This window comes from Dendrobates tinctorius, unplaced genomic scaffold (assembly GCF_039654945.1).
Source record: "Dendrobates tinctorius isolate UK_male_01 unplaced genomic scaffold, ASM3965494v1 ptg000008l, whole genome shotgun sequence".
Lineage (NCBI taxonomy): Eukaryota > Metazoa > Chordata > Amphibia > Anura > Dendrobatidae > Dendrobates > Dendrobates tinctorius.
This window is the reverse complement of record NW_027361676.1, coordinates 3929412-4073590: the sequence shown is the minus strand read 5'-3', so window position 1 is coordinate 4073590 and position 144179 is coordinate 3929412. Positions and strand designations below refer to the sequence as shown.

Below are 144179 nucleotides of genomic sequence, written 5' to 3'. Positions count from 1 at the left end.
AGCCAGGACTTGTCGCTGCAGGAAATAACACAGTTATCTAGAGCTCCGCTTGCAGAACGCATTACTTACTTTTTTCCCAACTTCTACATTACATCACATGAAGAAAAAAAGGCGACATAGTGTCACTCTACACAGTAACAGGACCATCCCCCCATTTAAAACAGTATACTCAAAAAATAAAATAAAGACATCACTGCAGTAACAATATCCCTTAATTAGCCCCTATGGTAATAATATTCCCCATCCTGACTCCCGTGTGTCTCATTCCTGGCTTCAGCCATATGTTCTCCCATCCTGCCCTCATGAGTATCCATTGTGCCCCATCTGATCTCCCCATCTGTCTCCATTGTATCCATCCTGCCCCATGATCCTGCACCCTTCCTGTGTCTTACTGCCACATTCTGCCCCCTCCTGTGTCTTACTGCCACATTCTGCCCCAGTGCCTCACATTCTGCCACCTCCTGTGTCTCACTTTCACATTCTGCCCCATGTCCATTCTGCCCCCTCCTGTGTCTCACTGTCACATTCTGCCCCCATCATGTCTTGCATTCTGCCCCATGTCTGCATTCTGCCCCATCATGTCCAGCAATCTGCCCCATCATGTCCAGCAATCTGCCCCCATCATGTCCAGCATTCTGCCATCATGTCCAGCAATCTGCCCCATCATGTCCAGCAATCTGCCCCATCATGTCCAGCAATCTGCCCCATCATGTCCAGCAATCTGCCCCCATCATGTCCAGCATTCTGCCATCATGTCCAGCAATCTGCCCCATCATGTCCAGCAATCTGCCCCATCATGTCCAGCAATCTGCCCCATCATGTCCAGCAATCTGCCCCCATCATGTCCAGCAATCTGCCCCCATCATGTCCAGCATTCTGCCCCCACTATGTCCAGCAATCTGCCCCCATCATGTCCAGCAATCTGCCCCATCATGTCCAGCAATCAGCCCCATCATGTCCAGCAATCTGCCCCATCATGTCCAGCAATCTGCCCCATCATGTCCAGCAATCTGCCCCATCCTGCCCAGCATTCTGCCCCCATTATGTCTGCAATCTGCCCCTGCCCTCATTATGTCCAGCAATCTGCCCCATCATGTCCAGTAATCTGCCCCATCATGTCCAGCAATCTGCCCCATCATGTCCAGCATTCTGCACCCATTATGTCTGCAATCTGTCCCATCATGTCCAGCAATCTGCCCCATCATGTCCAGCATTCTGCCATCATGTCCAGCAATCTGCCCCATCATGTCCAGCATTCTGCCCCCATCATGTCCAGCAATCTGCCCCATCATGTCCAGCAATCTGCCCCCATCATGTCCAGCAATCTGCCCCCATCATGTCCAGCATTCTGCCCCATCATGTCCAGCAATCTACCCCATCATGTCCAGCATTCTGCCCCCATCATGTCCAGCATTCTGCCCCATCATGTCCAGCAATCTGCCCCATCATGTCCAGCATTCTGCCGCCATTATGTCCAGCAATCAGCCCCATCATGTCCAGCAATCTGCCCCATCATGTCCAGCAATCTGCCCCATCATGTCCAGCAATCTGCCCCATCATGTCCAGCAATCTGCCCCATCATGTCCAGCATTCTGCCCCCATCATGTCCAGCATTCTGCCCCCATCATGTCCAGCATTCTGATACCCAAAAAACTTGATAATTAGTGCTTATAGGGATAACAAAGTAAAAACACAGGAGGAATGTTTAAAAGGAAAAAATAGGAAGGGGGATAATTTGACCATTGGTAAAGAAAAAAGTGATGATCGCTGGAAATTGAATTTTGTGACCACATTCAATAGGGGAAATAAAGTAATAAGAACTGTGCTTTCAAAATATTGGTATATCTTGAAGCGTGACCCTGTTTTGGGAAAACATCTCCCTGATAAACCAGGGATTACATATAGAAGGGGGAAAACTTTGAAAAATTTGGTGGCCCCCAGTAAATTAAAAAAACAGTTGGATTCAAAAGGAAAAAACTATAAAAAAAAGTATGGATCAAATTTTATGTGGTGTTTCTCAAGGAACCGGAGTTTTTAAATGTACCTCTAAAAAATGTTGTACCTGTGGGATCCTAGATCACGGGGCTAAAACCATCAAATGTAATAGTACTGGTGAGGTCTTTGAGATTTCACAAAGACTCAGCTGTAACAGTGATTTTGTTGTATATGTAATCACATGCAGTTGCGGTTTGCAATATGTGGGGCGCACTGTGCAGACACTGCGGTCCCGCATTAATGGTCACAGAAATAGAGCCAAAAACGGCTTTTTAAAACATAGGCTCTCAAGGCATCTACTAATTAAACATAACAAAATTTTTAACATAAAAGTAACTCCGGTGGAGCAGATACCCTCTGGTGTTGCAAATAGGAATGCTCTTTTGAACCGGAAAGAAACGTTTTGGATATATCGTCTGGGAACATTATATCCAAATGGATTGAATGATATCATAGAGAGAGTTTGAACGTTGCTTTTTTTTTTTTTTTTTTTCTCTCGGTTTTTTTTACTTTTGGTTTTTTTTTATTCTTTTCTGTCTTGCATCCATGTTGTCAAGGTTGGATCAATCAGTGGGTGTGTTTCTGAACTGTGTTCCTGAACTTGGTCCACACCCTAAATCAAGTTTCTGAGACTGGGATAAAAGGTTGCTACTATATATAAGTGTAACTGAATTTTATACTATTAGGATTTGTACTGTGTTTTTATGATACCTGATGAAGGATATACACTGTATCCGAAACGCGTTGTATCTCTTTTTTAACCTATGAAATAAAAAAATGGAATATCATCTTTGGATATGAGTCCTGGGAAGCGCTGCCATTTATGGGCTGGATGTCTTCATCTTGATTTACTCATCCTGTGTGAGCCTGAACCTGGCTCTTTCACTTGGATCCACCCGAGGCAAGCTGCAAGCCCTGTCTTCTGAGAAGTATCCCAAAAGGAAGGATTTTTGAGGATACATAATCCAAATCTATATTAGTCTTCTATCAGGTGAGTGCATAAAATTGTGCACCCTTTAAAGACTACAATATTGTGTTTACGCACTTAGGGCGCCGCGAATTGTCTGTTCTTCTCTCCCAAACAGGGTTTTTTTTGCATAACACGTTTTAAGGAAGTCATAACAGCCAAAGTGCTCTACTAAGTATTAAAGACATTTGTCATGAAGGGGTTGATTAATTCTGAGACTGCAGCAGTCAATAAATATAATTTTGTGTTGCATTTGGATAAAATAGTTGTTATATTACTGTAGTTGAGTCGAGCTATCTAAATTGTACTTGTTTTATTGATTAATTGCGAACAGCAGAGAGTTTGGAAATGTTGCTAATAAACCTTGTTTACAATGGGGGATGAACTGCTACTTGCTGTATGTGGTTGATCAAAAGGAGAGAAATGTTGTGTTATTCCAAAAGGTATGTTTTGTGCAGAGCCAATACTGCGCATCATCAGAAGACTGGTCTGGTCAAAAGAATGGTCTAGCTGTGAGATAGGCCCTGTCTGATCTTCTAGAAGGAAACTGCCTCTGTCCCTAGACCTTAGCACCTTCTACTATGGGCTAGTCCCAACATTTAACTCTGTTTTAGCCTACTCACTGTCTTTGCTGGGCAGAACTCAGATTCCTCACAGTACAGTGCAAAGCATTAAAATACACCGCATCCCAAGTCTCACTACACATCACCATCACAATAACGTATGACATTATACATATTACACTTTACATTATACACAGCACTGGTGTCTTCAGGGTGAACATGGCACTATGACCATCTCCTTATACTAATAAACCAATATGGGTAAAAACAATGCACAGAGGTATGCCCTCACCGAAGCTGGTTTTGCTTAGTATAGACAATTCCAATGAAAGGGTATCTGTCTACAATAACAAACTCCCAGGGAACTATAACTTCAAGCATGGTAAGATGCAGGGAGAGGTACGAAGGAGCTTACTACGCTGAGAATGTGTGACTGGAAGATTTGGCCTGGAGTTCCTCCTGAGGGTGCCGTTTCCACTGGTGATCACAGGAAGGTAGATGAAAAATGGAAAATATAGCCTATGACTAAGGGTGTGTTTACACCTGAAACGTGTCAGGTACGAGGCCTCGCCTTTTAATGTTTTAAGTACGTTTGAATAAAGAATTTAGTTTATCCCTGGATGGTTGTGTCGGAATATTTCCCCATTTTTCGTATAACTTCAAGCCTTGATGCCATCCAAGGAACTTCTTTAAATATATCACTTTTCTTATTGATAAAATTGTGTGTGAGTATATATTTATTATATCCCATAGCTAGATTGCCCTGATTATATTACTTTGTGTCCCACCATCGGCGGTGCTCTTCTCTGTGCAGGTAGCCTTCTTGAAGCTCCGTTGTCAACAATAGAGAATGGCAGCGAAACTACAGGGGAGCTCCCATCATCTTCTCCGTGAAGAAAATCAGCCGGCCACCAGAGAAAATGAAGCCAAAGGAGATCGTATAGAGAGGTAAGTATTAAGAACTTTTTTTTTTAATGAAGTGAATGAAATTGGGGATGGGAGAGAGAAAATTAAATTAGGTTATAATGAATTGAATGTGCAGGGTGGCAGTGAGGCTATGACATAATAAATGGGGGGAGAGGGGCATGTAAATATAATGAATTGCAGGGGCATGTAATTAATGAATTAGGGGTGGGAGGAGGACACTGATGGGGTGCTAAGGATGCAGGAGAGTGACTGGTAATGAATTAGAGGAAAGTACAGTGGCTAATTTATATATTTATTGGGAGTGAAAAGTGGCTAATTAATTATAGTTAACAGTGGGTACAGCGGTGAATTATCAAAGTACATTTGAAATGGTGGCGTCACAACTCTGTTGCTGGGTATCCCGGGACCAAGGGCTTCTTCCATGTCCTTAAAGCTAGCCCTTAGCTTGCCCTGTTCCCTGGATTATTTCAGCCCTCAGTCTGTACCCCTCCCCCACCCAGGGAAGAGGGGAGTAGTAGTGTACCGTAATACACCAACCAGACTAACCAGGTAATACAAACAGGGATAAAGGAAAATTCCAATCATACACATATACTCACTCAAACAGAGGTATACAATGCGGACTGGAGGATGGAGTAAAACCAAAGTAGGAGAAGGAGGGGAATTAACACACACCCAAAACCTAGCAACAGTCTCGGATAATCCACCAAACGCCTTCTCAAACAACAACCTCCAACCACCATCTATTAACCATGCAGGATGAGCTAGCTCTGGCAAAGAGAGCTTGCCAGTGCCAAGATTATATAGGAAATGGGAATGGCTAATGGTGAACAGCTGAGAGTCTTAATGCAGGAAAACTTCCAAGAGCAGATTAACCCCTTCTCTGCTAAAAGAAAACTACACAGTTTAATATGAATTTGAAATGCTTCTAATGAGTGCAGGAGTAGGAGAAATCAAACACTGCGCTCTTCTACTTCCTCTCTGTCGCGGTAATCCTGTGACCGGTGGATTGCATAATAGATAATTATATATTAATGGTGAGTACCTGTCTGTATTCAGTGGTGTAGGGTCAGGGATTTACTATTCAGGAAACAAATGTGTACATATATGTGACCTTTTTTATTTTCAGGGGAGCGATCTTTTCAGTGATAGAGTCATGGTGTTAGGATATCAACAAGAAGGTTTGACAAGATGAAGAAGAAAAAGGATGTAATTAGATGAGACTTGAGCGGTAAATGAATGGATGTAAATATTTATCCTGTATAGAGGTACTGTATAGGGTTTTGTTTACACAAACCGACGGGCGGCACTAAAGGACCACCAATCTGTAAACTGTTAAATCGCCCGGAGTCCTAGCTACTCTTAATCAGCCACTGCCATGGTGCAGTTACTTTGAGCAGGACATATGTGGCTGGGACTGACTGTAGGAAGGAAGATCTGTGGCTGGCGCATCTGCATTGCTGTTTTTATTTATAATGGACATTATGCCTGGTCCATAGTACAATTAATACCAATGACACTTAACCATACCCATTGACTTACATTGCAGTTTTGTGGGTTCCTTCATGGTGTTTGTTATTTTGAGCATTTAACGGCTGTCATGCCAATATGTACAGAGCATTATTGTGAATGTGTGGGGGCACTTGTTATAATGAAGCATGTGACCGCCTTTTGGCACTTTGTACATGGGGACATGTGACTGGCACCTTATTTGAAAGCCTTATTGCTACCAGTCATGTAATTATCATTATATAAAGAGCTGTAGTTGTCAAATTATTTCCATCCCATAGCTAGTTTTGCGAAACTAGAATTAACTACTGCGGGTTGGTGCAGTGCGACAGATAGGCAGGGACCTCAGAAAAGTTCAAAGCAAATAGCACCTCCATGTCTTTTGGGTGCAACAGCCACCTGGAAGTCCCTGGCTCTGTGCTAGCTTCACACAGTCCTGGGTTGCACAGAGCCACCTGCTCTGCAGCTTGCAAACTCCAAACTGACACAGCCAACCCTTTGCTGCAGGGATTTAAATGGTATCTGAGGCCATGGGTCACTTGTAAGACACGGCTGGAGAAAGTGAACTGCCCCACTACCATCCTGTAGTTCACTCCAAAAATAAAAGCCCTTAACGGGTTTTCCTTAGACTCTGACTGGGTCAACTACTCGGACCCAATCCACACTTTCTTTTATTTTGCCTTTTTATTCACAGGCTTCCTGCTGTGACCACAAGGCACTCCAGCGGGTTTAATAAGACTCCGTTTGCATCCTGGGGGACACATATCTACTCATGCATATGATCCCCCTCACTGTCTCTCAATCAATACATTGCATATTAGGTGTTACTAATTAAGGGTGTATGTTTCTACACAGTCTGCTTCTGTCCAATCAGGAAACACAATATTGACAATGAGAATGGTAACACCCAGTTGTCAATTTATTCACAAATTTCTAGCAGAAATAACAGGATCAAGCATAACAAAGTTCTTTTATATTTCAGAATATGTTATGTTATTGGAGTACAAGCATTTGCTAAAACAGACAAATAAAGAAAGCTGACAGGTCGTCTTAAACCCCTTTCTGACATCTGAAGTACTATACCGTCCATGTCACCTGACACAATTTGACCATGGATGGTATAGTACGTCATAGCGATCGGCTGAGCACACGGCTGAATCGGACAGTTGACACTCGACACTAAGTGCTCCCAAAATGCTGCGATCTAACACAATCACAGCATTACGGGAGCAGGCAGAGGGCTAACAGCCCCTCTGCCTTTGGATCGGAGACCCCACAGCGTGACGCAGTGCATGATCAGGAAGTCTCTCAGGTCAGTGTGCAGTAAGTGCAGCGCTGACAGCTTCTATAGCATGCAGATTCTGCTTCATCTGCATGCTATAGAAGCGATCAGCCTGCAAAAAATGGTTGTCCCATAGTGGAGCAAAAACGCTTAAAAAACGCATACATTAAGCATCCCATTCTTATAATGCATTCTGCAATTTTTGTGCACATGATGCATTTTTTTCCACAAAAAAAAGCATCGTGGAAAAAAAAACACAGCATGTTCATTAATTTTGCAGAAAAAAACTAATTTCCAACTATATTCTATGAGAATGTGGATGCTCCGGGTAAAAAGCAGCATAAAAACCGCGAAAAAAACGTGAAAAAATGTGTTTTTCCTTGGAAGGAGTTCGAGTTTTAGTCAGGAATTTTCTGCATACGTGGGCACATAGCCTAAAAGTTAGAATAAAGTTAAGAAAATGTAAATAATTGTAAAAATACTTTTTTAAAAATAATAATAAAAAAATCAATATTTATTCTATCACTAAATAAATATTTGAATGAAAATTTTTTTTTTTAACAATATAAGTACATATATTTGGTATCCCCATGTCTGTAATGACCCGACCTATAAAACTGTCCTACTAGTTAACCCCATTGGTGAACACCATAAAAAAACCAAGGCAAAAAACAATGCTTTTTCATCATACTGCCAAACAAAAAGATGAATAACACGCAATCAAAAACACGGATATAAATAAACATGGTACCACTGAAAACGTCATCTTGTCCCGCAAAAAACAAGCCTCTATACAGCTCCATCACTGGAAAAATAAAAAAGTTATAGCTCTCAGAATAAAGCGATGCAAAAATAATTATTTTTTATATAAAATAGTTTTTATTGTATAAAAGCGCCAAAACATAAAAAAAATGATGTATTGCTGTAATCGTATTAACCCAAAGAATAAAACTGCTTTATCAATTTTACCACACGCGGAACGGTATAAGCGCCCCCCCAAAGAAATTCATGAATTGCTGGTTTTGTTCATTCTGCCTCCCAAAAATCGGAATAAAAAGTGATCAAAAAAGTCATATGCCTGAAAATGGGACCAATAAAAACGTCAACTCGTCCCGCAAAAAACAAGACCTCACATGCTCTGTGGGCCAAAATATGGAAAAATTATACCTCTCAAAATATTGTGATGCAAAAAGTATTTTTTGCCATAAAAAGCGTCTTAGTGTGTGACAGCAGCCAAACAGAAAAACCCGGTATAACGCCTCTTTCATATGTCCTGATATTTCTGGTACCGGAGATGTCACTGTCTGTGTGTGTAATACCTGTAAAACGAAAAAAGTGGTTTGGTACCGTGTTAGCCAGTAGAAAAAAATATATAAAGTGCTCTCAGTGAGAGAAACAAAAGAGGAATCTTATGGGTATGATACCTTTTAATGGCTAACAAATAATAGTGAAAGTTGTTACAAAGCAAGCTTTCGGGACTGCTTACGTCCCTTCATGAGGCTGATATATGCTAAGTAGCACTGTACAGCCACATATGGAGCATTGCCACGTTCATTAGAAATTGTGGGACAAATTTTGTTGCCATTTTTACCCACTTCTTGTGTGAAAATGTAAAATCTTTGACTAAAACAAAATTTTGATGGTAAAAATGTAGTTATTTTGTCCTCACTGCCCAATCGTATAAAATTCTGTGACACTCCCATAGTGTCAATATGATCACTGCACCCCTAGATGAATTCACTGAGAGGAGTAGTATGTAAAATGGGGTCACTTATGGGGGGTTCTGCTGTTTTGGCACCTCATGGGCTCTCCCAGTGGGTCATAGCTGCTGCAAAATAGTAAAATTTGGCTCTCCTTCCTTTCTGAGCTCTGCCATGTGCCCAAATTAGGGATAGGGGTGTGTTGGGGTTAGTATTGGAGTTAGAATTGGGGGGTTTCCACTGTTTGGGCACATCAGGGGCTCTCCAAACACAACATGGCGTCCGATCTTAATTCCAGCCAATTTTGCGTTGAAAAAGTAAAATGGCGCTCCTTCCCTTCTGAGCTCTGCCATGCACCAAAACAGTGGTTTACCCCCACATATGTGGTATCAGCATACTCAGGACAAATTGCACAAGAACGTTTGTGGTCCAATTTCTCTTGTTACCCTTGGGAAAATAAAAAATTGGGGGAGAAAAGATCATTTTTGTGGAAAAAATATGATTTTTTATTTTTACGGCTCTACGTTATAAACTTCTGTGAAGCACTTGAGGGTTAAAAATGCTCACCACACATCTAGATAAGTTCCTTAGGGGGTCTACTTTCCAAAATGGTGTCACTTGTGAGGGTTTTCCACTGTTTAGGCACATTGGGGGCTCTCCAAACGCGACCTGGTGTCTGATCTCAATTACAGTCAATTTTGCATTGAAAAGTCAAACGGTTCTCCTTACTTTCCGAGCTCTGCCATGTGCCCAAACAGTGGTTTACCTGCATATATGGGGTCTCAGCATACTCAGGAGAAATTGCACAACAACTTTTGGGGTCCAATTTCTCTGGTTACCCTTGGTAAAATAAAAAAATGGATCTGAAGTAAATTTTTTGTGAAAAAAAGTTAAATGTTCATTTTTTTTAAACATTCCAAAAATTCCTGTGAAGCACCTGAAGAGTTAATAAACTTCTTGAATGTGGTTTTTAGTACATTCAGGGGTGCAGTTTTTAGAATGGTGTCACTTTTGGGTACTTTCCCTAAAAAGAAAATGGTGTTGTAAAAATGAGAAATCGCTGTTTAACTTTTAACCTTTATAGCTTCCTAACAAGAAAAAATTTTGTTCAAAAATTGTGCTGATGTAAAGTAATAATGTGGGAAATGTTACTTCTTAAGTATTTTATGTTACATATCTCTGTGATTTAAGGGCATGAAAATTCAAAGTTGAAAATTGTGAAAATTTCAAAATGTTTGCCAAATATCCATTTTTTTCACAAATAAATGCAAGTAATATCAAAGAAATTTTACCACTATCATGAAGTACAATATGTCCCAAGAAAACTTGGTCAGAATCACCGGGATCAATGGAAGCATTGCAGAGTTATTACCTCATAAAGAGACAGTGGTCAGAATTGTAAAAATTGGCCTGGTCATTAACATGCAAACCGTCCTTAGGGGTAAAGGGGTTAAGGAGGCTCGAAAGGCATGTATAAAAGAAGTATGCATGCTGTATGTCACTTTTCTTAATGAATTAATGCAGTAAAATTTACCTTAAATTCTTCTCTAAACCTTATCTGACCTCTAGTGGTAAAGCTATGATTTTACATAAATACTGGGTCATCTCTGACCTGGAGAGCTACAATATTTCTGCACAAAACATCTGGAGCCGACATGGCAGACATTAAAATGTGCAGGGTGAGACAGTGTAGTATACAGTGAATCTAAGTTCCCTATGGATTAATACAGTGCCTTGAAACAGTATTCATACCCCATTAACTTTTCTACATTTGTTCATGTTACACACACGCCAGGGAATGGACCGGCAAGCAGCATGGAAGCCTCAGGTGGCAGGGCTTCCTCGGTCGGTGAGAGCATGGGCAGGCCAGGGCAGCAGAGTCCCATGTGAGTATGAAAAGGGACTGCCAGCAGGCAGAGGGTGGCATCAGGAAGGTTCTTGGGCAAAGAAACTTTGCCAGTACTGTATTGAAAAGGGACAAGGGTTGGCCTCCCTTAAAAGGAAGTACCCCTTTGAGGAGGAAGCTTCTTCCTCTTGGGATGAAGCCCCAAATCTAGATGTAGCAATATCCAAGATTTCAAGAAAATCTTCCTTACCTTTTGAAAACTTTGGGTCGCTAAAGGAGCTGCTGGACAGAAGGACTGATGGCTTTCTCAAAGCAGCTTGGGAGTCCTTGGCAGGGGCCTTAAGGCCAGTCATCGCTGCCACATGAGTGGCCGGATCGCTAAAAGTCTGACTGGATAACCTGGAAGACCAGCTGGAGCAGCAGGTACCATGAGAGACGATTCTGGCATTAATACCGACCCTCAAAGGGGCAGCGACGTTTCTAGCCTCTGCGGATTCAGCAACATTAGTGTCTAGGTCAGCTGCGTTATACAATGCAGGTCGTAGAGCGGTCTGGCTGAAAGGTTGGCAGGGGGACATACAAGCAAAGACCTTTGTATCCTCCCCTGTGAGGGAAAATTTTTGTTCGGTTCGGCTCTAGACGAGATCCTGGAAAAAGTGGGGGATAAAAAGAAAGGGTTTCCCGATGCACCCTTTTCATCCTTTCGGCGCTCCTTTCCCAATGGTCGCTATGCACGCTAGAGACCATTCAGATACCAGGACAAGCCAGAGGAGCGACAAAAGAAGAAAGAAGGTTTCTTCTTCGGAAAAGCCTCCCGGAAATACAAGAAGCCATCTCAGTGACTCGTCCTCCCAGATGGGGAGAAGGCTTTCACTCTTCATCCCGGCCTGGGAGAGGATTTCTTCAAGTGTCTCAATCCTTCAGATAGGATTAGGCCTGAAGTTGAAGTTTCAGACACTACCTCGGGACAGATATGTGGAAACCATTGTACAGCCATCCTCACACAAACAGCAGGTACTGGAAGTAGAGATCCTAGGTCTCATGGGAAAACGAGTTTTGGAAGAGTCCCTCGGTAGATGTAGGAAAGGGGTTTGACACCCCCGTATTTCTGATTAAAAAAAAGGACGCATCCTTGAGGACAATTATCATCCCAAGAGCGTTGAACAAATATTTAGTCATCCCCACATTCAAGATGGAGTCAGTGAGGTCAGCTGTGAGAGCTCTATTTCCAGGTTGTTAAATGGCAGTCCTGGACCTCAAGGATGCCTATTCTCATCTACCAATTCACGAACGATATCGGCGGTTTCTCAGAGTGGCAGTAAAGATCTTGTCACAGATCAGACATTTTCAATACAGGGCTCTTCTTTTTGGCCTAGCAATAGTCCTCCGGGTATTCATGTGGTACTAGCAGGTACGCAGGATGCAGTGACGAGTCGCGAGATGGTTTGGTGTTTTTATAATAACGTTTATAGGCCTAAAGGGGACTTTCCTCAGTCTCAGCCTGTTCAACCAAAGGGGGTAACAAGGGTTGCCCTCGCAGGGGCTCAATACAGTTCACACAAACAGAGGAGAACACGACTACGTCCGGCGAGAGCCGGTCACTATAGGGCCACAGTATGGCCGACTACGGGTCCTTAACTATATAGTCAACTTAGCCGTCCTGACGTCCCTCGTTCTGGACGGTGGTCCTTCGGCGGCGGAGCAGCCGCTGGGCCCAGCTGCTGAAGAGTTGGCATAGTCTTCGAGCGTTCCGCCGCTACTGTGGCACTGGGGTAGCTCCGGCCCCGGAGGAGTCCTTGGACGTGTAGGCCGCAGCCTCTGGAGGGGGGCAAGCGGCAGCGATGAGGGGTAGCGGGTGACAGGCTACCTGTGCAGCTAGCCGCTGCGACGTGGACTCCGCGGTGAGCAGAGGCTCGGCCCTTGCCGCGGACTGGAGCGAGACAGTGGTGGCCGCCGACGGCACTGGACTTGCTGCGGCCACTGGTGAGAGCAGGGTGGCTGCAGGTGGCGGGGAACAGGCCGCAGCCACGGGCCGGAGCGGGATGGCAACGGCCGCTGGCGACCGCGGGTAGGCCGCAGCCGCGGGCTGTGGTGAGGCGGCAGCGGCCGTGGGCTGAGCTGGGGCAGCAGTGGCCGCGAGCTGGAGCGGGGCAGCAAGTCTTGGACGGTCGTCTCGGCGCCGTCCCTCTGAAGTCCTTAGTGAGTGCCTTCCCTGGCACTGGTAAGTCGCTCTAGCTCTCAGTCGCTTCCACGGTCTCCTGCGGCCTCTGTCTCGGTCAGCTGACTCATCGTGACTGGCGCTCCCCGCCCCTTTTATACTGGCCCCTCCCCTAGCCCATCTGTCCATCTCAACGGTCCGTCCCCGAACTCTGTCTCCCGGGAATAGTTTCCCCCGGAACCGAGGTGACGACTCCCTTGGTTCCGGCCCAGACACTCGACGGCGGCCGTTCCTCCCACATTCACAAAATTAATTTTGGAAGTAACAGCTCATCTTTGGAACAAAGATATTCTGGTCATACCGTACCTGGATGACTTCCTGATCATAGGGGATTCATTACTCCAGTGCCAATAACGGGTCAGGATGCAGACAGCGAGCCCTTTTGAGCCGTTGCATTCGGTCTCAGAAAAGCTAGTATCTCTAAAAACATCCCTACTGCTGGTGCCTACTTCAGCCCGCAGGATTAGTGGTATGTCCGCTGGCTGCAGTACCATCACCCATCTTTCCTGACCCCACTCACCCTGTATCTGTCTGCCATTACTGTTTTTTTTTTTCTCCCCTGCATGTTTTCTCACATTAATTCCTTGATGCTAACACACAGTTGACTTTATCTGTCCATTTGGATCTGAATATTTCCTTTTGCATTTTCCCTTCTGACTTTTCATTAATCCCCTCTTGTGTCTGTGATCAGTCTCCCTACTGCCCCTCCCTCCTGATCACACCTGGCCTATTTCATGTGCACTTAGCTTGTTATAAATGTGGAGTCGCAGGTCTGTCTGACCGTGGTCTGTCTCCATAAGGATAGTTCTGTAAGGATACGGCAGAAATATGGCAGAAATGAGCCAGAAGTGAACAGAAGGTACGCCTAACCACTGTTCTCAAATGTACTAAATTTCTTTCTTTTTCCTCCACACTTACTCTCATCATGCTGATATACGCTCTAACAGTTTTGACTCCATTTCTCCTCACTATCCTTTGCTATCCGCAAACCCCAGCACCCTCTAACCAAGTAATAATCTCTCCCTCCCTCTTGCCCCCCCTGACCTCCTCCGCTGACCTGCTTCTCAACCTCAGATCTCTCCTAATAAAACACAAAACAAGCCGCCCACTCTCCTCCCACCTGCTATATCTCTCTCTGCTTCTCCTTACTGCTGGTGACATATCTCCCAATCCTGGACCCCCACATCTGATACCTCCCATTATTACCCCCTTCTATCGCTCCCAACCCAATATAAACACCCAAAATCTTGCCCACCTCAAATCCCTGCTCTCTCTCTCTCTGTGGATCACTCTGGAATGCCCTCTGCGTCTGCAATAAATGTCACGTGAATCACGACCTCTTTGCCTCTCATAGTCTTTCCTTCCTGGGCCTCACCGAAACCTGGTTGACACTCTCCAACACAGCCTCCCCTGCTGCGCTATGTTATGGTGGCCTACACTTCACCTACACTTCTTGCCCTGGCAACAGACATGGTGGAGGAGTGGGCCTTCTCCTTTCTTCTAACTGTACCTTTAACCCAATTCCACCTCTACCCTCCCGTATCTTCCCCTCTTCTAAAGTCCATTCTGTCCGCATCTACTCCCCCTCCAACCTCCAAATGGCCGTCACATACCGACCTCTGGGCCCGACAATTGCCTTTATTGACCAATTCTCCATTTGGCTTCTTCACTTTCTCTCTGCTGACATTCCCACCATCATCGTGGGTGACTTCAACATCCCCACTGACATCCACCAGTCGGCAGCCTACAAACTCCTGTCCATTACTTCATCTTTTGGACTTGCTCAGTAGTCCTCCTCAGCCACCCACCCAGACAGACACACATTAGACCAGGTTTTCACCCGTCTCCGCTCCCTATCTAACTTCACAACCTCCCCTCTCCCTCAATCTGACCACCATCTACTCACTTTCTCATCCCTGTCCTCCTCACCTGTCTCCCATGTCCAGCAACATGCGCACCCCCGCAGAAACCTCGCACAACTAGACACTCTCTGACTTTGCCACTGTCCTCCATATCTTCACCACACAGACACTGTCGCTAGTTTCTACAATGCCACTCTTGCATCAGCCATCGACTCGGTCGCCCCAGTCATGCATAGCAGAGTGCGACGAATCAATAGACAACCCTGGCACAATAACATCGCTAAAAAGCTTTGGCAAGTATCCAGAATTGCAGAACAGCATTGGAAGTAAACGCATTCGCAAGCTGATTTCACTACACTCAAACAAGCAACACTAGCATTCAAATCAGATCTCACCACTGCTAAACAGGCCTATTATACATCCCTTGTATCTTCCTTATCTCACAACCACAAACAGTTGTTCAACACTTTTAACTCCCTCCTCCGCCTACCACTGCCCCCTCCGACTTCCCACATCTCTGCCGAGGACTTTGCCACGCACTTCAAAAATAAGACAGACCAATCAAGGCAAGTATTTTTTGTCTGACAACCACAATCTCTTTGTATGCCAGACCAATGCCCTAACCACATAACTTCCCTCTCCAAAATCACTGAAGGAGAGCTTGCTCATCTTCTCTCCAAATCACACCTTTCCACTTGTGCACTTGACCCCATTCCATCCCACCTCCTCCCCAACCTCACCACTACACTAATCCCATCCCTAACCCATCTCTTCAACCTATCACTAACTTCTGGTACCTTCCCCTCTGCTTTCAAACATGCCACAGTCACACCTTTCCTCAAAAAGCCATCCCTTGACCCGAGCGCTATGTCCAGCTATCACCCCATATCTTTGCTCCCATTTGCTTTCAAACTCCTTGAGCAGCACGTCCACACTGAACTTTCCTATCACTTTGCATCTAACTCGCTCTTCGACAACCTACAATCTGGCTTCCATCCCCACCATTCCACTGAGGTTTCCCTGACCAAACTTGCTAATGACTTACTTACAGCCAGAGCTAACAGACAATTCTCTATACTCCTCTTTCTAGACCTGTCCTCTGCCTTCGACACAGTTTACCACTGTCTCCTACTACAGATCCTCTCTTCCTTTGGTGTCAAATACCTTGCCCTATCCTGGAACTCCTCATACCTTACCAACCACACATTTAGCATTTCCTACTCTCATACTACCTCTTCATCTTGGCCCCTCTCTGTTGGTGTCCCTCAATGCTCTGTCCTAGGACCCCTTCTCTTCTCAATCTAAACCCTTGGCCCGGGACAACTTATAAAGTCCTATAGCTTCCAGTACCATCTATATGCTAATGACACTCAGATCTACCTCTCTGGCCCAGATGTCACCTCTCTGCTCTCCAGAATCGCAGAGTGTCTAGCAGCCATATATTCCTTCTTCTCCTCTCGCTTCCTCAATCTCAATGTGGACAAATCTGAACTATCTATCTTTCCCCCATCTCGCATACCTTCTCTACCTGATCTATCTATCACAATAAATTAATCCACACTTTCCGCAGTCCCGGTAGTCTGCTGCCTCGGAGTAACCCTTGACTCTGTCATGTCCTTCAAACCGCACATCCAAGCTCTCGCCACCTCCTGTTGCCTCCAGCTCAAAAATATTTCCAGAATCTGTCCTTTCCTCAACCCTCACTCTACTAAAATGCTTGTGCATGCCCTAATCATCTCCCGCCTCGACTACTGCAACATTCTAATACTCTTGCACCCCTCCAGTCCATCCTTAACTCTGCTGCCCGACTAATTAATCTCTCTCCTTACTACACTCCTGCTTCCCCTCTTTGCAAATCCTTTCACTGGCTCCCAAATTCCCAGCCTATCCAGTTTAAACTACTAACACTGACCTACAAAGCCATACATAACCTTTCTCCTTCGTATATCTCTGAACTAATCTCTCAGTATCTTCCCTCACGTAATATCCGATCCTCCCAAGACCTCCTTCTCTCCTCCACACTTATTCGCTCCTCACCCAATCGCCTCCAAGATTTCTCCCGAATATCCCCCATCCTCTGGAATTCTGTGCCCCAACACGTCCAGTTATCCACCACATTTGAATCCTTCAAACGGAACCTGAAAACCCATCTCTTCAAAAAAGCTTACAACCTGTAATGACCACACAGCCACCTCAACACCATTGGAGCTACTGCAATCCTCGACCTACTGTCTCCTTCCACATAATCCTGTAGAATGTAAACCCGAAAGGGCAGGGTCCTCTTCCCTCTGTACCAGTCTGTCATTATTAGTTTGTTAACTGTAAGTGATATTTGTATTTTGATGTAACTCGGTCTCATATACAGCACCATGGAATTAATGGTGCTATATAAATAATAATAATAATAATACACGCCTTATCAGCAAACCCTCCTTACACTCAATTATGGAAGGAAGACGGGGTGATATTGAGATTAGATCCAGCATATCTCCCTACAGTGGTTACAAGATTTCATGGGTCACAAGAGATAGTGTTGCCATCCTTTTGTTCCAATCTCAGCAGTCAGAAGGAGGTGCTTACTGCGGTATCTGGAAGTATCAGAACCCTGGAACAAGCAGAGGACCCTATTCTGCCTCTTCCTGATGACTGCAAATCCCAAGGATTCTAATTATCAGCTTCTTAGATAATTGTATAACTCGTACTCACACCACCAGGCATCCACAGATAATTTAACTCCACCGGCAATGAAACTGAAGAAAGACCAGGAGAAGCAATGCTATTTTCTTCCAAAATCTTGTATTAGTGTACAATGAACAGTAGGTAAAAATAAATACACATGCATCTTGAGTTATGGCTGCAGTAGGCTAAACTCAAGAAGAAGGGAGGAGCAACCTAATACAGAGCTCAACTACGGGAGGGACATAGGGACAATCTTCACACAGTCTAATTCTGCCTAGCAAAAACAGGGAATTTTTCTGATTGGAGGAAAAAAATCAACACAGAGAATATACATTATAGGTTGTTCCCATTCGTGGGACACAACACTTCCCGTCTGAAATTGTCAGATTTCATTAGTCATTATGCGACGTAAGGAGTCGACTCTGTCCCTCGACATCATGAAACCTACAATGAGAGGAAACAAGAAAACAATGCAACATAATGCAGAAATCAAGTCCATACTTGCAGTAAACGTAGTCCTTGAATAAAAAAATGAAAAAATAGAAAAATAAGTCCAGTAGAAAAACCCATCTTCGGATTGGGGAAGCCGCAACATGCAACTCTTCCACCAACCCAACAGTGGAAGTTCTAATTCTTAAGGGGAAGTTTAAAGTTCAGTTGGACACTGATAGTCCTGTGTACTAGCATGGCAGCAGCATGCGAAGGTATGCTCTCTGCTGTGGCAGAGTCCAGCGACAAAGTTACGTTCATGTGACTCCTGTTCGAAGGAGCCAGCAAACTGAAGCACTTGGAGAGGTTCCTGCAGCTGTGGTCTTTGTAGATGCATCATAAGACTTGTCTCTTGATGACGGTTGAAAGAATCTTTAAAGAACTACGGTGCAGGACTTGGAGTTGCTGTAAGGCCTTTAGGGACTTCTTCCCCGTCTCCCACCTTTGCTGTCTCTGAGATGGTAACATACTGTTCCTGTTGATGCCCTGAGTAGTGCGCTGTGTCAGTGGTGCCCTGCCTTGAACTGCAATGGGTGTTTTGAACCCAAGAGGACCGTGGATGCTGTTTTCAACAGACAAAGCTCGTTCGATAGGAAGTTCATCATAGAGTGATGCTTGGGAAGTGAACGTGTCTTGTTCGACATCCGGCAGTATGCTGAGGCTGTGTTGTGTGGGGCAAATGCTAGCACCATCGGTAACAGGTAGGCTGTTGGGAGAGGGGCTCTCACTCTGAGCACTGAAGTCTAGCACGGCTTCGGCTTGACCAGGCTTGTAATGGAGATAGGTGTCAAAGGTTGGGAACTTAGCAGTTACTTGCTGTGGATCCCTTGGCAAATCGGTCTTTGCTGGAAGAGAAGGTGAGGGAGCTACCTGTCAGGAACACCGCACTGCACTTGCTCACTGAGCCAGTGCGCGTGTCCTGAGTAAGACAAACTATGCTCAAAGATACCTGAGGAGCGGGCAGCAGCAGTGAAGATGCGTGCTTCAGACCAGCAGGACCTAAAGCACGTGACTGCTGGGGGCGTGGCCTAAACTCGAGAGAGCTAGGAGCTGCAGGAAAACTCCTAGAATGGTAACTACGGGACAAAGTTACCAAGGGGCATAGACAGGGACGTAAACAGATCAGGCCGGGGTCAAAGCACGAGATAGCACGACAATACCAAAGGATTAGACAGAACGGATAGTCAGGACATAGCCAAGAAGTCAGAAACCAGAGAAACAGATATACAGTACAGAATCAACAGGCAAACTCACAACAGGGGACAGAACCAGGTCAAAGCCTGTACTTGGCTCAAGACATTAACCCCTGATGTGCAGGTCAAAACCTGCACTGGGATCATGACAGTACCCCCCTTTCAACGGGGGGCCTCTGAACCCCCCAGACTTCCCCGGGTATTTGGCATGGAAAGCCCGAACCAGGCGATCTGCATGTGCAGAGTGAGCAGGGACCCATAAGCGATCCTGTGGTCCATATCCCTTCCAGTGGACCAGGTACTGCAAGGAGCGGCGCACCCGCCGAGAGTCCACAATATGTCCGACCTCATACTCCAAGTGACCCTCCACCAACACTGGAGGAACAACAGACTCAGAGTCCTCCTTGACAGACCCCACGGGTTTCAACAGAGATTTATAGAACACATTGGATACTTTTAAGGAGGCGGGGAGACGCAACCTATATGCCACTGTGTTGACTATCTCCATAATCTCGTACAGACCAATGAACTTTGGTCCCAATTTAGCTGATGGTACCTTCAAGTTGATGTTACGTGTGGAAAGCCAAACCTCCTCCACCTGAAACATGTGTCCCGGGGCTCTCTTTTTGTCAGCAAAATATTTGTACCTCCCCTGGGCCCGAGAAATATTATGCTGGACTTCAGCCCAGAGGTTTTTTAACCATTGAACGGACCCCTCTGCCCCTGGACAACTGGAATCCACCCGTAAAAAGTCCCCAAAATGAGGATTAAACCCATATTTAATTAGGAATGGAGACAGGTTGGTGGACTGACTCACCCGGTTGTTAAAAGTTAATTCCGCCAACGGTAACGCATCCCACCAATTCTCCTGTCTGGCGGAGGTCAGACACCTGAGAATTTGTTCCAGGGATTGATTGGTGCGTTCCGTCTGATCATTACTCTCCAGGTGATATGCTGACGAGGAGAGTGAGATGCCCAATTTCATACAGAATGCCCTCCTAAATTTGTCCACAAACTGCACACCTCTGTCAGACACCACATTCAGGGGTACCCCATGCAATCGGACCACATGCTGCACAAACAACCTTGACAATGTTTCTGCTGAGGGTAATGCTGCCAAGGGAATGAAATGGGCCTGTTTTGAAAACCTATCCACCACCACCCAGATCACGGTATTGCCCCTGGAAGGTGGAAGACCGGTAATAAAGTCCATGGAGAGATGAGTCCATGGCCTATCAGAAATCGGTAAAGGTATGAGTTCCCCAGCCGGCTGGTTATGTGAGCTTTTGGAACGGGCACACACACCACAAGCAGAAATGAATTTCTTGACATCGGACCCCAGGGAAGGCCACCAAAAACCCTGGCTACTGCCTCTCTAGTGGCCGTGATACTGGGATGAGCACTCAGCCTAGACTCATGAAACTCCTGCAGAAGTCTAGGCCGCAATAAATCTGGAACAAACAATTTATCCCCTGGCCTGGTTGCCAGAGCTATGGACTGAGCCCTTAAAATTTCTTGTTCCAACTCTGAAGAGACCCCCGCCACTACCACCCCTGGGGGAAGAATGGAGGACGGCGACTCGGGGGGAGACACCGGGTCAAAACTTCTGGACAAGGCATCCACTTTAACATTTTTGGACCCCGGTCAAAAAGTAATGGAGAATTGAAATCGTGCTTGTCTAGGAGTAAGCCTCTTAGCAGATTCAAGGTATGCCAAATTTTTGTGATCTGTGATAACAGAGATAGGGTGAACCGCCCCTTCCAAAAAGTGCCTCCATTCTTCGAATGCCAACTTGTCCGCAAGAAGTTCTCTATTGCCAACATCTTAGTTTCTCTCGGCTGAAGAGAACTTCTTGGAGAAGAAGGCACAAGGATTGAGATTAGTAAGGGTGGCCGGACCCTGGGACAGCACAGCCCCCACCCCCACTTCAGAAACATCCACCTCCACAATGAATGACTTGGACGGGTCTGGTTGGACCAACACCGGGGCAGACATGAAACATTTCTTAAGAGCTGAGAAGGACTCCTTAGCGAGTACAGACCATTTTTTTACATCAGCCCCCTTCTGGGTAAGATCCGAGAGTGGTTTAACCACTTGTGAGAAACCTTTATTGAATCTCCGGTAATAGTTCGCAAATCCTAAGAAGCGCTGGAGCCCCTTGAGATCTCGAGGCTGAACCCAGTCAGCGATCACTAGCACCTTCTTAGGATCCATACGAAACCCCTCACAGGACACAATCAGCCCCAAAAAAGACAGTTCCTGCACGAAAACGAACACTTTTCTAATTTAACAAACAATTGGTTCTCCCTGAGTCTCTGGAGAACTGTCTGTAGGTGTTGCAAGTGAGACTGACTGTCCGGGGAATACACCAAAATGTCATCCAAATAAATAACAAAACAACCTATCAGTCAGAAAACACAACATTGATAAAGTTCTGGAAAATAGCGGGTGCATTACTTAACCCAAACGGCATTACCAAGTTTTCAAAGAGTCCTTCTGATGTGAGGAACGCAGTTTTCCACTTGTCCCCTTCCCGAACACTTATCAGATTGTAGGCCCCCTGGAGATCTAACTTGGAGAACCATTGGGCCCCAGATAACTGGTTACATAAGTCTGGGATGAGGGGAAGCGGGTAAGTGTTCCTAACCGTTATCTTGTTATGTTCTCGAAAGTCGAGGTACGGCCGCAAACCACCATCTTTCGTCTTCACAAAGAAGAATCCTGCTGCCACGGGTGACACAGAAGGCCTTATATGCCCTTTGCAGAGACTCTCAGCTATGTACTCCTTCATGGCTTGGCGCTCAGGCCCGGACAAATTGAACAACCGAGTCTTAGGTAACTTGGCTCCGGGTACTAACTCAATGGCACAATCGTAGGGTCTATGTGGTGGCAGCGCCTCAGCCTCACTTTCGGAAAAAACGTCTTTGAAATCCTTCAGGTACTCCGGAATGCCTTCCAGACCGACAGACGACACAGATACGGATTTAACAGAGTTAACCAGAGGTCCTAGGTTACAACACTTATCCTTGAATCCCATTGAGTGATCTCCCCTTTTACCCAATCAATGGTAGGATTATGGCGTTGAAGCCAAGGCATCCCCAGTACCAGTCCTGCAGGCAAGTTATCTAACACAAGACAGCTTAGTTTTTCCACATGAGTGGGACCCATTTTTAGAGAAAAAAGTTCAGACCTGAAACAGATACCGTCCTGGGTAAGAGGGGACGAGTCAATTGCCACAAGTTTAACAGGATCCTGAAGCCTGACTGTCCCTATCTTATTAAGAGTCATAATTCGGGTATCAATCAGGTTCACAGCAGAACCACAGTCAACAAAAGCAGTAGTCTGAATAGGACCATAACCAAGTTCCAGTTCCACCTGAAGCACAATTTTTGCAAGTGAGGAAAATTGTACCTGAAGGTCTGGGTAGCCTCCTCGACTACTACCCAGACCTAGTCGTTTCCCGCCATCTTGGAGGATGACGGACAGGAGGGTTAGTCCTTCTTCCAATGTCCAGATTTCCCACAATAGAAGCACAACTGCTTCTCCCGGCGGAGTCTTCTTTCCTTCTCACAGGTGACAGCGCTCACCTCCATAGCCACCGAGGAGTCCGGGTCTCACCTCCACTGGAGAATAATGGTGTTTCAAGTTGCATAACACCTCTTGCCCGCAGTCTGCGATCCATGCGGACTGCTTGGGTCATGGCATCCTCCAGGGAGTCAGGTGGAGGATGGAGTGCCAGGGCATCCTTCAGACGTTCACACAGGCCTCTACGTAACAGCCCCCGAAGGGCGGCATCACTCCAAGAAATCTCTGCTGCCCAACGTCTAAATTCAGAACAGAACCACTCGGCCGAGTGCTTCCCCTGACAGACACTTATTACCTTGTCCTCAGCCAAACGCACTCTATCAGGCTCATCGTAAATAAGCCCTAAGGACTCAAAAAATGCATCCACAGTCATTCTCTCAGGGGCAGAAGAGGAGAGAGAAAATGCCGACGCTTGTGGGGACCCCCTAAGCAGGGACATAACTACCCCCACCCTCTGTTTCTCATCCCCAGAGGAACGGGGTCTCAAGGAGAAAAAGAGCTTACAGCCCTCCTTAAATGCTCTAAATTCATTTTTGTTACCAGCAAACGTATCTGGTAACTTAACCGGGGATTTGGGTGGCACTAAAATGAAATCTCTAGTCCCCACCCGCTGAAAGCCTGCGGAAAGCGCCCCCTGAACCGAGTCCGCAACCTGCCGTTGGGACTGGGCCAGAATTTGGTGTTCCAAACTTAGCTTCTGCAGCGACCGAGTCAAGCATTTCACCTGCTCAGATAAAGCATGCATTGGGTCCATGCTGCAGAAGTGAGGAAATAAAAAAAAAGTTCACGGTCAGTTATAATGTCAGGAACACTGCACTGCACTTGGTCACAGAACCAGTGCGCGTATCCTGAGTAAGACAAACTGTGCTCAAAGATACCTGAGGAGTGGGCACCAGCAGTGAAGATGCTTGCTTCAGACCAGCAGGACCTAAAGCACGTGACTGCTGGGGGCGTGGCCTAAACTCCAGAGAGCTAGGTGTTGCAGGAAAACTCCTAGAATGGTAACTATGGGACAAAGTTACAAAGGGGCATAGACAGGGACGTAAACAGATCAGGCCGGGGTCAAAGCACGAGATAGCATGACAATACCAAAGGATTAGACAGAACGGATAGTCAGGACGTAGCCAAGAAGTCAGAAACCAGAGAAACAGATACTGTATACAGTACAGAATCAACAGGCAAACTCACAACAGGGGTCAGAACCGGGTCAGAACCATATAAGCAAGCTAGAAGACAACGAACAGGCACAGACGCACAGGGGTCAACACACTCGGCCAAAGGCAAAAGTATAACTGACAGGGATTGATGTTTCCCAGGGCTATAAGAAGCTCTCCCTGAACCAAAGAGAGGCCACAATAATTAACCCCAGGCGTGCAGGTCAAAGCCTGCACTTGGTTCAAGACATTAACCCCTGACGTCCAGGTCAAAACCTGCACTGGGATCATGAAGTCTTGATCATACAGCAGACTTGAATTGTCAGATGGTTTTTGTCATTTGACTTCTTCACCCAGTAGTGACGTGGGCATGACAGGGGGACAAGTCGTGGTCATCTGATGTGATAAGGATTTTGTAAGAGGAGATGTTGATTGGATCCTTTGTCTGGTCACTACAGACATTGCCGATGATGACCCAGCCTAGCTCGAGGCGCTGGGTGTACGGTTCATTGAGTAGTCTGTGGATTTGTTGACGCATCTTGTGCAGTCGTATAATGTCTCTGCCGAGGAGAATTAGGATGTCTGCCTTGTCGTCCAGGGGTGGCATCTCTTTGGCTATCATTCTAAGATGAGGATGCTGAAGAGCGATTTCTGGTGTTGAGATTTCTTCCCTGTTGAATGGTATTTGGTTACACTCTACAAGCGTGGGTAGTGGTATCTCCATGGCATCCTTCTCAAGAGAAGTTATTATGAGGCCACCGGTCCTTTTTCCAGAGGTTTTTATAAAGTCGCTGCAGGTGCCCAATGTGTAGGGATAGACGTCTCCTTTTAAGTCGAACAAGTCGAAGAGTTCTGACCTGGCCAGTGATTTGTTTCTCTGGTCGTCCATACTAACGTACACCTTGACTGCCTTCTCTGGATGACCCTTGGGATACATCCTTGCCAGGCAAATCTTCTTGTCTCGAAGACCTTCTCCGTAGACTTCGGTGCATGAGGAAGATACCGCAACGTGACTTGACGCTTGATCTGAACTCTCCCCGCTATGGCTTGTGGTGGGAGAAGATGTAGATGCAGAGTCAGGCTGTGATGGATGGAGCGCTTGTACGTGGTCTTCGCTGTCGCACTCTAGACACTTGATGGCGATGATACAGTCCTTAGCAAGATGTTCGGTAGAGGCGCAGCACCTGAAGCATACTCCAAACTTCTTCAAGAGCTTCTTTCGTTCTTGAAGGGGCTTCTTTCTGAAGCCGATGCACTTCTTCAGGTGATGTGGCAGTTTGTGAATTCGACACTGGAGGTTCGGATTTTCCACCTTCTCACCTTCATTGCCTTTGTCTGGTGCTGATGTCAGTGTAGGCAGAACTTCTGTCTTTTTTGCAGACACCGGACCGCTGCGGTTACTGTTGTGAGAGCACGAACTCTCATACTTAGGAGATGACGCAGAGCCACTGGGTTCTTCATAGCCGAAGCTGGGGTCAGTTTTGCACTCTGCAATCTCCTTGATGAAGTCACAGAAATAGGAAAATGGAGGACTTGGTATTGTCTTTTGAAGTTTGACCCTCGTATGGTCCACCTTTCTTGTATGTTGTAGGGTAACTTGGCAACTATGGGTTTCACCCCACGAGCGGTGTCCAGGTAGCTGAGGCCAGGTAGGTGCGTGTCTGCCTTGGCTAGCTGGAGCTCTAAGAGAAGGTCGCTGAGCTCTGGGAATTTTGAACTGTCCATGCCGGATATTTTAGGGAAATCCTGTAGTCGCTTGAACAATGCATTCTCTATGGCTTCAGGGCCACCAAAGCTACGTTCTATTCTTTCCCATGCAGCCATGAGACCAGCTGCTGGATTACTGATGTGGACATATCTGAGCCTCTTGACCCACTCTGTGGATTGAGGTCCGAGCCACCTGATTAGCAGGTCCAGCTCTTCCACAGCAGTGATGCCAAGGTCACTAATTGCGGTTTTAAAGGCACATTTCCAACCTCTATAGTTCTCTTCACACAGTCTAATTTTACCTAGCAACAACAGGGAATTTTGCTGATTGGAGGAAAAAAATCAACACAGAGAATATACATTACAGGTTGTTCCCATTCTTGGGACACAACAGGCCCTGTTTGTATCTTTTCAGGGAGCTAGGAGCGTGTTATGAATGGGTCACCGAGGAGAAAAAAACCAAAACAAGCTAAGTCACAGAAAACCAGAGAGGTTGGTAACTATGCAGATTGCAGATCCCTGATCCTAACCACACAACTAGCAGCAGACGTGGAGCGTACCTACGATGGTCCTAGACGCTTCGTCACAGCTGGAGGACTAAATAAGCCTGAAGCAAGAAAAGGGGAAAACTATCTGCCCCAGAGCAGACCCCAAAAGAAAGACAGCTCCCACACATGTATTAACAGTTAAACAAGATGAAAGCACAAACACATGCAGGAAAATAGGCTGAGCAAACGATGGAGCCCAAACTAACTAGAAAGGATAGGAAAGAAAAGACACTGTCTGCAATCTGCAAAAAACCCTACAAAAATAAAGTCCAACACTTCTGATAGCAAAATTAACCCTGAAGTCACTAGACTTCTCCCACTATATCAGCACTCTGAAATATTCTGAGACAGAGCAAAAAGAGGCCAATCTAATAAGGGACAAAAAGCAAATTGGCAAATACAGATAAATAAGAGTGGAAATTTAGCGCAGCCCCAGCCGAGGCTGGCTGACCACACAAAAAAACTGAATAGATTAACAAAATCAAGTGTGAACATTAGCAGAAAAACTTAGCTTTAGATGACTGGAACAGATCTGAAAACCAAGACCTGACAAGCCAGAAGGAATCACCAGCACCAGACTAGGGCGTCGGCTGTCTTAAATCCAGTCTGAGATTCCTGAGGTCCAATTGTCATCCTCATTATCAGGTGGCAGATTTCTACTGATTAAATCAGCCTCACTACCTCCAGTTACCACCAGAGGGAGCCTGGAAGGAGAACTCACAACTGGTGGACCGAAAAATGAACTCACAACAGTACCCCCCCTTGAGGAGGGGTCACCGAACCCTCATCTACACCACCAGGCCGATCAGGATGGGCCCGGTGAAAAGCACGAACCAATGTATTGGCATGAATATCAGAGGCTGTAACAACCCTGCTGGCGTCACTGCATGGCCTCCCATCCCCCGCACATCAACTTACTCACTGCTCTGGGTCATGCTGTGAATTCTGTCTATTGCCAGCCCTGTGCTCTGTGCCTCTGCTCTTCTGTATGTTTCCTGGCTATGTGGGTATAGGGGGCGGCGCCAGAACTCTCTGGTTCTTATGCAGTCAGGCTGCACCTGTCTAATCTGTCCCTGACCAATCACCTAGAGCCCTTGACTATTTAGTTCCACCACACCCACTGAAACATTGCCTGTGCAATGTCTAAACTCAGCCATGCCCTGTCCTATGTCCTGCCTTCTCTGAAGGCTCTTATTGCATATTCCTGTGTCTTGGTACCTTGCCTAGTACTTCTCAGTCCGCTTGCCAGGAGGCTGAATATCCTGGCCCTTGAGTTTTGGTCCCAGTACCTTGTCTGTACTCTGTCCTACCTTAGTCTCCCTTTCTCCTTGTCTGTAGCTTCCTTCCCTGCTGTGTCTTTCCTTGTGTCCTCTCTGTCTGTGCATCTGCATCCTTGCAGCTCTGTCTGTGCATCTGCACCCTTGCAGCTCTGTCTGTGCATCTGCACCCTTGCAGTTCTGCCTGCTCGGCTCCCTAGCTGCTCTGCCTGCTCGGCTCCTTAGCTGCTCTGCCTGCATGGCTCCCTAGCCGCTCTGCCTGCACGGCTCCCTAGCCGCTCTGCCTGCACGGCTCCCTAGCCGCTCTGCCTGCACGACTCCCTTGCCGCTCTGCCTGCCCGGCCCCCTTGCAGCCCAGTCTGCTCCGCACCCCTGCGGCTCTGCCTACTCCACACTCCAGCCTATATCCATACCTGCACCTCCTGTGTGAACAGGTCCAAATCCTGTTCCAACATACACCACTCCTTCCTGCCTACACCTGCTGTGTGAACAGGTCCTTACCTGTCCCTTCTCATACCACACCCACCTGTCCTGTGTCTCAAGCCGTGTCCGCCTGTCCCGTGTCTCAAGCCGTGCACGCCTGTCCTGTGTCTCAAACCATGCCCGCCTGTCCAGTGTCTTCAAGCCGTGCCCGCCTGTCCTGTGTCTCCAAGCCGTGCCCGCCTGTTCTGTGTCTCCCAACCGTGCCCGCCTGCCCTGTGTCTTCAAGCTGTGCCTGCCTGCCAGTGTACCAAGCCGTGCCTGCTTGCCCTGTGTCCGCTTGCCTTGTGTCTCAGCCTGCTTGTCACTCACACCTGTCCAGGTGTCCTGTTCCCGAGTGGGATCAGCAGCCACAGCCAGACACCATCCTGGAGTGGCACCCGGCAGCTACCTGCCGCACAAGCCTGACCTCACCATCAGAGGCTCCAGTGAAGACCGAGGTAGCTGCCGTAGTTACGCCCCTTCCAGGGTAGTCTGGTTTGTGGCACAGTGGGGCCACAACCCCCTGGCTCATGCCATTCAGCCAAGGCGTGAGCGGGACAGAGGCAGAGACCCAAGAATTATCCTCCTGGCCATAACCCTTCCATTTGACCAAATACTGGAGTCTCCGTCTAACCAAACGAGAATCCAAAATTTTCTCTACCTCATATTCCATATTGCCTTCAACCAACACAGGGTCAGGAGGTGCTGCCATAGGAACCACTGGCTCAACAAACCTCTTCAACAGAGACTTGTGAAATACGTTATGGATCTTGAACGTAACTGGAAGAGCCAATCGAAAAGAAACAGGATTAAGAATCTCCAAAGTCTTATAAGGTCCAATAAATCTTGGCTTAAATTTTGGAGATGCAACCTTCATAGGAATATTCTTAGATGACAACCAAACCATATCACCCACTTTAAACCGGGGACCAATGGTCCTATGCCGATTGGAAAATCGCTGGGCCTTTTCCTGAGAGAGTGACAACTTATCCACCACTTGGTCACATATCTGCTGCATTCTCTCAACCACAGTGTCCACACCTGGGCAAGACAAAGATTCCATTTGCCCTGAAGAGAATCAAGGATGAAACCCAAAATTACAGAAAAAGGGTGACATCAAAGTGGCAGAACTAGCTCTATTGTTCAGTGCAAATTCGGCCAAGGGCAAAAATGAGACCCAATCATCCTGATCAGCAGATATAAAACATCTTAAATAAGACTCCAAGGTCTGGTTTGTTCTCTCAGTCTGTCCATTGGTCTGGGGATGAAACGCGGAGGAGAAGGATAACTGAATTCCCAGATTGGAACAAAAGGCTTCCCAGAATCTGGAAACAAACTGAACTCCTCTGTCGGACACAATGTTCTCAGGAATCCCATGTAACTGAACCACCTGTTGTAAAAACAAGGGCACCAACTCATCGGAAGATGGCAACTTTGGGAGTGGTACAAGATGGACCATCTTCGAAAATCTATCACAAATCACCCAGATAACAGTCATTCTCTGAGAGACAGGAAGATCAGAAATAAAATCCATTGAGATATGGGTCCATGGCCTCTTGGGCACCGGCAGGGGCATCAGCAACCCACTAGAACGAGAACAGGGTTTAGACCGAGAACAAGTCCCACAGGACTGTACAAAATTCCTAACGTCACGAGATAAGGCAGGCCACCAAAAAGACCGACTCACCAAATCTCTGGTACCAAAAATACCTGGATGACCAGCCAATGCAGAGCAATGAATTTCAGACATCACTCTCTTTCTCCACTGGTCAGGAACATACAATTTTCCCATAGAACAACGCTCAGGTTTATCATCCTGAAATTCCTCCAGGGCGCATCTCAAATCGGGCGAAATGGCAGAAAGAACTACCCCCTCATCTAGGATGGTAGTAGGCTCGGTCACATTAAGAGAATCGGCAAAGAAACTCCTAGAAAGGGCGTCTGCCTTAACATTCTTAGTGCCCGGAAGAAAAGAGACCACAAAATTAAAACGCGTGAAAAACAAGGCCCATCTAGTCTGCCTAGGATTCAAGCGTTTGGCCGACTCCAGATAAATCAAATTTTTGTGATCGGTGAGGACCACAACTTAATATCTAGCTCCCTCCAACCAATGTCTCCACTCCTCAAATGCCCATTTCATGGCCAACAATTCCCGATTTCCCACGTCATAGTTGCGTTCAGATGGGGAGAACTTTCGAGAAAAGAAGGCACAGGGATTCATCTTAGAAGTCACAGGGTCTTTTTGGGACAAAACAGCTCCTGCACCAATCTCAGAAGCATCTACCTCCACCTGAAATGGAAGTGAGACATCAGGTTGCCGTAAAACTGGAGCTGAAGTATATCTCCGCTTAAGCTCCTGAAATGCTGAGACAGCCTCAGGAGACCAATTCAGCACATCAGCGTCCTTCTTGGTCAGATCAGTCAGTGGTTTGACAATACCAGAAAAATTACCAATAAATTTACGATAGAAATTGGCAAAACCCAAAAACTTCTGGAGAGCCTTCAAAGAAGTAGGCTGAACCTAATCAAAAATGGCCTGTACCTTGGCCGGGTCCATTTCAATAGTTGATGGAGACAAGATAAATCCCAAAAATGAAATCCAATGTACACCAAAGAGGCATTTCGATCCCTTAACAAACAGGCAATTCTCCCTCAAAATTCGAAACACAGTCTGGATGTGTTCCACATGAGAATCCCAATCACTAGAAAAGATCAAAATATCATCCAGATAGATGATCAAAAACTTATCCACAAAGTCACGGAAAATATCATTCATAAAGGACTGGAAGACAGAAGGGGCATTAGTGAGCCCAAAAGGCATCACCAGGTACTCAAAATGTCCCTCCGGAGTATTAAACGCTGTCTTCCATTCATCCCCGTGCTTGATGCGAATAAGATTATACGCCCCCCCTGAGGTCAAGCTTAGTAAACCAGCAGGCACTCTTAACTCTGGAGAATAAATCAGACATCAGAGGTAACGGGTACTGATATTTAACCGTCATTTTGTTTAGGGAACGATAATCAATACACGGTCTTAATGAACCATCTTTCTTGGCCACAAAAAAACCCCCAGCACCTAAAGGTGACGAGGATGGTCTAATATGACCCTTCTACAATGACTCCTAAATATAGGACCGCATATCATCATGCTCGGGTACTGATAAGTTGAAAAGCCGACCCTTGGGAAATTTACACCCAGGCATCAACTCAATTGCACAGTCATAACTCCTTTGAGGAGGCAAAGACGCAGACTTACTCTCACTAAGTACATCAGAAAAATCGGCTAGATAATCAGGAATATCATGAGACTGAGTAGAGGTGGAGAAAACAGGAGCGTCCCTAAGAACACACTGACAACCCCAACTCACCACAGACCCAGACTTCCAATCCAAAACTGGATTATGAGTTTGCAACCAGGGAAAACCCAGAACAATAGTATCATGCAAATTATGCAGCACCAAAAATTTACAATTTTCTTAGTGGTCTGGGGCAACTCGCATTATCACCTGGGTCCAAAACTGAGGTTTATTCTCCGCCAAAGGAGTAGCATCAATACCCCTCAAAGGAATAGGCGTCTGCAGAGGCGTCATGGAAAAAACACAATGTTTAGCAAAGTCCAAATCCATCAGATTCAACGCTGCTCCTGAATCCACAAAAGCCTTTGTAGAAAACGTGGATAAGGAGCAGATCAGAGTAATTGCCAAAAGGAACTTAGGTTGTACACTGCCCACAGCAAATGTGTGTGCAAAACGTTTCTCTCTTTTAGGGCAGATATAAATAGTATGAGAGGCGTCTCCACAGAAAAAACACAGCTTATTATGCCTTCTAAACTCCTGATGTTGCGCCCTAGACAAAACCCCATCACATTGCATAGGTTCAGACGTTTGTTCAAAAGGTGGCAGCACCTCCCGTGTAGTCTTACATTCATGTAAACGCCGATCAACTTGAATGGCTAATGACATAGAATCATCCAGACCAGAGGGAACAGGAAATCCCACCATAACATCCTTTACGGTCTCTGATAAACCCTTCTGAAAGAGAGCCGCCAATGCACTATCATTCCATGTAGTAAGGACCGCCCACTTTTGGAATTTTTGACAGTATAAATCTGCAAAATCCTGACCCTGGTTTAATGCCAACAGGGTTCTCTCAGCTTGATCAACATCATTAGGTTCATCATACAACAACCCCAAGGCCTGAAAAAATGCATCCACATTAGTCAGAACAGGATTTTCAGGTGTCAGAGAAAAAGCCCAATCCTGGGGATCGCCGCGCAGCAAGGAGATGACAATTTTAACCTGCTGCACAGAGCTCCCCGATGAGTTAGGCTTCAAGGCAAGAAATAATTTACAATTATTCTTAAAATTCAGAAATTTAGACCGATCCCCAGAAAACTCATCAGGAGTAGGGATCATAGGTTTAGCAGCATGTGACTGAATGAGGTAGGTGGAAATTCCCTGCACTTCAGCAGCAAGTTGCTTCACACGATCAGACAATTGCTTAATCTCCATTAGGAAAAAAAAATCCTCCTACGGTCCCAGAAAAAAAAAAAGAGGAAAAAAAAAATAATAAAAAAAAAATTCTGACACTTTTTTCGTTTTTTTTTAACAACTTTTTCCTGCTTTTGAGTACCCTAGAATCTGCGGTATGGCTGGTGATTCTGTTATGAATGGGTCACCGAGGAGAAAAAAACAAAACAAGCTAAGTCACAGAAAACCAGAGAGGTTGGTAACTATGCAGATTGCAGATCCCTGATCCTAACCACACAACTAGCAGCAGCCGTGGAGCGTACCTACGATGGTCCTAGACGCTTCTTCACAGCCGGAGGACTAAATAAGCCTGAAGCAAGAAAAGGGGAAAACTAACTGCCCCAGAGCAGACCCCAAAGGAAAGACAGCCCCCACACATGTATTGACGGTGAAACAAGATGAAAGCACAAACACAGGCAGGAAAATAGGCTGAGCAAACGATGGAGCCCAAACTGACTAGAAAGGATAGGAAAGGAAAGACACTGTCTGCAATCTGCAAAAAACCCTACAAAAAAGTCCAACACTTCTGATAGCAAAATTAAAACTGAAGTCACTAGACTTCTCCCCCTATATCAGCAGTCTGAAATATTCTGAGACAGAGCAAAAAGAGGCCAATCTAATAAGGGACAAAAAGCAAATTGGCAAATACAGATAAATAAGAGTGGAAATTTAGCGCAGCCCCAGCCGGGGCTGGCTGACCACACAAAAAACTGAATAGACCAACAAAATCAAGTGTGAACATTAGCAGAAAAACTTAGCTTTAGATGACTGGAACAGATCTGAAAACCAAGACCTGACAAGCCAGAAGGAATCACCAGCACCAGACTAGGGCGTCGGCTGTCTTAAATCCAGTCTGAGATTCCTGAGGTCCAATCGTCATCCTCATTATCAGGTGGCAGATTTCTACTGATTAAATCAGCCTCACTACCTCCAGTTACCACCAGAGGGAGCCTGGAAGGAGAACTCACAACTGGTGGACCGAAAAATGAACTCACAACAGGAGCGGCTTTAGAGTATCTAAGTGGACTTTAGCGTGATGGGTTAGGGAAGTCATCAAGCTAGCCTATGTTAGTGCAGGCAGGGTCTTTTCTGAAGGTATAAAGGCCCATTCCACAAGAGCGGTGGCTGCATCCGTGGCGGTGAAAGTGGATGCCTCCATCAACCAGATTTGTAAGGCGGCCACATGGTCGTCTACGTCCACCTTTTCTAACCCCTTTCCGACGTCTGGCGCAATAGTATGCCGACGTCGGGCTCCCTCCCTTTGATGTGGACTCCGGCGGCAAGCCCACATCTTTCCCGGGACATGTCAGCTGTTTTGCACAGCTGACATGTGCCCGCAATAGCCGCGGGTGGAATCGCGATCCACCAGTGGCTATTAACCCGTTAAATGCCGCTGTCAAACGCTGACAGCGGCATTTAACTCGTGCTTCTGGCCATCGGGCCGGAAATCCGTAGGCATGACAACCAGAAGTGTCCTGGAGATGACTGTCACTGCCGGCTTGCTGTGAGCGTCACCTGGTGGTCGGCGCTCATAGTAAGTGAATAATTCTACTACATAGAGACGATGTGATTGACGAGAGAAAAATTGAAAACAACACCACATTTACGTTTTTTTGGTTGCCGCTAAATTGCAATAAACTGCAATAACGGGCGATCAAAAGATCGTATCTACACCAAAATGGTATCAATAAAAAGGTCAGCTCGGTGCACAAAAAAATAAGCCCTCACCAAGTTACCAATCATGAAAAATGGAGACTCTGCATGTATTGGATTTTTTTTTTTACCAAAGTTTGGATTTTTTTTTCACCACTTAAATAAAAAAGAACCTAGACATGTTTGGTGTCTATGAACTCGTAATGACATGGAAAATCATACTGGCAGGTCAGTTTAAGCATTTAGTGAACATGGTAAAAAAACAACAACTGTGGAATTGCTCTTTTTTGCAATTTCACCGCACTTGGAATTTTTTTTTGCTGTTTTCCAGTACAAGATATGTTAAACAGAAGGGGTTGTTTAAAAGTACAACTTGTCCTGCAAAAAACAAGCTCTCACATGGCCATTTTGAAAAATAAAAAAGTAATGGCTCTGGGAAAAAGTGGAGCAAAAAATGAAAACACAAAAACAAAAATACCTCTGGTCATCAAGGGGATAAAGACTGTCCTGGAATTTCTGGGTAGTTGTCAACCCTGGTCAGGTGTGCTCCTGCGGGTGGGTATGGGTCTCATGCAATTTGGTTATTTCTTCATGGCTATTTGCTCTTTCTCTGGGATGTCCATGGCTTACAATGATTCTTTCACTATACGTCCTTTGTTTGTTTAAAGTGAGATATTATAGTTTAGCCCATACTGTTATGACATGTCCCCTAACTGTGGTACATGTGGAGTGTTATTTATGCCTTCTATCCTTAGCCAGCTGATTTTTCCCATCTATGAAGGTTCTTTGCCATCAGGATCTGAGTCAGTTTTTTATTTTGCTCGCACTTTATTCAAGATGCATTTGGCTGCCATATGTCTAATTACAGTCCGTATTCTCACATATATCTTAATTGTGAAGTAACAAATATACACTGGCGCTTCCTAGTGTGGAAAAGTTGGATATATATATAAGGTAACCGCTGCTGGTACAGTATATATATTGGGTCTGCACACCCAAAGAACAAACAAAAGGCAATAAAACGAAATACCTGCGCTGGTTAACTATATCCAAATATAGTAATACTAGACAAATCCCTTTAAGGAACAAAAGAGCATAAATGAAGAATCAAAAATCAAATGCAGCATGTAATAACCTTGATAGATATGTATAATAAGAGCCACCAATTAGGTGAATGTGAGTTAATGTGCCACTTACTTTATATTGGTTATAGAGCTGCAAATGGATCCAGCGTGTACCGCATGGAGTGATGGCTGTATCGCGATAATGGGAGCAGAGACGTGACACCAAGGAGGCGTCCCTCCTATAGATAGTGGTGTACACGCGTCTCTGGGGGTAACAGCCGCTGGATGTAAAAAACAATGGAGGCGCACTCCGGCCAAGAGGCGCCGCCGGCGTGCAGCAGCTGGAGCGAGGGCGGGGAGGTCAGGTGACGTTGGCATCTATTTTGGCCTGCACACGCTCCCATCCTTTCCCTCCGGTGACATCACCTGACCTCCAGGTATTTCGTTTTATTGCATATCTTAATTGTAGCCATTAGTTGCATCCTTACCCACCCTTTGTTGTATTTCTATATTTAATAAACTTTTTCAATAACGATTACTTGCTTTTATATTTTGTCTGGCATATTTCCTTTTTTCTTGTCATCATTTTTTTTAAGTACTGTGTATATAATTGTCATAATAAAGCTGTGATTCTCTGTTTTAAAAGTGTATTAAATAGATATAGAATATGATTTTACTAGCTACATAACACTTATACTAAGCCATCAATGAGATTCAGTTCTGTAGACTAATAAGCAGTGCGGACCTGCTTCAGCTTTTCAGAGTTTTCCTATGGTGGCGTGTCTGTCGGAATCACTCTTTAGTAAACTTCAGGGTGGACCATTTATATGGATACACATAAATAAAATGGGAATAGTTGGTGATATCAACTTCCTGTTTGTGGCACATTAGTATATGGGAGGGGGAAAACTTTTCAAGATGGGTGGTGACCATGGTGGCCATTTTGAAGTCAGCCATTTTGGATCCAACTTTATAAATAGCCCACCCAGGTGTATCCATATGAATGGCCCACTGTTATGATTGAGTCACCGTAGGAGGCAAAAACAGAAATGCTAGGTAAGTCCTGAAAACCAGAGAAGTTGGCAACTATCAGATTGCAGACCCCTGTACCTATCAACACAACTAGCAGTAGCCGTGGGGGGTTCCTACGATGACCTAGACCCCTCGATCACAGCCGGAGAGATACATAGGCCTAAAGAAGGAAAGGGGAAATCTAACTGCCCCAGAGCAGACCCCAAAGCAATAGGCAGCCCCCCACATATAATGACGGTGAAGCAAGATGAAAACACTTACACAGACAGAAAGACAGGCTGAGCAAAGACGGGGCCCAAAAACTACCTGGATAGGAACGGATAGGAAGGCTGCTGTCTGCAATCTGCAAAAACCCTATCAGAGACAAAAGCCAACAAGCTGATATAAAAATGGCCCTGAAGCAACTAAGCTTCAAAAACTAAATCAGCACTCAGGTACCTTCAGAAGACAGAGCTCACGGAACACTGCACACTCCAGCAGGGAGTGGCAGAATCCAAAAGCAAGAAAAACAAAAACAAATCTTAGATGCAAAAAGGCAAAACAGAAAACTTAGCTTTAGGAGAGCAGGAATCAGACTGGTGTCCAAGAGTCCACAGAGAAATCACCCACAGGGCAGAAAGGGCGTAGGCTGCCTTAAATCCAGTCAGTGACTCCACTCAGCCAATCGTCTTCATTAGTCCCAGGTGTCTGATAATCAGGCTCACTACCTTCCTTCACTAGAATAGGGAGTTCACCAGGCCTCAGTGACGGAGGGGAAAATGAACTCACAACAGCCCACCCTGCATTGTCTATAAACATAATGTAGTTTTAACTAGGGGCTGTGTCATAGTGATTTGGCCCTGAGCCCAGAATAAGATAAAATAATATTATTCCCATAGCCTCCCATGTAGTGTTTGTACCACAGTGCTCAGAGTTCTGTACTGCCACAACTGTACATCCTGCTTCTTCCAGTGCATTGTTTTACCAGTGCACAATGAATTCAGATCTGAAATGCCCACAGACAAACTGTATTTCCCCTTCACTCATACACAGTGCAGCATTAAATGCTATGCTCTCCCTATGTACTTGCTTTTCAATATTCGTTTTATCTGAAAAACTTCATTTCTGAATGAAACATACCTGGCCAGGTTCTGATTCATGATGGCTGTGGTTCAGGCAGCATGAACCTAATAATAACCGGTTCAGGACTTTGATATTACTGCCCACTACGAGTCATAGCGCCCCCACTGATCAACTCCGAGTCCCCATCATTGTCTGCCAGGCACAGCTGCACACATTTGAAGTGATTATGCCTATTACTGCAGCTCTTAGCCTGGTACTGCAGTCTTATTGAAGTGAATGGGACAGCTGATAAAAAAAGTGTACAGAGTTCTACCTAGTGAACAATAAGGGGACACAGCATCTATAGGAGCACCACAGGATCTACAATGAGCTGATGAGTTGGGGTAACAGGAGCTCACCTCCCAATGTTGTGATATTAGCCTATTCTAAACATTAGAAAAAATGCTCATGAACACAACCAGTATTAGAGGCTATATTCCTGGCATAATGTAACCGACCTAGATGCCTCTACCGTTGTGTAGGACCTAAATATAGACCAATCGCTGATAAGCTAAAACCCAAGGGTGGTGGAAAAACCACAAAATGCGACCACAGATCCAATATAATAACATATAAATCTTTATTAGGCAGTAAAGAAGGAGGGAAGTAAGGAATCAACGACAAAAAGTGCTCAGCAATGTGCAACCGAACAATCCTTTGCCAATAGTGGAAAAGGCGCTGCGTAACCCACTGGGACTCCCAAAAATGATCACATATCATATGATGAAATGGAATACAGGATATTACATATCATACAGACAGCATTTCCATAGTCCGAACTCCATAATGGAATCAAATATAAATGTCAGGGTCCTGTCAGCGCTGGCGTGCAGCCTCCGCTGAACAGGGACTCACCTGCACTGTAGGGGGGCCCGGGGTCAGGTATGGCCGGAAAGTACTGACATACAGGACCTGGGGACGCTGAAGTTTAGCAAGCAGAGCAGGACCTACGGTCATGTGACTGCAAGGGGCGGGGCTTAGCATCCTGCTTCCAGAGATCAGCAGGACACTATACAGAAATACTCAGAGTCAGGCAAAATGGAGGTCATACACAGAGATAGCAGTAAAGTACCAGGGATGAGACAGAACGGATAGTCAGGGCCAAGCAGGGGTCAAAGCCAAACAGACATAGAAGGTACCAAGCAGAATCCAACAAGCAGTATCCAGAGAACAGACCGAGTCGTACACAGAGAATCAGGTAAACAAGAACACAGCACAAACACACTCAGGGGTCACCACACTATGCCAAGGGCGAAAGTATAACTGACGGGGACAGGAGTTTCCTGAGGCTATAAGAAGCCTCTCCCAGGACCAGGGAGAGGCCACAATCATAAGCCCCAGGTCTGCAGGTAAGCCTGCACTGGAATCACAAGCTTTAACCCCAGAAATGCCAGTCATCAGCACTGGTTCCAGACATTAACCCACATGTGCGAGTCAAACCCGCACTGAGATCATGACACTATATATTTGATTCCATTATGGAGTTCGGACTATGGAAATGCTGTCTGTATGATATGTAATATCCTGTATTCCATTTCATCATCTGATATGTGGTAATTTTTGGTGGTTAAAACTAAAAGAGAAAGAGCGCAATAGGGTCTTACCCAGGTAAAAGAGATACAGTTCAAGCTATTATACTCACCAATAGCAGGAGAGTTAGAGGCATAAAGGAATAGAGGTCAAAGCTGCTGCACATCCAAATGGCCACGCCGTGACCATAGATCATCAGATATCAAAGAAACAATTTTCGGATTTAAATCCGAAAATTGTTTCTTTGATATCTGATGTGGTAATTTTTGGGAGTCCCGGTTGGTTACGCAGCGCCTTTGCTACTATTGGCGCAGGATTGTTTGGTTGCACAATGCTGAGCACTTTTTGTCATTGATTCCTGTCTTTACTGCCTAATAAAGATTTATATATTATTATATTGGATCTGTGGTCGCATTTTGCGGTTTTTCCACCACCCTTGGGTTCTATTGTAAACATTGTTAATTAATATTGTAGTCCTTTTAACGCCCTTTCAGAGGTATGGTATTGTTGTATGGCACTCCTTAAATTATTGTCCCCAGATTAATCGTCGCTAGTAACAACTGATAAGTTATAGAATCATGAGGTTTTCATGAGAAGCAGAAAGATCAGGGGAAATAGAGTAGAAGGATTTCTTTAAAGGTTTTTTCTGGGAGAATAGTGATTATAAATAAATTCCTAAATACATTTAATTAGCATATGCTTGTTTTGTCCAGGGAGATAATTGCTAAACAGCACTGAAATGTTTGCCGTCTTATTAGCCTGGGACTGTGAGCATGTGCAGTATGAAGCAACAGAAGTCCTGAGGTAAGAAGAGGCTGCTCACACTGCTGTCCACCCTATTATTATGATCTAATACAGGAGATATCAGATCTGCTGAGATAAGTAGAGGCTGCTCACACTGCTGGCCACACTGTATTTCTGACCTAATCCTGGAGATACCAGGGGTGCTGAGGTAAGAAGCCGCTGCTGACACTGTTGTTTACCATGTTTACCCCCCATCATCACAATTTCAGCTGTGTCCACATCCTCAGTACATGGATATTGTTGAATAGAATGGTAGATCAGGAAGCTTAAGGCTCCATGATCCACCATTTAGCTTGCACCTGTGAGTTTGAGACACCATGCACTGGACCCTCAATGATGTCACTATGTCATGTCTGCATTGTGGAGCATCAGTACTCACACAGCACAGTCAGGAGCAGAATGCCATTTGATTTATATGGAGCTTCAAATATTTCAGCCCCTCAAAGGCACTTGGGAACTGAATCGACCTCTAAAAAAATTAGGGTTTTGCAAGTTTAAAATGTGAAAAACAATGTCGGTAGACATCTGGAAAGTCTATTTTGGGCTTCATTCAGATGTCCATGTTGTATGTATGTGTTCTTTTTTGGGGTTTTCACAGATACAATACATGCCCATGATAGTCTATGGGGCTGTTCACACATCTGTATTTTTCATGGACCGTATGTCCATTCAAATCTCAATGAGACGTCATCTTTTTTTGGGCAGCCCAGATGAAAAGTGCCAATACAAGTCTATGGGTTAGTGATAAACACCTACAGCTGTGTGTCATTCTTGTGCTTTTTATGTACGCAGTGTAAACAGACCTGCACTTTGTTCTTGAAGTCTAAAACGTCAATTTTTGTGGTTACGCCGAGTTTGTCAATTTTCTCCATAAAACTGCATTAGATACGGAAAGTCTGCAGGTAAAATACGCATATGCCACTACGGAAACACACCAAGGCCCCCCTCACATGTCCGCTGAAAAAAACATGAGACGGGCTGTTTTTACAATTTATGTGGTTTTCTGTTGGTCATCTGTGTGTACCATCCATGTGACACGTATAGGAATAGAATGCATCCAAGGAATTCTTGTTTTTTATGTGTTAAAGATGTGCACAGATAATAGATAAGCAGATATGTAATTTCACAACCCCATAACACATTATAAAATTGCACCCTTTAGTGCCTTGCATGTGGAGTTTATTGTACACCTTTGTATTAATCAAATAAATAAATGAATGGAAAAAATAACATGGGGTCCCCTCAATTTTTTTTTTCTAACCAGCAAAGGTAACTCAGACAGCTGAGATATTACCAGGTTCGGAAGGTTAATGGTTATTGGGCCCTTCCCTGCCTAAAAATACCAGCCTGCAGCCACCACAGAAGTGGAGCATCAAGAGATACTCCAATTCTGGGGCTTTGCCTTGGCTCTTCCCGATGCCCTGGTGCGGTGGCAATTGAGGTAATGGGTATTGGGGTTGTCATAAGCTGTGAATTGTCCAAAAACACGTGCTAGTAATGGAGAGGTCTCTATCAGACACCCTCATTACTAACCCGGTAATGAAAAGGAAACACACACAAATAAATACTTTAATGAAATAAACACTCCCTGGTTCACCATTTTATTACAAAAAATTCCATGCAGGTCTGACATAGTGTTCGGAATGGAAACCTGAAAAGAACATACACACAAACAAACAGAAATAAAATAAAGACATGTTCCCTTTTTCACTACTTTGGGGTTTTTTTTGCATTCCCACACAGGTCTGACGTAGTCCAACGAATCCGTTGAAGTCCAGAGAATCCGACGTAGGCCGGGGTCAGACTTGTGAGAAACTCGCACAAGTCTCGCACTTCAATATCCGGCACTGCCGACACTCAGAACCGGAGCGTTCAGCCTCATAGAAATTCATGCAGCTGAACGCTCTGATCCGAGTCTATGGCACCTTGTTCTCATGCTGCATGGGCTTTACCAACAGCCACTTCCGGGTCACACTGTGCAAGGTTCGGCAGCTCAGAGGAGCTGTGACATGCATCAGTTCGTTCAGAAGTCACCATTGGAGAAGTTTTCAACCAGAAACACCTAAAAAATGTACATGTTGCCTCTTTAGCCACATGACTAAAAATGGAAAACAAAACCAGCAGCATGTGAACTATAGGCAAGTGTTCCATTGAAATTAATAGGAATCTAACTGTATTTGCAGTGCTTTTTCACGTGAGACAAGCAGAGACTGCACTCTGACCAAGATCCGTGAGAGAAGCACTCTGAAATTTTTTTTTTTTTTTATAGCTAAACCAGGGTAAATGTGTGTTTACTTTTTTGTAAGTGCGGTAATATACTCCCGTTTTCCGTCTTTCTAGTTCCGCCCCGATCATGTGACTTCTATTCCAACTTACCAGATCACACTGGGAAATGTGTCGCAACTCACTTTTAGGGAAGAGTCACATGAGGATCACAATGCAATCCTCAGACTGGCCGTCCGCTCTCCTGACCCGAATGTAACAGCTGAATAGAAATACAAGGTGTTACGCTCAAGTCGTGAGAGCACAGCCAGTCCGAGCATTGCGTTGTGATCCCCATCTGACTTATATGGCCGTCTGAGCATTGCATTGTGATCCCAATCTTACTTATACTGCCGTCTGAGCACTGCGTTGTGATCCCCATCTGACTTATATGGCCGTCTGAGCATTGCATTGTGATCCCAATCTTACTTATACTGCCGTCTGAGCACTGCGTTGTGATCCCCATCTGACTTATATGGCCAGTCCGAGCATTGCGTTGTGATCCCCACCTGACTTATATGGCCGTCTGAGCATTGCGTTGTGATCCCAATCTTACTTATACTGCCGTCTGAGCACTGCGTTGTGATCCCCATCTGACTTATATGGCCAGTCCGAGCATTGCGTTGTGATCCTCATCTGACTTATATGGCCGGCTGAGCATTGCGTTGTGATCCCCATCTGACTTATATGGCCAGTCCGAGCATTGCGTTGTGATACGGCCAGTCCGAGCATTGCGTTTTGATCCCCATCTGACTTATACGGCCAGACCGAGCATTGCATTGTGATCCGCGTATGAGTTATACGGCCGTCTGACTCTTGCCTTACAATGTAAGTCTATAGACGCTCCTTTTGAGACCTCCGGCTCACACACAGACCCCAGTGTGATCTGGCAAGTTGGAATAGAAGTCACATGACAAACAGGACCGGAGCGGCACTGGAAACCGAGGAAGACGGCGGCCGGTGACTACATAACAGCAATGACACTACAGTGCACACATTTACACAAGCTTAGCTAATAAACAATTATTGAAAGCAATGCCATTGACCAAAAAATTTACAAAAATGGCATTATTCAAAGGTTACAGCCACAATGCTGCAAAAATGTCACTGAGAATTGTGAACTTAGCTAACATTAAAATAACGCTGCAAAAAAACATTGTTTCCATAGCATTTTTATCCTATTAACGCCAAGCAACATGGTGTTCTGACAAACTGCTGCATGTAGACCAATTCTGGCGGCGGCAGGGTTTGCTGTAATGAGGAGGGAGCCGTGCTCACAGCTGTAATGAGGGATCCGTGCACAGCTGTAATGAGGGATCCGTGCACAGCTGTAATGAGGAATTTGTGCACACAGCTGTAATGAGAGGGAGATCCGTGCACAGCTGTAATGAGGGGGGATCCGTGCACAGCTGTAATGAGGGGGGATCCGTGCACAGCTGTAATGAGAGGGAGATCCGTGCACACAGCTGTAATGAGAGGGAGATCCGTGCACAGCTGTAATGAGGGGGAGATCCGTGCACACAGCTGTAATGGGGGATCCGCGCACAGCTGTAATGAGGGGGGATCCGTGCACAGCTGTAATGAGGGGGGATCCGTGCACAGCTGTAATGAGGGGGGATCCGTGCACAGCAGTAATGAGGGGGGATCCGTGCACAGCAGTAATGAGGGGGATCCGTGCACAGCTGTAATGAGGGGGGATCCGTGCACAGCAGTAATGAGGGGGATCCGTGCACAGCTGTAATGAGGGGGGATCCGTGCACAGCTGTAATGAGGGGGGATCCGTGCACACCTGTAATGAGGGGAGATCCGTGCACAGCTGTAATGAGGGGGGATCCGTGCACAGCTGTAATGAGGGGGGATCCGTGCACAGCTGTAATGAGGGGGGATCCGTGCACAGCTGTAATGAGGGGGGATCCGTGCACAGCAGTAATGAGGGGGATTCGTGCACAGCTGTAATGAGGGGAGATTCGTGCACAGCTGTAATGAGGGGAGATTCGTGCACAGCTGTAATGAGGGGGGATCCGTGCACAGCTGTAATGAGGGGGGATCCTTGCACAGCTGTAATGAGGGGGGATTCTTGCACAGCTGTAATGAGGGGGGATCCGTGCACAGCTGTAATGAGGGGGGATCCGTGCACAGCTGTAATGAGGGGGGATCCGTGCACAGCTGTAATGAGGGGAGATTCGTGCACAGCTGTAATGAGGGATCCGTGCACAGCTGTAATGAGGGGGGATCCGTGCACAGCTGAAATGAGGGGAGATTCGTGCACAGCTGTAATGAGGGGGGATCCGTGCACAGCAGTAATGAGGGGGATTCGTGCACAGCTGTAATGAGGGGAGATTCGTGCACAGCTGTAATGAGGGGAGATTCGTGCACAGCTGTAATGAGGGGGGATCCGTGCACAGCTGTAATGAGAGGGAGATCCGTGCACAGCTGTAATGAGGGGGGATTCTTGCACAGCTGTAATGAGGGGGGATCCGTGCACAGCTGTAATGAGGGGGGATCCGTGCACAGCTGTAATGAGAGGGAGATCCGTGCACAGCTGTAATGAGGGGGGATCCGTGCACAGCTGTAATGAGGGGGGATCCGTGCACAGCTGTAATGAGGGGAGATCCGTGCACAGCTGTAATGAGGGGGGATCCGTGCACAGCTGTAATGAGGGGGGATTCTTGCACAGCTGTAATGAGGGGGGATCCGTGCACAGCTGTAATGAGGGGGGATCCGTGCACAGCTGTAATGAGGGGGGATCCGTGCACAGCTGTAATGAGGGGAGATTCGTGCACAGCTGTAATGAGGGATCCGTGCACAGCTGTAATGAGGGGGGATCCGTGCACAGCTGAAATGAGGGGAGATTCGTGCACAGCTGTAATGAGGAGGGATCCGTGCACAGCTGTAATGAGGGAGGATCCGTGCACAGCTGTAATGAGGGGGGATCCGTGCACAGCAGTAATGAGGGGGATTCGTGCACAGCTGTAATGAGGGGAGATTCGTGCACAGCTGTAATGAGGGGAGATTCGTGCACAGCTGTAATGAGGGGGGATCCGTGCACAGCTGTAATGAGAGGGAGATCCGTGCACAGCTGTAATGAGGGGGGATTCTTGCACAGCTGTAATGAGGGGGGATCCGTGCACAGCTGTAATGAGGGGAGATTCGTGCACAGCTGTAATGAGGGGGGATTCTTGCACAGCTGTAATGAGGGGGGATCCGTGCACAGCTGTAATGAGGGGGGATTCTTGCACAGCTGTAATGAGGGGAGATCGTGCACAGCTGTAATGAGGGGGGATTCTTGCACAGCTGTAATGAGGGGAGATCCGTGCACAGCTGTAATGAGGGGGGATTCTTGCACAGCTGTAATGAGGGGAGATTCGTGCACAGCTGTAATGAGGGGAGATTCGTGCACAGCTGTAATGAGGGGAGATTCGTGCACAGCTGTAATGAGGGGGGATTCTTGCACAGCTGTAATGAGGGGAGATTCGTGCACAGCTGTAATGAGGGGAGATTCGTGCACAGCTGTAATGAGGGGAGATTCGTGCACAGCTGTAATGAGGGGGGATCCGTGCACAGCTGTAATGAGGGGGGATCCGTGCACAGCTGTAATGAGGGGAGATTCGTGCACAGCTGTAATGAGGGGGGATTCTTGCACAGCTGTAATGAGGGGAGATTCGTGCAGGCCTCTTTCACGGTCAGGTGGTGATACGTGATTTAGCCGCCGCCAGGATGCCACTGCCGCTTTGACTCCATCATGCTTTATCCAATCAGTGACCGCCACGTCATATTCGGGCGCCTGGCACTTGCGTTCCAGCTGATGCTCCACACAATACTTCTGTCCTTAGTTCCCTTCTGCACTTATCACTGCGGAGATGGCGGCGCACGTCGGGTGTTAACTGATTGAGCGTCATGGCAGAAATGAACGGAGCTGGCCGAAGAAAGCATCGCCAAGGGCGGAAGGCCGGACAAGCTGCCGGCAGGAGGGAGCTGATATCCGGCTCTGTGAGCAGCGCTGAGCTGTGTCTGCGGGATCGGGACTATGGCACCGCTTATGCGCACCTCCTGCTGGTGCTCAGCCTGGCTCCTGAGCTCAGGGAAGACTTTAAGGTATCGGCCTGTGTGATGCTAATAGTCACATGTGCAGGGGGGGCTCAGTGTCAGGGGGGCTCAGTGTCAGGGTGTGGGGGTTCAGTGTCAGGGTGTGGGGGGCTCAGTGTCAGGGTGTGGAGGGCTCAGCCAGGATTCTGGTCTTGTGTGTGCTGAGAATGTGGGTATCACCTTGTTTTTGGGGGGGAGTAAACTTGCTGATCGCTGGGGTTTGACCACTGGTCACGAGTGATCCTGAGACCATGTACTGTGGCCACAAGATCCTGTGCAGTAGCTACGTACACTCCCTGATAGAAGTTATGTCGCTTATCCATTTTATGCAAATAAAAGCTTATAAGGCCTGGATCACACTTCCGTTTTTTCAAATCCGTCAAAATCCATCAGTTTCCGTCAAAAACGGATCTGCAATTTTTTTGGAGGATCCGTTTTTTTGTCCCATAGACTTCCATTAGCGGTTACTGTGGATCCGTCAAAAAACGGATCCGTTTAAAAAAAACAAACAAACATCCGTTTGCGGCAAAAAACGGAATCGGATCCGTTTGGCGGACAAATAATCCAGGTTTTGGTCGCAGGGTGGATTTTTGGCTTGGTGTCAGAGCTCAAGTTGCAGTTCAAGTGAAGGTTTGGGGTGCTGGGTTTCTTTTTATACACACCTACTAATTAACCGATCATTTACTGAGCACAGGTGAGGATGTAAACTAGGATTGGGTGCATTATATGACCAGGCGACAAAACTTTTGTCTTGCCAAAATCTGACCATTCTGTGTCCAGTAAATGATCAATATTTCTGCATTGATGGCAAATTATTTTCTTAGCCTAAACCACATTTCGGAGGGTTTCAGCTTTCAAAAGAATAATTTATACAATCAATGGATGAATTTAACGTCCGGTTATAAGCTTTTATTTACATAACATGGATAAGCGACATAACTTCTGTCAGGAAGTGTATGGTGTCCATTTTTTTTTTTTTTTTGGTTAGTCTCTTCAGATTTACAGAAGAAACTACTGCTTGTTATGTTTTATTTTTCACAATGAGATTCAGGCTATGAAAAAATTGTTCATCTGCACCGCCCCATTGGCTAAGTTTGGTCTGAGGTTGTCCATGTATTTTCACAGACAGCACTCAAACCAAAAATACTGTTGTGTTTACAATTCCTCAGTGTGAGCACCACTGTACATTTGGCAGGGCCACATCTGTAGGCACAGCAGCGTCCTCCCCATATGCACACTTACCCAGGAGACACAGCAGCCCCCCCATGCACACTTACCCAGGAGACACAGCAGCCCCCCCATGCACACTTACCCAAGAGACACAGCAACCCCCCCATGCTCACGTACCCAGGAGGCACAGCAGCCCCCCCCGCCCCATGCTCACGTACCCAGGAGACACAGCAGTCCCCCCATGCTCACGTACCCAGGAGACACAGCAGTCCCCCCATGCTCACGTACCCAGGAGACACAGCAGTCCCCCCATGCTCACGTACCCAGGAGACACAGCAGTCCCCCCATGCTCACGTACCCAGGAGACACAGCAGTCCCCCCATGCTCACGTACCCAGGAGACACAGCAGTCCCCCCATGCTCACGTACCCAGGAGACACAGCAGTCCCCCCATGCTCACGTACCCAGGAGACACAGCAGTCCCCCCATGCTCACGTACCCAGGAGACACAGCAGTCCCCCCCATGCACACTTACCCAGGAGACACAGCAGTCCCCCCATGCACACTTACCCAGGAGAAACAGCAGTCCCCCCATGCTTACGTACCCAGGAGACACAGCAGCCCCCCCATGCACACGTACCCAGGAGACACAGCAGCCCCTTCATGCACACGTACCCAGGAGACACAGCAGCCCCTTCATGCACACGTACCCAGGAGACACAGCAGCCCCTTCATGCACACGTACCCAGGAGACACAGCAGCCCCTTCATGCACACGTACCCAGGAGACACAGCAGCCCCTTCATGCACACGTACCCAGGAGACACAGCAGCCCCTTCATGCACACGTACCCAGGAGACACAGCAGCCCCTTCATGCACACGTACCCAGGAGACACAGCAGCCCCTTCATGCACACGTACCCAGGAGACACAGCAGCCTCTTCATGCACACGTACCCAGGAGACACAGCAGCCCCCCCATGCACACGTACCCAGGAGACACAGCAGCCCTTCATGCACACGTACCCAGGAGGCACAGCAGCCCCTTCATGCACACGTACCCAGGAGGCACAGCAGCCCCTTCATGCACACGTACCCAGGAGGCACAGCAGCCCCTTCATGCACACGTACCCAGGAGGCACAGCAGCCCCTTCATGCACACGTACCCAGGAGGCACAGCAGCCCCTTCATGCACACGTACCCAGGAGGCACAGCAGCCCCTTCATGCACACGTACCCAGGAGGCACAGCAGCCCCCCCATGCACATATACTCAGGAGACACAGCAGCCCCTTCATGCACACTTACCCAGGAGACACAGCAGCCCCTTCATGCACACTTACCCAGGAGGCACAGCAGCCTCTTCATGCACACTTACCCAGGAGGCACAGCAGCCTCTTCATGCACACGTACCCAGGAGACACAGCAGCCCCCCCATGCACACGTACCCAGGAGACACAGCAGCCCCCCCATGCACACGTACCCAGGAGACACAGCAGCCCCCCCATACACACGTACCCAGGAGACACAGCAGACCCCCCCGCCACATGCACACTTACCCAGGAGACACAGCAGCCCCTTCATGCACACGTACCCAGGAGACACAGCAGCCCCTTCATGCACACGTACCCAGGAGACACAGCAGCCCCTTCATGCACACGTACCCAGGAGACACAGCAGCCCCTTCATGCACACGTACCCAGGAGACACAGCAGCCCCTTCATGCACACGTACCCAGGAGACACAGCAGCCCCTTCATGCACACGTACCCAGGAGACACAGCAGCCCCTTCATGCACACGTACCCAGGAGACACAGCAGCCCCTTCATGCACACGTACCCAGGAGACACAGCAGCCCCTTCATGCACACGTACCCAGGAGACACAGCAGCCCCTTCATGCACACGTACCCAGGAGACACAGCAGCCCCTTCATGCACACGTACCCAGGAGACACAGCAGCCCCTTCATGCACACGTACCCAGGAGACACAGCAGCCCCTTCATGCACACGTACCCAGGAGACACAGCAGCCCCTTCATGCACACGTACCCAGGAGACACAGCAGCCCCTTCATGCACACGTACCCAGGAGACACAGCAGCCCCTTCATGCACACGTACCCAGGAGACACAGCAGCCCCTTCATGCACACGTACCCAGGAGACACAGCAGCCCCTTCATGCACACGTACCCAGGAGATACAGCAGCCCCTTCATGCACACGTACCCAGGAGACACAGCAGCCCCTTCATGCACACGTACCCAGGAGACACAGCAGCCCCTTCATGCACACGTACCCAGGAGACACAGCAGCCCCTTCATGCACACGTACCCAGGAGACACAGCAGCCCCTTCATGCACACGTACCCAGGAGACACAGCAGCCCCTTCATGCACACGTACCCAGGAGACACAGCAGCCCCTTCATGCACACGTACCCAGGAGACACAGCAGCCCCTTCATGCACACGTACCCAGGAGACACAGCAGCCCCTTCATGCACACGTACCCAGGAGACACAGCAGCCCCTTCATGCACACGTACCCAGGAGACACAGCAGCCCCTTCATGCACACGTACCCAGGAGACACAGCAGCCCCTTCATGCACACGTACCCAGGAGACACAGCAGCCCTTCATGCACACGTACCCAGGAGGCACAGCAGCCCCTTCATGCACACGTACCCAGGAGACAAAGCAGGCCCCCCATGCACACGTACCCAGGAGACACAGCAGCCCCCCCATGCACACTTACCCAGGAGATACAGCAGCCCCCCCATGCACACGTACCCAGGAGACACAGCAGCCCCCCCCCATGCTCACGTACCCAGGGGACACAGCAGCCCCTTCATGCACACGTACCCAGGAGATACAGCAGCCTCTTCATGCACACGTACCCAGGAGACACAGCAGCCTCTTCATGCACACGTACCCAGGAGACACAGCAGCCCCCCCATGCACACGTACCCAGGAGACACAGCAGCCCCCCCATGCACACGTACCCAGGAGACACAGCAGCCCCTTCATTCACACGTACCCAGGAGACACAGCAGACCCCCCATGCACACTTACCCAGGAGACACAGCAGCCCCCCCATGCACACGTACCCAGGAGACACAGCAGCCCCTTCATTCACACGTACCCAGGAGACACAGCAGACCCCCCATGCACACTTACCCAGGAGACACAGCAGCCCCCCCATGCACACGTACCCAGGAGACACAGCAGCCCCCCCATACACACGTACCCAGGAGATACAGCAGACCCCCCCGCCACATGCACACTTACCCAGGAGACACAGCAGCCCCCCCATGCACACGTACCCAGGAGACACAGCAACCCCCCCATGCACACTTACCTTGGAGACACAGCAGCCCCCCCATACACACGTACCCAGGAGACACAGCAGACCCCCCCGCCACATGCACACTTACCCAGGAGACACAGCAGCCCCCCCATGCACACGTACCCAGGAGACACAGCAGCCCCCCCATGCACACGTACCCAGGAGACACAGCAACCCCCCCATGCACACTTAGCCAGGAGACACAGCAACCCCCCCAAGCACACGTACCCAGGAGACACAGCAGCCCCCCCATGCACACGTACCCAGGAGACACAGCAGCCCCCCCATGCACACGTACCCAGGAGACACAGCAGCCCCCCCATGCTCACGTACCCAGGAGGCACAGCAGCCCCCCCATGCACACGTACCCAGGAGATACAGCAGACCCCCCCCGCCACATGCACACTTACCCAGGAGACACAGCAGCCCCCCATGCACACTTACCCAGGAGACACAGCAGCCCCCCCATGCACACTTACCCAGGAGACACAGCAGACCCCCCCCCCCACCACATGCACACTTACCCAGGAGACACAGCAGCCCCCCCATGCACACTTACCCAGGAGACACAGCAGCTCCCCCATGCACACTTACCCAGGAGACACAGCAGCCCCCCCATACACACGTACCCAGGAGATACAGCAGACCCCCCCCCCCCACCACCACATGCACACTTACCCAGGAGACACAGCAGCCCCTTCATGCACACGTACCCAGGAGACACAGCAGCCCCTTCATGCACACGTACCCAGGAGATACAGCAGCCCCTTCATGCACACGTACCCAGGAGACACAGCAGCCCCTTCATGCACACGTACCCAGGAGACACAGCAGCCCCTTTATGCACACGTACCCAGGAGACACAGCAGCCCCTTTATGCACACGTACCCAGGAGACACAGCAGCCCCTTCATGCACACGTACCCAGGAGGCACAGCAACCCCCCCCCCCCATACACACACGTACCCAGGAGATACAGCAGACCCCCCCGCCACATGCACACTTACCTAGGAGACACAGCACCCCCCCAACATGCACACTTACCCAGGAGGCACAGCAGCCCCCCCCCATGCACACGTACCCAGGAGATACAGCAGACCCCCCCGCCACATGCACACGTACCCAGGAGGCACAGCACCCCCCCCACATGCACACTTACCCAGGAGGGAGGCACAGTAGGGCCACCTTCCTCATTAACTAGTAAGTGTTCTTCAGTTCCATCATTGCACATATGTGACCATTACATACTGTTACCTGTGATCTGAGTGTTACAGCTCCAGTGCTGCTTCAGTCCTGACTGATGATATTTTGTCACTAAACTTCCATTGTACTAATCCATAGGGCGTTATTCACACCTAGGAAACCTCTTGCATTTACCTAAATTATGTTGTTTTGGCAGTAAGCACATGGATTTCTGGAAGTCCTGCGTTTCATCAGTCTTAGCATCTGTATTTTCATTCATTGCTATTATTTTCTATAATAGATCTGTTGTTGGCCACTAGAGAGTAATAACAATGAGTGAAATGACAGATACAAGCCCTGACCCAATACTTTTGGACTACTGACGCATCCTGAATACGGTGAGAGAGGCTTAGAAATTAGGAAGATGACGTCCTGTGACCTAACCTCACCAGGTCGTCCTAATAGTGCTGGGTACATTCTGGGTTTGGGGTGTGACCGGAGATCCACGATCCATCATGTTTGTGCTCCTTTTTCCCCGCTGTGTTTTCTAGGAGATTTTCCAATATGCCCTTTTCAAATGGGCAGAAGAGCTTTATGCCTTAAGCCGCAGTCAGGATCTGTTCAATTGTTATGAACAAGCTCTGGAACTGTTTCCGAAGGACGATGTGATCTGCAACAGTATGGGAGAGCAGCTGTTCAGGTGAGAGGCCTCTCCTCCGGCCTGGTATTGTGCCATATGAAAGCTGGAGAGTCGGTGACTTATGCTTTTCTATATCGGACATAGATTGGGATTTCGAGATGAAGCCGCCGGTTATTTCTACAAGGCTGTAAAGTTGAACCCAGACTCGGCTGATGCCAAAGAGAATTTCTTCCGTGTAGCGAATTGGCTTGTGGAGCGCTGGCATTTTGTGATGCTCAACGATGTCCGGAGGAACCAGATGTATCAGAAAGCAATTGAAAACGCGGTGCTGGCCGGCTGCAAAACTGTGCTGGACATTGGGACTGGCACCGGGATATTAAGGCAAGTCCAGAGCAGGACACTGATACACTGTCCTAAAGGATTCCCGAACCTTTCCTGTACAGCCTTGCACTGTCTCACGTATGTTCCCAAGCCATAATAATGGCCCTATTATATGTTTTATTTAGCATGTTTGCCAAAAGTGCAGGTGCCCCTCACGTGTATGCCTGTGAGCTCTCCAAGACCATGTTTGACCTGGCCTGTGAGGTTGTGGCTGCTAATCACATGGAAGACACGATCAAGATTCTGCACATGAAGTCTCACGATGTTCAAGTCCCTGAACATATACCTGAAAAGTACGTAGAAAAGACTTATATGTTGGGTTTTATAAATACCTGTTGCCAATCGTTCTTCCTTTGGCTGCAGACACTAACAGGCAGCCTCATGCTCCCTGCACTAATCCTAGGACCTCTGTGCGAGAAATCCTCCTATATGGGGGTGCAATCTGTACTCCATGGCTAAGGTGACCTCTACTGCCTTGGTTTTGGATGGACATGCAATGGTCATGTTCTGCTGGAAGCATGATTCACGTCTTGTCATGTGTCTGAGTGATTTTTCTCCTTGCAGGGTCTCATTGGTCGTCACAGAGACTGTAGACGCTGGATTGTTTGGTGAAGGGATTGTGGAAACGCTTATCCATGCCTGGAAATACTTACTTCTAGAGCCTAAGGTCTGCAATATAAGCAATGCTCGAAATATATATATATAATTTATTTTGATAAAAAAAAAAAGTAGACATTTTTTCACTCTGGGGATTTTGTAGGCTCCAACTTGGCTGCATTGAACGGACTGACCGTATATTTTGTATGGGTGTGGGCAAGGGTCATTGTGAAGGGCGGAGGAGCAGGTGACCTCGCCTCTTGTGATTTGGTGGATCCTGTGTTATTAGCCATGTAAAGAGGTGTTGCCTATCATTGTCAACCTGCCTCTGATAATATGGAGCTTTGCTGTAAACTTTTTTTTTTAAATACTGTAATATGAAAATAAAGAACAAAACATTGCCAGCATTGCTTAAAATTTCACGTGACGCAAACGCCTGACTTGATTCAAATAATAGGTCATTTACTGCTTTTACCTTCTTTTTTTAAGTCGTTTTTTTTTTTCTCAGCCCAAAGATGCCGTCTGTGGTGGGTACGGACAGGTCATACCTGCGGGTGCTGTTGTGTATGGCATGGTTGTGGAATGCCCAGAGATCCGCAGGCATCACAGGTAAGTGTGAATACTTGTAACCTCAAAATATTTTTGTTAAATTCTTAACAAGAATATATTAAAATATCCATATAATGTAGTTCTAAGCATAATATCCGTTGCTCCGGAGTTCAATGACCATATAAAAGCATGAGGCTGTATTGTGCGTACATGCAGTGCCCGCCAGAGTCTGTGAGGCCTGTGGCTGTCTATGCAGAGGTGTGTGCTCCATGCTGTGACATACGGGCAGCATATTATTACACAGTTAGCCTGTCGTCTTATCTGAGATAATCCTACATCATGGTAATGACATGCGCACATGAGCTCTGATTACACTGTCGCTACATGTGCAAGTTGTACAGTAGAGCCGACACCTTGGTCTAATGCAGGGGCGGGAACCTTTTTTCTGCCAAGGGCCTTTTGGATATTTATGGCATCCTTTGGGGGCCGTACTAATTGCGCTCTAACTCCACCCACGAAGTACTTCCTGACTGTGGCACTGGTGTCAGGACCTAAATTTTCATTGCAGCACCTCAACGTTCAGTAGTGAACACTGCGTATGCATGCTCACAGATCAGTAAGAAATTAAACAGTTGGTAGCCATAAAAGCACAGCCGCTGGCCCAAGCTCTGTGATCACCAGGAATCTGCCCGGGGGCCAGAGAAAAGGGCATTGTGGGCTGTAACTTGTCCGTGGGTCTTGTGGCTTCCAACCCCTGATCTATTGCCTGAGATCAGTCATATTTTTGATCCCAACCTAGATGCTGTGATCAAAGCTGACGCATCTAAGTGGTTACAAAGAGAGAGTTTGTTCCCTTGGTTCCATCCTTTCCGTGGCAGCCGGGAACCCTTCCCCCTATCATGTGCATGTGCCCTGACTGGGCCAAATAGATTGCCTTACACCTATCGGTACATCGGGTAAACTGATTAAATTTGCTGATGACACAAAGCTAGGAGGGGTAGCTAATACTAGAGAAGAGAGAGAGAGGATTCAAAAAGATTTAAATAAACTGGAGAAGTGGGCAGCAAATAACAGAATGGTTTTTAACAGGGAGAAATGCAAAGTACTACATCTGGGCAATAAAAATGGAAAAAGCATATATAGAATGGGAGGAATAGGGCTAAGTGACAGCACATGTGAAAAAGACTTGGGTATACTAATAGATCACAGACTGAATATGAGTCAACAGTGTGATGCAGCAGCAAAAAAGGCAAATGCAATTCTAGGATGTATTAACAGAAGCATACAGTCTAGATCACGTGAAGTCATTATTTCCCTCTACTCCTCTTTGGTCCGACCTCATCTGGAATATTGTGTCCAGTTTTGGGCACCACATTTTAAAAAAGACATCAACAAACTGGAGCAAGTTCAGAAAAGAGCGACCAGAATGGTGACCGGTCTGCAAACCCTGTCTTATGAGGAAAGGTTGCAGGATTTGGGAATGTTTAGTTTGCAAAAGAGAAGACTGAGAGGAGACTTAATAGCTGTCTACAAATATCTAAAGGGCTGTCACATTGTAGAAGGATCAACTTTATTCTCATTTGCACAAGGAAAGACTAGAAGCAATGGGATGAAACTGAATGGGAGGAGACACAGATTAGATATTAGAAAAAACTTTTTGACAGTTAGAGTGATCAATGAGTGGAACAGGCTGCCACGAGAAGTGGTGAGTTCTCCTTCAATGGAAGTCTTCAAACAGAGGCTGGACAGACATCTGACTGGGATGATTTAGCGAATCCTGCTTTGAGCAGGGGGTTGGACCAGATGGCCCAGGAGGTCCCTTCCAACTCTACGATTCTATGATTCTATGATCAAAGTAATGAGGATGTCTACACTCCCTAACAGAAGTTGTCGCTTATCCATGTTATGTAAATAAAAGCTTATAACCGGATGTTAAATTCATCCATTGGTTGTATAAATTATTCTTTTTGAAAGCTGAAACCCTCCGAAATGTGGTTTAGGCTAAGAAAATAAATTGGCATTGATCATTTAATGGACACAGAATGGTCAGATTTTGGCAAGAGAAAAGTTTTGTCGGCCACATAAAGTAATATTCAAACAAATAATTAACTTAAAATACAAATATATGTTGCATAGCATTGGTGAATGAAGTTGTGGTGCTATTAACCCCTTCACCCCCAAGGGTGGTTTGCACGTTCATGACCGGGCCAATTTTTACAATTCTGACCACTGTACCTTTTATGAGGTCATAACTCTGGAACGCTTCCATGGATCCCGGTGATTCTGACATTGTTTTCTCGTGACATATTGTACTTCATGTTAGTGGTAAAATTTAATTCAAATAACTTGCGTTTATTTGTGGGAAAAACGGAAATTTGGTGAAAATTTTGAAAATTTCGCAATTTTCCAACTTTGAATTTTTATGCCCTTAAATCACAGAGATACAGCACACAAAAAACTTGATAACTAACATTTCCCACATGTTTACTTTACATCAGCACAATTTTGGAACCAAAATTTTTTTTTGTTAGGAAGTTATAAGGGTTAAAAGTTGACCAGCGATTTCTCATTTTTACAACACCATTTTATTTTTAGGACCACATCACATTTGAGGTCACTTTGAGGGGTCTATATGATAGAAAATACCCAAAAGTGACATCATTCTAAAAACTGCACCCCTTAAGGTGCTCAAAACCACATTCAAGAAGTTTATTAACCCTTTAGGTGCATCACAGGAATTTTTTTGAATATTTAAAAAAAATGAACATCTAACTTTTTTCACAAAAAAAATACTTCAGGTTCAATTTTTTTTATTTTACCAAGGGTAACAGGAGACATTGGACTGCAAAAGTTATTGTGCAATTTGTCCTGAGTACGCTGATACCTGATATGTGGGGGGAACGACTGTTTCGGCGCATGGCAGAGCTCAGAATGGAAGGAGCGCCGTTTGACTTTTTCAATGCAAAATTGGCTGGAATTCAGATCGGACGCCATGTCACGTTTGGAGAGTCCCTGATGTACCTAAACAGTGGAAACCCCCAAAAAGTTACCCCATTTTGGAAACTAGACCCCCCAATTTACTTATCTAGATATGTGGTGAGAACTTTGAACCCACAAGGGCTTTACAGACGTTTATAACGTACAGCGGTACAATTAAAAAATCATATTTTTTCCACAAAAATGATCTTTTCACCCAAATTTTTATTTTCCCAAGGGTAACAGGACCCTAAAAGTTATTGTGCAATTTGTCCTGAGTACGCTGATACCCCACATGTGGGGGTAAACCACTATTTGGGCGCATGGCAGAGCTCGGAAGGGAAGCACCGCCATTTGACGTTTTTGGCTGGAATTGAGATCGGACACCATGTCGCGATTGGAAAACCCCTGATGTATCAAAACAGTGGAAACCCCCCACAAATGACACCATTTTGGAAACTAGACCCCCTAAGGAACTTATCTAGATGTGTGGTGAGCACTTTGAACCCCCCAGTGCTTCACAGAAGTTTATAACGCCCGGGCGTGAAAAGAAAAAAAAAGTATTTTTTCCACAAACATGATGAATTAGTCCCCAATTTTTTTATTTTCCCAAGGGTAACAGGAGAAATTGAACCCCAAAAGTTGTTGTCCAATTTGTCCTGAGTACGCTGATACCTCATATGTGGGAGAAAACTACTGTATGGGCACACATCGGGGCTCGGAAGGGAACTAGTGACGTTTTGGAATGCAGACTTTGAGGGAATGTTCTGCGGGTGTCATGTTGCCTTTAGAGAGCCCCTAATGTAACTAAACAGTGGAAACCCCCCACAAATGACCCCATTTTGGAAACGAGACCCCCTAAGGAACTTATCTAGATGTGTGGTGAGCACTTTGAACCCCCAAGGGCTTCACAGAAGTTTATAATGCCCGGGCGTGAAAATAAAAAAATCGTATTTTTTCCACAAACATGATCAATTAGTCCCCAATTTTTTTTTATTTTCCCAAGGGTAACAGGAGAAATTGGACCCCAAAAATTGTTTTGCAATTTGACGCGAGTAGGCTGATACCCTACATGTGGGGGTAAAACACTGTTTGGGCGCATGGCAGAGCTTGGAAGGGAAGGAGCACCATTTGACTTTTTCAACTCAGAATTGGCTGGAATTGAGATCAGATGCCATGTTGCATTTGGAGAGCCCCTGATGTGCCCAAACAGTGGAAACCCCCAATTCTAACTCCAATCCGAACCCCAACACACCCCTAACCCTAATCTCAGCCCTAACCCTAACCCTAGCCCTAACCCTAATGGAAAAATGGAAATACATACATTTTTTTTATTTTATTATTTTTCCCTAACTAAGGGGGTGATAACAGGGGGTTTGATTTACTATTTATGGTGGTTTTTATGTTTGGCAGCTGTCACACGCTAAAAGACGCTTTTTATTGTAAAAATAGTTTTTGCATCACCACATATTGAGAGCTCTAATTTTTCCGTATTTTGACCCACCGAGTTATGTGAGGTCTTATTTTTTGCGGGACGAGTTGACGTTTTTATTGGTACCATTTTCGGGCACGTGACATTTTTTGATCGCTTTTTATTCCGATTTTTGGGACGCAGAATGAACAAAAACCAGCATTTCATGAATTTCTTTTGGGGGGGTGCGTTTACACCGTTCCGCGTGCGATAAGATTGATAAAGCGGTTTTATTCTTCGGGTCAGTACGCTTACAGAGATACCTTATTTAGGTCGTTTTTTTATGTTTTGTCGGTTTTATGCAATGAAAACTATTTTATATAAAAAATAATTATTTTTGCATCGCTTTATTCTGCGAGCTATAACTTTTTTATTTTTTCGCTGATGATGCTGTGTGGCGGCTCGTTTTTTGCGGGACAAGATGACGTTTTCAGCGGTACCATGGATATTTATATGCGTCTTTTTGATCGCGCGTTATTACACTTTTTGTTTGGCGGTATGATAATAAATCATTATTTTTTGCTTCGTTTTTTATTTTTTAAGAGGTTCGCTAAAGTGGTTAACTAATGGGACAGTTTTATAGGGCGGGTCGTTACGGACGCGGCGATACCTAATATGTGTACTTTTATTGTTTTTTTGTTTTTTTTATTTCTAAAAAATGGATTTATTTGGGGGAATATTTTTTTTTTTTTTTCCTAATTTATTTGGCGATTTTATTTATTTTAACATTTTTTTTTAATTTTTTTTTAACTTTATTAAATAGTCCCAGGTGGGACATCACTGTCCTGTGACAGATCGCTGATCTGTCACATCACAGATCACTGTGACAGATCAGCTATCTGTCACCGGCACTGCAGAAGGCTTCCTCATGCCTGCGCTTTGCAGGCACTGAGGAAGCCAGCTTCCTGCAGGCCCCCGAAGGCCCCCGTCGCCATCTTGGATTCGGGGGCCTGCAGGAAAGGAGCCCCCCCCGCAGCAGCGCTGCACATTGCGCTGCCGTGGGGGGCTCAGGGAAGCACAGAGGGAGCCCCCTCCCTGCCGATGCTTCCCTTTAACCCCCGGTACACCGCGATCATGTTTGATCGCGGTGTGCAAGGGGTTAACGTGTCGGGGGTGGTCCGTGACCGCCCCTGACACATTGTGCCGGGTGTCAGCTGTGATAATTAGCTTACACCCGGCCGTGATCAGCGGCGCTCACCACGTGGGCGCCGCTGATCGCGGTAGGCGTACTATCCCGTCCATGGGCATAGGGGCCCGGGTCCCATGGACGGGATAGTACGTCTCATGTCAGGAAGGGGTTAAAGTCATATTTAATATTTTGTGTGACTTCCATGAGCTTGAAGGACTGCATCCATGCGGTTCAACAATGATTCATACAATTTATTAATGAAGTCATCAGGAATAACAAAGAATGCCGTCTTACATGCCTCCCAGAGTTCATCTAGATTCTTTGGTTTTGTCTTCCAAGCTTCCCCTTTCATCCTACCCCAAACATGCTCAATGATGTTCATGTCTGGTGACTGGGCTGGCCAGTCCTTGAGCACCTTGATCTTTTTTGCCTGGAGGAACTTTGTTGTAGAGATGGATGTATGAAATGGAGCACCATCCTGCTGCAGAATTTGACCTCTTTTATGATTTGGAATATAAGAGGCAGCTAATACTTCTTGATATTTTAGGCTATTGATATTGTTTCACACACCCCCATACTGAATGTAACCCCAGACCATGATCTTTCCACCACCAAATTTAACTGTTTTCTGGGTGTATTTTGGGTCCATACTGGCTCCAGTAGGTCTCCTGCATTATTTGCGGCAGCTGTGTAATTCTACTGAAGATTCATCAGAGAAATCCACCTTCTGCCACTTTTCCAGCGTCCGTCTGTTTAGCAGGCTGTGGGACTTTGCAAATGCCACACGGTTTCTTATTTGCCTTTTGTTTAGTGCTGGCTTCTCGGCACTGATTCGATCATGGAGGCCATTTCCAGACAGAATCCTACAAACTGTTCTAGTTGACTTGAGGTGACCAGGCTTGTTGGAGCTCTGCTGCAGTGGAAGAGGGGCTTGCTTTGGATTTTCTAACCAACAAGCGTTCTTCCTGAGCAGTTGTCTTGCGGGGTCTGCCGGACCTGGGCTTGTCAAACACATCTCCAATCTTTTTGAATCTTTTTTTAATTCTTTGTACTTGATGCTGAGACACATTAAAGGTGCCAGCCACCTCTGCAGTGGATCTGGTCTTCAGCCTCTTGATAATCCAGACTTTGGTCGCAGGGTGGATTTTTGGCATGTTGTCAGAGCTCAAGTTGCAGCTCAAGTAAAGGTCTGGGGGGGTGCTGGGTTTCTTTTTTATACACACCCACTAATTAACCAATCATTTACTGAGCACAGGTGAGGATGTAAACTAGGATTGGGTGAATTATATGACCAGGCGACAAATTTTTTGTCTTGCCAAAATCAGACCATCTGTGTCCATTAAATGATCAATATTTCTGCATTGATGGCAATTTATTTTCTTAACCTAAACCACATTTCGGAGGGTTTCGGCTTTCAAAAGAATAATTTATACAACCAATGGATGAATTTAATGTCGGGTTATAAGCTTTTATTTACATAACAAGGATAAGCGACATAACTTCTGTCAGGGAGTGTTGGTACCACATTCTGATAACCTATCCATAAGATGGGTCATCAATATCTGATCAGTGCGGGTCTGATACCCAGCACTCCCACAAATCCGCTGTTATTTGCTGGGGTGGGAGGCAGCCAGTTGTGAATACTGTGAATGGAGCGGAACTATGCACCTTCATTCATGGTGTAGAGGCCGCTGCTGGGAGCTGCAGAACAGAACTTTTTCTACTTGGAGCAAATAACAGCTGATCAGTGGTGGTGTCGGGTGTTGGACCTCCACTGATGATGGTTTATCCATAAGATAGATCCTCAATATAGTGTGCCCTGACAAATAGAGATGAACAAACCTGAACTTGAAAATTTGTGGTTCGTACCGGACAGTTGGTGTCCATTGCTAAATGCAGTTCACTGTAGTTCGGGTAAAGTTTTGGTACCCAATCCAAACTTTGGAATAAATTTCAAGTCTGGTACCAGAACCCGAACTTCCATGGGTCCGCTCATCCCTACTAACACCTTTTAGTAGTTCTTTTAAGTGCCACGCATTTACTTTTTTATTATAACTTTCTTTGCTTAGGGTGTGTGTAAATGAAGTTGTCGGGGTGAATATAGACGTTGTCCAGTTTTCCAGTCCGGTACATTGCACTCACAAATCTAGTGAGACAAATGAGCCATACGTTACTGAAAAGATGAGCAGAGTGCCCGGCGGATACAAAGCGCTGAGCAAGCCTTTCCAGGCACTGACTGTAGACTTTAATAGCCTGCAGGTAAGGATTATTGCTGCATTTTCTTCTAAATGTTGAAGCGTGGATGTACTGGTGCCATGTTGTAATGGACGATGAGCGTTCTAATAACATATAGATGTCATTTAGTTTTTCTGTTGTGATGAAAAGTACATGTCATTATGAAAGTAACAGTGGATTCCGCCTTGTGCTTTAATGCTAGGATTTGGAAAGCGTTGCCTCTGGAAAGTCCTTCAGGGTCTCTGTTCTGGTCCAAGAACAAGGGCATCTTGACTGTTTTATAACTTGGTTTGTTCTGCATTTGGATCATGAGCACAGCCTGTCAACTGGACCTGAGGAAGAGACGTGCTGGGAGCAAGCCGTATTCCCTATCCAAAGTCTCCCTGGTGAATGATAACATATTCTTTATATAAAGACCTATCTTACTGATGGTAACTTTGAATACAAAATGGTTAACCACGCCATCTCTTCCATTGGTTAATAAACTTTTTAAATGTGGTTTTGAGGACCTTGAGGGGTGCCGTTTTAGAATGGTGTAACTTTTGGGTATTTTATGATATATAGGTCCCTTTCAAAGTCACTTCAAATGTGAGGTGGTCCCTAAAAAAAAAAAAAGTAAAATAAATATAAGTTTTGTTGTAATAATTAGACATTGTTGATCAACTTTTAAACCTTCTAACTTACTAACAAAAAAAATTGTTTCAAAAATTGTGCCATGAAGTAGACATGTGGGTAATGTTACATGTGAACTACCGTGTAGTCTATAATAGATAAAAAACAAAAGCAAAAAACCTGATGTCTGAATTAACCCTAAGAGTCTTTTGACAATAGACTGATCTCCACTCTGGGATCCTGGTCAACTTTTCAGCAAGTACTACTTTTTCTTCATATCAGTGCTATAGTTCAGTAAAGTATACACTTTTAGTTTTCTACATGAACCACATACAATGTATGTATATATATAATATATACTCATATACATCCATACCCATGTATGCATCCTTCTTGCTTTCCTCCACAGCTGATGGTTATATTGTTAACCGTGGGGATACAGTAGTACTGGACGTACACTGTCCTGACTGTTACCTAAGGTTAGACCTGGTCACCGTGATTAGAGGAGGGGAAGATGACAGCGGCATGCCCTCCGATAACATGGCAATGGAGAATGAGGCGGACTTGTGCGATGCTTTGGCCAGTCTCCAGACCACACATCACAGGGGCGCTGGCCAAAAACTGTGCAAACTGGAGCCCAGTGAGATAGCCCTGCTTAATAATGTTACATACCATGAGAACTTCCGCCATGCTATGAGTAAAGTCATATCTTCTCTGGCACTTCGAGAGAATGGTACGGTGGCTCCAGAAGAACAATCTTCAGACCCTCTGTACATACTGGACGTGTCTGAAGGGTTTTCTGTTTTACCTCTGATTGCTGCACAGCTTGGAAAAGTGAAGTCTTACAGCTCTGTTGAAGAGAAGCAGCACCAAGCTGCCCTGGAGAGGTTATCGGGGAGGAACGGAATCTCAAAAGAGAGGCTAGAATTTTGGCTGAAGCAACTGGAAGCAAGTGATGATGTTTTACAGAGACCCAAGTCTGACAAGTTGTGGAGCATCATTATTCTAGATGTCATTGAGTCTTGTGGTCTGATCAGACAAGAGGTGATGGAGAAATGCGCCATTGCAAGGTAAATAGAAGAGTAATTGTTGTATGACGAAAAGTTCACCAAAACCATAATAGGTGAGTGCATAGAAGCTGTACTCTTTATATCCAAATCTTCTATATTCACATTTATATTGTACCTTCCTGCCACCTATATTTTGCAGATTACCGTACCTTTATTTGCACATGGGGTAGTCTCAATGTCATGTACTCTTTGTACCTAATGTGTTAATTTCTCTCGTTCTAGGTGCTTGCTTCAGTCTGGAGGAAAGATCTTCCCTCAGTGTGTGGTCATCCATGGCATGCTGGTAGAGTCCCTCACCTTGATGAAGGAGAGTGCGGTTCAAGGCACAGAACCCACCCTAGGTTTTAACATAGCGCCATCTATTAATCAGTACAAGGTGAGATGAAACTTGTCAAATAAAATGTCAAAATTGTGAAATGTGTTTAATGTGTCTGAATTAATTAATTTCATTTTTTTTCTGCAAATAGGCAGATAAATTATTTTGATCTTTTGATCCCCTTCTCCATGTACATGCTCAGGCTCTCTGTGCTTCCACTATAGAACCCCAATTCTTTGCTTCTTGAGACATTCACAGACTTTTCCCATGATTAGAGGGCCTAATATGTCTGCAGTTCATATTTGGGTCAATGCATATAACCATTTAATGAGCTTGTTACCCACCAAACAGATTGGTAATTATCTGGGAGAAAGGAAGGCCAGTGAGTAATGCTATAGATAGTGTATTTTTGTACATTGACGATATGATTGATCTTGCTTAGTACTTGCAGAGAATGTGTCATCATGACAAAAACCCTGTGGCCATAGCTGAACAGACACAGATTCTACGGATGTTGTTGTTTTCTCTTTGCTCGCTTTCTCACCCCGCAGCGATCCTGAAAACTGCCTAACCGGCATATGCTAATTACACATCTAGGAGTGATGCTGTACTGTTTTCCAGGAGCTGAGCCTGCACCATACCTTGCAAATGCTGGCTGTGTTATGCTCCCTATCATTGAGGTTATTAATAGCTGTCAGGAATGCATGTGGGTGCACAAATCATCAAGGTCCACTGCTGGCAGCTCCCTTTGCAGTTGCCAACAAGTGATGTCTCAGATGTGCTCGATGGGAGACGAGCTTAAAAACCCTTCAAGGAATCATTGTTATAAAATAACTGTGAAGATCTTCCATTTTGTGGAGCTTGGGGCTTCCGTTCTCTTTCTGCTTTATATAGGGAGAAATGGCAGTACACTACATGAGTGCACAATTAAATGGAATGAAAAAGTTATTGTATTCAGAAAAATATCCTGAAGTTTCTGTAACTATTTCTTACAGGTGCCTGTGCATGTGTTCCTGAATCTGTCCACCCTGCCTTGTGTCCATTTAAGTGATCCAATAGAATTGCTTAGGCTGGATCTAATGAACCCATATTCTAACCATCTAAGCTTAGCTACTGAAGTAAAGGTAATGTGATCTGTCCAACATTACTATTCTGTCATTTTCTTTACCTACGAGTTATAGGAAAAAAAATATATTTTTGTGCATTTATTTGCATTAGACTTAGATTTGTAGCCTGCATCTAGTTTAAGAATATTTTCATGAAGGCTGACTGTCCCTCTAATACATGCTGAATATAAGTTCTGGGCATTCCAGATCCAACTTAATGATTTGTCATGTGTCTTCTACAGCCCATGGAGGAATCTCTCCTCTCTGGTGCTGACACACACTGTTCTTGTGGGTGCCCTGGGTCCTCTCATTTTCTCTACACTCATATACTGCCTGTGTGGTCTGTTTTCCTCCCTACCTGCACTCTGATACAGTGCCTCCTGTGTGATCTCTTCTGTCTGCATATAGCCTTTGTCTGCTTTCCTCCCTCCCTGCATATCGCCTTTGTTTGCTTTCCTCCCTACCTGCACTCATACAGTGCCTCCTGTGTGATCTCTTCTCCCTGCATATAGCCTTTGTCTGCTTTCCTCCCTACCTGCATATCGCCTGTCTGTTTTCCCTCCCTACCTGCACTCATACAGTGCCTCCTGTGTGATCTCTTCTCCCTGCATATAGCCTTTGTCTGCTTTTCTCCCTACCTGCACTCTGATACAGTGCCTCCTGTGTGATCTCTTCTCTCTGCATATAGCCTTTGTCTGCTTTCCTCCCTCCCTGCATATCGCCTTTGTCTGCTTTCCTCCCTACCTGCACTCATACAGTGCCTCCTGTGTGATCTCTTCTGTCTGCATATAGCCTTTGTCTGCTTTCCTCCCTCCCTGCATATCGCCTTTGTTTGCTTTCCTCCCTACCTGCACTCATACAGTGCCTCCTGTGTGATCTCTTCTCCCTGCATATAGCCTTTGTCTGCTTTCCTCCCTACCTGCATATCGCCTGTCTGTTTTCCCTCCCTACCTGCACTCATACAGTGCCTCCTGTGTGATCTCTTCTCCCTGCATATAGCCTTTGTCTGCTTTTCTCCCTACCTGCACTCTGATACAGTGCCTCCTGTGTGATCTCTTCTCTCTGCATATAGCCTTTGTCTGCTTTCCTCCCTCCCTGCATATCGCCTTTGTCTGCTTTCCTCCCTACCTGCACTCATACAGTGCCTCCTGTGTGATCTCTTCTCCCTGCATATAGCCTTTGTCTGCTTTCCTCCCTCCCTGCATATAGCCTTTGTTTGCTTTCCTCCCTACCTGCACTCATGCAGTGCCTCCTGTGTGATCTCTTCTCCCTGCATATAGCCTTTGTCTGCTTTCCTCCCTACCTGCATATCGCCTGTCTGTTTTCCCTCCCTACCTGCACTCATACAGTGCCTCCTGTGTGATCTCTTCTCCCTGCATATAGCCTTTGTCTGCTTTTCTCCCTACCTGCACTCTGATACAGTGCCTCCTGTGTGATCTCTTCTCTCTGCATATAGCCTTTGTCTGCTTTCCTCCCTCCCTGCATATAGCCTTTGTTTGCTTTCCTCCCTACCTGCACTCATACAGTGCCTCCTGTGTGATCTCTTCTCCCTGCATATCGCCTTTGTTTGCTTTCCTCCCTACCTGCACTCATACAGTGCCTCCTGTGTGATCTCTTCTCCCTGCATATAGCCTTTGTCTGCTTTCCTCCCTCCCTGCATATCGCCTGTCTGTTTTCCCTCCCTACCTGCACTCATACAGTGCCTCCTGTGTGATCTCTTCTCCCTGCATATAGCCTTTGTCTGCTTTCCTCCCTCCCTGCATATCGCCTGTCTGTTTTCCCTCCCTACCTGCACTCATACAGTGCCTCCTGTGTGATCTCTTCTCCCTGCATATAGCCTTTGTCTGCTTTCCTCCCTCCCTGCATATCGCCTGTCTGTTTTCCCTCCCTACCTGCACTCATACAGTGCCTCCTGTGTGATCTCTTCTCCCTGCATATAGCCTTTGTCTGCTTTCCTCCCTACCTGCACTCTGATACAGTGCCTCCTGTGTGATCTCGTCCCCATGCAGACGACGAGTGAGCTGAACTTCCTTGTTCAGGGACGGCAGATCACTGAAATAAGTGACCTGTCGGACGTAGGAGGCAGGAGGAGCTGTAAGTGAAATGTCCACCCCACAGCAATTGATGTTCTTTTGCGTGCAAGTTCTACATTGGAATCCTCATAAAAGTTAAAACCGTTTTGTACAATTTCAAGTGAACCTGTCTGGAGGATTTTGCTGAGTAACCTACAGACAGTGTCAGGTCGGCGCCGTTAACTTATTTTCAGTTAATGAGATTCTCGTGCCCCAGGGCGGCCTATGGGGGGGGTCTTCATCTGGTGCTCTGCTTAGGTATTCATCAGTATGGCTTTTGACCCCTACCCTACAGGCTACTGATCCCTCAGTGACCTGCCCCTTATTTTACATAATGCATATCATATTGTGTGGTTTAAAAAAGAGAAAAAAAACATTCATAGTGAGCACAATCCTGCTGATAGGTTCACTTGAAGGTATGGAATTGGCATGGATGCACCTGGAGCAGTGTGCCGTTAGATCTGTGTCACAGCAGCCGGACTGATGGCTATGTTGAGGAATTAGGTTAGGGACACACTGTCGGGCATGAAGGTGCAGGAGGAATACGGCCAACAGTGGCCTCAGTCACTTTCCTATATAGTTAAACAAGTGACAGTAAGACAAATACCGGCCACAGGAGAGACAAAAGGGCACACATTTGGCCTCCATCTGGTGAATCGGGGCTTATGTGAAACTTTAAAGTTTGTCTCTTAAAGCTCTCGATGTGTGCATTAGGCTCAGTGCACAGACTCTGTGGCAGTAAATGATCTAAAAAATGAGTATAAAGGAACTGACCTGTTACTACCTGGCATCCTCTGGTCCTCACAACCTGTTCTGATTTTAGGGGCAGTGTTACTTTTAATTTCTCCGGTGAAGGTACTGCAGTCAAATCAAACACATTGCTGGGGGTCTCGGCAGCAGGACCTCCTCGTCTTCACTCACAAACCGATTACCTGTTCTTTGTGTATTTCAGTTTTGTGCTGTCTGTTTTTCTCCTACAAAACATTGGAAGACTATTTTAAGTGTCTCTTCTGACCTGGCCCATGAGATATGGATGGTATATAGATGTCATCCATTTATTGTAGACATTTACTTGAATGTGCGATTTCTGTGTGCAAAACGGACCAAAGTAGGACATGGCTCCAATTGTCATATGTACACTGTCAACCGTTTTTGTAGTGTGTTGTCCTTGGGGAAACAAAATGTCACTCCCATGGGCCAATAAATCCTTATGTGTTAATAAGCCCATGTGAGACCTTTGAACAAGAAGACATTGTCTAAAGTGGACAACCCCGTTATTCCTGCATAAACTGTATGTGTGAGGCTGAATTTAGCAATATGGAGATTATTCGGAGAAGGATGCACAGGTCTAGAAAAGGAAGTGTTCTTTTGGCATTTTAGCTTTTTGTTACACATTAATGCTTTTGGTACAACCCTTTATTTGTCTAGGTACAGTTGTACCAGCTTGGGAACTATATAGCAACAGTACAGCTACATCTCCTCTTCTCTGGTGTCAGATGTTCTGCATAAAGCTGAGTTTAGCACCATATGGAGTCTTGTCTGGTTCCTACGAATACTCTGCATAACAACCAGGTTCCTGTGAATGGAGTTTAAAGCAGTGGATTCCTAGCCAGCAGTCTGCCTTGGATCACTCGGGGCAGTGACCTTTCCCTTTCTTTTACTGACATGTATGACTACATGTACTTTGTGAACTGCTACCATCATTTCTGTTAGTCCAAGTTCACATGATCGTATTTACATTCCGAGTGCTGTCAGTGAAAAATCCGATGGCATTCGGTTCTCCAATTGAGTTGTTCAGGTGTGTCCGTCCGTCCATGTGTCCCCACCGTCAAGTCTCCAAGTGAAAAAATTCACAGCATGTATTTGTTTTTTCGGGTATTGGATGAGAATCGTCTATTCAAATCTATGACTGCGCAATAAAAATGGGATTCCCTAAAGGTCAGCCATATGGCATCCAGTTATTACGGATACATCAGAATGTTTTAACCTAGTAGATCTTGCTCTTATTAAAATTTAGATGTATTAAAAATAGCTAACAATTGGGATGAAAAGCTGACTATTCTTTTACACGCTCTTGTGAACTCAAACCATGACTACATTTGTGCCACTTTCTTCCAGGTGCGAATCTGTAAATCGGGACAAGTGACTGCTGTTGCATTCTGGTATCACCTCCACCTCGATGAAGATTTCCATGTGGACACCTCCAGTGAAATGTCACATTGGAAACAAGCAGCATTTGTGTTAGACGAGCCGCTGAAGGTTGAGGAAGGGCAAGAAGTCTTTCTTGGTGTACATTTCCAGAACAGCAATGTCAGTATGACTTTGAGGCGCCCGTCATAGTAACGTCTGGAGAATAACATGGTTGCCATACATGTGTATATTAATATTACGCTATCTGTATTTTAGCATACATGCTAACTAGACTTTCTTCTTCAAGTATAGAACATTGTATAGTATTTTATCTATACAACCAAATAAAATGATTAAATGAAATTCAGGAAAAATATTTTTTAGGGAAAGACTCGCACTCACAACTGGCAAATCTTATAATTTCAAGCAAATAATAACCAAGATAGGTAAACTCGCACCTATCCAGAGAGGGAGCATCCAGATTCAGGTAAAAATAAAGATCGACTCCACAATTGTTGTAATGATTTTTATTCCATAATATGCAATAAAAATCCATAAGAGATACAAGACAAATATGGAAGCCCCCTCACCCGAACTACGACCTTATTACGGATAACCTTATATATTATAATGAAATCACATCACCTAACTGAGATAAGGATTCAGATTAAACTCCCTCCGGGGTGGTCTCTTTGTTTTGTCTCTCGGTAGATCATATGTGCAACTTCTGGCGCCACCGGGATCCTACCTGGTGATCTGGCGTACTGTCCATGTATGCACACTGTGCGCGTTTCAGCCTGGATTGCGCTACAGTAACGTTATCTGACACACACACCAGGAAAAAAAATGCACAATAGCCTGGAAAAGACTACACATTCAGAGGTGAACAAAAATCTCCAAAGGGAACAGTATTGTAAAATGTATAAAGACGTTTTGAGGCTTTAACTTGGGTAAATGGATAGACAGTTGCTTTTAACAGTTCTTTTTAATTCTAAAAGTTTGATAATAGAATGTAAAAGGTTAGACCAGAACTTAAAAACTTTTACCAGAATTTTAGAGGCAGGTACTGATATATAATAATAAAAGAAAGACCACTTGCCCCTTCTTTCCCAGATGATCCAGAGAGGACCCTCAAGTTGTAAATTGTGTTCCCAGTCTTTGTTGCATACAGCCGGCGAGTGACCACTGCAGGTAATCCATGGACTTTGTGTCATGTCCTGTACTACCACCATCACTACACAGTGATGAGTGAACATGCTCGAATAAAGTGTTATCAGAGCATGCTTGTGTGCGAACAACAGTGTCTTTGGCGTGCTCCAAAAATACTTTTGAGTCCCCGCAAGACATGCAACCGAGGAGACTCGAACATATTTTTCTAGCACGCTGAAGACACTGGGTTAGCACCTGAGCCTGCTCTGATAAGTTTGTCCGAGCACGTTCACTCATCACTAATGGGAACCATTACGCCTGTAGTAGGGCACGAGACCTGGAAGGTCAGCGGAGGATTGTCTGGAGATGAAAAAACAGAAAATGTTTTACTTTAATATCTTTGTAGTTCTGCAGAAAGGTTTTATAGAACCTAAACAAAAAAAACTGTCCAGTATAAACTCTATGCAAATATACGGTCTACAGTGGATGAACAGCAGCTGGTAGAGTGTTCCTGTCCTTATTTCTTCTTGTTAGGAAAGGTACAAAATGAAACAGGTGGTTTTATACAACACTGGCGATGTCCGCATGATTGGTAGCACTAATGTGGTAATAGCATAAGGCACATCCGCGGAATAGAAGGCGCTGTGTCGGCTAAGTACATGGGGCACGCCGGAGATACTGACCTGCACTACAGAACTCCGCAGTAGTACTCGTCACTGGCGGAGATGGCCGGCAACAGAACACAGATGGCACTGCAGGGAGAAAGGTTCACGTTTATTTCATATCTGGGGCCCCTTTAATGAAGATGAAATTGCATTATCGTTGGAAGCCATATATACATCGCTGTCTTTAAAACCTGGAGTAGAGCAGATAATAAAGGACAGGGAGTACTTTTCTTGTAATGTTACCCAAGGCTAGGTCTACATGGCGAGATATGAAGATCACGGTATTACCTTGCGATACTCTATTTAAAGATTGCTAACAGCATTGCAAAAAAAAAAAAAAATGGGAACGCTAAACCATTTGTTAATGGGAACACTAAATTTAGATTAATACACAAATTCCCAGCATTTTTTTTAATGAGGCTGCGTTCACACTTGTGTTTGGGTATTCCTTTGGCTTTTTTTTTTGTGTGTGTATGTGGGGGGGGCAATTGGAGAATATATATATATATATATATATATATATATATATATATATATATATATATATATATATATATATATATATATATATACACACACACTACAGACCAAAAGTTTGGACACACTTTCTCATTCAAAGAGTTTTCTTTATTTTCATGACTATGACAATTAAGACAAAACAAATACCCTCAGAGAACATATTCATTCATATTGTGCCAGTGCACACATAGACCCCAAATTAGTAAAAGGTAGGGCGACAAAGCAGAACTAGAAATAAGGAGAGGAAATTGAGTCCAAAACTACATGCAAATAGACCTCTTTATTGAAGGGCAATATGGGGGAGCAGAGACATTCGTAAGGAAGTTAAAAATGAAGTATATATACAAGTGTCAGAGGTAGCCAGGAACAAAATAGAAATCCTGTGCGACAGTATCAATGGCGGCAACGGGTAAATAAGATAATCACTTCATTATTGTAAAGGCATGATGCAAGAAAGATATATATAAAAGACGGAAAAGATCTCTCTGATACACTTAAACATTATTACTAGAAGGAGTATAATACTCCTACATAGTGAGAAAAGAGAGACCGTCCATAAAGGTATTGCACACTTGCCCAGTATATAAGTAATAAGAATCAAGTCATACCCATCATGTCTGCCAAAGAACTTGCTGCCGTGCAGGAGAGACCCCATAGCGCATTTCGCGGTGAAACCGCTTCCTCAGGGGGTGTGGCTTAAGCAGAGACACTGCATGTCAATGTCACATGGATAGTGCGGTCCAATTGTAGCCTGATGGGGTGTGCCTGCGCAATGGAGGGGAGACTGTGCTTACACCCTCCCCGCCCAAACCGGAAGTGACACCGCAAGGGGGACGGCTGGCGCCTAGCCGTCACCCAGCAACAGTGCACACCAGAGAGGGCAAAGAGAGGGGGAAGTCACACTCCACAGTGATCAGATGGAGGCAGGGAATCGCGCTCTGGCAGACATGGTGTGTAGTACACAGAAATTGATTCCCAGACGCACCATTGAAATAACATTGCTAAATCCAAAAAAGGAAAAGAATATAAACAAGATTGATGATAGACAGGGAAAGGGCTGCAAGCTATAAATATAGCTGTATTACATATATCACCATATAAAAATGTATACAAAAGATGCGAGAGTAAAGGCACCCATGGTGATCCAAATATCTCTCAAATAAATAGAGTACGACATATGAAAAAAGTATATAAATATACATGTATCCAGACATGAACAGTACTGATATACACACCAAATAATACAATAGAGAAACATATCAAAACATATACACAGTAATGGAGACAGTCCTCTTCTTTATGCCTATTTTCAATCACTGTGTCCAAGTATTCTACACCAAAAACGACTGAGAGATGATAGATGGGACATCAGGTGGTACAAAGCAGGTAAATAACTGTGAGCAAAAAATGAAATAAACAAGTATTAAAATAAATAATATATACAACTAAAAACAAACAAAATAATTAGGACAGGGCATGCAGAGAGGCAGGAGGAGAGAGCCAAAAATAGTCTCACAAGAAAGACGCAAAGCCCCAGGACTCATTGAGTCCGTGGGGCTTCATGGTACCAAGGATAGTAATCCATCTACATTCGTTCTGGGCGAGGAGACGTTGAATGTCGCCACCCCTGATCCCAGTCTGAATGTGCTGAATGCCCCTCACCATGAAGGACTTGGGGTTACAGTCATCATGAAGTTTGTAATGTTTGGGGATGGTTTTCAATTGAGAGATGTCCTGTACATCTGCCGCCGCCATGATGTCTCAGACATGCTCTCTGACTCGCACCTTTAACTGACGAGACGTCAAACCGATGTATATTTTAGGGCATCCACAGGTGGCATAATACACCACTTGCGTGGTGCTACATGTAATGTACTGACGGATGGAAAAGGTGCGTAATCCATCAGCTGACTGGAAGGAAGATGTCCGCAAGACATTTCTACAAGCTACACAATGCCCACAGGGAAAACATCCCTGTGGCGGTCCACGAGAGTCAAAAAAGTTTTTTCTCTGGGGGACATGATGAGAGTGTGCTAACAAGTCTCCCAAATTGGGGCTCCTGCGATATGTCATTAATGGGCCCCTTGACAAAGACCCTTTCAAACTGGGTTCAGAGGGAGATTTTCGGGGGGGAGGGTGCTCGGGCCGCAGATCATGTGCAGTGCTGGCTTCGGTATATAGATGATGTGTTCATCATCTGGCAGGGGTCCCAACAGCAACTCCTATATTTTATGGAGGAATTGAATTCCAATAGGTTCAATATAAAATTGACTTACAATTATAGTCAAACGGAAGTGGACTTCCTGGACATCAAAATTATAGTGGACTCTCAATTACATCTACAAACAGATGTCTACAGGACGCCCACTTCTGTAAATGCGCTTTTGCATGCGCAGTCTTGTCATCCATATTCAACAATACGGGCCATCCCAATTGGACAATTTTTGCGCATGCGACGCATTTGCTCCTCTGACCAGAGATTTGAATGACAGGCTGAAGACCTAAAAGAGAGGTTCCTCATGAGGGGTTACAGTCATCGGAGTATAAAAAGGGGCTATAATAGAGCTAAAAAATCAGCACGGTCTACTTTATTGAATCCCCCCACCCATGAAAAAGGAATCACGGGATACAGTAAGATTTATTTCTACGTTTAATGGGGAGTGGGACACGATGAGACAATGTCTCGATAAACACTGGGACATTTTACAATCTGAACCCAGTTTGAAAGGGTCTTTGTCAAGGCGCCCATTAATAACATATCGCAGGAGCCCCAATTTGGGAGACTTGTTAGCACACTCTCATTATGTCCCCCAGAGAAAAAACTTTTTTGACTCTCGTGGACCGCCACAGGGATGTTTTCCCTGTGGGCATTGTGTAGCTGGTAGAAATGTCCTGCGGACATCTTCCTTCCAGTCAGCTGATGGATTACGCACCTTTTCCATCCGTCAGTACATTACATGTAGCACCACACAGGTGGTGTATTATGCCACCTGTGGATGCCTTAAAATATACGTCGGTTTGACGTCTCGTCAGTTAAAGGTGCGAGTCAGAGAGCATGTCCGAGACATCATGGCGGCGGCAGATGTACAGGACATCTCTCAATTGAAAACCATCCCCAAACATTACAAACTTCATTATGACTGTAACCCCAAGTCCTTCTAGGTGAGGGGCATTCAGCACATTCAGACTGGGATCAGGGGTGGCAACATTCAACGCCTCCTCGCCCAGAACGAATGTAGATGGATTACTATCCTTGGTGCCATGAAGCCCCACGGACTCAATGAGTCCTTGGGCTTTGCGTCTTTCTTGTGAGACTATTTTTGGCTCTCTCCTCCTGCCTCTCTGCATGCCCTGTCCTAATTATTTTGTTTGTTTTTAGTTGTATATATTATTTATTTTAATACTTGTTTATTTCATTTTTTGCTCACAGTTATTTACCTGCTTTGTACCACCTGATGTCCCATCTATCATCTCTCAGTCGTTTTTGGTGTAGAATACTTGGACACAGTGATTGAAAATAGGCATAAAGAAGAGGACTGTCTCCATTACTGTGTATATGTTTTGATGTGTTTCTCTATTGTATTATTTGGTGTGTATATCAGTACTGTTCATGTCTGGATACATGTATATTTATATACTTTTTTCATATGTCGTACTCTATTTATTTGAGAGATATTTGGATCACCATGGGTGCCTTTACTCTCGCATCTTTTATATACATTTTTATATGGTGATATATGTAATACAGCTATATTTATAACTTACAGCCCTTTCCCTGTCTATCATCAATCTGGTTTATATTCTTTTCCTTTTTTGGATTTAGCAATGTTATTTCAATGGTGCGTCTGGGAATCAATTTCAGTGTACTACACACCATGTCTGCCGGAGCGCGATTCCCTGCCTCCATCTGATCACTGTGGAGTGTGACTTCCCCCTCCCTTTGCCCTCTCTGGTGTGCACTGTTGCTGGGTGACGGCTAGGCGCCAGCCGTCCCCCTTGCGGTGTCACTTCCGGTTTGGGCGGGGAGGGTGTAAGCACTTGTTGGCCCTTTTGCCTTCACTCTGCGGTCCAGCTCACCCCAAACCATCTCAATTTGGGTTCAGGTCTGGTGACTGTTGAGGCCAGGTCATCTGGCGTAGCACCCCATCACTCTCATTCTTGGTCAAATAGCCCTTACACAGCCTGGAGGTGTGTTTGGAGTCATTGTCCTGTTGAAAAATAAATGATGGTCAAACTAAACGCAAACCGGATGGAATAGAATGCCGCTGCAAAATGCTGTGGTAGCTATGCTGGCTCAGTATGCCTTCAATTTTGAATAAATCCCCAACAGTGTCACTAGCAAAGCTCCCCCACCATCACACCTCCTCCTCCATGCTTCACGGTGGGAACCAGGCATGTAGAGTCCATCCGTTCACCTTTTCTGCATCGCACAAAGACACGGTGGTGGGAACCAAAGATCTCAAATTTGGACTCATCAGACCAAAGCACAGATTTCCACTGGTCTAATGTCCATTCCTTGTGTTCTTTAGCTCAAATAAGTCTCTTCTGCTTGTTGCCTGTCCTTAGCAGTGGTTTCCTAGCAGCTATTTTACCATGAAGGCCTGCTGCACAAAGTCTCCTCTTAACAGTTGTAGAGATGTGTCTGCTGCTAGAACTCTGTGTGGCATTGACCTGGTCTCTAATCTGAGCTGCTGTTAACCTGCGATTTCTGAGGCTGGTGACTCGGATGAACTTATCCTCCGCAGCAGAGGTGACTCTTGGTCTTCCTTTCCTGGGGCGGTCCTCATGTGAGCCAGTTTCTTTGTAGCGCTTGATGGTTTTTGCCACTGCCCTTGGGGACACTTTCAAAGTTTTCCCAATTTTTTGGACTGACTGACCTTCATTTCGTAAAGTAATGATGGCCACTCATTTTTCTTTACTTAGAATTTGTATTATGGCAAGAAAAAAAGCAGTAGGACTATCAGCTGTGTATCCACCAGACTTCTGCACAACACAACTGAGGGTCCCAACCCCATTTATAAGGCAAGAAATCCCACTTATTAAACCTGACAGGGCACACCTGTGAAGTGAAAACCATTTCCTGTGACTACCTCTTGAAGCTCGCCAAGAGTGTGCAAAGCAGAAATCAAAGCAAAAAGTGGCTACTTTGAAGAACCTAGAATATAAGACATACAGTATTTTCTGTTGTTTCACACTTTTTTGTTAATTATATAATTCTACATGTGTTAATTCATAGTTTTGATGCCTTCAGAGTGAATCTACAATTTCCATAGTCATGAAAATAAAGAAAACTCTTTGAATGAGAAGGTGTGCCCAAACGTTTGGTGTGTGTGTGTGTGTGTGTGTGTGTGTGTGTGTGTGTGTGTATATATATATATATATATATATATATATTTTATCTACTGCAAAACTTAAACAGAAAGACCCCAGTGATTATGGGGTCTATTCAGGTTGTGTTGCATTTTTTAAACAAAAGAAAATAAATTCATCATGCAGAACTTTTTCTTGTAATAGGCTGGAGTCACACACAACGAATAAAATAATCGGTCCCATTTTAACGGTACGAAATCCCACAAAGAATTCTTGGCCAGGGATCTGTCTGTCATCCCATTTTCCGGCGATGAACCGATTTTATTCGCATCTAAGCATCAAATTGACATCCAATACCAATGCCTGATGCTCTTTCCTGTTGACCTGGAGAAGTCTTGCGATTTAATCGCAAGTCACACGTGTGGTGCGTTTTCAATGCGATTTTTAATTGCATCCATAGACTTGCATTGTCGAATCCAATCCGAAAATCGGTGACAATCGCAGCATGGTGCAATTGTCTCGGTCCGAGGAACGGATCCGATAAAAAAACGGATGATGGGAGCAGCAACATAGAATAACATTGGGACGAATGCAATGCGATTTTTTTATCGTATTGCATTCGTCTGATTTAATCGCTAGAGTGACTCCGGCCATATTGTGAAAACAAGTAACAGAGGCCAGACGGACTCCATACTAACTAGTGCCTCAGTTAGGTTTTTGACATTAGTTCCTTTTTGTCTTTTCCTAAAAACAGAAGGGCCAAATGGCAGGTGAGAACACAAGTGTGAACGTCGCCTTAAAGTCTTCCTCCTCTATGAAACAATTGGGCTGCAGAGTGTCTGCGGTTCCTTATTAGGGCAGAGTCAGACGGCCGTATCACTCGTGCGAGAATCGCGTCGCACTGCACCTCTCCAGACCTGAGCCGACATCCAGCACAAGGTTTACCTTGCGATTCTCGCACGAGAAATACGGCAATCTGTCTCTGCCCTTACAGAGATGTGACTGCTACAAAAAGTTCATGTCAGGAAACCGAGAACAAAACGCTGAATTTAGTAATTAAAAGATGACGACAATCTAAAATGTGGGAAAAGTGTAATATTTTTTGCTGCCAACTCTTTTAATCTTTTTCATGAATCTTACAAATTCTTTTGCTAGACCCCCTCGTCGAGTTCAGATATTTGCGGTAAGGAGGGTTTTCCCATTGACATAAATCTGAAACCACAGCATTCCTGGATCGAGTACAAGTGCTGTCATCTAAAACGTTATGGACCAAGAATAAAGTGCGACAACTGCCAGCTTTCTTTCTGCTGTATTTGCATACCAGTCGTCTCTTGTGACTGCAGGAAATTCCATCCTCCACATGGGGTACTGCACACTTGGGATTGCAGGATGTGAGCGTGCGCTGCAGCTAGCGATGTACCGTCTTCGTGCCATCTGGCACTTGCGGTCACCTCTAGCACTCGACCTAGGAATACCTACTTCCATGCAGCACATTGCTGGCGAACCGCACAGTCCAAAAATAGCTACTGAGAAATTGCTAAGCCCCCGTTCCTTGGACAGATTAACTTCTTAAAGGCAAAGGTGTGCCTCGCGTGCCACGTAAGGGAATGAATAAGTCCACACTAGTTCTCAGCAGATTTTCATTCTTACTTGCTCACCTGTCTTTATTAATGCATTGTCTCATTCTTGATATACGTGCAATCATAGCCTGACCCATTGCCATCCATAATTTGGAGGGAACACTTTTTTTCTAAAATCTTTACCAAAATGGCAGTAACACAATTCACGTCCTTTAGGCTGTGTGCCCACGTTCAAGATTTTTTGCTTTTTTTAGCGTTTTTCACAGCATAAAAAAAGCTTAAAAAGCGCATACATTAAGCATCCCATTATTAGAATGCATTCCGCAATTTTTGTGCCCATGCTGCGTTTTTTTTCCGCAAAAAAAAAAGCATCGTGGAAAAAAATGCAGCATGTTCATTAATTTTGTGGAAAATCTGCGAATTTGCCACTATGTTCATTGTATTAGGATGCTCCGGAAAAAAATGTGAAAAATTCACGCAAAAAACGCGCTAAAAAATGCAGATTTCCTGCGAAGGAGTCCGGTTTTGCTCAGGAAAATTCTGCTTATGTGGGCGCATAGCCTTAAATGCGGTTTTGCAGTGTTGTTGTGATTACACCTTCAGAAGAACGGCAGACGCCTTTCTGACCTGCATTTTAACTCTTTGGGAGGGTTGTATATACTTAAAGCACAGATTATCAAGTAGGTTTCTCTGGGTTGAAGCTTGGAAAAAAATAGTCTTTAGAGACCATCATCAGTATTTGAGTTATCAGTATGTTTTATCACAAAATATTACACAATTATCAACGGGCTTCCTGGAGATCATAGATGCCGTGTGAATGAACCCACAAAGAGGTGTGTGGCTGGATTATACAATGCCAACATGCTGAGTGGCGCAGTTTGCAAAGGACATCAGCTTATTGCACCTTGTCAATAGATACATGGTTACCAATGCGTTGTTGGTGGATGCAACTTGCAAATTGCACCACCGAGCTTGGCAATGGGGTTTTTGATTCCAACCTGTGAATGCAGCTTTTTTTCAAAAAATAACCACCTTATAACAGCAGTCAGACTAACCCCATTAGGCCGGTTTCACATTAGCGTTTATGGCCGCCGCTAAGCCCCGCCCCCTGCCGTGCCTCCGCCGGTAGCTCCGCCTCCAGGCGCATGACGCTGCATGCATCCCCTATCTTTATCACTGAGGACGCAGGCCGTGCGCAGTATGCATTTGGCGGTGCGCCGTCAAAAGGACGCAGGCGCCGCCAAACGCATACTGCGCACGGCCTGCGTCCTCAGTGATAAAGATAGGGGACGCATGCAGCGTCATGCGCCTGGAGGCGGAGCTACCTGCGGAGGCGCGGCAGGGGGCGGGGCTTAGCGGCGGCCGTGCGCAGCCCGATGCTGCGGCCGTAAACGCTAATGTGAAACCGGCCTTACTGGTACCTGCTATACAGTGCCTTAAAAAGATTCTGTCATCAGGATTTTTTACCCCACGCTACTGGCACGTATGTAAGACCTGTTTCACACTTCCGTTTTTGACCATCAGTCAAAATCCGCCGGTTTTTAAAAAAAACATCGCCATTTTTTTGGCGGATCCGTTTTTTTCCCCATTGAGTTGCATTACCGGCGGATCTTGACGGATGGCCATCCGTTGGATCCGTTTTTTTGCGGATCCGCCAAATTTTTTGCGTCCGCCGACATGCCTGGATGGACCATGCAACGTTTTTTTTGCTGCAGGATCTGCATTTTACAGTGCGCATGCCCGGAGGAAGGAAGTCAGCCAGAAATTTAACCCTGAAATCCTTTCTGGCGGATGGAAAATAATTCTCTTCCCCCCCCCCCCCCAGGTGCAGTTCCTTTAAAATTCTTCATTCATCGGATCCGTCAAAAAAACGGTCCGGTGGCATCCGTTCACATCAGTTACCAACGGATCCGCTTTCCGCCATTTTGGCGGATTTTAACCGACACAAAAAAACTGAAGTGTGAAACAGGCCTAAAGTCGCTTTAATGCTGAGTAAAGCCTTATCTTTCTTGTAGAAATCCGTTTAACCATTAGAGAGAAATCCATTCATTAAACTGTATGCTAATGAGTTGCAAGTGCAATGGGGCGGGCATTGCGCTTACACCTCTCCTGTTTCTCTGCCTTTTCCCTGCCTGCGGTCAGAGAGACCGGTCGCTCATATTTCAGTAATCTGTCAGACAGAGACAGGAGGCAGGCAGTGGGTGCAGAATAGGGAGAGGACTAGAGAGGTGTAAATGTAGTGCCTGCCTCCGCTGCACTGACTTATTAAATAAGCACACCATTCCAATCATGAATTTCTCTAGAATGGCAAAACTGATTTCTACATGAAAGCTAAGGCTTTACTCAGCATTACAACACATACAGTATATTTACATGCAATTAGTTTGGGGTACAACTAACCTAATGCTCCCATGGTTCGCTCATTTTGCTCTGCCAATGGAGAAGATAAGCTAGAGTACCCCAGCAAGAGCACAGCTCATTTCCCCATGTGGTAGAAGCCTTCTGGGGTCTTATGCCTCCAGGAGTTTGTCCTTCTTTCGCAGTGGCTCCTAATTGGGCTTCAGTCCACATCTTCGTGGCGCTGTTACCTTTGCGTTTAGGGAGGCTAGTCTTAGCAGAAGGGTTCTACGAGCTGCTCAGATAGTAGCCTGAGGGATTGATATTCTTCCTTCTACAGTACAGTATTCATTTTCCCACCCCAGGGCCTCCTTTAAGATGTGCCATGGTTCACGTGTTCCTCAATGAAGTGTGCGAGAATTTAAGACTTTCCTGGAGGACATGACACCCTCATTTGTTTGGAAGGTCTGGGTTTTGCTGCTCATTCTGCTTTTGCTCTAATTGCATGGCTGGTGTCATCTGCCCAGGTGTAGTCTGTTCAGGAGGAGCCTCCAAGCATGTAACTTATGGTGCCTGTGTCACCAATGAAGGTTTCGTGAAGGAAGTTTTACAGCGAGTACCAAAAATCTTCATTTATGCAAGTTTAGATAAATGGGAGAGTTTTTCTACCAATATCGGAAATGTGTGACTTTATCGGAATAATTTGAGTTTCATGCATGCAACCCTCACCGTGTCACCTCACAACCTACATATAAGTGGGGCAGTGCTTGGCACATCAGATCATTCTCTTTATCCTGGATCAGACTGAACACTAGCACTAGGCAGACTGCTGTATGGACAAGCCTGCTGATCATCAGTTGCTTCATGGGTCAGATCTTTACTGATCAAACACAGATAGTCTAGTCTAAAATCCTTTTAATGGGGCTAAATAAAACTAAAAAGTCATGGCTGTTCTCTTTTATAAAAAGATACCATTTTTGCCCATATACTTTCACAAAGATTAATCCTGTTCAAATGAAGCAGCAAATGGAACCATTGGCACAATGAGTGTTTGAGGCCGCGGGGCGCTGATCAGACACTGGCTGGGGCTCCCTCCCTCTGCATGCCTTCCAAGTGCCGCAATTGATATTGACCACAATATTTAGCAGGTTACACTCCTGGCAATGAGTGCCAGGCATCAGCTATCAGAATCAGTTTAATACCTGGTGACGATTGCTTGCCCACAGACGCCTTTGTGCAGGCGAACACCATGACGTGTATATATACTGCAAATATTGTGAAGGGTTTAAAGGGGTTGTCCGGTCTAAAATGCAAAGTCTGCAGTTGCTCTGTGTGACTACAGGCTTTTGAATCCCCTTGACACACACAGTGTGCGCTGTGAGGATTCGCCAGTATCTGAGCTCGGAATAGTGGTGATGTATACTATATGCTTACTCTCGCGCAGAAGCCGTCTATTGGGCATGGCCTCACTCAAGTCACTGCAGACTTTTCATTTTAGACTGGACAACCCTTTTAAAGAGTAACCATTGGTTTAATTTTTATGTCATTAATTAGTAGTACCCATGGAAAAATGAAACTTTATCAGAGATATCTACTTTTTACTCATAAATTGAGAATGAATGTATTCATATGTTCAGTGAAGACAAATTTTTTACAGTGAGATAAAAGTTGCTACTAATGAAATTCTATGGAGAGGAGAGGTTGGACCAGCCAGAGGCACAGCAGCTCCTCGTCTACATGGTCGGATGTTTGAATCATGTTTTTCAACGGAATATGAATACCCAATGGATTCATGAACATGGAGAAAACATGTAAACCTGGCCTTAAAGGGTGCATTAAGTTCATAAAAGGGTATAATTGCAAAGTGTTTGTAAAAACAAGTAACTGCATTGTAGCCCTTATTATAAATCCTCTCCATCAATAACAAAGGGATTTTTAATTATTTAGGGTACAAGTTTGTTGCTTAGATTACCAGCCACTCTGCAGCTCCTGAGAGAGTAAAGATCTGCCCCATTACTGGACAAGAAGCCAAGAGCACAGAATAAAAAGGCAACTCCCGCTTCTGCCTTCAGTGTGGTTTCCAAGAAGTAAGAGTCACTCAAATTATATTCATTCTGGTTGTTAATTCTACATTCACTCAAGCCCGTTCTCCATTGTGAGAAGATTGAGAACCACCGTCAACCATAAGAAGGGAAAATCAGGGTGCGGTCATGATTTTCAGTAAAATCAAATTACTATTAAGTAGTGATGAGCCAACGTGCTCAGATAACGTGTTATTCGAGTATGCTCGGGTGTTAAATTGGGCGTGCTCGGATAATATATTTGGAGTCCCTGCAGCTGCCTGTTTGGTAATCCCCACATGTGTTGCGGCTGTCTACCGCCGCAAAACAGGCAGCCGCAGGGACGCGAGTATATTATCCGAGCACGCCCAAGATGCTTGAATAAAATCAGAGCATCCTCAGATAACACATCCAAGCAAGTTCACTCATCACTAACAGTAAGTAATTATTATTGTTCCCCTCACCCATGGCAGCACCTTAGAGACTGATAAAGGAATCCTCAGGGAGGGAGCACCCCTGTAAGATCTTACACCTGAAGAAAGATCCCCAGAATATCCTAGTTCAGTGGAGAGAGCTTCAGAAAGGAAGATTGTGAAAGTCTTAAATATCTTGACCATCAATGTGCCAACAAAAAAGTGCCAATAAGAGTATAAAATGAATTAATGCCACTTGTTGGTTAGGTGATTTATGGAGTACAGAATATCTAATTAAACCTGAGGAAGATAACCAACCATACGTATAAGAGAAGTATCTCATAGATTGTAAGCTTGAGAGCAGGGCCCTCATTCCTCTTGGTATCGGTTTTGATCTATGTGTTTGTTATGCTATAATGTCTATTGTCTGTAGAAGTCCCCTCTATAATGTAAAGTGCTGCAGAATATGTTGGCACTATAAAAATAAAAAAATATTATTATTATAGAAACTGGTCCTAAGACTTAGCATGTTAATGGAAGCAGAAGTTTAAGTGATTTAAGAACCCTGGTAACCTTAAACAAGGCCTTGACTAGGGTTTCTACCCCAATATGGTTGACCTTTTCCATTGAAGGTGCCATTTTATTGAAGGGGAAAAAAAAAACTTGGCTGCAGCAAAATAGTGGCAGCACTTGCGCAGTAGCATCGATTGGTAAAAGATTGATGCTTGTGCGCAGCTGGTGCCATTTTGCTGAAAGTTGTTTTTTTTTTCAAAATTCACAATATCCAACAATATTGTATGCATTTATCAACAATAATGCATATCAACAATATTATATGCATGTAAAATAGGTGACCTGTTATAAGCCCATACAGATGCATATATAAGCAGAACACCATATGACAACTCCCCACATGCTGTCCTGGAGCACAAGCATATCATTATCTCAAAACTAAAAATACAGATTAAACAACAACCACAAGACGGATTTCATAATCCCAGATGTTTTAATCAGTATAACGGCGCCAACCTGACACTGTCTGTAATTTACTTAGCAAAATCCTACAGACAGGTTCGCTTTAAGCGAAAATGGACACCTATAATTCTAGATTCCAGTCTTGGGGAAATTCTGGTTACCGCATCCTAGCAGCTGCAAATCATGCATCTGCGTCGACAAAAACTAAATTTCTGAGCATGATAGAATACTCAGAGGACACCCAAGCATGCCCAGGAAAAAACAAGCAATGAGTATACTCGCTCATCACTAATGTTAGCATTTCGGCACCAAACTGGGGCCCCTGCACTCACTACTATTCTTACCAAGGTGGCTATAAATCCATGGTGTTCCATGATTCATCTAAAGGACAGGAAACCACATTGAAGTAGGAAGTAGGAGTTGTTTTATTTTGTGCTCTTGGATTCCTGTCCAGTAATAGGTGCGGATCCTACCCTCTCAAATGCTTTCATGGGTGAGGGGAAAAAAGCCTTTACTTACACACAAAAATTGAAGGCTCATTTTTGTGTTTGCTAAAAGACATGTGGGAGACTCCCCAAATGTATGGAGGAAGGTGCTGTGGTCAGAGGAGATCAAAATGTAACTTTTTGTCCAAAGTAAATGCTATGTCTGGCGCCAATCACAAAGCTCATCACCCCAAGAACACTATCCCCACAATGAAACATGGTGGTGACAGCATTATGCTGTAGGGATGTTTTTCAGCAGCAGGGACTGGGAAAATGGTCCAAGTCGAGGTGAAGATTGAAGGTGTGAAATATAGGGATATTCTTGAGCAAAACCTGTTTCAGTCTGTCAGTGATTTGAGACTGGGACATAAATTCACCTTCAACAAGAAAATGGTCAGACTTGAAGATTGCTGTTCACCAGAGGAAACCATCTAACTTGAAGGAGCTGGAGCAGTTTTGCCTTGAGGAATGGGCAAAAATCCCAGTGGCAAGACGTGGAAAGCTCAGAGACGTTTCAAAAGTGACTTGCAGTTGTCGTTGCTGCAAAAGTCTTAGTTACTCACCGGTTAACGGTGTTTTTCGGAGTCCATGACAGCACCACCTGAGAGAGGGGATCCGCCCTTCAGGAACAGGAAACCTACAGATACAAAAGGGCGGCACCTCTCCCACGCATCAGTTGGATTACAGAGCACAAGAGGACCACAATGGTTAATAGCAAATTTATACACAGTACTTTTACACAACTATTCCTTACCAGTGTACATACAAGAGGAAGAAGTGCACACCCAAATTTAAACTAAAGGGAGGGAAATATACGGGTGCAGTCATGGACGCCGAAAAACACTGTTAACCGGTGAGTAACTAAGACTTTATCAGTCGTCCATGACAGCACCACCTGAGAGAATTACAGAGATTAAAACTATTTAGGGAGGGACTACAGCCTGCAGTACCCTTATACCAAAAGAGAGGTCTGTGGAAGCACCCAAGTCTAGCCTATAATGACTATAAAAGGTGCTCGGAGAGGACCAAGTAGCCGCCTTACATATCTGGTCAATGGACACTTCTGATCTTTCGGCCCACGAGGTCGCCATGGCTCTAGTGGAATGCGCCCTCAGCTTCAGGGGTGGCGACCTGCCTTTTGACGTGTATGCTATTGAAATCGCCTCTCTAACCCACCTGGCTAGTGTACTTTTTGACGCTCTACAACCTTTCCTAGGGCCTTGATGAGAGACAAACAGGGCATTATCTTTTTTCCAGGGATCAGTAACTGCCAGATATTCTATGAGGCATTTTCTAACATCCAAGGTGTGAAGCTTCTCTTCCTTCTTATTAGCTGGATTAGGGAGAAAAGATGGAAGGACTATCTCCTGTGTCCTATGAAAGCTGGAAACTACCTTAGGTAAATACGCCGGATCAGGTCTGAGTATTACCCTATCGTCCTTGGACTGTATATAAGGAGGACGTCTAGATAATGCCTGGATGTCGCTTACCCTACGAGCTGAGGTTAGAGCTACTAGGAAGGCTACTTTGAGGGACAGGTTCTTTATGGAAGCTGATGAGATAGGTTCGAATGGGGCTTCTGTCATAGCCGTGAAGACTAGGTTCAAGTCCCACGGCATGAATCTATCTTTCGCTATTGGCCTGGATCTACCTGCTGCCTTAATGAATCTACTGATCCAGTAATTACCCACGATGTTGCAGCTAAAGAGGGCCCCCAAGGCTGATACTTGTACTTTAAGGGTACTAGTGGAGAGCCCCATATCCAGACCTTTCTGAAGAAACTCTAAGATTTGGTTTACAGGTGCTGAAGCGCCAGCGACCACTCCAGAGTTCTGCAGGAATTTTTTCCAAATTCTGACAGATTTTGGTAGTGATGACTTTTCTACTTTTAAGTAGGGTGTTAATCAGGTCTGGGGAGAAGCCTTTTTCTCTCAGCAGTGTCCGTTCAAACTCCACACCGTCAGATGTAGGCCAGCCACCTGAGGATGGAACACTGGGTCCTGGGATAGGAGATCCGGGATGTCCGGAAGGACCCAAGGGTCGGACACCGACATGGTCCTGAGGCAAGAAAACCAAGCCCTCCTGGGCCAAAATGGAGCGATAACTATCACCCTTGCTCTGTCTCTCCTGATTTTCTTCATCACCAGGGGTAGTAGCGATAGGGGAGGGAGCATGCTAGCCCGAAGTCCCACTTTATCAGAAAGGCATCTACGGCCAGGGGGTTCTCTCTGGGATTTAGGGAGCAAAATGGTTTTAATTTTCTGTTTTCCCTGGTAGCGAAGAGGTCTTCCTCTGGTTGTCCCCATTTTTGTACAATCAGGTCGAAGATGGAGGTGCTTAGGGACCATTCTCCTTGTTTTAGTGGATTGCAGCTTAGGAAATCTGCTGTGATATTTTCCTTCCCTTTTATATGTAGAGCTGTTAAAGATTGAAAATGCTGCTCTGCTAGCCGGAATAGCCGTTCTGCCACATTCATCAGGGGATTGGAACGAGTCCCGCCTTGGTGGTTGATATAAGCCACGGTGACCCGATTGTCGGAGAACACTCGCACACGATGGCCCTGTAGATACACAAGTAGCTCCTTAGCTGCCTGCTCTACCGCTGTCAACTCTTTCAGATTAGATGACATTTCTATCTGATGATGCTCCCATAGGCCCTGTACCAGAATCTCACCCATATGAGCCCCCCAATCGGAAGGGCTAGCATCTGTGGTGATTATGCGGGATATGTCATACTCCCAGGGGACCCCTTTGGATAAATTATCCTTGACTAGCCACCACTCTATGGACTCCCTTGTGTTTCGGGACAAGGTTAGCTGGCCCTCTAAGTAACCCTCAAGGATTCTCTGATGCCTTAAGACCTCGCCCTGCAGTTTTCTTGTATGAAACTGTACCCACTGGACTGCCGGGATACAGGACGAGAGGGAACCCAGAAGGGACATGGCTCTCCTGAGGGACATGATAGGGTTATTGGAAGCGTTCAGGACCTGATAGTGTAGGCGAACAAGCTTCTCCGGGGGCAGACGGCATTCCTGTTTCTCAGAGTCTAGGATCAGGCCCAAGAATTGTTGGACTCTCACCGGCTGTAACCGAGACTTTTTAATGTTAAGCAGCCATCCTAACCCCTCTAGGGCAGACATTGCCCTTTGTAGTTGTTCCAGACAATGTTTTGCTGTTTTCCCTACGATCAGGAAGTCATCTAAGTAGGGGATCACAAGAATGTCCGATTCACGTAGATGGACCATAACTTCGGCTACAACTTTGGTAAACACACGGGGAGCGACTGCCACCCCAAAGGGGAGGGCCGCATATTGGAAATGTTGGACTGACCCATCCAGCTGAACCGCCACTCTGAGAAACCGCTGATGGGCTGCATGAATGGGAATATGGTAGTAAGCGTCTTTTAAATCTAACACCACCATAAAAAACAGTTTTGAAACAGTAATTTTATTGTTGATTTAATTGTCTCCATCTTAAACGGGCGTATGACCAGGAATTCGTTGAGGGATTTAAGGTTTATTATAGTCCTGAAGGACCAGTCTGGTTTGCGGACCAGGAACAGGGGAGACTAAAACCCTTTCCCCGTTTCTCCCTCTGGGACCACCGTTAGGACCCTCTTACGGCAGAGATCATGCACCTCGGCCTCCAGGGCAGCTTGTTCTGGTGTGGAATACCTGAGTGGGGTGACTTTAAATCGATCTTGGGGGACCCGGGCGAATTCTAGGCGTAGACCCGCAGCTATCACCCCCAGTATCCATTTACTATTGGAAATCAAGGACCAGGCTGGGTAGAAGGCAGCTAGTCTCCCCCCTACCAGGGCAACTAGTCATTGGGGGGGTTTTTTAGTGTCACGTGCTGGACCTTCTTGACGCCCCCCTCCTCCGAACATGAAACCTGTACCTCTCCTTTTGTCCTCCCATCTGCCCTGATCTCTGGACGGCCTTCTACGGAAAAAGCCTTTCCTGGTAATGGGACGTCTGTAAAAAGGATTCGGTAGACTGGGGAACTTCTTCTTATCATCCCCGGCTTTCTCTAAGAGTTCATCCAAGACTGGGCCAAACAGATATTCACCCTCACATGGAATGGAGCAGAGTCGTGATCTGGCCTGGATATCTCCCGGCCAGCATTTTAACCAAAGGGCCCTTTGAGCTGCATTAGATAAACTCGCAGTTCTGGCTGCCATCCTCGCAGAGTCCGCTGAAGCATCCGCCAAAAAAGCTGCCGCACTTTGGATGATTGGCAGCGTTTTCCGGATAGAAGCTCTTGAGACTCCGTCCTTTAGTTGGGAATCCAATTGGTCTAGCCAGACCATCATGGATGTGGCCGTACATGTGGCAGCTTCACTGGTCTTAGAGCATCTGTTGACATTTCCCAAGTTCCCTTCAAAAAGGAGTCTGCTTTCTTATCTAACGGGTCTTTTAAGGAGGCCATGTCGTCGAAGGGAATGGAGGATTTTTTGGAGGCTTTGGCTACTGCCGCGTCCAGTTTAGGGGCTTTATCCCATCTGTTTACCACTGGGTTGTCAAACGGGTACCTCCGCTTGAAGGCCGGAGGTAAGGAGCCTCTTTTTTCAGGTCTCTTCCATTCCCTATTAGGCTCTGGACCTTATCATTTAATGGAAAGGCCTTCCGCTTCCTGGGATCTAGACCCCCGAACATCACGTCCTGAGCTGAAAGTTCCGGTTTTGTGTCTGCTACCCCCATGGTGGACCTTATTGCTTTAACTAGCTTATCCATCTGGTCTAAGGGGAAGCAGAATCGACTCGAGTCTTCCTCCGAAGAAGACGAAGTGGAGGCCGGGGAATCTGAAGAGTCATCGATCCTTAGGGCGGTCGAGGACTCTGAACCTGAGAAACTACATTCTCTTCCCCTAGAGGAATCCTTTTTAGATAGGGCCTTTATCTCTGTCCTGATTATGTCCCTCAGGCTTGTGGTGAAGTCCGGCGTTTCTTCCGCTACCTGTATGGACGGGGGAGAGTGTAAGGGCCTGTCAATCTACCCCAGGGCCAACATCCCCTTCCACCCCTACCGTTTGTCTCACGCATGGCTGACAACTTTTTAGGGTGGCCGTCCGGCAAGGGGAAACTACAGAGAGCACATTCCCTGTGCTCCTGTTTTCCCGTAGCTTTCCTCCCCTGCGAACAAAACATAAGGGAACACTGCATCAGGGTACATTCACGGAGATCTCTTACCCATGCAGATGAGGCAGGTACCGGATCACGGAGGGAGGCAGGAGGGTCCTTTAGCCTGGAGGAACTTCTGTGGCTTTGTTCGCCCGTCCGTTTCTTCTTCTGCTGGCCACTCGCATGTGGTTTCACTGTTGCCTGTTTCTGTGGGTGCTCCTGCACCTCGTCCAGCTGCTCTATGGGGGCTTGTCGTATCCATCGCTGGCCTTCAGAAGCACCCCAGCAGCGTCACCCCCTGCCTTTTAAGGCCTCCTTGTCCGGGTCAGCAGGGTTCTGGCGCGCACCTCCCACCCGGGACCCCCCCGCAAGCTCCGGTCCTCCCTCCCCGGCCACCGCGCGCCGCCCAGTACCGCCGTGCACACGCGGCGCGCGCCGGAAGCCGGCCGGCACCCGACTTCCGGTTTCGGCGTCCCCGGCCCCGCCCCCTCCGCCGCATCACTTCCGCCGCCCGTCTGAGGCCTGCGGGGGATGCGCAGAAGGAGCTGGCACGGCGCCGCCGGCTCAGGCCAGGCCAGGCCACAGCCCCCACGCGCGCCGGCCCGGCCGGAAGAGAGAGAGCGGACCACGGGGAGAGCGCACCAGGAGGGGCCCGGGACATACATACCTCCTGGTGCGGCAATATGGAGGTGGCTGTCCACCGGACCCCTGGCTCCACCTGCTCTCTCCACCGTCGTGGTGACCTACCCGCCCCCACCGTGGCGCTTCCAGGGACCCGAGCTTGACCGAGGTAGGAGACCTCCTCGCTACCTGGGTCGGTCAGCCGGCCTGGGAATCCCTCGGCGACTCCATGATGGACGATCTGAAGGAAGTCCCGTCCTCTAGGAACAGGAAACCAACTGATGCGTGGGAGAGGTGCCGCCCTTTTAAATAGATGAAAGACTATGCAAAGAAATAATTTAGGATCACCACACTAATAACTAGTAATTGTGAAAAAATCATGAATTTTTATTGTACATCAGGTCATGAAACACTACACACAATAAAAACATTTAAAAACAAGGCAAGGGACTATAACAAACAAGAGGTCCCATAGTCCACAATATGTCCACCAACTGCCTGGACAGTATACAAATCACATATAAATTACTATTTAGTAGTAGTATGCTGCTGGTTGTTCCATTTAGGTAAGACCGTAGGTTGTGTAAAACAAAACCTGATACACAGTGGTTATAGTATACTCAGGTAGAGTGTAATATCATATCAAGCATAATACCTGAATAAATGACCACACAAAGAATATGTTTAATCCTAGTAGTCAGTGGCTCTAGCAGATCAAAAGTGAAATACTGAGAGATGCACTAGCCCTGATTGAAGTATAGCTATACATCACCATTTCCCTATCAGGGTAAGTATCAGAGTCCGGTCACCCAGTTATCCCAGTCAGCAGTCAGACAGGCAGCCCATCAGGTGGCATAAAGAAACCCACGCGTTCCGACACACAAGGTGTCTTCCTCAAGGTGAGTGTATCCCATCCCTGTGTACACCAGATATTTATATACAGCAATCATTAGAAAATAAAGAGAAGATTATTACCAGCTGGGAGCCCTCAGCAATAGAGCGGTTAAAGTCAGAGTCTCGGCGCATGGTGTAATACCCGGAAGAGCACGCTCAGGGCGGGGGGAAATGACCCACAGGAGTCTGTGACGTAACACAGACGGCGTCTACGCTCATAGAGCACAGCACGGGCTAATCCTCCAAGGTTACTCCAAGTTGTGTACGCAAACAGCGTACCAGATAGAGCAGTTAGCACCAAGGGAGGAGTTACACAGATGACGAAAATATGAGGGAGATTGCTAAGCAGGCAGCGCCCTCATGTGGTGAAGAAGTCATCCCGATCAAACGCTCCCATATGTGTCAACACAATTATTAACCGTACAAACGCCAAGATATGGCACCCTTATATCATGGCACAAAGGGTACGTTGCATAGCGTTTTTGAACAGAACACCTTTATTTACAAGTATAAGGGTCACACTATCAATGTAATACAATAATTCCACTTGTATGTAAAAGTGGTATAGCGTAAATCAACAGAATATTTTAGCAGATAGAATTTCAAGGCAGACTGCTCATCCAGATCACCTGCGTATAAATATATCATACAGGACGCGTATAAATTGACAAAATTACTATGCAAAGGCTGTATTAAAGTAGTCCTCATCAAATACCCCTAGATAGGTAGAGTCAGGTAACCTGTTGTTGCCCTACAAGCTCATCAAGATCTCTTACATCTAGAGTACATTGTACAGAGCATATATAGATGGAAAAAACAACACTTGTATAGTAAAATAATATAGCGCGAATCAGCACGATATTAGTACACCCAGAGCTTACAATAAAATACTAATCCAGGTTGAAAAACCTATGATTCTCTTATATGCTCATCCAGATCTCCTACATCCAAGATGTATTATTTGTGTGAAGCACATATGGATGAGAAAACTCTCCAAACAGAGACAATATTTACATAGTGAGAATAGTATGACGCAAGTTTACAGGATGATAATACACGATGATAATACACGGAGCTTGGAATGAGGTACTCATCCGAGTCACTTGTAGCTACGGTATATTATGCAGACCACATATAAATGTGGGGGTGGCCATACAAAGACAGCACTTATATACTAGAGCGATAAAACGCAAATTGGGAACAGTCCCAATAGAGAGACCCTATATATAGGTAAAATCAAGGGACCTATTGTTACCTTACATGCCTCAGTGAAAAAGTATACAGTAGAGGCTACCTTAATGCAAGGTTTATGAAACATACCAGCAGCATACTCCAAACTAGGTGCCTCAAAAAGAGGCAGAAAATTCTAAGAAATGGCAAGAGGTTTTTCCTTTCTTCCCTCTATGTGTATACAATGCTGTAACAGCAACCTAATGCAATATATACGAAGAGTAACCCTAAGTATTTTATTCACCCTTTAGCGTAGTATATAATGGGTATTACAATCTTGCCACACCAGATTCAACAATTCAGAGTGACAATGAAAGTATAAACAGAGTATAAAAGAGAAAATGGGTATAAACAGGATAAAGACTGATATAATAAATGAGAAGGGAATGCAATGGACTAACAGCATATGATCCCTATTCCTCAGTTGGTTTAAATCAGGAAAACAGACAGCAAGTGAGAGCTCCTTGATCTTTGGTAGATTTGCTTTTTGAAAAGCCGGACAGAAAAGGGGACTCCCAAAAATGCCACTCTCTCATTGCACAGACCTGTGGGAGAAAAGGATCAAATTAGAAGGGTGACAACGCATACCAATCAAACACCGAATTTAAGATCTCCTATAAAAACCGGTGAATAGCAGTTCCTCGTTTAAACCAGCAGGGGAGAGGCTGTCAAGGTAGAATATCCATCTAGCCTCTCGCCGAAGTAATTCATCCGTAACATTGCCACCCCTAATGTTAGTCTGTACACCCTCAAGGCCCTTGAAACGGTCTTCTTTGGATAACCCCTCTCATGGAACCTTTTGGTAAGCTGTCGGGATTCCTGTAAAAAGTCTCCCATATGACTACAGTTACGTCTAAGCCTCAAGAACTGCCCTTTTGGTATCCCTCGTCGTAGATGTGCCGGATGGAAACTGTCAAAATGTAGTACATTGTTCGTGGCGGTTTTCTTTCTGAATAGAGTGGTGGTTATACGATTCTGGTGTATCATCAGTTTTAAATCCAGAAACTCCACCGAGCTGAAAGAGAAGGAAGAGGTCAACTTGATATTCCAGCAGTTATCATTCAGACCACCAATGAATTCATGAAGTTTATCCAATGTACCAGACCAGATGATCACAATGTCATCAATATATCGTAGCCATTTGGTGACTGATTCCTTAAATAGATGTTGTTTATACACATGTGTCTCCTCCCACCACCCCATAAAGAGGTTGGCGTAGGAGGGCGCACATTTGGCTCCCATAGCCGTCCCGGATACTTGTTTGTAGAATGCTCTATCAAAAACAAAATAATTCTTCTCTAGGACGAATTTTAAAAGCTCCAGAATAAAGGCATCATGTCCCCTCTCCCCCGTAGTCTGACATTCCAGAAAAAAAGACACAGCATGCAAACCTAGACTGTGATCAATGTTGGTATAGAGAGCTTCTACATCCAGTGTTGCTAGGATGGCGCCCTCCGGTAGATCCAATTTCTCCAGGAGAAGTATCAAATGTGTTGAGTCACGGACAAACGAATCCAGGGTCTGTACAATTGGCTGCAAAAAGTAATCCAAATAAGAACATGGCCTCTCATATAAACTCCCCATCCCTGAGATGATAGGTCTACCTGGAGGGTGTGTCATAGACTTGTGAATTTTTGGCAACATATACAATGTCGGTACCACAGGATGGACAGGTCTGTGCAATGAGAGAGTGGCATTTTTGGGAGTCCCCTTTTCTGTCCGGCTTTTCAAAAAGCAAATCTACCAAAGATCAAGGAGCTCTCACTTGCTGTCTGTTTTCCTGATTTAAACCAACTGAGGAATAGGGATCATATGCTGTTAGTCCATTGCATTCCCTTCTCATTTATTATATCAGTCTTTATCCTGTTTATACCCATTTTCTCTTTTATACTCTGTTTATACTTTCATTGTCACTCTGAATTGTTGAATCTGGTGTGGCAAGATTGTAATACCCATTATATACTACGCTAAAGGGTGAATAAAATACTTAGGGTTACTCTTCGTATATATTGCATTAGGTTGCTGTTACAGCATTGTATACACATAGAGGGAAGAAAGGAAAAACCTCTTGCCATTTCTTAGAATTTTCTGCCTCTTTTTGAGGCACCTAGTTTGGAGTATGCTGCTGGTATGTTTCCTAAACCTTGCATTAAGGTAGCCTCTACTGTATACTTTTTCACTGAGGCATGTAAGGTAACAATAGGTCCCTTGATTTTACCTATATATAGGGTCTCTCTATTGGGACTGTTCCCAATTTGCGTTTTATCGCTCTAGTATATAAGTGCTGTCTTTGTATGGCCACCCCCACATTTATATGTGGTCTGCATAATATACCGTAGCTACAAGTGACTCGGATGAGTACCTCATTCCAAGCTCCGTGTATTATCATCGTGTATTATCATCCTGTAAACTTGCGTCATACTATTCTCACTATGTAAATATTGTCTCTGTTTGGAGAGTTTTCTCATCCATATGTGCTTCACACAAATAATACATCTTGGATGTAGGAGATCTGGATGAGCATATAAGAGAATCATAGGTTTTTCAACCTGGATTAGTATTTTATTGTAAGCTCTGGGTGTACTAATATCGTGCTGATTCGCGCTATATTATTTTACTATACAAGTGTTGTTTTTTCCATCTATATATGCTCTGTACAATGTACTCTAGATGTAAGAGATCTTGATGAGCTTGTAGGGCAACAACAGGTTACCTGACTCTACCTATCTAGGGGTATTTGATGAGGACTACTTTAATACAGCCTTTGCATAGTAATTTTGTCAATTTATACGCGTCCTGTATGATATATTTATACGCAGGTGATCTGGATGAGCAGTCTGCCTTGAAATTCTTTCTGCTAAAATATTCTGTTGATTTACGCTATACCACTTTTACATACAAGTGGAATTATTGTATTACATTGATAGTGTGACCCTTATACTTGTAAATAAAGGTGTTCTGTTCAAAAACGCTATGCAACGTACCCTTTGTGCCATGATATAAGGGTGCCATATCTTGGTGTTTGTACGGTTAATAATTGTGTTGACACATATGGGAGCGTTTGATCGGGATGACTTCACCACATGAGGGCGCTGCCTGCTTAGCAATCTCCCTCATATTTTCGTCATCTGTGTAACTCCTCCCTTGGTGCTAACTGCTCTATCTGGTACGCTGTTTGCGTACACAACTTGGAGTAACCTTGGAGGATTAGCCCGTGCTGTGCTCTATGAGCGTAGATGCCGTCTGTGTTACGTCACAGACTCCTGTGGGTCATTTCCCCCCCGCCCTGAGCGTGCTCTTCCGGGTATTACACCATGCGCCGAGACTCTGACTTTAACCGCTCTATTGCTGAGGGCTCCCAGCTGGTAATAATCTTCTCTTTATTTTCTAATGATTGCTGTATATAAATATCTGGTGTACACAGGGATGGGATACACTCACCTTGAGGAAGACACCTTGTGTGTCGGAACGCGTGGGTTTCTTTATGCCACCTGATGGGCTGCCTGTCTGACTGCTGACTGGGATGACTGGGTGACCGGACTCTGATACTTACCCTGATAGGGAAATGGTGATGTATAGCTATACTTCAATCAGGGCTAGTGCATCTCTCAGTATTTCACTTTTGATCTGCTAGAGCCACTGACTACTAGGATTAAACATATTCTTTGTGTGGTCATTTATTCAGGTATTATGCTTGATATGATATTACACTCTACCTGAGTATACTATAACCACTGTGTATCAGGTTTTGTTTTACACAACCTACGGTCTTACCTAAATGGAACAACCAGCAGCATACTACTACTAAATAGTAATTTATATGTGATTTGTATACTGTCCAGGCAGTTGGTGGACATATTGTGGACTATGGGACCTCTTGTTTGTTATAGTCCCTTGCCTTGTTTTTAAATGTTTTTATTGTGTGTAGTGTTTCATGACCTGATGTACAATAAAAATTCATGATTTTTTCACAATTACTAGTTATTAGTGTGGTGATCCTAAATTATTTCTTTGCATAGTCTTTCATCTATTTAGAATCTATAGTATCTCTATGTAAATTTGGTGATCCCAGTAGGTTATATTTTTGTACTATTCATTGATGGTGCCCGCTTAAATTGCTTTTGAAGGTGCTGCCCTTTTGTATCTGTAGGTTTCCTGTTCCTGAAGGGCGGATCCCCTCTCTCAGGTGGTGCTGTCATGGACGACCGATAAAGGTTCTATAAAGTAATGACTTTAGGAGGGTGAATAGTTCTGAAGTTTTCAGTTATTTTGTCCTATTTATGGTTTGCTTCACAATAAAAAGAAAACCAAAATGTTCACAGTTGTAGGCATGTTCTTTACATAAACTGATGCAAACCATAAAAAAAAAAAAAACAGGTGTGTTGTATATTACAATACAGCACAAGTTAGCTTAAAAAAATAAAATTTGGATTTTGGGGTCGGACAACCTCTAATTTCTCTGTGCTTCTCTGATGGTGCAGTTAAAGCAGTCCCTGATAGCAGCATGGGAGAGCACTCAGTTCTGACCTAAAGGGCAGCCATGGTGCTGGTACTAATTGCCAATTTTCAGGAACGCACTGCCATGCAGGAAGCCAGGAGGCAGAGGAGCAGTGCACTCCTGGAGATTCACATGCATACACGTATCAGCCAAGCTTGCTCAATAAGGAAGAATAAAAATCCAACGTTTGATCATTCTCATATGTAAATCAGGGTAGTTGGGATGCCCTCATACACATGGCACTGTTGGTGGATTTATCACAATGTGTATTGGAATTTTAATAAAATGACCACTCCACAAAAGGCATTTCATAAAGCTCATCCTTTTTATTTGAAGAGTTCTGCAGCTTCATGAGCAACATTACCATGCTCATAGGAAAAAAAAAAACTATTTTCTGTGGAATATGTTAAAAGGACGACCATTAGTGCAATTATTAATTTCAGACACATACCTTACTAAGGGCACATACAAACAAACCAGGTCATTTAACCAAGCTCATACAATGTAGGTAATGTGCATAAGACTCCACGGAATGATCGGTAACCGATATACTAAACAGTAATACAATCAGATAGCATAATGCTTCATCGTATCAAGAACACAAAAAACCCAAGCACCTAATCATCAGTGGCATTACAGAACTGTGTATGATAAGCAGGGGCCAAATGTGAGCCTTTAAATGCAGAATACTTATTTAAAACATTTTTTTGGGGGGAACCTTACTCTTTACAATCTCCCTTATTAGTTCAACTGTACAGTGTACATGAAAGGTAACTCCTTATAGGAAATCTCAGGGATTTATTCTGTTCATTAATTTCCTATAAGAATTACTTGTAGCCTAACAATATAAAGCAGATATTATTAATCCCCATAATATAGTAAAAAACAAAGTTAAAGGGGTTGTACACCGATATTTAAGGCATATTCATAGGACACTGTTCTTGAGATAGATGCAGAGCCCACCATGATGCCATAAAAGGCTCAGAAGTGACAAACCCTTTAAAATAAATATACCGTAATAAAGTTGAGTGGTAAAGTTTTACACAATAAAATGAAGATCAGCAATTAATTTTGCTTCCTGGCACAAATACGTTTTTTGTTCCTGTCTTTCTTTGCAATGACTATGTGGCTCTTAATAAAGAGATACTCTTATGGACAATATCTTTTAAAAGCTTCTGCAACATTCTCATTCATCTGAATGGCGCTTCCAGAAATCTATGACATCATGCAGAAACAACTCAATGTCGGGAACTGATTTTTCTTGCACAAATTCTGACACAAATCTACATGTGAAAAGACCCCTAGGGTAGACCCAGACATGGGGACTATACAGTGATGTAAATCTGCTGCAATTTACAACACAATCTGCATGGCAGAAACTTTCAGAGCCAATTGTGGCGTTGAAAAACCAGTAAACCTCCAGTAATGGAAGAAAAAGAAAAAAAAAAAAAAAAAAAAACACCTTGTGTGAACAGCAGGACAGATTTTCCATAGAAATTAGCAGTAAGAGTTTTCAAAGTGGTTGTTCTTTATGTCTAACTTTTGGAGGAAAGGATCCACTTAAAGGGAACATGTCACCTGAAATAACATTAACCTGCAAGTTAACAGCGTTATTAAACTGCCTAGCGCCTACACACAGCTGAATGCAGCGGGGGGGAAAATGATCTTTATTCTCCCCGCCAGCATTCGGTATTCAGTCATAGGGGCGGGGGTGGCTCCGGTTCAGTCATCGCCAGTGTAGAGCCAGTGTCAGTCAGGGCCGGGGGCGCAGTGACAGCGGCTGCTCTGTATACTCAGAGCGGTGACTGAACCGGAGCCACCCCGCCCCTATGACTGAATACTGAATGCTGGCAGGGAGAATAAGGATCATTTTCTTCCTACTGCATTTGTCTACGTGCAGTCCCCGGACAGCATAATAACACTGTTAACCTGCAGATTTACAGCATTATTTCTGGTGACTGGTTCTCTTTAAAAAAAAAAAAAACCAAACAAACAAAAAAACCTCTTGTGAACATTGCCAAGCTCCTCACAATCTGAGCATATCCAGAACCACTTTTAGCTTGAAGAAGTTACTCCTTGAACATCTGATGAAAAAATAAAAAAAACCCTCAGTCTGGACATAATCTTAAAGCTCCCAATGCACATACTAATGTTGGCCACACCTGCCGACATCGACAGGTTGTGCCAACATTCTAATGGGTATTGGGGTGCTGGCCGACTGATCATCAGGGAAGTTTTTGATCAGGCATGTATGATTTCAGATTGCCAATCTCTTTGTTCTCCCGAAGATATGCCGCCAGCAGAGACATCAATTGGCAGCTTTCTCATATAGAACTCGGCGCTCCTGTGTCTGCGCGAGTCAGTTGAGATGGCTGTCGGCCATAGCATCGCTCAGCAGACCGCCATCTAATGTGTATGGCTGGCTTTAGGCATATAAAACAGATTTTGAAATCGGATGCATGCTCGTTGTTTTGCAGACATCTCCCTGTGATTTTTATTGGGAGTTTTACATCAGCCAAAATGTGAAATGTACATATTGTCTTCAGGTTTGGATCAGGATTTTATGTGCATTTTAATTATGACGCTGGTGGGAAAAGAAAACAACATTTCTGGAACAGGAAAATTCAAAAACAGACCACGGCATAGCCACGATGCAAATAAATGGCATAGTTTATTCAGTGAAGTCTTGGATTGGATTAAATTACTGGAAACCGCAACATTTTGTAAAGATTGCAAAAAAGGATTAAACACAACCCAGCGGAGCCAGATATGTGTCCAAGTAAAAAAGAACGGTGATGGAAGTGCTTCACTAAATAATTATGGCGAGTATACATAGTTTCTTGGTATATATACTTTGTATTCATGTATTCTTACATTTTAAACTGTTTTGTCGAAAGAAACGCTTCAAAAGTTGAAAGATGTGGGTGACATTCGTTTTTGTGGCTATGCTATAGCAGACCACTGTTGCCATCTTGTATTAAAAGTCATCTTTTATGGCATTAGTCTTCACCCCTGCGGACATATTTTCTACCTCATCACCATGTCAGAAAAAAGGGCTAAGCCATCTTCCACATAACTATTCTTTTGATACACTTTCTTCTGATCCCATCGTGTCCCATACATGCAAGAGGTTAACAGTTTTATCAGGGTGAAGGTCTCTATTCGAATAGTGGGAAACCGTTTGGCAGGCTTTCTTAGGTTAGGATTTGGGGAATGAGAGTGGAAAGGGGATAAAAGGAACTAAATGTGTATTGCCCTATACCATGGTTGAAAAACAGAAATGATATCTAAATATCTTAATGTAAGACAATGAGACATCTTAGCAGAGACAAACCTCACCTTGGTTAGGGAGAGTCAAACAGCAGAAAAACAGACTTCCTACAACAAAAAAAAAAAACCCTAAAAGTTTAAAGACAAAATATATAACTACAACTGGATAAGAGGAATTTGTCACCCATTATTTTCATCTGACCACTTTCCACCGAAGCATGTTTTCCTTCCTGACCGAGCCCCATTTCTCAGATCTGACGCGAGTCACTTTGTGCTAATTACTTTGGAATGCTTCTACCAATCCTATTGATTCTGAGACTTTCTTTGTGACACAATGTACTATATGGAGTGGTAAATTTAGGGGGACGACATTTGCTTTTATTAGAAATTTGGAAAAAATTTAGAAAAATTAGCAGTGATCAAACTTCGAATTTGTATGGCCTTATAAAGGTCATACCACACAATATAGTTCATAACTAACATTTCCCATTCTCTAATTTACACCAGCATTTTTATTACGATCTTGGAAGGGTTAAAGGTTTAGCAGCAATTTTCCGTTTCTCGACAATTTACAAAATCTATTTTTTTTACAGACAGATCCATTTCTTAAATTAAAGTGACTTTGGAGGGGCCTATACTTCGCAAAATCCCCAAAAGAGATACCATTTTAAAAACTGTACCACTCAAAAGTATTCAAAATCACATTCAAGAAGTTTGTTAAGCCTCCAGGTGTTTCACAACAATTAATGGAAACGGAATGAAAAAATTACATTCTTTCAACTCAAATTTTGCTTTAGCCTCCCAATTTTTCATTTTCACTACCTGTAATGAGAAAAATGCATCGAAAAATTTGCTAAGCAATTTCTATAGCTTTTGCAGATACCGGATATGTGATCACAATACACTGTTTGGGCACACGGTATGCCACAGAAGGAAAGTACCACCATTTGACTTTTGGAGTGCAATTTTTGCCGAAATTGGATGTGGACAGCATGTAGCATTTGCAGAGCCTCTAAGGTTCCAAAACCACAGAACCCCCCCCCACAAGTATCTTATTTTTTTTTCAAATTTCACTCCTCATGGGTGTAGTTATCTTTTTGGAGCCACAGGCACTTCAGGAAAGTTTGTAATGTAGGAATGTGAAAACTAAAAATTACATGCTGTGATAAATTTTGTTTTAGCCCCATATTTTTCCTTGCAACAATAGTGGCAGGGGAAAATGGACCCCAGAAATTATAAACCAAATTTCTCCAGAATGAAGCAATATCCAACGCGTTTTCTGGAACTAAAGGTTTGTGCATACGCTGGGGCTCGAAAGGGAAAAATGGTGGTTTGGCTTTTGGAGCATAAATTTGGCTGTAATAGTTTGTGTGTGCCAACTGCACTGCCCTAGAGGTGCAGATGCAAGAACAACAGAAAATCTCCAAAGAGACCCCAATTTGGAAACCACAGCCCACACTGAATCCACGTAGGGTTGTAATGAGTATTTATTCCACAGCCGTTTCACCAATTTCTTTCCCAAAGTCTCTAATGTGGCAAAACAGTAACAATCTCCAAAACAGTGACACCATTTTGCAAATTACATTCACGGAATCCATCTACAGGTGTAGTGACTATGTTGACTCCACTGGTGTTTCCCAGAAATTAGTGCACAGTGGATGTTGCAAAGTGAAAATTGCAAATATGCCATTTTAGTGCCCAATACACAGTGCCCAGATTGTTTCTAGAGAAATTCACCCCATAAATTAAGCGGTTTGTCCAACACTTAAAGGGAATCTGTCACCCATTTTTTTTTGACTATGAGCTGCCACCACTGACATCAGGGGCTTATCTACAGCATTCTGTAATGCTGTAGATAAGCCCCCGATGTAACCTGAAAGATAAGAAAAAAAAAAGTTAGATTATACTCACCCCGGCGTTCGGTCCGGTCCGATGGGTGTCGCCATCCGTCCGATGCCTCCCATCTTCATATAGGAGGTCCGGCGCCTGTGCACTGCAGTATTCTGCTCTGCCCTCAACAGGGCAGAGCAGTGCGCCTGCACCGGAGCCACGACAGGAAGGAAAGAAGAGGACGTCACCATTAGAAGATGGGAGGCGCCGGACGCAACACCCATCGGACCAAGACCAGACCATCCCCCGGTGAGTATAATCTAACATGTTTTTCTTATCTTTCAGGTTATATCGGGGGCTCATCTACAGCATTACAGCATGCTGTAGATAAGCCCCTGTTGTCAGTGGTGGCAGCTCATAGTCGAAAAAAAGGGTGACAGATTCCCTTTAAGCAAATAAACAGCAATACAAGAATTACGCTTTTCACAGTGAAGAAAATGTGACAAAACGACTTTATTGTTTTACTTTTTTTTTTCCAGGATATTTTTTTTTGTATTACTATAAACAAAACTTTTTATTTTTGGGAGGCAGAATGAACAAAAAAACAACAGCGTCTGTCAGCGATAGCAATGAGTACTTTTGTTACTTTTCTTTTAGCAGAAAAACTGTTTTTACTTGCAAAACATTTTTTCTGTAAATGTAATTTTTTCATATTTTTTTAAATTTTATTTTTTCTTTTACTTTATCCCAGTATGGTACATCAACTTTCAGTTGTTTACGTTCTTGTGTAATATCCTGCTATACGTATGCACTGCGAGGTATTAGACCTGTCACTCTTACGCTGACAGGAGGCGGGTTGAACCCTGCATATGCCCGAGCCAAGATCTCTGGGTGACACCGAGGCTATTACTCGACCTGGGTTCATTATGGTTCAAAGCTCAAGTCCCCTTCCTCAAATAAGCATTGACAGGGGCATCAGAAGGGGTAAACGGCCATGATTTGTGTAGGAGAGGTCAGAGCCAATACAGCAGGGTCAGCTATTATCTACAGCCGACACTTAGTGACGATTGTGCCGCCTCTGCTTCTGAGCCGGCAAAATCATTAGACCGTACATCTACGCACTTCTCACTGTGCCATAAATATATGTCAAATGTTGGGAAAGGTTAACAATGAAGTAGTTTGTTTTTTTTCTTTTCTTTATAAAATGACCTTTTTCTCTCCTACTGATAAGCAAATGCAAAAAAAATTAAGATTTTATTTTTATATTTTTCAGTATTGGCCATTTGGGGGGAGTTAATACAAAAAGACCTGGTCAAGTTGAGCAATTTGTAAAAACAACTGAAGAAAATTTGGTCTGACACTCTTTCAGTCCGTGACCAACCAGTGGCTGCCCAGATTACAGATGTAGCCACCTTCCCATCACCATTGATATTACTTTTCTGAACCAGGCCTTAAGTTATGCAAAATCCGATTTTCACACAGAAACAAATGGACGATTTTTCATCTGTATTGTCATTTGTATGCCATTCTTAGGTCTGATTTTCACATCTGTAGGACATCCATATGGCATTCATTTTATAAATCAACATTTAAACTTTTATTTGGTCTTGTACATTTTTACGTTAACAATGGCAATAGATCTGAAAACATAAAAAAACGAAACTACCATCCGCTCAGCACTTCTCCTTTTAACACACCTATTGAGTATAATGAACGGGTTTGCTCTGAAAAGCGGATCTGAATAGCGCATGCTGCAACTTTTTACGCTCAGACTGCTCCTGCATACGGACCTATGGATATACTGATTGTTTTGCACGTGGACATAAAGCTCTTTCAGACAAATGAGTTCTAAGAGATTGAGTCGGTGGCTCTAGGGAAGCCCAGCACTGAAACTGGACGTGGCCTTTCAGAGGTAGCCAGATGTGCTTTACAGCGGTGACGGCCGTGATATATTAGCTCCTTCTCTTACTCCAGGAATACTGTAAACGGTGCGTGCCATATATTATGTGTACTTCACAGCTTATCTGGTTTCAGCATGAGATAGTGACATCAGGAGTCACCATGTTCCTATGCAGTTTATGACTTACAACATCTCCTTAATTGTCTATCCTGGGGAAATATAAAGCAAGTACATTCGTCATATTAATGCCTTAAAGGGGTTTTCCCATGAACAAAGTTAATTTTAATCAATACATTTTTTAATAATAATTTCCACATTAGGATGCGTAAAAAAAAAAAAAAATGTTCCTGTGCTGAGATAATCTTATAAATGTGCCCCTACTGTGTACTGTGTAATGACTGTGTCTGACCGTACAGGGACATGGTCTGACCATACCACAGCTCCTGGGCAGGGGAGGAAGCAAAAGTATATAGACAGGACAGCACGGGATCACCGCTGATTCTTTGTGAGGTAAAACACGGCTTAAAAAATGTCAGGGAAATGTTTTATCTCACAAAAAGAATCAGCTGTGATCCCCTGCTGTCCTGTCTGTACACTCTCTTTGGCTTCCTCTCCGGCTCAGGAGTTGTGGTATGATCAGACCATGTCCCTTTACGGTCAGACACGGCCATTACACAGTACACAGCAGGGGCACATTGTGGAAATTATTATTATTCCAAGATGTATGGATTAAAATCAACTTTAAAATTAAAGTGGTTTTCCCTTGAACAAAGTTAAGGAAACAGTTTTTGTTTTTTAGCTCTAGTTTTTTCATCTTTTCTTCCAAAAGGGGCATTTTTTTTTTTTTTTTTTTTTTAAATTTTCCATACACATAGCCATTTGAGGGCTTTTTTGTGCCAGAAAAGTTGTAGTTTTGAACTCCAAGGTTCATTTTACTATATAAAGTACTGCAATTCCACCATTATTTTTTGGGTTTAAGCTTTAAAACCATGTGGAAAAATGACCTGCCAAAATGATTCTCCAGGCTAGTACTTACATTTTTTTTTTTAGTTAAGTGATGATAATTTAGGATTATTTTGAAGTTTGTTAAAGAAAAAAAAAAATGTTTGTGTTGACTATTTTTGTGTTCTGCATGCAGAGCTGTAGTTTTATTGGTACACATACAATGTTTGTTCACTTTTTATTGCAATTTCTGAGAAGGTGCAGTTTGGAGACTTGAACCTGCAATCGTTTGTACTATTTAGTGTAACAATTGACTACAAATTATAGACTTACATACCTCACTTCTTCTACAATGTTTAATGAGGTCGACAGCCGTCCTCAAAATGACCTTTCACTATGGAGATTGTAATTATTTATTGACAGCAGAAACGAGCGCAATGGTTCCAAACTCAAAATAGGTGGCTGCATGTGGGCCAAGAAAAGATCAAACAAATTCTGCAGCAAAACCTGCATCTTACGACGCAAATAGATCTGCAAATATTGGGGATTTTCCTGCATATGTCGCCTGGTGTAAATCCGCCATTTCTGGACTCGCCTTACTGGTTACACAATATGTGGTCAATATATAATACATTCGGCCCTGAATACTGTCCCTACTTTATGCACTAAACCAATGCCCCGTATGCCGTGGTCCGTATACACTATTCAGGACAGCATTTGATTTTGTAGATAGTAAAGCTTTGCTAGCTAACCCTGGTGGATCAGAATGGTGAAGTTGTTTTCAAGGTACTTTGAAACATTCAACCTTAATTTCACAACTTTTACCTGATTCGAAAATTCAAGAAAAGAAACAAACAAACAAAACCCACAAAAACAGTTTCACGATCAGGATAATGCATGTCATTACTTTGCAAATCTATTTAAAAGGGGTTTTCCCATAAACAAAATTCATCAGCTATTCACAAGATAGATGATAAAAGTATGTCTGCTTGGGGGGGGGGGGGTGTGTCTGGCTCCTGACACCACATATATTGAATACGGGGCTACCAGAATCTCATGTGACTAAAGTACTAGAGAGCATGTGCAACCCCTGCTTTATTGAGTTAATGAGTACTGATTCATGCAGATAATCTGGGACCTGAATGCACAGACTGGGCACGGCTCTCCCATCCACAGTGTCACATGTTTGTATGTGCTCGTGACACTTAGTTGGGAGATCCGTGACCGGTACGTGCATTAGCAGTCCGTGCCAGGATAGATTTGCACGTAACATGGGGGACTTTGAAACATCCCTTCTTGGGAACAATAGAGGCCTCAGCAGCCGGACTCTCCCCCCTCCCACCCATCAACCCTACATTTACCATATAACCTGAATTTACAACGGACTTCTACACTTTATCGCGTCTGTAATGTGTGTTACACAGTAATCACCATGTTGGATATTTCTGTTATAGATCTATCCCAGTAAGGGCAATATATAAGGCAGACTGAGCTAGTCTTACTCTCTTAACCTTTGCTAGTCACTGCTTAAATTGTAAATACTAACTTTCCACAAAGTTTTTTTTCTTTCTAGATTACGCAGAACCTACAAGTTTAGGTAGAGTTGAGAGATACTAAGTGTACATCCAAAAAAAATGAAGAGGGGTTGTCCACTATGTCTAGGGAGGCAGTCACTGGACAAGGGTTGTCAAATGACCATAGATAAATGGAAAACCCCATAACTATGGATAGCTTAGAGACTGGAAAGGCACTGTTTTAGTACTGGCAAGTTGACCTGACTACATTAGGCATCATCTGAGAAGAAAAGCAGCCTAAAGTCGGCCTCCCCACTGCAGCTGCTGCCGACAAGTGGTACATACACACATGCCACACAACTATATAACTCCAATAGGCAAAGTTACATACACAATAGTTCTTAAAAACAATTACAGAACCCAATAGCTGTAGGCAAATGTTATACACGGGTATAATGTAATGTATTTCGTACTAGTGACAAAGCGTGTGAGGTGGATAAGTTGAGGATCACCTTTACAACTGGTCTAAGCTGTTGATGTATACTCACATGAACGTCCATTATTCAGCCAGTTTTCAAACACACATCTTTACATTAAAGAAAAAAAAAACAAGTATTTTTTTTACCAACAGTGCCCAAACTAGATGTTGTCTTCACTGCAATTAGTTCTACCTTGACCTTGATTAGTTACAGCAGCAGATGTCCACTTGGGCACCAATTTCCCAGTGAGGGGCTTTTTAGTCATGAGAACATTTGGCACAGTTTCCTATGGCTTAGGAGTGTTTGGTGCTCTCATGTGATACCTCCACCTCATCAGGCTCCGGTGCTGGCACAGGGATTTCTTCCTCGGGGGACTCTGTGCTATAGAGTTCTTCAGGAATTGTGGCAGATGTGGGTGTAGTTTGAGGGGTTATTGTCTGACCAAACCCTTGGTAGAGTCCAGAAGGAGACGGTGGCACAGATGATGCGGCAGATATAGGATCCTGAGTTGAAGATGACAACAGGCTGGTGTGTTCATTCTGCTCCAGGTCTTCAGGAAAAAACATCTTTCTAGGTCTACCCAAAACTGTTCTTCCTGTAATAAGAGGAGATACACACCATTTTTTCCAAATTGGCAGTGAACAGAGCAGTATTCACTGACTAATAAGTACTTAATTTATGATGGCCATGATTATTTATATTCAATACACACTAATAACTAGTTGCAGAAATATCTAATATAAGAAGAATAAAAACCAACCGTCTCCCCCCCAAAAAAATCCAAACACCAAAACACCTCCATTTCTGAAAATTAAGACACATATGAACAAAACCTATCCACAGGACATGACTAGAGTAATGCAGTATAAAGCCGTACAGTTTCATAAGTGTTCAGAAATTACTCTTATTAACCATCTGTTTTCACCAACTGAGTCAAATATGTAAATTGCTAGTCACTAGTGATGGGCAAACCCGATGTTCGGGTCCAGTTATCTTATGTTAATTGAACCTGCCAAATATTGAATTGGTCAATTGTCCAATGTGTATGACACGCAGGCAGACTAATGGGTGGGGCAAATGTCAATCGCACATGTCTGATTTTGGCAGTGTTAGTCAGTGGCTTTCTCATAGGGAACACAGATTTTCAATTTCACCATATATTATGTATAGGGCCCCCCCTTATTTTTTTAATAACCAGCTAAGGGAAAGCAGATGTCTCTTACCGATTGCCAGGGAAATTGGGGTACTTCTTTTGGGGTTGAGGTCACCTGTGTAATGTCCGCTGACATCAAGCCAAGGGGTTAGTAATGGAGAGGCGTCCTTCAGACCCCCCCCCAGTAGTCAAAACAAACATACACATAGAAAAGGCTTTTATTTGTAAAGAAAAAAAAAAACCTCCCAGACAAATTCCCTCTTTTAACCATTTATTAGAAAAAAAAAAATCCACAGTGGTCCGTCAAAGTACATATAGATGATCCCAGTCATCTTCGACCAGTGTATGGAGCCCCATTCAGAGAGCGAAGATCCATAGACTGGAGCAGCAGTCAATGCCGACTCTCACACTGCACAATGCGAGAACCCGGCTGCAGTGAGGTCAGTAAGGTTACCGTAGTTCACAACCACTGAACTGCGGTATCCTTACTGACATCACTGCTCGCAGCGTGAGAACTGGCAGTAAGTTCTCAAGCTGCGAGTGGTGACGTTAGTCAAGTTACCACAGTTCAGCGGCTGTGAACTGCAATAATCTTACTGATGTCACCACTCTTCACAGTATCTGGGTTCTCACGCTATACAGTGTGAAACTGGCATTGGCTGCTGTTTCTGATTATGGAGCTTTGTTCTCTGAATGGGGATCCATACACCGGATTTCGGAGGACCACTGTGAATTATTTTTTGGTAATAAATGGGTAAAAGAGGGAATATGTTGGGGAGTTTTTTTTTTTTTTTTACAAAATAAAGGACTTGTGTGTGAGTGTTCATTTCTTTTGACTACAGGATTAGTAATCTGGCATTACTGACCCCTGGGCTTGATGTCAGCAGACAATACACAGCTGAAATCAACCCCAAAACCATTACCTCCCTCCCAATTGCCTACTCACCAGAGCAGTCGAGAAGAGCAGAGGCTAAGGGCCAGAATTGGCACATCTAAGTGATGCACCATTTCTAGGGCTTAGGGCTAAGTGCTGGTATTATTAGGCTGGGAAGGAGCCAACATCCATGGACCTTACCACCCCCTTGTTAGTAATCAGGAAAAGCTAAGCAGACAGCAGAAATGATTAGTCTTGTCAGATTAATAAGACCAGCTCACAGCTGTCTGCTTTTTCTTAGCTGGTTATTAAAAATAAGGGGATTTCCACACCATTTTTTTTTCCACCCAAATACTTGTACAGTAAAATACACATACACTATACCAATTCTTTATCTCACGGATATCTTTCTATCACATATTAATCCATCTATCTCGTTCTTTGCACATCTAACACCTAAATAACTGTCATTTCAATTCTGCATTCTATTCGGGTACGTGTCACACAGACAGCACACTTTGCGTTATTCGTGTGCACGACGTATTGACGTCCATGCTACCGGTAAAAAACAGAGATGTCCACATGTGGGTCACATAGACACTTGGCCCGCGTGAATACACGGACATGTGCGCAGCCACATAGATTTAAATGGGTCTGCTTGTGTAAGTGTCTACAGTATGTGTGAAAACGGTCATCACACATACTGGATACACCAACGTGTTAAAGTGGACTATGTATGTGCAAGCATAGTAATGACTTCAGGGCTTAAAACCCCCATACATATTATGTTGGTTGAAGACATAAATATTGAATTAGCCGATGGTCTGATGTGTACGGAGCGCAGGCAGACTAATGGGCGTGAGAAATGTTGATCGCACATGTTTAATTCCGGTGGTGTTAGTCAGTGGCTTTCTCATAGAGAACACAGATTTTCAATTTCACCATATATATTATATATACTAGCCATCTGTGAGAAGACAACCCGATAAAACCACTTTTGAATGCAATTTTGGGTTGTCATCTCAGAGAGAGAGGAGGAGATCGTAATCATGAACAGCACATAAGAAAACACCTACACACCCATCTAAATTGCTGCATAAGGGTTATCCTTGATATTTTGTACTTACCAACATTGCGCACTTGCTCAGAAATATCTGCTCGGATATCAGACACATCCCACATAGCAAGAAAGGAGTCAAAACACGAGCCTTCTTCAGCTTCCTGTACATAAGGTTTGTAGGAAAAGCTGAAGTGGTGAGCAATGGCTGCCAGGAACATTTCAACACAAATCACAAAATCCTAATTCAAGAAAAAATATTTTGGAAACAAGATATTAGATTTTACCAAACATAAGACTCCACAGAGGTGTCCTTATAATCAACATAATAATGGTCAGATCTGACAGATCATGGTTGGTTTAAAAACACACCATTTTTATTGAAAGATTATTCCTTTTAGCGATATTACTGGTAAAGTATGCAAAAATGATTAAAGGGAACCTGTTATGCCCCAAAACACTATTAACCTGCAGATATGGGGTTAATCCGCAGGTTAATAGCGATTCAAAAGTGACTGACCGCTACACATTTATTCCTCCCAGTAGCTCCTGGCTTTCAGTCATGTAGGCATGGCTGTCAAAGCTTCAGTCACCGCTTAGTACATATTGAGCGGCGGCTGTAACTGCGTCCCCAGCACTGACTGACAGCCGGCTGTCAGTCAGTGCTGGGGCAAGATTAAAGCCTCCACTCATTATGTACTGTGTGGCGACTGAAATCACGCCTCTATGACTAAAAGCTGAAGGCTGCTGGGAGGTATTAAAGTTAATTTCCTCATAGCAGCCGGCACCTTAGGAATGCCATTCATCTGCAGATTACAACCATATCTGCAGGTTAATAGTGTTTTGGGACATGACATTTTCCTTGCAAAAATGTACATTTATTTAAATGTTATTAATATTTTAAAAGTCTCATTAAAATACAGTATTATATTGTGTTTCCTTTATTTTTTACTGTTTGAAGGGTGCAGTACTCTCATCCATCAGTGAAGAGATGGCTGCAGCCAATCACTGGTCTCTGAAGTGACATTTGCAGGTATAATGTATAATTACTATTTCCTTACTTGATAACATTCACTCTTTAACCCTTTACTGATGCATGGCATACATGTATGGCCGACTCCTGATAGCAGCTATATTTAATCACTTCTATGTCACTGACGATCTCTGACTGCAGTATTTACCGTAAGTGGTTACAATCTTTTGATGAAACTGTTTTGGCACCAATCGGCACATATGCAGGGTTCCGATGGGATACCATGGCACGTGGAGGCCTTCTAATGATCCCCGTTGTTGACATTTTGCACTTCTATTAAAAGGAATCAGCAGCAGAGTTTTGTTTTTAATCTGAGGGCAGCATGAATAAGGGGCGGAGATGATTTCAGCAATGTGTCACTTATTAGTCTGTGTGCTGTTGCTTCAATACAATGAGTGTTTTATCAGCAGGAGATTAACACTACAGGACTACAACTCCCATACATCCTGGTCCAACCCATTCCCAGCACTGATTAGCAGCTTACTGTCAATATACACAGAAAGTTACTAATCAGAGGTGTGGGCAGGGTCAGCTTTCGGAGCTCTGCTACATGCAGCGTCAAAAAACTCTAAATTGTATCACAACTACTGCACCAAGCAAACTACGTGATACAAAGCTGGAATCAGCGTCTCTTTACCTATATTATGCGGCTAACAGATCAGGTAGCAAAAACAGCAGATTCAAGTCCCCTAGGTGAACTAACAGAAAAAGGGAAAAGTTAAAAAAAAATGTTTTCAAAATAACTGGAGTTTGTACCTTCTGGCAAAATCAACCAATTTTGAGAGACCAAAGCAAAAAACAAACAAAAAAAACAACTACAAATCAATGGCTGCTGCAACAAAGTGTGAACATAGCTTAATAGTAGATATAAGAACAAACACTATAGGAAAACTTAGAAACATGCTGGCTATATTTCTACTAAATACCTTTCATGTTTACATACTCCACAAATACAGGCAGACATTACTAAAATATTGCTCTACCTGAAGGCCAGTAGCGACATCTTTGACGTTTTTCCATTCCCAAGTATGTTTAGGAGAAATGATTCCAACCTTCACCATGAGTGCAATTAATACAGCTTGCCTGGGAGAAAATCAAGATGTGATTTACTTTAGATTGGCACAAAGTCCAATGCCATCAAAACCACTAAACCCAGAATGAATAAATCTATACAGAATCACAAATCTTCTCACTCCCGTCTGTAGGGGCTTCTGCCAGCTGCTAAAATGGAAGAGCTGCAGACGCCTTGCACACTGCGTAACATGAATTTGATGCAATAAGGATGCTAACTTTGTGTACAATGTTGCCAATGTCTGATATATTCTTTTATGGGTTTTCGAAAACATGTTGTCTGTTTTGTATCAGAGCAAGTCCATTCTTTATTATTATTTATTTCTTTATATCAGGCTCAGGATATATGACTATGTAGGCACCGTACTTTCACTCAAGATCTCTTTTGATGTAGTGACAATGCATGCAGGGGAAAAAAGTTTTAGCACCTATAGTGCTGGCAGAATGCTGACAAAGAGGAACTGCTTACTTAATGAAAAAGTGGATGGCAAGTTATAATACATGAAAATTGGACCAGTGCCTAGCAGACTTGACTGGTATATGCAAAAAAAAAAAAAAAAAGGATTAACTAGTAGGGGATAAAAGAAGCAAGACATTACTTTTCTACAGGTTTTGTAGGACAAATAAGCTTTAAATATTGAGATTGTGTTTTAAAGTAAACAGATTGTTAGTTCTGAAAAATAAGGCAATGTGCACACAGCATGTTTTTCGCAAAAGCTCTCCATGTGCTGTGCATGTCCCGTCTTAGGTCACTTCTTTTAACCGCTTCAAAACATTGAAGTACTGACAGGCTCATTGTTTTATACTTGAAAGTATAGAGTGAAAACCGCAGCTGTGAAGCCACTGCAAGAACAATGGCAAATCCGCTTTAGGAAAATGACAGTTGGGATTTTCCTGAAAGCAGCTTCACCTGGGAGACTTGGCGGTGTCTAAAAGACACTGTGTGCCAGACTGAAGAATATTAACTCACACTCCGCATGGATCTTTTAAAGGACAGAAGCATACAGCATCCAAAAGACTAAAATGACTATTTGGGGGCCAATCAGGTTTCCATTATGGTGCCCAGCATTGTACAAGACAAAGTTTCACGCAGTAAAAGAACAGAGAAGTGGAAGTGCCTAATCCAGGTGATGAAAACCTAAAAAGTCAGCAACCGGTGACAGACTAGCACAGGCCACTTACAGTGTCATAACCGATAACACAAAAATAAAAATTGGAACACAGAATTAAACTGTATGACAAGAAAGGATATAAAAAAAAATAAATAAACACGCGTTCGGGCTTGTCCACATGTAGCACTTTTACAATTGCTGCACAAAAAATGAGATTTCTAAAATTTCATCACACTTTTTTTGTTTTTTATTTCCAAGTCACACAATTTCAAGTCTTTCATTTTTTTACCCATACAATTGAATGCATTAAAAAAAAAAAAAAAAAAAAGGTAAGTGCACTAAAAAAACCCTATACATAAGTCCCCAGGATAAAACACCTGGTAGAGAAAAGGGCAAGACAAGAGAATCACAACTAAATGGTTAAAATAAAATTGTATTAACTATATATGATAAAATGAATTGGGTAAAATGCAAGATAAAGATTAGAGGACAATGTAATGTTACTCTATAATTGTTTTTTGCATTTCTTGAGCATAGTTTTGGTGTTACTGTATATTTATTGGCAGTCCTTTTATCCAGATACACTGCACCTTAACTCCTATGTGGATCATTATCTACATTTACTTTATGCATTCATTTTTTACACTAATATTACCTGACACTAATTGACTATATCCTTACATATAGTATTTTGGTAAATAACTTCCAAGTCATACGGGTTTTGCATATTGTAGTACATTTTGAAATATATTTACATGCAATCACTCACTACATTGTACATAGTCCTTTAAGCTAATGTTTACTTTCTGCCTTGATTATGGTCCTCTTACCTTGACTCATCTTGCATTTTACTGTATATAGTTAATAAAATATGTCATTTTAACCATTTAATTGGGATTCTCTAGTCTCCGCTTTTCTCTCCTAGGCATTTTGTCTATACATTTGACATTATAGGGTGGCATTAATAATAATGTGAAGTACAGCACACTAAGTCCCCATTGGTGTATTGCCTACCCTGTTGTATTAGATTTAGTAACACTGGACAGAGGGGCTCAATAACCGGAGTCACACATACCAGAAAGAAACAAAGACCACCATCTTCACACACAGAAATTTGCCAACTGGTTGAATAGGATTCAATTCTTCCTTCAGCACTTTGTAGAACAGGACAAGACAGTACATAGCAAACTAGAAAATAAAAATAAAATAGCGTACAGGTAAACAGCTGAAAATAAAATTATGGAAAATTCAATACAGGGTTGAATTGTTAATAGGTCATGAACAATTTCAGACTATAAACGACACACTGAAGATATAAGCGAGTGAACCCCAATTACTCCTTTAGACGTTCTCATGTAAAGAACAGTGATGAGCGAGTATACTCGTTGTTCGGGTGTCCTCCAAGTATTTTGGCATGCTCAGAGATTTAGTTTCTGTCGCCGTAGCTGCATGTTTTGCGGCTGCTGGACAGCTTGAATACATGTGAGGAATGCCTGTTTGTTAGGGAATCCCCCACATGTATTCAGGCTGTCCAGCATCCGCAAAACATGCAGCTACGGCGACAGAAACTAAATCTCAGAGCACGCCAAAATACTCGGAGCTCACCCGAGTAAGTAGTATACTCATTCATCACTTAGAATTCAAAGAGATTTAGGCCTAGATAGATGGCTCTTCCAACACTACTCAGCAGACACTGACATGGTGGGAGAAATCTTGCATTCCCGGAAATATAAGCTCCCAGCCTTGTCTGCCCCCCAAAAAGGAGCAGAGAGCACATGACAGAAATGAATCACCCCTTCCGTGCCGATATACCCATCACACATCCTCCATCTTAAAGGGATCATTGGTATGGAAGTCAAGGCAAATCCATCCAGCACTCTGATTCTGACCCCAGGCTCTCTTAAAGGGATCACTGGTAAGGAAGTTAGGGCAAATCCCTCAGCGCTCTGATTCTGACCCCAGGCTTCTATTAAAGGGATCATTGGTATGGAAGTTAGGGCAATTTCACTCACCGTTCTGGTTCTGACCCCAAGCTCTCTTAAAGGGATCCCCAGTATGGAAGTCAGGGCAATTGCCTTCAAATGCTCTGGTACTGACCCCAGGCTCTCTTAAAGGGATATCCTATATGGAAGTTAGGGTAAATCCCTCAGCGCTCTGATTCTCACCCCAGGCTTCTATTAAAGGGATCATTGGTATGAAAGTTAGGGCAAATCCGCTCAGCGCTCTGGTTCTGATGCCAGGCTGACAGGATGATGTGGGATATTAGGGGTAGTAGTCCGGTGGCTCTGGCTGACGGGATGATGTGGGATATTAGGGGGAGTAGTCCAGTGGCTCTGACTGACGGGATGATGTGGGATATTAGGGGTAGTAGTCCGGTGGCTCTGGCTGACGGGATGATGTGTAATATTAGGGGTAGTAGTCCGGTGGCTCTGGCTGACGGGATGATGTGGGATATTAGGGGGAGTAGTCCAGTGGCTCTGACTGACGGGATGATGTGGGATATTAGGGGTAGTAGTCCGGTGGCTCTGGCCGACGTGGAATATTAGGGGTAGTAGTCCGGCAGCTCTGATTGACGGGGTGATGTGGGATATTAGGGGTAGTAGTCCAGTAGCTCTGGATGACAGGATGATGTGGGATATTATAGTGAACGTAGCTATGCGGAGTGGGCGGGGCTCTACACAGAGAGATAGATATATATATATATATATATACATATACACACACACACACACACACACATACACAGATACAGATAGATAGAGTCATTATAATTTGTTATAACTAAATGTAGTTAGTTACTATGCCCACGAAATGCCGGGCTCTTCAGCTAGTAAAAAATAAAGTAATAACTAAAAAATAAGTATTTAAAAATGTAATTTTTTTTAGAAAGTTATATTTTTTTTTACCACCAAAATAATAAAATAACTGAAAAAAACAAAGTCTGGTATTGACAGAATTGTACTTATGTGAAAAATGACATTGCCAGGTCATTTTTACCACAATATATATTATTAAAAGGAAAACAATGGCAGAATTGTTCTATTTCCTATCACTATTTCATCCCACTTGGACTTTTTGCCGTTTTTGAGAATGTTGGCAACTACTTTTACATTGATGGCCTATTATTAGGATAGGTCATCAATAGAGATGAACAAACATCGTCAGCTCCCTCCTTATGCGGCAAGCTATAGCGCTTACCGAAGAAGCTGCATCGGGAACCCGGATACATGGAGCGCTCCTGCTGACCAGCTGCATGTGTCGCGGCTGTGTGACAGTCACAACACATGCATGGAGAGCCCAAACACACAGGCAATCACCACACGTGTTGTACTTGAATAACACCCGAGCATGCTCGGACAGTGTTATATATGAGCACACTCGCTCATCACTAATAAATACAAAACCTTGGCTTATGTTGCAACTTAGTCATTACTTTTTTTTTTTTTAAAGGAGAAACAGATGCAAAGTCTGAAACTATACTTAAAATCATCACATATTAAGTAACAAATTGGAAACTGCCTTCAATGGCCAAATCATATACCATATTACACAAGGCACAATGTTAATATAAAATTCACACATCTTAATGTTCTGTGTGCCACTTACCAATTGGGAGGCATTGTTAATAATCACCAAGTATGTCCAGGCATTTTTTAGATTAAAATCACCTTCACCATAGATACCAGTCAACTGACAAACCCTAAGCACAACAGAAAAGTAATATTTATTTTTCCCATCATTTTAGCTATTCATCACATTCAAAACTTCTCAAATTTAAAACATTTCACATGATATTAAAGTACACCCACCATTAAATCTTGTGATTTGCCATGACCTCTTGCTGGGTGTTACAACAGGGCGACAGTGCTACTCCAGGGACTGGAGTAAGATTTCCAGAGTAAGGTATGTCTCATGAATTAGATGAGCTGTTGAGTCATGCCCAGTTGAGTGAAAATGTCAAAAGTCACTAAACTTTTGTGCAGTCCCACATTAAGTAATCATTTTGCAACTTTTCAAAGAGATTACATGAGAATTTTGGCATAATCGCTGTTCTGTCTCCGACATCTGATTCATAATCCTTGATTATCTGCTTGTTAATGTTTTTAGTGTTTTTGGCTCCCTCTAGTGACCAGAGTCATAACTGCAGTGTTATTTTACTTTCACTTTGCTTGTATTTTTTCTCTGTGTTGCAGTGCATTCTAGTAAGTTTTACAGAGCATTCTGGTAGCCTTTTGCAAAGGATTATGGTACTTTCCCTCCAGTTCTCCATTTTCCTTCAGCCTGCATTCAGGAAGCAGCTCATTTCTCTTCTCTCCTTGTGATAGCATCGCTGGTATGTATTTATGCTTCCTGTATCTAATTCCTGTCTCATATTAGCCTGGTTAGCCCTTCCCCTGGCTAGCCCTTCCCCTGGCTAGCTATTAGTGCAGATGTTGATTTATAATGTATTATGCATATATGAATTCCTGATGTACCCTGTATTGACTGCGTGATATATTATATATATATATGTTTTGCTTGTAGTTTCACTGGGCATCAATATACCATCACGTTCAATAAAAGCACAGATTCAACCACAGTCTCCTTATTGGACCCAGTATAGCGGTTTAGCTGCCTGTATAGCTACATGAATTCTGCTTCATTTAGTGAGGACAGAACAATCGCCTTGCCGAATCTGGCCCTAAAAGTCTGCTTGCTATTGAATGGAGAGCCTGGTTGCAAAAGTACAATGTCCTTGCATTCACGGTCAGGGACTGAGGGAGAAAGCTGAGCATTGTGCTTGTTAGTGGAGCCATATGTTATGAACCACATGCTACAGATGGGAGGTAAATGTGACAGTATAGAACTTTGAGCATTTCCAACTGTAATATACTATACTCGCACCAGTTTGCCATCCAGGCAACAAGTGCAGCCAATTCACTAAGGGCGAAAGATGGCTACAACCTAGGGCTGGCACACTAATGGAAATGATCAGAGAATCGTGTACCTTTGCTTGTTACGTATTGTGGTTAGTCATGTGCAAGATCTGTGTCTGGTAATTACTCTATGTAATGCTGTCTGTAATGTAGTGTTTGTAATGGTGTTGTAACGCTGCTGTGATACCATAATTTCCCTCGGGATCAATAAAGTGTATCGTATCGTATATGGCCGTCCATCTGAGGACATTTTAAGGATGAGATGAAACACATGTCAAGGTAATACTTAGTTGGTCTGTCCCCTTTCAGAAATCTATCTTCATAGGCTCAGTTTGTTGTAAAATAAACTGCATTTTACTCCCTCTCCCCGGGTTGTGCATTTTGTTCCGCCACTGCCCGACTTGTTTAGTTGCAGCGGTGACATCATGTCAACAGTGCGGCAGACAATCAGTGCTCAGCAGATAGAGACAGCACAAGACGCTGAGCTTATGGATTGCCTGCAGCGCTGTCAAAGTGATGTCACTACTGCAATTAAATAACACGGAATGAGGCGGTGCTGGACCTGGGGAGTATTAATACTTTATTATTTTACAACAAACAGCCTATGGAAAAAAAAAAAAAGTTCTGAAAGAGGAATACTCTTTTCTTTTAAGTCTTTTAAAAAAATCTGCCCCTACGATACCCAATACCTATCAAATCCCCCTGCTATCCTTCTGTTTACCTGGCTGCAGCAGTGGTAGCCCATATATACGGCATGACCCTGCTGAGGCCAGTGATTGGGCTGGGGGATAGGTGGGCTCCGGTTCTCCACGTTCACTTTTATGGAATGTTTAATTGCCACAGCCATCAGATGTTCTTCATTTTCAGATTTTCATGAAAAGACCCTGTTCCTAAAGTGTTCATATCTGCTTGTATCACAATAAACACAGCATACATGGAATAATCTTATAGCATAGCAACACTACACCGAATAAGTGAAGGCAGACACTGCTAACTTATGAGCACGTATTGTATACTTACAAGGCAATTATCGTGGTAACTGGTCGAACCACTGTATACTGGAGCACACCCAACTTGCATCTAAACAACAGCACACTGCAAGAGAATTCACAGATTACAGAGGTGTCACCACTCGTTTCTGCCATCATCGCACTCCAAATCTAGGCTAATATCACCCAGATATAGTGAGTGCTACAGCCTCAATTATAGTCACATTATATGATAAATTCTATTCTGACATTTCCTAACTTGATCTACTTTTTGGAGACAATGGATGAAAATCTCCCACGCGACTGACAGAACGCTAAATCATCCAATTACTCAGTCATTTAGAAAGGGGGGAGGTACACAACACAGAACTAGACAAATCTGCGATGTGGAGTCTTGTATAGCTGGGTGACAAGTTTCTAAAGCAGCCATAATGGTAACCTAGGAGAAAACGCTCCCAAGAATGAAAAATCTGCATTTCCATGTAATAACGACTTGCTGTTCATATGTTCTTTATTTAGAATGACTTTTACCCACTTCAGGTTTCTGCATCATGTGTTAGGCCTCTTTCACACTTCTGTTTTTGACCATCAGTCAAAATCTGCAAGTTTTTGAAAAAAAAACGGATCCGCCATTTTTTTTTGCGGATCCGTTTTTTCCCCCATTGAGTTGCATTACCGGCGGATCTTGACGGATGGCCATCCGTTGGATGCTTTTTTGCGGATCCGCCAAAATGTTTGCGTCCGCCGGCATACCTGGACGGACACTGCAACGTTTTTTTTGCCTGTAGGATCCGCATTTTTCAGTGCACATGCCCGGAGACATGAAGACAGCCGGGGATTTAACCCTGAAATCCTTTCTGGCGGTGGGAAAAAAAAAATCTCTCTCTGTCTCTCTGACTGCGGTTCCTTTAAAATTCTCCATTCAACGGATCCGTAAAAAAAAAACGGTCCGGTGGCATCCGTTTGCATCAGTTACAAACGGATCCGCTTTCCGCCATTTTGGCGGGTTTTAACTGACAACAAAAAACGGAAGTGTGAAAGAGGCCTTATCCTAACAAAAGACGCTTCTTGTTCTTTACAATGCAAGTCAATAGGAAAGCTCAAAAGATGCCCACATGTCTTTTGGAGTGTTTCACCATTGTTTTTGCTTAGAAAACTGCTAGAGTTTTCTTCCATATTCAATGGATTGGGGGAAAAAATAAAAAAACAATCAAAAAATTATCACAAAAACCATGGGAACACCCTAAAAGAAAAACACACCGGTGGACACTCAGGAAACAGACACAAAAAAAAGCTGATTTTCTGAAGAGTCTTCTGCATGAAAAACTCAGGAGGGTTCAACCAAGTTTAGAAGATGCTGTGTGCATAAACCCTTAACTAGGAGAGGAGAGAGGTAACCTAGATTTTTTTCTGTCTCCAGACAGTGGAGTAGGTGAGGGTGCTGCAGCTAGTTACCTTACAGCCAGACAGATGTTTGTGAGAAGTAGACTGCACCTCTCCTGTGACACGCAGATGAATTCCCTATAATTCTCACAGTTCTGATTGCAATATGAAACCAAATGCAACCTAATTAAAGATTATTATACAAATTGTTGAGTCATTTTATTATTTTTGCATATTAAGGTCACGATAAATCATTTGTGAGTTTTTGAAGTCACGTCTATGTTATCTTGGGATATTTGTTGCTGTTTTTTAGGGCCAAATTCTTCAAAATGGAGCAAATGGTTCATGAATTTTTTGTGAAGTCAAATGTTTATTTTTTGTCTTTGAATTATCTTTGCAACTCTTTAGAGCAAAAACGCACACTTGTCGTATAACAGAGCAAACATTGCACCAAAATTTTTGATGTACATTAAAATCTCTAGGGAAGGAAAGACGAATACATTTGAAAAAAGTTTTGCAACTTTTTGAAAAGTCGCAATTGATGAATCAGTAAAAACCACGCCAAAAAATGCGAACATAAGAAAAAAAAAAAAAAAAAAAAAAAATACAAAATAGACTAAAAAGAAAAGTTGCAAACTAAGAGCAAGGCGCAAATGGAAAACAGGCAAAACACTAAAAACTAGAGAAGAAACCGGTGCAAACGTAAAAATGAATCCAGTCTTTAATATTTGTCTTCCACAACATGGCAGAAGAGGGCAACTCCATGACACATTCTTTCCAAGAGCATTTTTACAGTAGGGAAGGATCCAGCTGCTCCAAAAGTAAAACATAGGCTACTCCATCTATCCAAAAATCAGTCTAGTACAAAGCATAATTACTTACTCTCCCATAGGCCAAGGCGGACAGCAACACAAAGGAGGTAGATGTCTCTGCTGATCTTTTGCTTCAAGAACTAGGGCCAGATTTGGACAGCGATTTGTCAAATAGTTCAAGAGGAAAATCATGAAATTGTAGATAACATAGGCTTCATAGCACTCTCTACAGGTATCCACATAGATGGCAATGTCAGGATACTTCAAGGCAATCCACTGGTATACAGGCACAAAGGAAACACAAGGAGGTACATGGAAACATATCATCCAGCAGCAAATATCACAGAATAAGGAAGGCAAATAGAATTACATACAAAGGATTTTTCTGCATAGCCTGATAAAAATGGATTTATATTAAAAGAGGTATTCCAATATTAAAAGTGCATGGCATATGTACTTTATATGCTATATCACCTATAAGGAGAACAGGGTCCCATTATCCCTATTAGCTAATCTACGGATGATGCTTTAGCCACTGGAATCAATGAAGTAGTTGTCGTCTCATTGTAAGTCAATGGGAGATAGGGAAACAGCCTAGCACCGTTCGCTAGGGGCTGATGGCCACTATTCCCTTGTCTGCAATGAGCAGAGCACTTGATGCAGTCTATGGTATGAAGTGCAGCCAAAAATACCTACAATGAATAAACCATTATGTATAACATAAGCAGACACATTACTGGACGCCAGCGATGCCTGGAATCTGCAGAGCCTACAATATAATCAACGCATGAAAAAATACTTACACTGTCCACACTGTAAATGGGCACCATCCACAGAATACTGCAGGGAAATAAAAAAGGGCTGTTCAAAAAAATACCATAGTAATGCTGTGCAAAGCAGATGACTGCCATTAGATGAGTATGCCATACCGTATTATGGGTTTCTGTAATTCAGGCTGCGTGTAGTGAACCAAATGCTGCAAAATTCCCCACAAAGAGATGGGTATAGTCATAAGTACAAATATGCCGGCAATAAACCATGCTTTGGTCTGAACCCCGACCTGCAACAGAGAAAATAAAGGCTTTCATTAGTCATCATCATATCCACAATCCTACATATGGATGCTATGCTGATGCATTAATAGATATTTCCCTGGTTGTGCCAACGTCACTGGAATCTGGTGTTTAAGCAGTGTGGCGCTTAGAGCTGTGCTTGCGCAGTGTCGAGCAGGAAGCCGCACTTGCGCAGAGTGTAGCTGGCAGCACTTGCACAGGGAGCAGCTCAACACTGCGCAAGCGCGGCTGGCTCCACACTACGGAAGCGCAGCTGCCTGCTTGACACTGCACAAGTGACGTTGGCACAACCAGGGAAATGAATCTAAGTGAGTGGGTTGCGACGCCGGTGACTGAACTGAAAATGAAGCACACCCCTATGACTATATCGTAAGATTGTACCCACTCATTTTAATTGCTTTTTGGACAGCATTACAGTGCGGTTTTTAATGAAAAAAAATGTGGTAGGGATACACACTACATCACTAACAACGCACTAGGGACAGTTTAGATGCTTGAAGTGACATGACAGGTTCCCTTTAATCAGTGGTCGCCAACCTTTCTGACCTTGAGAGCCACATTCAACTTAGACAGAGGGTAGAGAGCCACATTCAACACAGAGAGGGTCGCGAGCCACATCCAGCTCCCATCTCCTTCAAAGTAGTGTCAGCCAAAGCCCTCATTTACAGGTATAATGATAACCAAAGCTTTGCCACAGAAATTACTCCAAAGCAGTACACTGATCTAGGGGTTCCCACAATACCCCCATTCAGTATTCTCCAATCAAGGACTCCCAGTCCCAACACACTGTCACATCCAGCTTTGAGCACCTCCTCTAACAGGTAGTACCATCCTCCAGCGTACCATACCTATAACATCTCTAAACCCCTAAGACCAGTAAATGTGCATCCAGATCTGCTCTTCTGTGCAGGGCTACTCACAAAATTCACCATTTTGAGATGTACTCTTCATACCTGTTTGCTGCACCTAATGCACCAAGCTGGCAGACAGTCGCAAGCCACAATTCATGGGACCGCGAGCCACATGTGACTCCCGAGCTACAGGTTGGAGACCCCTGCCTTTAATGATGAACACAGTATTCTGAAATCTGGGGGCGGATCCACGTTAAGTAATGGTGACATCTTTATGTCTACATTAGCAAAGTTAAAGGAATTAGGATAGGTGATAACTTGTTGACAGGTGGGGGTCCGACTACTTGGACTCTCAATGATCGGCACTTTTATCCCTGTTAGAATGGAGTGGCGGTGCACAAGCTCCACCACTGCTGGCACACGTTAGAAGTCGGAAGGGAAGGCGTGCCATTTGACTTTTAGAATGCAAAATTTGCCGGAACAATTGGTGGACGCCATGTCACGTTTGGAGAACCTTTGATGTGCCTACCTAGACAGTGAAAATCCCACACAAGTGACACCATTTTGGAAACTAAACCCCTCAGGGAATTGATCTAGATATGTGGGAGCACACTGAACCCTCAGGTGCTTCACAGTTTATAACGTTGAGCTGTAAAAATTAAAAAAAAAAAAATCAAATTTTCCCCACAAATATGTTTTTAACACAAAATTTTGCATTTTCAGTCTTGCAGCATGGGCGCCGATACCCCTTATGTGGTTGAAAACTACTTTCGAGGCACAGTGCAGAGCTCAGAAGGGAAGGAGCGCTATATTACCGTGCAGATTTTGCTGCACCGGATTGAGGGTGCAATGTCACATTGGCAGAGTCCCTGGGGTTCCACAACAGCTGAATCCTCCATAAGAGACCCCATTTTACAAACTACACCTTTCAATGAATTCATCTAGGGGTGCGGTGATCTTATTGACACCACAGATGTGTCACAGAATTTTATACCATTGGGCAGTGAAGACAAAATAACTACATTTTTACCACAAAATTTTGTTTTAGCCCCAGATTTTACATTTTCACACAATAAGTTGGTAAAAATTACACAAAAATTCATCCCACAATTTCTACTGAACGTGGCAATAACCCATATGTGGCTGTACAGTGCTACTTAGCCATGCGGAGAGACTCAGGAAGAACGGAGCTCTATTTGCCTCTTGGAGCGCATATTTTCCAAGAACAGTTTGCAGACTCCATATACAAAGCCCCTAATTGCTAGAAGAGCATAATCCCCCCTCAAGTGACCTTATTTGGGAAACTATACCCCTTGGGCAACTTATCTACAGATATAGTGATGATTTTGACTCCAGGGGTATTTTACAGAAACAAGCAGCAATGAATGTTGCCGAGTGAAAATTGCAAACTGCCGTTGTAGTGACCAGTACGTTATGCCCAGCTCATGCTTCTGGACGCATGCACCTGTAAATTAGGGGGGCTCTCATTGTTTCAGATGTGCCAAGCGTGGATGCATTATGTGGTTTAGATACACTGTGGGACTCAGAAGGGAGCGGGGCATTTGGGAGTGCAGAATTTGCTGAATTTCTTTAGGCGGGTGAGGAGCCATTTCGGTTTTCCAGAGCCGTGTGCTACCAGTAACGTGGAAGCCCCCTATATTCCCGTTAACAGATGACGGACCTGAGTGAGGGCTTTTTTTTTGTGGATCAAGTTGAAGCTTTTATTGGGAACATTTTACATAATGTTGGGATCACATTTATTCGGGGCTCTACGCTGAGCACTTACTTTGGAGTTTACATCTAAATCTCTGAGTGATGTGATTCAGATGAAACCCCCGACGGATCCATTCACTATAATGAGGCAGCAGAGTTACTCTGGAATTCATCTGGCCTCTGTTCAGCGGTGTCCTTTTCACAAAACTGTGGCCAACGGCTCTTTTATAAAATCCTAAAAAGATTATGACCGCCGCACCACAGGTCACACGGTGTCCACAGTAACTCCATCTACCTCATTATAGGGTATCTTCCGTCAGAGGTTCTGTCTGAATCACGTATTTCAGACATTTACACAGAAACCCCGATGTAAGAGCTCAATGCAGAGCACAGGACAAATGTGTGCCAAGCCGTACTGAGATCTTTGGAAGGCAGAATGAAAAAAAATTAACAGCATGTGAAGAATTGGTTTTATTTATTTTTTACACCGTTCCTTGTGCGGTATAAGTGATTAGGCGACTTTATTCTTCTTATTTTCCACTGATGGAGCTGTATGATGGCTTGTGTTTTTGCGGGACAAAATGACGTTTTCAGCAGTACCATGTTTATTTATATCGATCATTTTGATAGTGTTTTATTCCACTTTTTGTTCGACGGTATGATGGCAAAGCATTGTTTTTTGCCTTATTTTTTTATGGTTTTCACTAAAGGGGTTAACTAGTCAGGTCGTTGAGGACACGTGATACCAAATATGTGTTCTTTTTTGTCTGAAATATTTAGAGATACAATTTCTTTTGACTTTTTTTTGTTATTTTTGATGTTTTTAAAATATTTTTACAATTATTTACATTTTTTTTTCTAAATTTTTTACTTTGTCCCAATATGGGACAATCATTTTTTGCAGGCTGATCGCTTCTATAGCATGCAGATGAAGCAACTACCACATGCTGCAGAAGCTGTCAGCTCTGCACTGACAGACAAACTTGCTCATCATGGACTGGGCACGATCAGCAAGTTTGCTAGGTCTGGTGACCCAAATGTCATCAAGACATCGGGTCACCATGACAACGATCGGGACCCCATGTCACGCCGCAGGGTCTCTGATCCCATTCCGGGCTTCCGGAATGCTGCAATTGTGTTCGATCGCAACATGTCGGGGTTTTACGTGCCAGGAGCGGTCTGTGATCACTCCTGGCACTTAGTGACGGGTGTCAGTTGTCAGAATCAGCTGACATCCGGCGGCGATCGCTCAGATGTAATATTCCGTCCCTGAACAAATAGGCCCAGGGCACAAAGGCGGAATATTATGACCGATGTCGGAAAGTGGTTAATATATTGCAGTCATCATATTATGCTGCACCATGTATTTACAATTGCTCATTTTTCCTTTCTACCCAATTAATTCTGGTTTCCATTAGGCCTATGATATCATGTGATTAATAGCTATCAGAATCCTTGTAAGCTCTTATGTATAAACAGGAGGTCACGTTTCCCTGTAGGAGTCATAAATCACTGCAAAAGTCCCTGGCAGGGAGGAGGGAGCAGATGGGTCAGGAGCTGAGGAGGGGGATGATAAATGTAGGGACAAGAGACTTCCAGTTTATACTTGGAGAAAAGAAAAGAGAAGAATTAGCTGGGTAGAAAGGCAAAATGAGCAATTGTAAGTACACAGTGCTATATAATATGATGACTGCAGTATATTAAGAGGATGGGAGTGTTTCATTAATAGAAGTCTTTGTACGTGTACATGAAATCTTAATGAATGAGTCAATGTTTCTGTTCCAAAAAGCCTTTCTCCACATCAGATACCCTGTGCTGTGTGGTTGACTGAGCTAAATAGGCCCAAATAATGGCTGTCATATGATGGAAGGAGGGATAGTTTACTTATGTGCTTCTCATTAGTTTATCCATGTACATGGAACGTATTTATTATGCATGTATGGACGAGCACTAATCTATGGCCACCTGATCCAACTCCCTTGACATTCGTATAGATGTCGCCTCCTGTGGGCACAGACGTGCTTACTATCAATTTACTTTGTGAGATATTTCATCGGTTGCCCAGAATATATCTATTACTGAGTACTAGGTAGGAAATTTGGTGAAGAATATTACACCTGCTGCCAATACTGAAGCCAAAATTCCGGAAGAAAGTTTTCCTGTACAAAATCAATTACTCTACAGACGTGTTCGCACCTCGCACACGTATGGCCTATCCACAGGACGATTCAGACATGTCTATAACATGCCTGGGCATCTATCGATAACTGGGATAACCCAAAACCTGTTCCTTCACGTCTGAGAATGAGACGAGGGGTGCACGGCTTTGCCTGTCCACTTCTACCGGAGAGAAAAAAAAATGGGGAGGATTAAAAGGCAGACATTCCAGATACTGCTCTAAATAAAAAAACAAAAACAAAACACAGTTTGGTTACCAAATCACTCAGAAGTAGAAAGAAATGCCTCTTCCACAAAATCAGCGGCAAAACGCAAATAACTGCTTTTGTTCTGAGGCAAATTTTTCAGGCTGAAAAACCCACAGCAAAAAACTGAACAAAATCCTAAGAATGCATAAAAACACAAATATTGATGCCGAATACAGACCCAAATACTTTAGTGTGAATATGGGCCTCGGCTGCCACCAAACCACATGCATGTGAAGTAGAGCTTGCTGGAGGTCCTGATTCTTGAGGCCCCCCAGGATCCGGGCACGCGACGCTCCTCGAGGCCCCCCCCCAGGATCCGGGCACGCGACGCTCCTCGAGGCCCCCCCCCAGGATCCGGGCACGCGACGCTCCTCGAAGCCCCCCCCCAGGATCCGGGCACGCGACGCTCCTCGAGGCCCCCCCCCCAGGATCCGGGCACGCGACGCTCCTCGAGGCCCCCCCCCCAGGATCCGGGCACGCGACGCTCCTCGAGGCCCCCCCCCCCCCAGGATCCGGGCACGCGACGCTCCTCGAGGCCCCCCCCAGGTACGGGCACGCGACGCTCCTCGAGGCCCCCCCCGCAGGATCCGGGCACGCGACGCTCCTCGAGGCCCCCCCGCAGGATCCGGGCACGCGACGCTCCTCGAGGCCCCCCCCCCAGGATCCGGGCACGCGACGCTCCTCGAGGCCCCCCCCCCAGGATCCGGGCACGCGACGCTCCTCGAGGCCCCCCCCCAGGATCCGGGCACGCGACGCTCCTCGAGGCCCCCCCCCCAGGATCCGGGCACGCGACGCTCCTCGAGGCCCCCCCCCAGGATCCGGGCACGCGACGCTCCTCGAGGCCCCCCCCCAGGATCCGGGCACGCGACGCTCCTCGAGGCCCCCCCCCAGGATCCGGGCACGCGACGCTCCTCGAGGCCCCCCCCCCAGGATCCGGGCACGCGACGCTCCTCGAGGCCCCCCCCCCAGGATCCGGGCACGCGACGCTCCTCGAGGCCCCCCCCCAGGATCCGGGCACGCGACGCTCCTCGAGGCCCCCCCCCAGGATCCGGGCACGCGACGCTCCTCGAGGCCCCCCCCCAGGATCCGGGCACGCGACGCTCCTCGAGGCCCCCCCCCCAGGATCCGGGCACGCGACGCTCCTCGAGGCCCCCCCCCAGGATCCGGGCACGCGACGCTCCTCGAGGCCCCCCCGCAGGATCCGGGCACGCGACGCTCCTCGAGGCCCCCCCCCAGGATCCGGGCACGCGACGCTCCTCGAGGCCCCCCCCAGGATCCGGGCACGCGACGCTCCTCGAGGGCCCCCCTAGGTACGGGCAAGCGACGCTCCTCGAGGCCCCCCCCAGGATCCGGGCACGCGACGCTCCTCGAGGCCCCCCCCCAGGATCCGGGCACGCGACGCTCCTCGAGGGCCCCCCTAGGTACGGGCACGCGACGCTCCTCGAGGCCCCCCCCAGCATCCGGGCACGCGACGCTCCTCGAGGCCCCCCCAGCATCCGGGCACGCGACGCTCCTCGAGGCCCCCCCCAGGATCCGGGCACGCGACGCTCCTCGAGGCCCCCCCAGGTACGGGCATGCGACGCTCCTCGAGTCCGGATACATTGGGCAGTTTGTCAATCACATCCATAAATCGGCAGCCCCATGAAGCCTGGGCACATTTCGGGCATTAATCAGACTACGGACCCTGTAGGTTTCGGCGCCCGCACACTGCGGACCACTGGGTTCTTACCTCCATTTTCTGCATCTCCCATATACATACTGGGATGGCCACTACTAGTCCAGCGACATAGAGGAAGACAACCAGCGGCCGGATCCATCTCCGCCAGTTCCCACACGTACAAGGCATTTTGGGGACAGAGCCCAAGTTGTCAGTGACTAATACCTGCTCAGTAATGAACGGCCATGAGCCACTGAGCACAGTCCACACCGAGTCTCACAGCTCTCCCCCGCACTGCAGCATGTGGCTGCCCAGCCTCACCACACACCGCCGCACTGCACGGCCCATGGTAACCAGGGCTGTCAGCTGTCTGCACCGTCCCAGCCTCGCAATACACACACTTCCGCCTTCCCTCAAGGCGCCCGCCCACGTAAAGTGAGAGCCGCCCGGGTCTGTCGCGTTATTGGCTCACTCATCCGTCAGTCATTTGTCCCCGCCCCCTTTTTTCAGACGAGAACAGATTGGGCAATAAGAAGGGCGGATGTTATTGTTGTGCAGGTGATACCCTCGTGACCGGTCACATGACTAGCTAACGGCGCAGCGTTATGACTTCATGAGCTTAAAGGGACAGCACAGATCAGAGTTGATCTGCAATTGCTGGGTAACAATGACTGTTGCGAGTGGATCGGAGGGGATTTTTTGTGTTCCTCATTTTAGCCACTCCGATCTAGACGGCTCACTACTGAGGTGACTGGATTGGAGATGATAGTTTGAGGATCTCACAATAGCCACTCCGGTCTAGAAGCTTCGAGTCGCTCCCTAACGGTGTGTGTACATTAGGGTGACCGGATCTCATATGGGGGGGGGAAAAATGTCAGAATCTTGTTCGTCTGGACCCCACAAAACGATTCCCCTTTCCAGATATTGAGAGAGCCAAAATTTGAGCTCGATCAAACGACGTTAACCCGTGCCGCTCGTCGCTCAAAGTTTGAAAAAATCCAAATTGAGGTATTTTAAGATTTAGGTATTTTGCATAGTCTATTAGACTATAAAGAATGTGACAACAACATTGCAGAAATAGCCCTGACCAAATTTTCGAACCATTTGTGGTATTTGAATGCAGAGTTGGTGGGATTATCGTTTTTTGATCCCACCATTTAGATTTAAAACCGCAGCAAATCCGCAGCATGTGCACTGCGGTTTTTGTTTTCCATTGAAAATAAAGGTACTGTATAACGCAGCAAAAACTGCTGCAGATCCGCAGCAGAAAACGCAGCGTGTGCACTAGGGTGACCGCAAAAAATTATGTCTGCACGCATAAAGCAGCAGTGTGCCCTTTTTTTCTTCTGACCCCCTGTATATATTTGGGTTTCTGCCACATGGAACTATTTTAAAAGATAAAAATAAAATGGATTTTATGGCCAAGTAGGAAGCATCCGCTGGAATTATTTGCTGGTTTTTGTTTCTATTGCAACATGGGTGTGCCTCTCCCATTACAACTCCGTGCGGCTTCCTGGCAGTGAGCAGAACCACTAAGGACGTCTAACTGGGTGAGCTGGCTATAATTTTTCTTGTTTGAATCCGCACTGAAAAGGCCTCCGGCAGCAGTCCCATACGGCGACTGAGCACAATTGGGGGCCTACCGTCGCATGGGGACTGACGCACACAGACTAGCGCACACATATACATACATGTATACATACCAAATCAATGAGACGGCCCACATGGATCCCCATGCGACAGTAGCCTTCCATGATGTTAAGATGGCAACTTCCTTCTTCTTCCCTACACTACACTCCGCCCACACACTTCCTCTTCCTCCCGACATCACTTCCTTCTGCAGCGTTTTTTAACCCCATTCCGCAGCAAAAACTGCAGATATTTTTATCTCTGCGGTTTTGCTGCGGAATTGGATGACTCAGTGGAAGTCAATGGTGCAGAAACGCTGCAGAACCGCAAAAAGAATTGACGTGCTGCAGATTGTAACCCGCAGCAAATCCGCGCGATAAAATCCACAGCATGTGCACAGTGTTTTCCAGTTTACCATTGAAAACAATGGTATTGTACAAGACACCTAAATCTGCTGCGGACCTGCAGGGCCAGAAACGCTGCAGATCCGCAGCAGAATCCACACCGTGTGCACATAGCCTAACAATGACGCAATGATTGATGTCACGTCAGGCCGAGAAGCTGCAGAGTGTCCGCGGCCTCCCCCTTACCTGTCACCGTGCGTAGTCCGAGAAGCCCCAGAAGTGTGATCACTCCTGGCTGTCGGCTGCTCCTCATTCTCTGCCCTGGACTGTGACACTCAGGCATGTGCTGTATGCAGTTGGGACACCACAGTTTCCTCTGTTGCCCACATAGTGCAGTGTTGCAGGGAGCCTGGCAGCAGGTCTTACACGCAGAATTAGTGGTATGGCTGCCCCCAATAAAGATACCATGTAGGTAGGGCTCAGATGTGCCAGACATGGGCAATGTAGTGTAATCCACATATGCAAATCAGGCTGGAGAATGACACGCCCCTAGTGCACTTTCAGACAGATTTGCATATGGTTTCTGCCCCAGATTTCTCATAACCTGATCTGTGCAAATAAGGGATCACTTGTATTAAGGGACAACCACTGCATATAAGAAGTGCTGACGGCAGAGACGTAGCTAGGGGTTCAGCTCAGGGGGCACAAAACAGCTGAGTGGGACCCTTACCAGGTAACACTGATTACAAATATGGCGGTGCCCCCTAAGGCTATGTGCACACGTTGCAGTTTTGATACGTTTCCGCAGCGTTTTTGGGTGCGCGGAATTGCATCAAATCCGCAGTGTAGTGCGCAGCCAATGTTAGTCAATGTGAAATTGAGAATCGGTGTGTACATGCTGCGGGAAAATACGTGCGGATTTGCAGCGTTTTATTTTCCGTAGCATGTCAATTCTTTTTGCAGACCTGCAGCGTTTCTGCACGCATTGACTATACATTGAGTAAGGCACATCCGCAGCAAAACCGCAGGTTTAAAAAGATCTGCGGTTTTGCTGCGGAGTTGTGTGCGAGAAACACTGCAGATCGGGAGGTGGAAGAGTGTGTGGGCGGTGAATATGTTTGTGTGGGTGTATGTGTGTCTGGATGCAGGCAGGCATCATCCAATCGGACTACTAGTCCCAACCTGCTATGCCTGCTACAGTGACAGCTAGCCGATGATGGGACAGTAGTAGTCCCATCATCCTGCTACTGTGTTCAAGTGTAAAAAAAAACACATACACAGTACATACTCACCTGTCATGATCCATGTTGGATCTGACAGATTAAATGCACAAAGTAACCTTTTTTTTTCCTTTGGCCAAAGGTGGTTTTGCCCCGGTGGCCATTAGGGTCATTGCACTGTGGTGATTTCAGTTAGTTTTCCCCCCGGTGGCCATTAGGGTCATTGCACTCTGGTTACCTTAGTTTGTGCACGTGATTATGTAACAGGTGTGATTGCTGGCTCTGCTATAAAAGAGTCACAGGTGTGGTAATCACTGTTGATAGTTCCTCATTTGCAAGCAAGCCTGGGTGAAGGTGGGAGCAACGAGAGTCACGGGCAGCCCAGTCAGAGGGCTGGAGTAGCAGCTATGGTGTCTGCAAGGAGGGCTGGCATTGCTTGGTGGAGTGGCAGCTATGGTGTAGAGCTGCACTCAGGATGCTGGACTCGGTTGCTGAAAGCTGGACTCAAAATGTTGGACTCTTTGACAGAAAAGCTGGACTCATTGGCTGGACTCTGTTGCTGGACAGTGCACCCAGATGTTGGACTCGGCGGAGGAAAAGATGCACGCAGGTGGCGGGCTCTGTTGCTGGGAGCGTAAGCAACAGAGCAAAGCTAAGTGGTGTTCCCCTGTTATGTCACTTTTCCTTATGTGTGTTTAGTGCAGTGGTGGGATTAGTTTCCGCACCGACCAATTCCCTAGCGAGGGTTTAGGTGCAGGGCGAGTCAGGGTTTTTAGGTTCCTGATCGGCGCCCGGTGCGGAACCGGCCTAGGGAACATTAGGAGTGTAGAGACACTGACTCAGGGGAGTGCAGGAGGTCTCCACTTCACCGTTCCCTATCGCAGGGCCACCATTGTTATTGTTACCCAGGTTTTCCCTATTCCCTTGTCTTATTGTATTAGTTACCGGCCTGCGGGCCTCGTCACATAGGACAATTACACGTGCCGCGTCCTGTTGTATCAGTTACCAGCCTGCTGGCAGTGTCACTCAGGACGGGGCACGTGGCACTCACCATACAGCTAATCCCCGTCGCCCTCGATCACCTGTAAAAAAAATAAAATAATAAACCAATAGTATACTCCCTGTTCCGATGTAATCCATTTAATAACGAGTCCCACGACAATCTCCTGTGGAGATGACAGGAGGATACCTGCTATCATTGTATCACCGGAGCCCCTGAAGAGCGGTCACATCTGCCGATGTGACAGCTCTCCACAGGAGATTGTTGTGGGACACTCGTTATTAAATGGATTACATCGGAACAGGGAGTATACTATTGGTTTATTATTTTATTTTTTTTACAGGTGATCGAGGGCGATGGGGATTAGCTGTATGGTGAGTGTCACGTGCCCCGTCGTGAGTGACACGGCCAGCAAGCTGGTAACTGATACAACAGGACGCGGCACGTGTAATTTTGGGAAAATGTATGGGAAAATTCTCACGCAGCAGTGCCGTAAAGTGAGAGCATAAACCCTCAGTGATAACACTGCAGGAGCCATTATCTCCTGTCAGTGTGTCACTTGAGGCCCTGTAGAGAGGTCACAGATAGCTCTATAAAGGGAGATCATCGTGGGACACTCGTTATTAAATGGATTGCGTCAGAACAGGGAGTATACTGTTGGGTTTATTATTTTATTTTTTTTTACAGGTGATCGAGGGCGTCGCAGGAATTAGCAGTACAATGAAAATGGAAAACTGTGTAGTGTTTTATTTAATTAAAATACTTTATTCTGGCTTTGTTTATTTAACCCTTTACCAACTATAGGATTAGTAATGGATAGGTATCTTATTGACACCTCTCCATTACTAAGCTGGGCTTGATGTCACCATACAATATAAAGGTGACATCAACCCCACAAATATTACCCCATATGCTACCGCTACAGGGCAGTGGGAAGAGAGAGGCTAAGCGCCGGAATTGGTGCATCTTAGAGATGCGCCATTTCTGGGGCGGCTATGAGCTGGTGTTTGTAGCCAAGGGGGGCCAATATCCATGGCCCCTTCCTAGGCTATTAATATCAGCCCGCAGCTGTCTGCATAGTCTTTTCTGGCTAACAATTATAGGGGGACCCCATGTCATTTTTTAGGGGGGTCCCCCTATTTTAATAACCAGCAAAGGCTAAATATACAGCTGTGGGCTGATATTCATAGCCTGGGAAAATCCATGGGTATTAACCCCTTCCTAGGGTATAAGCATGGGCCCCCAGTCGCCAGCTTTCCCTGTCTGACGCAGAAAATTGCTCTGTAGCCCACGCCATTTTTTTTCAAATTTTTTTAATTAAACATATTGCGTAAGGCGGGGTCACACTTACGAGAAACTCGCACGAGTCTCGCACCTCAGTACCCGGCACTCGGGACCGGAGTGTGCGGTTGAATGTATTTCTATGCAGCGAACGCTTTGGTCCGAGTGCCGGTGGCATTGTCGTGTACTGAGGTGTAAGACTCGTGCGAGTTTCTCGCAAGTGTGACCCCGGCCTAACGCAGATTTTGTGTGTGTATGTGTGTCTTTATTTAACTGTTTAAGTACCATTTTATGTTTATTACTAAACAACGTGCTTAGTATTATCTATCTATAGATATATCTAACTATCCATCTATAGATCTATTTATCTATAGATATATCTATTCATCTCTCTATCTATATATATATCTATAGATTGATAGATGGATGTATCTATAGATAGATAGATAAGATATATCTATAGACAGATAAGAGCTATCTATTTATCGATATATCAAATCTATCTATCTGTGTGTGTAAACATTATTCTTGACAGAAGTATATAAAAGAAGAGGTTGGACAAGGAAATGACATCACAATTCTTTTTTTTTCCTGCTAAATAATATATCTTTATTTAGCTTACAAAAGTACTTACAAATCCACATGAAAAAACGCATGAAAATCTGCATTAAAAACGCGCAGATTTTTAACTGCGCTTTCTGCCAAGAGCTGCAGAATCTGCGCAGAAAATTTTGCAGGCAAATCCGCAACGTGTGCACATACCCTAACTGTGAAGAGAGGGGAATCTCCGCAGAAGGTAATTACTGAAAAGTACTCGCTATACAAAGGCCAAGGGGTCATTCCCACTTGTGATGAAATCAGATAAATGCAATCCAATAAAAAAATCGGATTGAATTCAGAACAATGTTATTCTATGATTGTGTGTTCATCTGCGGTTTTTTTTTCAGCTCAGATCAGATCACAATCGGACTGGAAAAAACTAGCAGCATGCTGCGATTGTAATTGGAAATCGTATCGTATCTCGCAATATAAGTCAATGGGTGCGAATAAAAAATCACACAGCACTAGGACCATGTCAGTGATGTCCTATATATACACACCGATCTCATTTGAAAAGCCGGCAATTCATATGTGGTGTACAGTAAAACCACACTGACAGGTTATAATAGAATAGATACAGCTCTGGCAAAAATTAAGAGACCACTGCACAGTTTTATAAAAATCAGCTTCTCTACATGTCGGACAGCATTCTATCCCAGTGTCAGTTGAATTCCAACCAGAGTACACCTCATTCTACTTAATGTGCTTCTGATTAGGTGATCACCTGAACCAAATCTTATTTAACAAAGGAAAGTATAAAAAAACCCTGCTGTGGTGTTCACAAACCTCCAATAGGACAAGCTGGATGGCAAAACAAGTGTAGTAATATTCCAAAAGTAATAGGAATGAAAAAATAACTTTTAACCATACCGAAGGAGTTGAAAAGTCTTGAGTGAGGAAAAGAAGGGCTCAATTCTGGCTTTACTAGCAGAGGGATACAGTGAGCGTCATGTTGCCTCCATCCTTAAAATTTCTAAGACGGCAGTCCATTACAACAAAGTTAAGGAGCAGACATTGGGGACAACAAAGCTACAGACTGGCAGAGGGTGAAAACGACTTTCCACTCACCTGGATGACCGTCATCTTATTCAAATGTCACTCAGCAACCACAGTATGACATCAAGTGACCTACAAATGGAATGGCAAATGGCAGCTGGGGTGAAGTGCACGGCAAGAACAGTACGTAACAGGCTCCTAGAGGCAGGACTTAAGTCATGTAAAGCTAGAAAAAAGCCTTACATCAATGAGAAGCAAAGGAGAGCCAGGCTGAAGTCTGCCAAAGACCATAAGGATTGGACCATAGAGGACTGGAGTAAGGTAATCTCTGATGAGTCTAATTTTCAGCTTTGCCCAACGCTTGGTCATCTAATGGTTAGACAGAGACCTGGAGAGGCGTACAAGCCACAGTGTCTTGCACCCACTGTGAAATTTTTTGGAGGATCGGTGATCTGGGGATGCTTCAATAAGGCTGGAAATGGGCAGGTTAATCTTTGTGAAGGACGTATGAATCAAGCCACATACAAGGTTATCCTGGAAAAACAGTTGATTCCTTCTGCACTGGCAATTTTCCCCAACTCTGAGGACTGTTTTTTCCAGCAGAACAATGCGGCATGCCACACATCTAGGTAAATCAATGTGTGAAAACCTCTGAAATGTAATCAAGAGGAAGATGGATAGTCACAAGCCATCAAACAAAGAACTGATTACATTTTTGTACCAGGAGTGGCATAAGGTCACCCAAAAGCAATGTGAAAGACTGGTGGAAAGCATGCCAAGACGCATGAAAGCTGTGATTAAAAATCATGGTTATTCCACACAATATTGATTTCTGAACTCTTCCTGAATTACAACTTTTACTATTGTTGTTTCTAAATGATTATGATCTTGTTTTCTTAGCATTATTTGAGGTCTGCAAGCACTGCATTTGTAGTTATTTTAACCATTTCTCATTTTCTAAAAATAAATACAAAATTTAGTGCTAGGAAAGTCAAAGACATGTTGTCGGTAGTTTATAGAATAAAAGAGCAATTTACATTTTACTCAAAAATATACCTATAAAGAGAAAAATCAGACAAACTGAAAATTTTGCAGTGGTCTCTTAATTTTTGCCAGAGCTGTATGTACACATAGAATACATAGATATATAGATGTCAGTGACACACACACATATATATGTATTTATATTAGATAGATAGAAGAAAAGTTAGCAATTCAGCAGCAGGGTACTGTAAAATCACAGCAGGAACCGACAGGATAGAAAAGATGGATTACATACAGTAAATACACATAGAATAGATAGATATATGGATGTCAGTGACAAATACAATTAGTACAGTGTGTGTGTGTAGCTTACTGTACATGTATTTAATTAATAAAAAATTATTTTTTGGATAAAAATGGCATGGGCTCCCGTGTAATTTTCATAACCGTCAGAGGGAAAGCTGATGTTTATAGCCTGGGAAGGGTGTAATACCCATGGAGCTTCCCAGGCTATTAATATCAGCTCACAACTGTATACTTAGCCTTTACTGGCTATTAAAATGGAGGTCACTCCAAAAAAATTATGCAGGGCCCCCTATAATTAATAACCAGCAAAGGCTATGCAGACAGCTGCGGGCTGATATTAATAGCCTAGGAAGGGGCCATGGATACTGCCCCCCCAAGCTAAAAACATCAGCTCTCAGCCGCCCCAGAAAAGGCGCATCTCTAAGATATGCCAATTCTGACGCTTAGCTTCGCTCTTCCCACTTGCCCTGTAGCGGTGGCAAGTAGGATGATAGTTGGGAGGGGGTTGATGTCACCTTTGTATTGTCAGATGACATCAAACCCCATGGTTAGTATTGGAGAGGCGTCAATAAGACCTCCCCATTACTAACCCCATAGTCATATTGCATAAACACACACACAGAAAAAAGTTCTTTCATTGAAAGAATGACAGACTTCTTCACTAAATCTTAATTAAACTATACTTACGACTTAACCCATTCCCCCGATGCCCTTGTCATTTGCAACATTAAAATAAAAAGCAACAACAAAGGCAAGGCAGCAAAGGAGTGGCTCAGAAAGAAGCACATTAAGGTCATGGCATGGCCTAGCCAGTTTCCATTCCATGGGACAAATTGTCATAGATGCCAATACAGTTGAAAGCAATATTGGAGGAGAGAGCGCCACATGATGATCCCTCTCCTATCATTCCCCTCTGCCTCTGACACTGCGGGTAAGCGATGACGTCACTTCATCGTTTACCCACTGTGTGTCGGGCAGACAACAGCACAGCTGCAGATACCGGAGCAGAGTCAAGAGCAGTGGGGAATGAGGAGAGGTGAATATTGTGTTTGTTTTATATATATATATATATATATATATATATATATATATATATATATATAACTGAGTGAGTCCTGGTGGCCATAATACTGTAGGACTGCGAGGCTGGATTACATTCTTTGGGGGGGGCGGCTACATTATATTCCATGTGGAGCTGAATTATACTCTATGAGTGTCTACATTATATTCTGTGGGGGGGCTGTATTATATTCTGTGGGGGGAGGCTGAATTATACCCTATGAGGGGGGCTGCATTATACCCTATGAGGGGGCTGCATTATATTCTTCAGGATGGCTGCATTATACCCTATGAGGGGGCTGCATTCTATTCTGTGGGGGGCTGCATTATACCCTATGAAGTGGGCTGTATTATACCATAAGAGGGGGCTGCACTATACCATAAGAGGGGCCTGCATTAAACCATAAGATGGGGCTGCATTATACCCTATGAAGGGGCTGCATTATATTCTGTGGGGTGGGGGGGCTGCATTATACCCTATGAGGGGGCTACATTATATTCGGTGGGGTGGGGGGGCTAAATTATACCCTATGAGGGGGCTGTATTATATTCTATGGGGGGCTGCAATATACTGTACCCTATAAAGTGGGCTGTATTATACCATAAGAGTGGGCTGCGTTATACTATAATAGGGGTCTGCATTATACCATAAGAGGGGGCTGCATTATACCCTATTAAGAGACTGCATTATACATTATAAGGGGGGCTGCATTATACCCTATGAGAGGACTGCATTATATTCTGTGGGTTGGGGGCAGCATTATTCCATATGAAGGGGCTACACTATATTCTGTGGGGTGGGGGGCTGCATTATTCCCTACGAGGGGGCTGCATTGTACCCTATGAAGGGGCTGCATTGTACCCTATGGGGGGCTGCATTATATTCTGGGGGCTGCATTATACCGTATGAGGGGGCTGCATTATATTCTGTGGAGGGGGCTGCATTATACCCTATGAGTCGGCTGCTTTATACTATATGAGGGGGGCTGCATTATACCATATGAGGGGCTGCATTGTATTCTGTTGGGGGGCTGCATTATACTCTGAGGGGGCTATATTATATTCTGTAGGGGGGCTACATTATACTTTATAAGGGAGGCTGCATTACACCCTATGAGGAGGCTACATTATATTCTATGGGGACTGCATTTTACCTTATGATAGGGTTGCACTATACTCTGAGGGGGCTACGTTATATTCGGTGGGGGGGCTGCATTATACTATATGAGAGGGGCTGCATTATATTCTATGAGGGGGCTGCATTATACCCTATGAGGGGGCTACATCTCATTCCATGGGGGCTGCAATATACTGTACCTTATGAGGGGGTGTCATTATAATCTGAGGGGGCTACATTATATTATGTGGGGGCTGCATTATACCCTATGAGGGGGCTACATTATATTCTATGGGGGAGCTACGTTATATTCTATGAGGGGGTGGCATCATACTATATAAGGCCTGCATTATATTCTATGAGGGGGCTATTTTATATTCTATGAGGGGGTTTCACCAACCCCTGGTACATAGTTAAGACATGTACTACCTTATATTGTACCCTGATGCCTTATATTATACCCATGTTTTACCTGACAATTGGTAGTCTTGTATTTATTTCTATGCAGCTACATAGTGGTCCCCAAGAATGATTTTATCTGGTGGGCACAAGGTGCTCTAGTCTGACTCTGAGTGCCTGCATGTAGATATTATTCTGTATCTGCACTATGTGACGTCGAGTGATAGTTATTTGCAAAATCCCTTATTCTACATTCTCACATTTGTGTGAAGTATCTGTGTGTTTCCAGCTTTTTTTTATTGGATAGCATATGGACTCATAGATTTTTATAGGTCCATTCACACTTACATGAAAATCACGGATCTGAGAATGAGATCCGTGAGGGCCAGAGAATGTCCTGTTCTGATCCGATTTTGAGGATCAAAATAGGACATGCTCAATGTGTTTGTAAAAGCTTGCTGCACACTGACTCTGCATACAGATACAGGAATGTAGCCTTATTATGTATAACAGGGTATATAGTGTACTCACTTATTATGTATAGCACAGTCCCTTAGTATATGGTGTACTCTCTTATTATATGTAGCACAATCCCTTAGTATATAGTGTAATCACTTATTATGTATAGCAGAGTCCCTTAGTATATAGTGTCCAGCTCAAACAGTCCCATAAAACCTTTTTATTTTATTGAAAAATTATTTAAAATTAATAATCCATCCAGTGTAGAAATCATAACCCCCAATGTGGGAAGAATTATATGGGCAGACACATTTCGAAACTTGCGGTTCTTAGTCCTTGCATGCCATCATGAAAAAAGTACCACCTTATATACTACATACAATCACATATAGCATTTCTCACCTGTTGAAAGGTATCAATTAATCTAATATAATAAAAAAATAATGAATAAAAACACGATAGACATATTGATCAAAATCTAGACAAGCCACAATAAGGCTGTGTTCACACACAGCGGTATTTTTCGCGGGTTTCCCGCGGATTTACCAAAACATCCGCTCAAAAAACGCTTAAAAGAAGCTTCCAATTCATTTTAATGCATTTTGCACTTTTTGTGCATATTGATGCGTTTTTACCACGAAAAAAATGCTTTGCGGTAAAAAACGCAGCACGCTCATTAATTTCGCGGTAAATTCCGCATTTCTGGCTATTTTCTATGTGTCTGGGGACGCACGGAAAAAAGTTGCGGCAAAAACGCGCAAAAATCGCGTCAAAAACATGCGGGGAAAAAACCGCGCGTTTTCTGGGAAGGAGTCCTGTTTTTATGCAGACATTTTCTGCATACGTGTGCACATAGACTAAGTCGCATTACAATAAAGTATTCAATATTAGGAGATTCATACATAATGATAAGTCAAAGGGAATCTGTCACCCATTTTTAGTGAGACCATGTAAAGATATCACCCAATTGTGCATCCCATACGGATTCTATTAGGGTTTTTTATTCCCCCTGACCCCGCACCTTTGAGGCATAAATACCTTTGTTATCTTGGTGAAGAGGTATGCAAATCGCCGCGGTCCGTTCAGATGGGCGTGGCTTAGTCCCCCCCCCTCCTCGGCTTGCTGAACGTAATCTTCATCTGTGAATATCACAGATAACGTTGTTTTCCGCACTTGCGCATTGAACTGGCCCCCGGCGCCTGCGCAGTATGCTTTGCCCAACTGTGGGCGAAGCATATAATCGGTACTGCGCATGCGCCGGTATTTTCCAGCGCGGTCTATGCCCCGGAAGTGTGTCCTGCATGTGAAGACTTCTCCTTTATTTCATATTGTTATAATGAGTCCACACAGGTTAATAACAAGAAGACATTATGGATGTAGGATAGCAAACAATTCGATCACTGGTAAAAATAGACAGGACATGTTGAAAGAGAAAAAAAAGTCACATCAGGAGTCTAAGCAAACTGTGTTTGTAACACAATATAGTCCACAATTTATGGAAATTAAGAATATTATACAAAAATATATTCCAATATTACATCAAAATGATATGTTGAAAAATATATTAACTCACCCAATAAGATTCTCTGCCAAAAGAGCACCATCCCTATGAGATGTTTTGTCCCCAAGCTTATAGCAATGTAGAAAAGGAGAAAACTTGGCTTCATTCAGTGGGCTTTTATAAATGTGGACATTGCACATGTACATGTTGCAGTCACGTTGAGAACACTAGGGAACTTAATTCTACAATAATCAACAAATCTTATAAAATAAAAAAATGAAATCATAAATTGTAACACCACATATGCAGTATATATAATAACCTGTTTAGCCTGTAAAATCCAATATGTGGGATGTACCACTAATCAATTGAAGGTTAGCCGTCATCTATCTGATGCAGCCAACAATAAGATGGTAAAGTGCTCAGTGGCTTCAAGGCATTCTTCATTGCATCATCATGGGAATACCACAATGTGTAGGGTTATTGGAATAGACAGAGTTTCCAAACCTTTTAGAGGAGGTGACCATTATAGAAAACTTTTGAACAGGGAATCGTGGTGGATCTACAGTATGATCAATATGTCTATCATGTGTGTGTTTTTATTCATTATTTGTTTTTTTCATTGTAAGATTAGATTAATTGATACCTCTCATCAGATGAGCAATTCTATATGTGATTGTGTGGAAACAATCACACGACTGGGACAGGATGTAGGATATAAGGTTATACTTTTTTCATGATAGCATGCAAGGGCTAAGAACCGCAAGGTTCAAAACGCATCTGTCCACATAATTCATCCCACGCTGGATTATTAATTTTAAAGAATGGGACTATTTGAGCTGGAATACACCTACTTGATCGATAACAAGACAGGATGGTAAGTAATTAAAAACAGGGCTCTATATAATCCGATATGTAATGGACGAAGCTATATATAACAAGAGAAGGCACTGTGTAATAAGGGACATAATATACATAATAAAGGAGACTATGTAAGATATATATGTGTGTGGCTGTATATATATATATATATATATACATCTGTAACTTTGTCGCCACAAAAGGAGGGGGGCCCAGACACATTTCTTGCACAGAGGCCCCAAGCTGTCAGTGTCCACCCCTGGCTCGAGTAATGTGTTTGAGTCCTGCAGCTGCTTTTCTTGCGGCTGTTAGACTAGTTTCACATTTGCGCCGTTTTGCGCAGCATTTTGTGTGCACTTGAAACGCACTGTAAAAACGCTTTCAAACGCATGTCAACGCAGCGATTTTTTGATGCATCAACATGCGCATGACGGGAAAAAAGCACAGCGTTTGTATGTGTTTTCATGCGTTTTTCCATGCGTTTGCGATTTTTATGCGCATACGTTGTCTAGGTGTCACATTTCACAGGATGAAAATCCTTGCAAAATTCTTGAAAGAGACTCCACCAATGGGACATCAGTGGGCGTGTCTCACGGGAATTCTTGATATATATACCCTGTTTACAGCTCAGTACTTCAGATTTGCTTGCTTTTTCCTTTGTCAACATGGATCTGCGCTGGAAGAGTTTTCACTTCAACTTGGATCTGGACATCTCGCTGGCTCAGGCTTTTGCATTTGCTTTCCAGCAACAAAGGGAGAGAGAGAGACAGCGAAAATGGCAGCGGGGCGTTTGTGGATACATCCAATTATTGAACTCCGGGAGAGCCATGGAGCGTACAACACCCTCTACAGTGAGCTCCAGGCAAATCCGGAGAAATTTACTGACTATACCCGGATGTCCCAAGAAAGCTTCAGGGATTTGCTTGCTCATGTTCAAGAATCCATCCGGAGACAGGACACACAGCTCTGTCGTGCGATTCCTCCTGAGAAACGGCTCCTGGTCACATTACGGTACGTAATATTTACAAACCAATGCCTGCATAATTTTCTTTGTTCTGCCATGTACTGTTCCAAAACCTGCAGAATTATTGTTCTGTCATGTAGTAAACAAAAGCCTGCAGAATTATTGTTATGCCATGTACTTATTTTTTTTTATTTTATTGTTTTAAAAAAACCATATACATAAATATTAATTTTTGTTCTTTCTTGGTTTCACAGATTCCTGGCTACTGGAGAGAGCATCTCTTCACTCCACTTCCAGTACCGGATTGGAATAGCCACCTTGTCGGGAATTGTTGCGGACACCTGCCGGGCTTTGTGGGATGTTGTCTGTCCAGAATTTATGCCCCTGCCCACCGCGGAAAAGTGGATTGAAATTGCGCAAAAATTCAGGACAGTATTCAATTTCCCCAACTGTTTGGGAGCGGAGGATTGGAAACACATCCGGATAATCAAACCCAAAAGAAGTGGTACAGAGTACTACAACTACAAGAAGTACTTATCTACAGTACTCATGGC

At 44.6% G+C, this 144179-nt stretch overlaps 2 protein-coding genes and 1 long non-coding RNA gene across 7 annotated transcripts; 1 reads left to right on the top strand and 2 right to left on the bottom strand.

Moving 5' to 3' along the window:
- The first annotated feature begins 45683 nt into the window (after nucleotides 1-45683).
- Nucleotides 45684-69356, top strand: PRMT9 (protein arginine methyltransferase 9). The gene is made up of 12 exons (XM_073576245.1): nucleotides 45684-46033; nucleotides 52261-52409; nucleotides 52494-52730; nucleotides 52856-53023; nucleotides 53295-53397; nucleotides 53836-53936; nucleotides 61522-61711; nucleotides 61890-62073; nucleotides 62709-63369; nucleotides 63592-63745; nucleotides 64681-64809; nucleotides 68982-69356. The coding sequence occupies exons 1-12, from the start codon at nucleotides 45836-45838 to the stop codon at nucleotides 69201-69203; spliced, it is 2496 nt and encodes an 831-aa protein (XP_073432346.1). The 5' UTR covers nucleotides 45684-45835; the 3' UTR covers nucleotides 69204-69356.
- A 149-nt stretch (nucleotides 69357-69505) lies between these two features.
- On the bottom strand, nucleotides 69506-91568 carry LOC141089852 (uncharacterized). 2 transcript variants are annotated; one of them, XR_012232379.1, is made up of 3 exons: nucleotides 91204-91568; nucleotides 70826-70894; nucleotides 69506-70502 (listed from the first exon to the last, which is right to left on the bottom strand). It is a non-coding gene; the product is annotated as an uncharacterized lncRNA (long non-coding RNA). The 2 variants fall into 2 exon arrangements; XR_012232378.1 differs by having other exon boundaries at nucleotides 69506-70894.
- A 10876-nt stretch (nucleotides 91569-102444) lies between these two features.
- TMEM184C (transmembrane protein 184C) lies at nucleotides 102445-130743 on the bottom strand. 4 transcript variants are annotated; one of them, XM_073576241.1, is made up of 10 exons: nucleotides 130609-130743; nucleotides 122115-122245; nucleotides 121989-122025; nucleotides 121256-121461; nucleotides 119022-119096; nucleotides 116692-116785; nucleotides 114161-114273; nucleotides 111886-111985; nucleotides 109940-110111; nucleotides 102445-107380 (listed from the first exon to the last, which is right to left on the bottom strand). In XM_073576241.1, the coding sequence occupies exons 1-10, from the start codon at nucleotides 130657-130659 to the stop codon at nucleotides 107079-107081; spliced, it is 1281 nt and encodes a 426-aa protein (XP_073432342.1). In that variant the 5' UTR covers nucleotides 130660-130743; the 3' UTR covers nucleotides 102445-107078. The 4 variants fall into 4 exon arrangements, with proteins under 4 accessions (XP_073432342.1, XP_073432343.1, XP_073432341.1 ...); XM_073576242.1 differs by lacking the exon at nucleotides 130609-130743 and adding an exon at nucleotides 128978-129357 and having other exon boundaries at nucleotides 109940-110033; XM_073576240.1 differs by lacking the exon at nucleotides 130609-130743 and adding an exon at nucleotides 128978-129356.
- Nucleotides 130744-144179: the final 13436 nt, after the last annotated feature.

Coding starts and splice junctions, on each gene's coding strand:
- PRMT9 (XM_073576245.1), top strand. CDS start 45,836: ATGGCAGAAATGAACGGAGCTGGCCGAAGAAAGCATCGCCAAGGGCGG. Junction 52,410..52,493: donor ATGGGAGAGCAGCTGTTCAG/GTGAGAGGCCTC, acceptor TATCGGACATAG/ATTGGGATTTCGAGATGAAG. Junction 63,370..63,591: donor GAGAAATGCGCCATTGCAAG/GTAAATAGAAGA, acceptor CTCTCGTTCTAG/GTGCTTGCTTCAGTCTGGAG.
- TMEM184C (XM_073576240.1), bottom strand. CDS start 129,094: ATGCCTTGTACGTGTGGGAACTGGCGGAGATGGATCCGGCCGCTGGTT. Junction 121,462..121,988: donor CCATTTACAGTGTGGACAGT/GTAAGTATTTTT, acceptor CCTGTATACCAG/TGGATTGCCTTGAAGTATCC. Junction 114,274..116,691: donor TTAACAATGCCTCCCAATTG/GTAAGTGGCACA, acceptor TTTATTTTCTAG/TTTGCTATGTACTGTCTTGT.